The sequence below is a fragment of the Colletotrichum fioriniae genome (assembly GCF_027942845.1).
Source record: "Colletotrichum fioriniae strain IMI 355084 chromosome Unknown scaffold_14, whole genome shotgun sequence".
Classification (NCBI taxonomy): domain Eukaryota; kingdom Fungi; phylum Ascomycota; class Sordariomycetes; order Glomerellales; family Glomerellaceae; genus Colletotrichum; species Colletotrichum fioriniae.
This window is the reverse complement of record NW_027076850.1, coordinates 148,783-278,263: the sequence shown is the minus strand read 5'-3', so window position 1 is coordinate 278,263 and position 129,481 is coordinate 148,783. Positions and strand designations below refer to the sequence as shown.

Genomic DNA, 129,481 nt, shown 5'->3' with positions numbered 1-129,481 from the left:
TCCAGAGTCGGTACCTGGTTAGCGGGTAGGGCAAGTCGGGCTAGGGTGGCCCCCAGAGGCGAAGAAAGGCAGCTAAGAAAGATGAAGAGCGACCATCTGAGACGTTAGCCGATCAAATCGCATCTCGAGAGAAGCGGGTTGCGGCCTCAGCTGACGTAACTGCTGGCCCCGAAGCTGCGAGTAGCCGCTGGGGCTAGATGCGTCCGACAAGAGAGGAAGTGACCGTAGCACAGAGGGCAATTACCGACACGATGCTTCTTTGTTGAGGTTTTGCAAGCATGGCACGTTCGTACGGGCCACGAGAATGTCGTTCCAATACGGACTATGGTGGAATAGGGGTTTATCTGCAGGCTTGCGGGAGTGAGTGCGAGTTTTCTAGGGACCCGTAAGCCAGGGCACGAGAATTATTGTTGCTAGAGCGCGCGAAAGAGCAGATCTGCGGCCCACTTGGCAACTGGGGTGTAAATTGATGTGAAGGGTCTCGGCCTTGACCATGGGGTTTGCTCTTTGGGATAGGCACGGAGGCATGCGGAAGTAGGAGTACGGGACTGGTGGCAATAGCTTGCTTGCTGCGTCGGTGGCTGAACTCGGTCTGCAGAAAGATCAACCTTCAAATGGGCGCCAACGAGACGCAGCAACAAAGATTTGAGCGTCCAGACTTGAGGCAGTTGGCAGAGAACGGAGAAAGCTGGTAGAGGACGACAAGGGCCTGGGCTACAGTTCTTGGTCTTGTAGGCGTCTTTTCCTCTGGGAAGAGCTGGGAAGAGAACTGTATTAGATCATGGTGATGTTGAGCTTGGCTGATAGTAACCCGCCAGTGCCGAAGGTCTTGAGGTGTCTTGGCTGAGCATGAGGTGCGCGATGTGAGAGCATCGAGCTTTCTGGTGTGCTGCACTGCTAGATGGCGTTAATATATTTGTACGTACTTTCCTAAGGGACAATAACGGATTATATCTCTGTCAGGCTCTATTTCCCTCAAACGCACTGATGAAAAGTTCCAAAATAAAGTTGAAGTCGAAGAGAGACTAGAGACGGATGTACTGACGCAGTTGATGGGACAGGAGATAGAGGTTTGTGCATGCCCAGAATTCCGCTTGCGTCTGGTTCTTGCTTGCCCTGCAACATGGTCAACTTGTTTGGAACTTCACATGACTACCACAGTAGGAATAAGGTCCGCAACAACGGGCCGTAGAGGTGTTCACACAATATGAGCGCAGCAAGCAGGCAAGATGTAGGAGAGAGGGTTGGGCAGCAGATTTGTGTGCCATTGGTACGTTCCTGACGAAAAGTCCAGTAAGCCAAACGTTCTCTCCCTAGATCTTGGAGTGAGTATCACAAGGGCGTCTTCTCGGAACACATGTCCATCCAGTTCGCAGTACCATATCCGTACCTACCACAGACAGATAGATACCTGCCTTATTTTTTCAAACCTCCATTCGCACTCCCAGGTCTTTCCAGGTTTGAGTGAGGTGAGCTGCGGCGATACGGATGAGGCACGTCCCCGTACTGTTTGGTAATGGCAATCGCGGAAAGGGCAAGCAAGGTACATGGGTACTTTGTTGCTCGTTAGCGTGGGTGGATCAACCAGAGGTTTAAGTGGTTGGCAGGGGTGCTCCCCACGCATTGGTCTGTGTCTGGCCCAGTCGTTATTTCGGGTTCCTTGGAGATTGTCTGCTCGGTGCTTGCTCTGCTTCGATAGTGACGCTGACGAGTCTGTCCATGGACTCCTGGTGCGGTGCAAGATTCTGAGAGGCACAGCAATCATGTGTGATTTGTGACGCTCGCTCTCCGCGGTTCTCGTTTTGTATCAAGACTTCGTACACACCGGATTCACAGACACCTTTCCAGGCCTAGGTCTGGCGATAGTTTCTCTGGAATCCCAACATCGAGAATTCAAGGGGCGGGAGAAGGACGAGGGTGAGGAAAGACGCGACGTGGAATGAGAGACGGAACATGGAAATGCTCGGGAAGAAGAACGAACGGCGCGGGCGGGAACCCAAGACACAGACAAGTACTGATACCGTGCAGTCGAAACGGCGCTAACGCAACAATGGAGATTTCGACGGGGAACCACGTACCGGGCCACCTTCCTCTGTCTTTTTTGCCGTTCTCTTTCCTTTTTTCCCCTCTTACGGTTTACCTCATCACGAAGAACCGGAGACTGGCAATTTCACAACCAGCTGTCTCATCGTCCTTTCAGAGACCTACCTTAGAGACGGATCCAGCGGATCCAACGGCAAGAGAAGGATAGATAGGGCTGGCGAGATGGTACCTTACGCGGAAGGCTTGGATACAAAGAACTTAGAAGTATGCATGTTCCTCTTTTCATCTCGAAATGCCAATCTCCTTCTCGTGCTTCTCCAATATCGAGTGGGTCGCCTGCCGACCCCGGCTCGCCTGGCTTGGAAGCTTGCTGAAGCCTGATCATTGATGGGATGGGATGGAGCAGGAGTACTTGGAGCACTGGAGCAACTGAGCAAGATTGGCTTGACTAACTGGCAAGTAGGAGCCCCAGAGATTATGTTCAACTGATGGATGGCGTCTTGATGTGCTTACCCACGCGATTTCCCAAATGTTAATTATCCCCGAGACCGCATGCGACATCCTACAGGCGCTGCGGCGCAGGTGCAGGTGTAGGTGCAGGCGGGCGACCGCCGACGATGACATGGCCTTTCATCACATAAGCTATCCGTTCCAATTCCTACCTTAATGGGTTCCGGATGATGCTGAATGGTAGGGGGCAGCCTGGCAGGCCACTTTTCCAAAAGATACTGGACGGATTCCATCCACAAGCTCCCTCGGCTTGTTTCCATGTCGACACGCCCCCGTCTTCTGCCTCCCCTCCCACTCACTCAGGTCCACCGAGATGCATGTTCCGAGGAGGCCAATACCTCACCTTACTTGCATATCCTTACAGCCACGCAGCTTCCACGCAGTCGTGATGCATGGCCTGCAATTCGGAAATCTCATCGAGCATCGAGCATCGAAGCGTTGCGGCGGACCGGCTGCTTGCCAAAGGGAGAGCAGACCTGTGGGTATGAATGAAGCCCAGGCTGTTGGCTGTTGAGTAAGCGCTGCCAAATGCTTACATGGACAGTGAGACGGCAAGTATCAAGTGAAGATATTTGGAGACTGCCCAACGGAGGCGTTCCATCCAGCTTCAGTCTCTGATCACTGGTACGTCGCCTCTTTTGGTGTCTCGTCTCAAGTTGACGTCTCGCCTCGATGCCTCGACAGTGTCGCGGCAGGCTCCCTCGCTCAGTATTGGGGAATTCCAAGTTCAGGCACGGAGAGGAAGGGAGAAGCTTCGGAGGAATTCGAAGTAAGCGCGTAGACTTTACCCAGTACCTACGTGGAAGGGCGGTTGGCCGCCGACAGTTTTTTGTGCCTCGATGTGGTGCGCCGGACACCATACCTCAGACTCATGGAATTGAGGGAAAAAGAAGATCTGTCAGGGAAAAGTGACGATGGTGAGAAACCTATTGACTGCCGATTCCAGGTGAAGAAAGGTAAGAAGTGCTCGCGAAAGGTACGAAGTATTACCTACCTTACTTTACGTCTCCATGGAAAGTTGAAGGCAGGCACGTTCTTGAAGGCAGAGTGTACCGGTACCTTCCTGCGGTTCGGCCACCCCCACCCCGTCCTCCTCCTTCTCAGCGATGGAGTTCCCGTCAAGTTCTTGCGCTAGCGTCCCGTTGCTCCAAATCCAGTGTCCAATGTCGTTTCTCGTCCCTGGCCCCCCTTGGTCCCAGATTCCCAGTTGGTGTCCCAGTCGCCGTTGCAGTTTGCAGTTGCAGTTGCTCTTTCCCACCCAGCATTTTTCGATGTTGAGGAGGTGCACTTCACACCCTCCCCGGCCCTCCCCTTTGCTCCTTCTACCTGTTGCATATCCACAACAAGGTAAGGTACCCAAGGCAGGAACCTTCCACGACCTGAGGTGAAGCATGGAAGGCACCTCAAGTACCTTGACGTACCTACCTAGGTAAGACAGATAATGTCAGATAGGTAGGTAGATACCTAGGGTACGCATTTACCTGGGAGGACAGAGTGCCCGCCCATCACATAGGAATTTGAAGCTCCGACATGTAAAAGTGGTAGGTGGGCAAGGGCATGTGCGGGTTGTGCGTTGGGTGCCTCCCTCTTTGCGCAGTGCTATTGTACTCCGTACTACGTGCACAGTAATGAACTAAAGTACGGTATCCAGTTGGCACCTTCCTCGACTTCTACCTCCTTCGCCCCTCCACCCCCCATCGTCCACTCTCCACCCTCCATCCCTGCCTTGTCTCCTCGCAGTCGCTGCTGCCCCGGTGTGCCCCCCAAGGTACCTAAGACTGCCTTACCTCACATTGGTATTCTCCTTCCCCCTCCTCCACTTCTGGTGCTTGGCTGGAAACTTGTCGCTGCCGAACTCCCCCAAGTAGGCGCAAGTCGCAAGTCACAAGTCGCGGTACTTTGTACGGACACAGAGACAAGCCTGCCGCTCCCTCCTGTCTCCTCCTCCTCCTCCTCCACCAGACCACCACCCACTGCGTGACTGCCAACTGGAACTGGGCCTTCCTTCCGCATCGGCTTGGCTGCGCTGCCACCGTACGAAGTACCTCCCTACTGCTCCTGCTCCTTCTGCTCCCTCTCACATTCGTCTCTCCCACTCTTTTTTTTTTTTTGATGTATTTTGTATTTTTGATTTCATTTTCCACGCTCGCCTCTTTTAATCCTGCCACCCCGGGACTGGCTGCACTAGCAAACGCAAAAAGTCATCATCATCATTCTCTTTGTGACTTCCTCCCTGCCCTGCCCTGCTGGCTCTAACTGCTCAACTTCTTTTCACTGCTTCGAGTTCCACGTCGCCTTGCCACGGTCCGAAGTCAAGCTAAGGCACAAGCCTTGAGCACCAGAGAGAGGGGGAAAAAAAAAGATACCTAGCTACCGGCATCACTCTACCTTAGGTTGTCCGAACCGGACGCTACCTTCTAATACCCAGACCACCTCACACACACCCACCCACCTAATAACCCATACGTCCGATTCGACCCGCCAGTTCGCCGTCGTCTCGTTTCCCGCATATCTCTTTACTCTTCTCCATCTTGGAGCACTCGCCTGATTTCTCTCCATCACCTCAAACCGCACCAGCCGACGACCGCCACCTCGAAACGAGTGCCCTCGCACCAAAAGTCCGCTGCAAAGAAATTCTTCTTGCGCATCTCTAGCCAAAAAAGAGTTCTGCTCTACCTACCGCCTGCTTTCATACCAGTTGGTCGTTTGACTCGAGCCCGCGCAATAACTTCGAGGAACAAACCCCGTCCCTCTTTTCCCCTTTGGTGAGTGGTTTCCCTGTCAGTCCGCTACAACCCCTGCGCAAAAAAAGCCGCGAGACATTTAACCGCGCCGCCGCCCATACCCAAAAATTTATTTTCCCTGTCTTTCCCGTTGGCCTCTCCCCTGACACTGCGGCGCCGTCTTTCAACTCATCCCTTTGCGACACCGTTCCCCCTGAGGCTTCTCAACCGCGCCTCTGGTCTCGAACATCGCCGTGAGCAGACTTTAACTGATTTTCCCTTCTTCCAGAAAGGATCAGAAATAGATCGACCGGCCTTTTCGCGTGGAACTTTCGTCTCGACCTCTCAGACAACAACTGTGGCCAACCGGGTTTCATCTCCCTCGACCACAAGCATCACCATGTCCTACTACGAGAACAACCCGCAATGGTCCAATCCCGGCCAGAACAACTGGGAACACCAAGCGCCTCCTGCCCGTGCTGGTGAGTCGGCCCAGTTGTCGCAACAGCACCAAATCGCAAAACCAGACGCCGGAATTGACTCGAGGTTCTCGCCAACAGGTGCCAGCGGCCCAACGCCCCAGGACGACTTCGCATTCTTCTACCAATTTGAGGGTAGGTCATCTCGAAATCTTCGGCGCGCGGCAATCCAATACCATGGCGCGGGTGTCCCTATCCATCGTCTACCCGCCCCTACTGTATGTCGCGCGCAGGAAGAGCCAGGCTGACAAGATAATACTATAGATGTGGTGCGGACACTGACTGCTAGGCCTACAGAGGTTGATCGTGCGTACGAGAATCTCGCCAAGGGCGGGAAGTCATACGGCATGGGCGGTCGCGGACGTGAGTACCCAACCCCTGGTGGTCCCAAGATGGGTCCCGCCAGTCATGGTCCCGCCAGAAAATCCCTCGACTTCAGTAAGTCTGCCCGCAACTGGCGGGCATCACCGCGGCCTTCCCGATACTAACTTGTAACGCGCAGCCGGACGCATGGGAGCCGGAGCCGGTCCCGGACCCAGACCGCACTCGATGAACCAGTTCGATGATGCCCGAGGCCACCCCAACTCGAACCTCCAGAACTTTTACGCCTCCCAGCGCCACCAGCCCTCCCGAGGCTCCAACGACGCGGAACAGATGATGCAGGCCAAGAGAAGGATGGCCGCCCAACGGGAGCGGGAATTGCGAAACCTGCACACTGAGCAGCAATACCAACGAAGTAGGCCGCCCTCTTCTGTATAGCACACATACTCCATATGCCAGGGGGGAACCAGCAAAGCAGAAAAATAGATAATTCAGGCCGAGGGGTTTCACCATCATGCGCATCCTGCTGCCCCGTCATGTCACTGTCGAAAGATGCTATCCTGAGAGATCCTTCGTCCATCCCTTCCCCGTAATACCGAGAGATTTCGGAGGAAGCCATGCTAATCAACTGTGCGCGCAGCCGTCGTTTCTGACATTCCCTACGGTGCCAAGGCCATGTCCGAGGAGGAGACTCGCGACTTGATTGCTCGTCAGCGGAGCGCCTTGTACGGCGAGGGTCCGTTTGCTGAGAAGGCAGGCTATGTCGACGAGAACGGAGTCGTGCGCACTGGTGTCCCGACCCATAGCGGCCCCTCCAGCCTGCGTGGCCAATCTCCCTTGACCTACGACCCGGCTCGCGGCCCGCCTCCTCACGGCGATGCTCACACTCCCGTTTCGGCTACTGATGCCGGTCCTGGCCCCATTGCTGGACCCCCGGGCGAACAGGGCTCGCGCGGTGGCAGCATTGCTAGCCCCCAGCCTAACGCTCCGAGCAACAACAAGAGTGCGTTTGAGTCGGCGGTTAGTCAGGCTGCAGCCCGCACCAACAACTCTTCGCCCGGCGGCTCCCCGCCTTGTCAGGAGCTTCCGGCCGGTGCCAAATCGGGTCAGACCGTTGCTCCTATTGGCACCCGACCTTCAGGAAACCAGGCTGGAGCCTCGAACCCGTCCTCGAAGAGATCTACCACTCCGTTGGCATCCCCTGGCGGTTGGGGCCGTGGAAACGGTGTGTGGGGCCCCCAGTCTTCCAGCCTGAGCCAGCCTCCCGCGAGCGTCTGGGGCTAGAAGAACTCGACGCGTTGAACCGCATCACGTCTTTTGGAAACGTCGGCGCAATTATGGATTTGAACAGGAAGAGAACGATGGTTAGGAGGTTTGCGCGGGTGGGGGTTCAGCTTGATTTCAACATCGATTGATTTTCCACGGTCACGGAAAACTTGATATATACCTCGGGATCGACACGGTACTCGGAGTGAGGGTGTCCTTCGGCATCTTTTGAGGAGTTTTCTTTTTACACCATCAGCAGGGGCCGCATTCTGCAACCTTGGAGTCGAACAGTATTGCTACGGGGTAAAAGGAGATGCATGTCAAAGGAACACGGAAGAGGGGGTCAGCAGCTGTCTAGGGTGTTGGCAAGGAGATCACAGCGTCAAGGAACTGTTTCGGATGATCTGGGAAATTCAGGCGATTGTGAGCACGGAGCAGGGCGATTCATTTTTCTGTTCTTATGGGCAGTTGTCCGTTCGGGCTGGGCATGGAATGATTCGGGTGCCAAAAGCGTCGGAGGGCAACCTATGATTCGAATTGCAAGCATACAATACGGCGTGGGCGTGGATTCCGACATCTGGTTTGACTCGAATGGGTTGGGACTGGGAAACGCACATCCGGGGAGTTGGTACAAAGCACACAAGACGACTCTTCTTTTTCACACGGCGAAAAAAAATCACACAAAAAATCAGGGATTTCGAGATCGGGGTGTTTCTGGCTTCTTACTTTGGGGGGGGGGATCCGTTTTTCCTTGTCTTTCTGCTACGGGGGTTCTTACACCGGAAGGTTGCGCCGCAGGAGTTCTTCACTTGCCTTTCCAACCTTTGACCGCTTCTGGGACACCGGGACGGCCAAGGCTATAATGGCATGTCGTGATTCTTTTCCGACATGGAAAAGAAGAGGGAAACTTGACCGCATCAAGAGAGGGGTTTTTGTCGGGAAAGATGCGGATTAGATCATCAACATGGGTTTGCGTAGGAGACGGATCGGACGGGACTGTTTTTCTTCGTAGTTTTGTTTTGGCACGCACGCTTCGCTCAGGACAGAGCAGCAACCTAATGAAAAAATACATGGATTTTGGTCTCCCCCCAATTTGATCTCATGTCTGGTTATTCTACGCGTCTACATTGTGTAGGAAAGGGAGTGAGCAGTAGTAGCAGGAAAGCACGCCTTGCACCGCGGAAGGTCATATCGGAACCCCCCTTTTTTCTGGTTCGGAGAGGCCCGAACCTTGAGTCTGTTCACAATTTGGCCAGAGAGGCCACGCTAAAGGATGGGGGAAGGGTAGGCAGTAAGATCTACACCCGGTAGTTGATATTTCGCTTTCACTAAACTCCCCCGATGATGGGTGACAGGTGTGATGGACTGGGGGTGAATATTCTAGCGTGCCGAAGTAAGTAAGCACGTAAGGCAAGGGCAAGGGACGTAGTCAGTAAGTTCGTTCCCCAGAGATTTGCTGAGAAATGGGGGCATTCGTCCATCGCGATGAGTGCGCTCGGACTACTGAAGTGTGATGATGATGTGCTTCTGTTTTTTATTTGCTGGCGTGTGTGTACGAAGTATATGTGTGTGTATGTGATTGCCACGGGTACATGGTCCGTGGGAGGGGGGGATTGCCTTACTCATTGGGTGAAGGGGGGTAAAGGGTCCGGGCCGGTGGCTTGCGGGAGGTTCCGTTGCCGCTTCCGCCCGTTTGAACCGTTTTTGGGGGAAGGGGGATGACGCAGCGCTCGGTTCGGTCGGGGGGTTTTTCTTTATTTGGGGGGAAGACGAGAATTGGGGGGCGGGTTTCAATGGTTTCGTGGTGTGCGTGGTTTGGGATTGATTGTTCAAGGGGGTGGGATGCTTTACGTGCTGCTTGTTATTGATATTGGGAATTTTGATATTATGCGGAGTTTGAGGTATAATAGGGTACGGGTCGGAGGGATGTTAGCTGTCGGGGATGATTCTTGACTTGAGAGGCCCCCTTCAAATGATTTTTGTCTTGATCTATGCTTATGATTAAAGCGTTCTCCTTCTCCTTCCTCGTAACGATTGAACAAAGTTTCAATAGAACCAGGAGTTTTTGTACTTCAGTTTTGGGGGTCCAGAGTGATACCCGGACGCCCAGGTAAGTTCCGTCGAGACGCTTCGAGGTCTAATCCTGCCGCTGTAAATTCAATTGGATGCAGGCACCAAAGTTGTACCCGCCGAGCCGCTGGCCTATCCAACATCCAACGTCAAAAACCAAAGTTGAAAAAAAAACCAGACGTTGGGAATCCGGGTATGTGGGACTCCCGGGCCGCGCCGGAGGATGGCACGGTGGGGCGGGGAACGAACGGGGCGGGGAACGAACGGGGCGGGGGCGGGAGACGTGAAGACTACCTAAAAAGAGGTCGGGTCGGGGGCGGCCTTTGCCGACGACCAACGGGTCTTGGGTCTGGTTACATGCGGCCTATGCTACAACGGGTGACCGTTAAAATCGAATTCCTCTTTTCCCCAGATGCTAGAGTTTGATGCACTTCACAGTTTTTATTTGAGTCCTTGGAGGTAAGCCGCATGTCGTCGACTCGTCGTTGATTGTAAGTATTCTTTGGTTCCCGGAATTCCATTACTGGGAGAGATAACTTCACCCAATACCCAACCTCCTACCTACCGACTCAGCTTCGCGATATTGGGGCGGGGGGTTTATTTCGTTGATACTTAATCTATAGAGAAGTAGAAAAAGGGCGGTTTTCGAGTGACCAGGTACAGCTCTGCTGAACGTCAGATGCTAGATTGCGTGTTGGAAGCAAAAACACGAAAACCAAGGACAAAATGACCAACTCCGGAATTTGACCACGGCCACGGACTAGATGCCCCTTTTTACATTTCCGCGTATTACTATCTACGCAGGTTATAGTAAATATGCGCAAAAGAAAAAAGAAAAAAAAAAAGAGAAAAAAAGGCGAGATGCCTCAGCTCTTGGGTCACCACAACCTCCTCCATCAGGAAACACATTCTACGTCCTACAAGGAAACTCGACCCATTAACGGGCACTGATCTCCCATCTTGCCAGCAAAAATGGATCTCCATGGAACACTCGCTTCTGCTGTGATTCTTCTACTTCAACTTCCGTCAGCCCGCGTCTGATGCTGGAAGGAGGTCAACGTACTAAGAGTAGCAGTACATACGATTGGACCGGTTGGTTTCACCATCGATATCCTCCATGTAAGGACAAACAGGCGCAATGTCATTGGGAAAAGCACTCCGGAATCCAACACTCCTCTCAACGCCTCGTAGGAGTTCTCCTTCATGGATAGGAGAGTCCGCCACTACCTGATTTCCGGGCCTTTGACCTCATGATCTGTGAAGTTAGAAGCCATCACGTCACCAGGAAAAATTGTAATCTTGAATCACATCATTGTATATCCAAACCGCGCTATCAAGACCAACAAGTACGCCCAACCCTCCTTCAGTCCGAAACCCGTTATCAAAACGCCTTACCACCGTACTTACACGCCTCAGCCAGTCCCATCCGAAGGACACCCGTATCCCGATACCTCCTCCGTCTACACCCCCAAGACCTTAACCCCCATCTCCAAATCCATCGGATCATCAGCCCGCAAAGCCTTACCACCCCAAACAACAGTCCCCGCCCATCAACAGCAAACGCGCCCGCAGTCTGCCACTTATTCCCCATAACCGTACTCGCCCCTCCCTCCCCGTCCTCCCCACCGCCAACGCTCACAGCCGAAGCGCCGCTCATTCCCGTGCCCTCCTCTCCATCGGCGGAGGCTGCCTCTTCGAATTCGCAGCGGCGAAAGCAGCGTTCTCAGCAGAAGCTCCCGACGTCCGCTGAATCGCCCCGGCCACCTTCTCCCCTAGCCACCCTTTCTCCTTCCAGCCCTGGACCTGGCTCGTCGGGTTGAAGACGTACCACACGTTGCCCAAGCCCAGGCCCCAGGCGGCGTAGATGGCGCGGTCCTCGTCGATGACGATTTGTACGTTCCAGGCGCCGCCGAGCATGTCGATCCACTTGTTGGTCGCGGCCTGGGAAGAGTGGGAGACGGCTATGCAGGTTAGGGTGCGGGCGTGTTTGTTGGCCAGGTCCCGTAGGGCCAGGAAAGTCTTCTGGGCGACTGCATAGGAACAGGCAGATGTTAGTCACGATGAGGCTTGCTGAAGAGGAAATATCGGAATGGTATATCACGTAATGGCTGGAAATGGATGGGGGAAAAACAACGAGATAAAAAAAACGTACAAGCACAACCAACGCAGCGTAAAAAGACAACGAGAACGGGACGGCCACGGCCAAACTCGAGCTGCCTATCGCGGTCCAGCGGGGCGAGTTCACCAATCTTCGGGACCTCGCCGATGGGGACCGGCGGGGGCGGCGGGGAGAACCACGGCGCGACGGTGATGGGCAACGACTTCATCGACATCCATGCCGGCCAGCCCCCCGCGTTCCCGTCCGCCGCGTCGTCGTCGAGGCCAGCATTGGAGCCCTTCTTGCTGCTCTTCGAGTCTGTCGAACCGCCACCGACGCCGCTGAAGTCGAAGCTCTTGCTGTTCAGGCCCACCTTCCTCAGGGCGATCTTGGTTGTCAAGCTCGATAGCATAGTGATTGATCTTTTCTTTTGATATGTGTGTTTGTATGTGGGTGGGTGGGTGCGCGCGTTGAGTATGGGTAACAGCAATGCGATAGATGGTATGTATCTTGTTTCCAAGACCAGAGACGTCTCAGGCAAAGCAACGACTCTGCGGGATGCGGCTGGCAAGAACAGGCGGTGCGGGAAAAGAAGCAATAAACCGGCAAGGATCAACTGGGTTGAGACGGCGTGCAGATGTAATGCAAATGCAAGATTGACTTTACGTAGATGGCAGAGAGGCAGTGAGAAGAAGGAAAGGAAGAGAAGAGAAATATGACCGGCATGCGCAAGGTGGCGGGCGGCACCCCAAGAGACCACCTTTGAGAAACTGGTGGTAGGGGGAACGGCGAGAAGCTCTGAGGAGCTTTCCTGAAACCTTCGATACAGGGCGCGTCGCATGTTTGGTTAGCGAGCGCCCTGAGCTCCTGGCCGAACCACGGAGAGAACCACGTCGCGAGGCTGAAGCTGCCTGTCGGCTTGGCTTGACCTGACCTTTGTAGAACCCCTGATTGGGAGGAGAATCCTCTCGGATGGTATTCATCGCTGCATTAGAGACTTGGGCGGTTGATGTACAGCCTGGTGTTTTCCCAAGGTTGCAGAAGATCGGTCCCTCTGATTTTCCGCGCCCTGCGCCTCTCCCGAGGAAGGAAACAAGGGACTCGAAAAGAACAGACAATTGTTTCGCTCCTACTTAAAGATGCGGGAGCTTGTCTTGAAATGGATGAAGGAGACTTCAGACCGAGATACTGTTGGCTCTGGATCGCCGGATATCGGAGAGCTTTTTCAAGGAATCTTAGGGAACAGGTTTACTTGGCTTTGTTTTTTTCTTTCCATTCCTTGAGGCGGGCTGGATGCCCCGAATCGAGCCGGGCTTTCACAACTCAGAAGAGAGACCAAATATGACTGAGTCTTGTAGAGTCTGCGATCCGAAGTCCGAGGGGGTGCCGACCTTGCTGGGACGCGCCCGCATTCCTGGATGGCCAATCCCCGTCGAAACAAGTGTGTTTTCATCGAGGCACGACTCACTTCAACCGCTCGATACAGCTCACCGAACTCAAAATGGCGATAGCAACGTCCTGACTCCCCTAAAACTGCCCGTACTACGAGAGCCTAGCAACTTGCAAGTGAATTGATCGTATTCTAACGGCCATGGAGGAATTTGGGCGGAGTCTTGCGGAGACAGTGCAATTGACGCTACAGCCATCAAAGATGTCATAGAAGATTTTGGCCCCTGGCTTGCCGCAATTCGACTGAGCGGAGAGAGTCTCTGACAGAGACAGGAACCAACAGTTGAAACATGGAACTGTCCAGCCGTAGTGGTCCGCTTGGGAAGCAGGGAGGTTGCATGGAGTCCCAAAATGAATGTCATCGCTTTGCCTGGCCTGAGGTGGGCTCATCGCAACCACAACCGCAGCCTCTGTTCAACTTCGATATTATCATACGACTTGCCGGTGGTCGCGCTTCATTTGCAGCATCAAAATCATCGAAGGACCGCCGGCAAGCTGAGGCCGAAAGAAATGTGCCAAGTTCCGGAGAAGCCCAATATTTGGGTGAATCGGAGCTTTTGGAACTTGCCCCATTCGACAAGGAGAATTCGGTCCAAACAGCAGATTGGTGGAACTGACGTCGATCTGCGCACCCCTAGATTCAAGGAAAGCGGCGGGAGGAATGTGGGGAGCGGGAAGCGTTCACGGATCGTCTTCCGCCGTACGTTTTGATTGCGGACGTATCGTAAAGACAGTTGAGTTGGCGGGCAGTCTCAGTTGACAAACCTTGTAAAGAGCGGCATGGCGGTGCGGGTGGCTGAGAGTCTAGACTGTTGCAGGTTTCTTGCGAGTGCTAGGAAGATTCATCTCTGCCCGGTCTGGAAGCCGTCTGTCCCTCGTAGGAAATATTTTGGTTGACGCTATGTAAAACGTGGCCGTTCTCTGGTGTCTGTCTCTTTGCTCCGCGGGGTTTGTATGAACGTGGACAATTGCCTCTGGCTCGTGTTGCCGGGTAGGGAAAGGTGGGAAACCCCAACTCGGAGCTGGCAGTCCGAGCCGGACTGCCGATGCTATTCTCGAAAAGCGACCAAAGATGGCACTTGCGGTTACCAGGTCAGCTCCGCACAATACATACTGCGTAGAAGCTCACTGGCAGAATACGTATGTATCCTGCGCCCCGCGGTGGGAGCCATCCGACGGAGGGTTGCACCGCATCTGGGAATGAGTAGCCGCGAGTGCACCTCTGCTTCTCATCACACTGGTCCCGCTCGGTCGGGCGCCTGCAGAACACTCTCGTCACTCCAGCTCATGGAGACATCCGTATAGTATCCGTAGTTGTAAGGAGGTGGGCTTGAAGCGTAATGGCCGTTCCTAGGTCCCGACCAATGACGAGCGCACGTCTAGCTTATTCCGTCCCTCTCTGCGACTCAACTAAGGTGGTGGTTTGAGCAACCAGAAGCTGCATCAATGCGTGCATTGAATACCGTCCGAGTCGAAGCAATGACGTCGGAGATGGCGACCAGCCAGGTACGCTTGTGAGATGAACAGCAGCCACGTTGCGCAATTCAGCCGCAAAGTTTGGTCAAGAGTCCAGCTCAAGGACTTTTTGATTCTCTCGATACATATGTAATGTCCTGAGCCTTCTTCACCTTTCAATGTGGGGCATTAGAGCTGCCGGCAAGTGCCCAACTTTAAGTTCTGGTTGAAAACGGGAGAACTGTCAAGTAGCCTTAGCAGGTTAGTGGTGTAAGACATTAGCGCAAAGAAACAACGACGTGACAACAAGTAGAATGTTCCATCATAGCAACGTTCGACTCGTAGATGGAATTGTTGAACGGGAAGTCTCGACCAAGCGGTCTTGGTTACCTGTTTGCAGTTACAAGCCAGGTAAGACAGGGCCCCAATCTCGGGTCATTAGTAGCAGTGGCGGTGGTATACAATGTCCGATTGACACCTTAGTTGGCGATGCTCTGTGCTGGTTGGATCCCAAGTGAGCCGGCACAGCCTTTTGTACGTAAAAGTGTGTGTGACTTGGAAATCCGAACGATAGATCGGCTGGAAGTAGTTGCATTGCATTGAGAGAAGGTCATTGTCTTACTTGAGGCGGGAAGACTGGACGAGGTCAAGCAACCCAATCGCCAAGCATCGGCCCCTTCTCGATCTAGCATCTCTCAGAGACATTTCGCCCTGGTTGCTTGTCTGTTAACGGATTATGGCCGCTTCCCAGCCCTTCTCTAACCTGGAGCCACATGGCTGCGGAAGTGTATAAGTGGCTTGACAGCCAGCCGCAAAGCTAAAGGGCCGTCCCGACCAATCCACAACGGGGGAAGTAACATTGATGGGGGCCTGCTACTTCGAATAGAATGAGGTTAAGGACAGTTCGGGTCTATGAGTGTCGTGGGTTACTTCTGGTTGTGATCAATTCTGGTGATGCCAAGCGTTGTGATGAGCGGGCGCGGCGATACTATGGCTTGCTCTTTCGAAGCTGAATGAATGTCTCACTCAAATAGCCCATCACTGGAGAATTAGAGCATCTCGTTGAAGCGACGGAGTAGGTCAGTGCGTGCAAATTGCCACATCTCAAAGTTTTGATCCGTGGCCTCTGGATTGGACAATATACTCCAAAGGAGAGGGAGGTTTGCTAGGCGCCGTGACGCAGCAATGTGACGACCCTTTCAGAGCGCTTGAGTCGTTGTGCTAAATCACCGAGGAGGCGATGCAGACGGGCGAATAGCTGATGGACGGCTCGACAGTGAGGGGCACTTGACTGTTATTTCGAAGTCTAAATCACTGGGGAATTCGGTCGGAGGAGGGCCGAATCCTTCCTCCTCAGCTGAGGAAAGCCAAGTGTCAGCCCCAAAAGGTGCTGTTGCTCGTGCTCTCGTCCTGTGCCAACTCAGGTGTCGTCGCTGACGCAAATTCTGACATTCCTGGTGCGGTTTTGGTGTTCCAGGCGGCGGCGTCGGCATTGTAAGACCGCCTGAATTGACCGACTCGCTAGGAAGAAATACTGGAGGAGTCGTTTGGTGTTATGGCGTGGTCTGGCGGGGAAGCTTCGGCGTATGACTGGATCGGCGCACTGGTATTGGAAAGGGCGAGGCTCCCTCATGCCGGATCTTGGGGCTTAGAATAGCCATGGCAGGCCATGGAGGATGGGCGAGACGCACGGAGAAGGGGTCGACCGGGGAGAGGGAGGGTCCGAGACGAATTGGATCAGGAGTGAACAGAGAAAGACGAGAAAGCGGTCGAGGAAGTGGAAGACGGGGTGAGTTGCGGAGACCGGCAACGCGAAAACACGACCGGGCTTTGGGAAGCGCGTTGGTGATTCTGGTCCATTGTTGGCTCGGCTTTGGACGGTTTGGGGCCCATGGCATCGGGGGTCGTCGAAATGGGTTGCCGAACAGGCCTCTAGTAGGCTCCTCGAGTCTCGACAAGCCCTCGAGTTGTCTGCGGGCTGTGGCGGCAGATGCTGTCGTGTCTCTGGGAGCCAGGATGCGTACAGAGAGACCCCACTAGCTACTGGGTTCCTAGAAAGATATTCAGGTGGCCATAGTATCGGGACCCTGATAATTTTAAGGTGGTGGAAATAGATGATGCCGGCAGGGGAGGCGGGAGCAATGGGAAATGGAAATATCCGTTAGGAAATAAAATAAGAGGGAGCGAACAAGCGACAGGACGCGAGACAAGACAAGATGAACGACTTTACGAGGCGGGACGAAAAAAAAAAAAAGGGAGGTGCAGGCCGTTCAGGCCTGACGTTCGGAAATCAAGCGAGCGTCTAGAATGTGGGTTTGTTTCCTCCGTTGTTGATACGAAGTTCAAGTAGGTAATATCGAGTACCTCACGACTATGTAAAAATGTATGGTGTTCCCTCTGTTCGAGACATTGCCCTCATTCTTCACCATGTCTGGGCAAGCATGTCCAAGGTGGAAGGCGCGGTCGCGGTCGAAACGTGCATGGCAAGGCAAGGGGAGAGGAGGGGAGGTGCAGGCTTGCAGCGCAGGCGCAGGAGCAGATGCAGCCCAGGCAAGCAGGTACGGTACGGAGTAAGGTAGGTAGTAAGTACGGATACCTGAGCAAGCGGGCAAGCACATGCTCCGGTCCCAGAAAGTTCCTTCCCCCTTCCACGGGGAGGCAGGGGACATGAGGAAGGCAGGGCCCCATTCCACATCCACGTTCCCAAATGACCTTGCCAAATCCCTCACATTGGAATATTGGCTTGAGTGCTTCTAAGCGGGGCTTTGCTTGTCTGCACGCTTACTAAGATAAGATACATTGGGGCGCACTTGCCTTCGGACCGTCATGGAGGTAACTACTTACCTTAGTAAGGTGGTAATTAGGTGGGAGACAGACGGAAGGGAAATGTTCAAAGTATAGGCAAAGGAAGTACAACTACAGTATCTTATGTCATAGAGCAGGAATTAATCCAATGTGAGGGCGAATTCCCCCCACTACGGGAGACAGCTGCCGAGCCACAGAGAGCACACGCATAAATGCTACTTTCTTTCCAGGTTTCTCTCCAGCTTTCTTGCCTCGGTTTGCGGACCACAAATAATTACATAGTACTGGAAAGCAGGGAGGAGTGTCCAATCTAACACGGCACGACACGACACAACAGACAGACACACACACATATACACACGCATATCCAATATCCGCATACACACGTATACACATACTCACACACACTCACAAAAGTAATTAGTGCCGGCCAGAACGCCAAAATCCAAGACAAGCCACAGGTAGCCGGGTTTTGCGACGTCATATCCCAACAGAGGAAAGGCCCGTCAGGAGCCAAGCAGAAAGTGACAAGCGGTGGTCGGAGGGGTGTGTGGCGCCTGTCTAACCCTTAACCCCTGTCTGTAGCCCGTTTTACACCACGACGTTGGTACGGACTCGCGGAGCGGCAGCTGCAAGTACTTTGCCCATCTTGGGGGCTAGGTACCTAAGGTAATCTGGATTTGGAGTCTGGAGTCTGGCCGCCAACTACTCCGTACCTTACCATACATACGCATCCCACACGCCGAGTGAGCAAGCAATGGAAAGTAATTTCAAGGCGCCATATCCGTCCGTATCTTGGACAAGCACGCACGGCACGGTAGGGGATGGGCAGAAAGTCGTGGGCGGATAATGCAGGTGACAATGCGAGGGTGGGAATGGGGAGTTAAGCGGCCAGCCCTGACTCCCGCAAGGCCGCGAGGACCGCGAAATGACCCCTCCCCTATTGAATCCTCAGTTTCTCTCTCAGTCTCTCTATTCATGGGGTCTCTACTCCGTATCCCGCATGTGCATTCTCCTCCACCAAAAATGTACAGAGCGTGTGAAGCGTGTGTCGTCTTCCCCACTTGAGCTGGTGCTGTTGCGATTTGCCCGCGCGCTCCGTGCACGCACTGTGGGTCGAACATGGTACAACCCGTGGTCGTAGCTTTTCATCCTCCGCAGTAAAGGGATGCGACCAAAGTGACCCCCCTCGAGCACTCCTTACTCGGGTCGGTAATGTAATTCCCATGTTATCAAGATTGCCTACCTATCCGTACCAGACATCGCAAGGTACGGATAGAGAAAGGGGAAAGGGAAGGCGGCCTAACGACTAGTGAGTGAACCCCTCAAGGTGTCTACAGAGTAAGGTAAGGTAGCTGCTGCTGCAACTGACCTGGCCTTGAGAAGTACCTACCTAAGGTAGGTATCTCTTCCCTTGTCCCTGGCGTTGGCCAGTACCATGGCCATATCGACTGAATGAGGGAATGACAGACGGAAGAGAAGAATCCAGAGTCGGCAATTCGAAGCACAGGGGAAGGGGCAAACCCGTGAAGCAATCCAAGAACCAACTGTCTGGTTCTCATTGCCTCCAATAGCCGTTGCTGCGTCATGATATGGCTTTGGCGAGGAAGGAAGGTGCAAGATATGATGTGGTGCTTTCCCTCCCTTCCTGTCCTCAACTAAAGCAGTCCTCATGTCTGAGGTGACACGCTCTTCAAGGTACTGCGGTACCTTGGCGTACCTGAGGAGGTACCGAAGTATCCAACTTTCAATGTTTTTGATCTCTTGACATTAGGTATTTCAGCAGACAGGCAATTATATTCTGCCTCGCAGCAAGACGAATATCACCGGCTCGACTAAGCACTGCTCATTAGATATGCTACTGTATTCCAATCCAGAAAATATGGTTGGACCGGCAATCGTTGTTCGTCCAGTCACTCCGGCGAGTTGGCTATTGTTGCTGATGCTGATGTGATGGGATGTTCAACTTGTCAGTTGCTGCGGCCCTACCACGCTTTATTTCATGTTCCCCTCCTCTTAAAGTGCACCGGGGCCACACACCAGACGAGACCACTAAGCCAAACCAGCAATCAGATGGAACTGTCGCAGGAATTGTGCCGCCAAACCACCACAGACAGGCACAGTGACCATACACGCTGCACCAGAACTACCCGCAGCACACCACGCACCGTGCCTCGCCGAACCCCAGTCATGCCTGAACCTCAGCATCACTTCGCTTTGCATTGCCCAACTCTCCTCCTCGGTGAAGTCATTGAACGCTGAACTGGACCTTGCAGAGTCTGAGGTGAAGAACCGGGACTGCAACTGCAAACTGAACTGGAACCAGCAGGACCGGGACCGAGACTGACTCTGGCGCAGTCCTCAGTGAACTGCGGCCTCACTCCCTTGTACCTTACCTTAGGGTACTCTTACTCACTGCCCGCTCCCTGTCTCTTAGGAGGTACCTCTGCCTCTCTGGCCGGCTTATTTTATTTCCACAGACAGAAGCGCTCCTCTCATTGCACAGTGTGTGCGATTCTCAATTCGCTGCGGCACACATCTGTGGATACACGCGCACACACACACACACACACACTCTGTGACTTCCTCTCCCCTCGCTGTATTCGCAGACGAGTGAGTCCTCGGCACCACCACGCTCTCACTCGACTGGCTCTCGATTCATAAGGTACGGAAACCTGGACCTGCCCCTACCTTACCTTTACCTGACCTCGCCTTACCTTGCCTTGCCTTACCTTACTTTCCCGATATTGGCCTTGCCGCTTCAGGAACCTCATCTCACCCTGCTCTCCTCAATCATCGCCCCAGCCAGAGGCAAGGTACCTTCTGACTTACCTAAGAAAAGTACCCCCCAAACACACCCAGTGCCGCACTCTTATTTTCGCGTAAAGAGTACTTGCACCACTCGCTGCTGAGGTACCCTCTCCCCACCCCCGGTACCTTCCCTGGGTTGAGGTACCTTCCCTTCCTTGCACCCCCAAACGAAACGCTCCCCTTCACACTTTCCTTCGCTCTTGCTCTTCCGGGACATCATTCAATTCTCTCACTCCTCTGAGAATTGTCCTTCTTGTCTCTATCCTACTTTGCCTCACTGTACCCTGTCTGTTGCTGGTTATTTTGCTCCTTTGTCACTCACCAGATTCACAGACCTTAACATCACAATTTCTCGCAGAATCCCGTGGCGGCAACTACGCAGTGCGCATCACCCCCTTAGACCCTTCCTCCCCCAGCGTTATTTCGCGGTCCACCGCCCGAGGGCCCCCGAGTCCTGTCGCTTTTGGGCCAACGTCCCCGATCTAAACTCCACACCTCTTTCCTTTCGCCTCCTGCCGTCGACGACATTCTCTCTCTTCCTCCCCCCCCCAAGAGCACCACCTCCACGACACGACCACACACAGAGAGGAGTGTGCTCTCTACCTTAGCAATATCTCCTCGCACCGACTACACCAGACCGAGTCTGCGAAATTTCATGAATACTTTCGGCTCATTCGCGTTCCTCTAGCAGCCCTTTACTTGCCTTAGCAGCTGCTATCACAAAAACCCCGACCCTCTTTCCCTCCCAAATTCCCTCTCCGTCTATGCCAAAGACTCAATCTTGGAGGAAAAAGAAAGAGACTCGACCACTCTGAACAGCGCTCGCTTCCCACTCGACCGCACCCAATTCAGCCCTTCTACTGCCCTCTCGATACCCTCGATACCCTCTGCATACTCGACCCTGCTCTACCCGCGACGAATAGGCTCCTGCTGCCAGATCTTCAACGATCTCCCTCTCTCGTCGCCCTGCGCTCGCGCCCGACTCATTCCGCTCGCCCTCGTCACGGAAGCTGAGCCAGGACTCGCTCCATGGAAAGTCGAGCTGCCACAACTGAATCCAAGCATACATATCCAACGTCTCCTTGGATCCAAGCCCCCACGATATCATCGTCTACTTCGGGTTCCTACTTCGGCGACGCTACCTCTCGCGTTCCAGCCCAGCTAGACTTCTGGCCCTTGCTCTTTCCGCAGCAAGCCTCGGTCTACCAAGCGCAGTTGCTACACTACACTAATCTCGTCTCACCGGGACGAGGAGGCGGCTTGCATCAACCTCAAGCGCTTCCTCAGGCGACGGTGGCTACCCCTCAGATCCAGGCGGCCCCTCGGTCCAGATCATCCTCCAAAGTCTCAAACAAGGAAATTTCCTCAACCAAGGGTTCCCAAGGAGGCCATGGGAATAGAGCCGTGCAGACTAAAGACAAAGGCGATCGCGCTGTCATAACAGGCAAGGACGCTCCGCCCAAGATGCAGCAGTCATCGCAGCAACAACCGGAGCTTTCACATCCACTCCCTGCACGCCCTGCAGCCAGGACCGGCAATGGACAGTCTCACTCCAACTCCATGCCCTCGACTCCTCAACAGCATGCTAGAAACTTCTCTTTCGAGTCGCGGGAACCTTCGCCAACCGCCACAAACAACCACTCTCCTCGCTCGGCCTACTCAGAGACCAACAGCAACCTTCCCTCATTACGACCCCTCCCTCCCCGGCTTGGCGGCTGCAAATATGAGACTTCTCAGATCAACTCGAAGAGGCGTATGCCCTACAGCATAGGAAGCGACAAGCTGGATAAGACCAGCCTCGACAAGATCAAGAGCAAGTTGTCGGAAGATGTGGAGACGAAGCTGACTACAGACATGCGGGAATTGTACGACAGGTTACGACCGACCGACAAGGTTGAAGAAAACCGTCAAAAGCTTGTCGTCAAGCTGGAGAAGATGTTCAACGAGGAATGGCCTGGAAATGACATTCGCGTGCACCTCTTCGGCTCCTCGGGCAACTTGCTTTGCTCGGACGACGCGGATGGTTCGTCGGCTCTCATAATACCCGAACGGTGCTTGGGGATGCAGTGCTAATTGTCTCAATAGTTGATATCTGCATTACAACACCTTGGAAGGACTTGGAGTACGTCTGCATGATTGCAGCATTGCTTGCGAAGAGTACGTGAACCATTTCTCTGGACAGAAATCAACAGTAACACTGCTGACATAAACCACGACAGAGGGCATGGAAAAAGTGGTCTGCATCTCAGGCGCCAAAGTTCCCATCGTTAAGATGTGGGACCCCGAGCTCGGCCTCGCTTGCGACATGAATGTGAACAATACTTTGGCGTTGGAGAACACGAGAATGGTCCGAACATACGTAGAGATCGATCCTCGAGTGCGGCCCTTGGCCATGGTTATCAAGTACTGGACACGGCAGAGGATCGTCAACGATGCCGGTATGGGTTGCCGTACCTCATGACTCTTTGTACACTTTACTGATCGGAACAGCATTTGGTGGTACCCTCAGTTCTTACACGTGGATCTGCCTCATCATCGGATTTCTCCAACTTCGCGACCCGCCAGTGCTTCCCTCCCTTCACCAGCGACAGCATCAGCGGCTCCCTAAGAATGGCGGGCCCGAGAGCGCATTCGCTGATGACTTGGAAAAGCTGAGTGGATACGGCGCAAAGAACGAGGCGTCTTTGGGTGAGCTCTTGTTCCAGTTCTTCCGCTTCTACGCACACGAGTTCGATTACGACAAGTACGTTATATCGATTCGTCTTGGACGGAAGGCAACGCGACTGGAAAAGGGATGGCACATTGGCATAAATAACCATTTGTGCGTGGAGGAGCCATTCAACACCGCTCGCAACCTGGGTAACACTGCGGATGAGTACTCATTCCGTGGACTTCATCTGGAGTTGCGACGAGCATTTCACCTCATCTCAGAAGGAAAACTGGGCGAGTGCTGCGAACAATATGTCTACCCCAAGGAAGAGATCCCGGTGTTCCAGCGCCCTCCAAATACTTCGAGGCCTGTCATGATCCGTAGTTCTTCTCAGCAGCACTCCGGCAGAGGCCGTGGAAATTTCCGTGGAGGCCGACACTCGAACAACTTCCAGCGGAATGCGAACTCGAATAGGAGAGCTTCGTCAAGCGTCGCTTACGATACCAACACCATGTACATGCCACAAGTGGCTATGACTCCCCAGGATCTTGCGTGGTACGCGCAGCAGGCACAGTCCCACCAGCAATATCCCGCGCTTGTAGGTGCAGCCATGGCCGCCCAGGTTCAGCAAGAAAATAACATTCGGTTCCAGCTCTATACTCAATCCCAGGTTTATCAGCAAGTCCAGGCTCAGATGGCCGCCCAAATGCACGCTGCTCAAAGGATGCAGGGTTCCTCTTCAGCTACACAGCAGGGTCCAGAACGGTCCAGGACCAACTCCTTCGACAATCCGCCCCTGAGTGCTCCCATCGCTGGCCCTCAAGATTGGTACAGCATGTACGGAGTCCCCATGGCGGCGTATTACGGCCAGTCAAGCTTCGCCTATTCCTCTTCGCCGGCGACAGTGGCGACTAGTACGCCAGAATATCGAAGAGGCCTTCAGAGATCGTCAGCAACAACAGAGTCGGGCGCGTCAACTTCCGGAAGCTCACTCAGGTCGCAGTCACAGCCTGCCTCCCGCTCTGCTCCTACAGCACAGCACAACCAGGCTTATCCAGGAACCAGCACGCCAGTCAATACCAGTTCAAATCCCACTCGGCAAGTGAATGGAATCCCGGTCTTGAACGGCGTGCCAGGCGACGCTGAGTACGACGAAGCCTCCCAGGCCCCAGCGAGTAATTCGCCTGCCTCTGACGAAGGAGCTTATTTGGGTTACTACGTTTCAGATGCCTCCAGCCCGGCGCACTCCCAAGTAGCGCCCAACGCCATAGCCTTTGCGGACACGACTCAGCCAGCCCAGGGACGTCGCAGGTTGTCAACCGAGGTCCCGCAGACTATTCTGGACCGCAGAATGCGAAGAACATCTCGTTCACCGTCTCCCCTTGGCCATGCTCGGGCGTTCTCTAGCGGAGGTAGCTCGGTGGCATCCGCTCCGGTGGTTGCGTCTGGCAGTACAAACGGTCCTCGAGCAGCCTCGCGGCCTTTGATAGTCAACGGCACTGGATCATCTCTTCGCACGAGTTCGACGCCATCGCAACGTCATAACCCTGTCGTGGTTTCGACAGATTCAAACCCAGCTGACGACCAAGGCCGTTCGTCTCAGGAACACACGCTGCAAGTTCAAGGTCTCGGCATCAGCGGCTGCGGCTCAGATCAGTTGGATGGCCAAGCTCTTCCTAGGTCTGAACCAGTTCAGACTCCCGTGTCTGAGCGGACTCCGGTGATTGTTAACGGTACTACTACACCATCGTCGACCACCAATGCGACTGCCTCGGCCTCACCAGCTTCTGTTTCTGCACCTCAACAGTCTGCGTCCCAGGCGATCGACGACGCTTCATTCCGTGACAGGATTGCTCTTATGTCGATGAATCAGTATGCTTGGTCACCGCAAGCTCAAGTGCAAACGCAGCCACATGCAGATGTCGCAAATGGCACTCAGCCATCTCTTCGCCAGAGAGCGCTATCGAGACAGCAAAGTGGAGTAATAGCGCCACTCGATCTCGCAACTCGAGAAAATAGGATGAATGGTCACCAGCTGAGCATTGACGCACAGCACCTGTCGCCAATCAACGAGACCAGATCTCCTTCACCGACAGTTGTGAGAAAGAATGACTTTGCATCGAGAACTGACCAGCTTCCGTCAGCTTCCCAAAGCTCAGCACCCAAAGTTCACGCCGAGCCTTCTGGTTCAGGGCACAGACCGAACGACAGCAAGGGATCGGTCGGAAAGGAACCCAAGCAAGGGCATGCATCTACTCATTCGCCGAAGCGATCCTCGACGGCCAACCAGCGCTCATCCCAGGCGACAGCTCAGACTCAGTCACAGTCACACAGCTCCGGCCAGGCTCAGGCCCAATCTCCTAGGGTCAATGGCGTTCGAGAGAATGGCCACACCCGCAGTGCCAAAAGTGAAAGCCACGGCCCTGAGAGCTCATGGCAGAAGGCCACAAAGGGTCGCAAAAAGGGTGCCGACACGAAGAACTACGGCGGATTTGCTTCTAGCGAGCAGCCACCCAAGCACGATGCAGACCGAAAGGGCGGCTAAAGGTATTTGGAAACCGTCGCGATTACACACGACTGCGGTTATCACTGCACGACAGAAAGCTACCCGTGCTTTCTTGGATAGGGCGCAGTTGAGACGAGTGTCCTCTGCAGACGTGGATGGCTACCCTATTGCAAACTTTGGCAATATACAAGTATTGGACACTCTGCTTCTGGATTAGAGCAATGAGTTTGGGCATTGGTTGTAGCAAAAATGCTGCAATGCCCTCGCGGCCTTGAGGTGGTGAGCGGGAACTCGGGAATCGAGTTAGTACGGCGACGAACACTGTTCACCAGGTGGGCTTGTAGCGGTCAAGTGCCATTCGATGGTGGCCACAACTAGCAAATGCAAACAAACACCAGATCAGCGAATGAGCATGAGGATCTGCGGACAGCAATGCATGGATGAATTGCACAAGGAGGAATGCCAGTTCAGCGAGACGGTATTGGCTCAAGCATGGAAATTGGAGAGGTCATTGCTATGCCTCAATCGTCTTTTTTCTTATCGTCTCCCACCCTATCGAGGTATTTCAAAAGGGGGGAACACTGTTGCGTTATATCGGGCGGCAGGGTTTATTTTTTGTCTCATTGCATCTGCAGCAACGGTCTTCGAAATGGGTCACGGTTAGGCATGCGTCATCAAGTTTCCTTTTGTTAACAAAGTCATACCATGGGGGATAGGGCACATCGAGAGGAAGCAAGAACGGTGTGTGGATGATAACGGAACAAGGGCTGTATTTAGGACGGCTTCGATTGTCATGAAATACCCGGCGGGGAATGGTTGGACATCTGTCTCTGAAGAGAGATGACAGAGGAAGCCAGCATGACCGCATCAAAGGAATGGAAAAAAGACATCAATGATCAGTGTCAGTGTAAGCAGATAGACGGGAAGCGTTTAAAAAAAAAAAGGCCATTATTTTATAGCACTTTGCAAGAGTTCGTGCGAGTGAATACTCCTTGATGTGAGGATCAGGCCGTCAGTCAGTCTCAGGGATGATGCCAAGTGATGAACTTTGTCTGATTCTTCTCCTGAAACCCATGTCCAGATGCCACTTGCGAAGGCATCGCCATCTGAGGTGTTGTAACTTGTGCAACCCAGGATAAGGGTCTCGGAAGGGGACGCAAGATTACGTCATCGGGATGCAGTGGTTTGAACCCCGCAGTCAGCCTTATTTCAGGTGGCCGGTGCTCTCCAGAGAGTCCTGGTCCAGGGCAATGACAATGCCACCGCGGTCCCTGCTTGGCAAGCCGCAAAAGGCAAAATTCCCAACGTGGCCTGGCCGGCCGGCCGGCTGGCCCCCAAAACGTCCTCGTATTTTGCCCCCTCCTGAGGTCTCCCTTTCCCCCCAAAGGATGCAGCTGCTTATTCCTCCCCCAGGCAGAAGCCATTCACCTGTGGCCCCATGAAACGCAGTCTGAAGACCGTCCCGTTTCGCTGCCATTTCTTATTGTTTCTGAGAACCGGGAAGCAGTCCGTCCCGTGTCTGTCTCCCAAGTATACGGATACTATACTATGGTACACTGAGCGACAGTATATCACCGTTAGACTGCGAGTTTCTCTAATTCCATCATTCCCCTCAGATCGCTGGATGTTTGGGAAATGAGTGATCCCTGCGTTTTCGCGCATCCTGGGTTCGGACTGCCGGTCCCCTGCCGCTGCCGCTGCCGCTGCCGCATCGCATCACATCTGGGTCGCAGCAGCTTGGGGTTCAGTGATGGTTCGCCAACGCAGCCGGAGCGATGTTGCCTCGACCACGTCTCCCAAGATTAGGCGGTTGAGCAATGCGCTGCGCAAGATATCGAGCATCAGCTCGGCAAAGAACGATGGAAGTCGGTCTAGCACTACGGTGAGTTTTTGAAATTTCCACAAACCCCCGGAAATGTTCCCACACTACTCCGTACTGCACGTTTACTTTCTCCTCCTTCTCCTTCTTCCTCGACCACTGACCCACCGGCTCATTGCACTGCACTCCCCTCTGTGACGTTTTGCAATGGCGATGAGACGCTCGAGCTGCCGGACGCCGCTGACACCACAAGAACAGAGACTTGGCGATTTTGAGTTTGGCGGCGGGGACCCGATTGACGGGAGACCTATTTCGTCCCGTGGGTCCAGCTCCGCCAGCGGGGGCTACGGCAGCCGCAGCGGCAGCGGCGCCGTGAATGATTCGGACGTCCAACTTCGCCAGATTCAGCAGTTGACGCAACGCGTCGGCTTGACGCTCGGGAGCAAGGACGCTGATGCTGCCTATAAAGAATACGCCAAAGTCAAGGATCATGTAGCCCTGTGTCGGGCCCTGTTGCGCAACTCCACACCCTCGCCCGGGCCGCCCGGGCGGGCGACCGGGGCGGCGGCGGCGTGGGCGGATGGAGGCCGGGGACCGTCACGGGAGTCGTCGCTTGAGGTGCCGCAGAGCCCTGCGTCGATAGTGACTCGGTCTTCGTTTAGCGGGAGGAGTCTCTCGGAAGTGACGACCGGCCAGAGCGCAGGTCCACGCCCGATGCGTGAGATTTGCCTGTCTGCCGTCCGCGACTGGAAGGGCTGCGTCGAGTCGCTGGTGGAAGCGCTCGAGCTCTCGCTATCAGAGACGTATCGAAACTACGAGCCCGACGCCACGCCGAGCATGGCGAAGTCGCTCTTCCAGGATAAAGTCTTCCGCGCCGCCGCGATCCAGCAGATGAGGAGGGCGAGCATCGTCAAGACGTTCTCGCCCAGCCCGGACTTTTTCCCGCTCTACGACATACGCTTCAGGAACCACGACCGCGTGAAGCAGGATCTCATCGAGCTCACGCGGGTTCTGCAGCTGGGAGAATCGGGCGTCACGGACGAGAGGCCGGTGAAGGAGCTTAATGTCGCGCCGCGCGGGGACGCCGTTCTCGAGTTTGCGAATATCGGAGCCGATGACGAGGCGGAAGCACTGCCCGTGCTGCGGTATCGCGTCTCGTCGTTTTTGCTAGCCGAGACGTCGCCCATATTCGAGAGGATGTTCACCGAGCACGCGCACATTGAGGTCCACGACGACGAGGACCTGACGGACCAGCTCGCGCCGCCACCGACGGCGTATATATGCCCCGACGGCACCGAGGCGAAGCTCTACCGCATGCCGCAACGCGAAGGCGACCGCGAGCAGGCGCTGACGATCCTCCTGCACGCGGCGCACATGCACAATGACAAGGTGCCCCGCGAGGTGACTTTCGAACAGCTGGTCGCCATCGCCGAGGTGTGCCTGCGGTACCGGTGCACGTCGCCGCTGGAGCTGTTTGTCGAGCACCGGTGGCTGCCGCAGTGGATCCACCGGGGCAGCGAGGCGATGCCGCAGGGTTGGCTGCTGATTAGTTACGCATTTGGGTTCCGGCAGCTGTTTACGCGTATGTCCAAGACGGCGATCCTGAATCTTGTGGACGAGGACGAGTTGGAGGGGATGGAGGCGTGGCCGCAGAGGATTAAAGATAAGATTTGGGGGGGTGAGGGGGGCCAAGATGGCGCAGGTTGAGGAGTGTTGCATAAGTACGATTCGGGAGTATTTGAGGCCGCCTTGTCGTGCTGTTGAGGGGGCCGGTGGTGGTGGTGCGGCCCGGCCGCCGCCGGGCTCGACTTCGTCTTCCGCTGAAGTAGCGTCCACGTCCACGACGATTACAGCTGCCAACCCGGCTTTGATGTTCACCAGCACGCCCAGGTGTCCCAAGGGGAGCCACAGCTGCGACGCGACGAACCTGGGTTGGCTGATGCTCGTCTACGGCGAGCTCGAGCTTCTGCCCACCATCATGAATCAGTCGGTTCTCGGGCACCTGACAGGTGGCCCCCAGCAGCAGCAATACTCACCACCCATCGGAGTCTAGCGCAGCTCGTTGACTTGCTGCGGACCATTGCGAGTCCGCCGCTGGCGGTTCACAAGGGCGGGGTATGCGATCCCGCGCCGGCGTTCCGCGCGGCGATTAATGATATCTATAACAGCGTGTCTGGGTTGACGTTGCATGATGTCAGTGGACGGGCTCACGGGTGGGGGTTGTCCAGGCACCGGTCTACGCAGCCGCAGGCTGTTTTGCATAGGGGGTTGAGGAGTTTTTCTGATGGGAAGAAGGTTGATCTGCATCGTGAGCAACAGGAAATCCAGGAGCTGCTGGAACAGGAACGGGGACAGAAGCAGGACCAGGAACAGGGCAAGGTCCTCGAGCGATCTGACGCGGTACGGTTGTTGGTTTTGGAGAGGTGCGTGGATCGCGTGGAGGACCTGCGTGCGGCGGCGATGGTGAATCGGATGTTTTATGAGACGTTTCGGGAGAATGAGGGTGTCTTGATGGGGAGGTTCGTCGGGGACGCGAGGTTGAGGACGTTGATGAAGTTGACTTCGATGGATGTCGTCGCGGCGGGGGAGAATAAGGTGCCTAAGGGGGATGCGGATGCTATGAGGGCGGAGACCGAGGCCGTTCAAAATGTTGTCTCTGACGATGATGATTTAGAAGGTCGGCTGGTTCGGACGCGGAGCGCGGATAAGGCTGTTACGGATGTATTCCTGGCGGTTCCTTCGTCGCCTGGGCCCGGGCCGGGGGGAGGCGGCGGGGGCGATGTGTCTGCGTTTGATGAGAGCTCAGAGGATGAGCGCGAGGTGTTGAGCGAGGATGAGGCAAGGCGAATATTGTGGCCGCCCGAGGTGACGGTCTCGTCTGCCCGGGAGACGTCGTCTTCGCCACGGCGGCTGCCATCACAGCCTCTAGAGCCCGGGTCCGGATCCGGATCCGGGTCTGACATAATGACCGAGAAAGGGGTGATGAGAGAAAAGTTCCGGACTGGTGACGCCGCGTTTGTGGAGGAGAAGATGTTGTTGGAGGGAGAGGATAAGCATCTTCGGGATGAGCGGGATAGAAGAGTTGGGCTTTTGCCAGGGGATGGGTGAGTTGGCTTCCTATCGTGGGCACCCGGGTTAGAAGCAGGGATGGTGGTATGGGCATCAAGCGTGGAGTTCTCTTTATCTCATTGCGGTAATGACTGAGTAAAATTCTGGGGGAAATCATCTCAGGAAATTGCCACTGGATGAAGCTCTCAAGCGGATGAAGAACTAAAAAGGTGTAATGGAGGCTAGGACGCGGCGCCGAGAGCTGTGTATTCAGAGAAGCTTGTTATAGTTATATCAAATGCATTAAATAAGGTAGGTGTGGGTCAAAAGATGAAGTTTGTGCCTTTAGCATATCTCTAGCCATCTGCCACCATCATCAGATCAACTGGTATACCGTCCAGAATAAGGTTGACTGGGGAAATGGCCTATGGAAGCTTAGACGGCAAAGACGGGTGGTACCCCTCAATCTTGGGTGCCACTAACTGCCACTTTTCAAAGCTTTTGTGTTGAACCACCCCGGTAAAAGCATTCGTGACCATTTTTTGAGTTGGTTCCATAATCTCACGATACCTCAGGGGCCAGCGAATTCCACAATGATGCCTCTGAAGATGGAAATCTCGCAGACGATGAGCGTGCCCCGCCGCGCGAGCCAACCTAAGCTCTCAGCCGGCCCCACCCCTTCGAAGATCGTGGCGGACATAGCTCAGTTGGGAGAGCGTCAGACTGAAGTTAACTTCAATCACTTAATCTGAAGGTCGTGTGTTCAATCCACACTGGCCGCATCTTCTATCTTTTGTCTCTACGAATCGTGTTCTTTTTTACCTCTTTTCCATGATTGATCGCTTCCCAACTGACTTCTTCTGATCGTCACGTATGGCCACCAATGTGATTGAAGCCTGCCTGAGCGGGCAGCGCCATCAGCCTTTTTCAGCTCGATCAAATACTTGAGTCGAAGCCCTAACAGTCTCGGTGACATGCTAATTTGTCACCGGTACGGATGATGGTGTTTGGTAATCATAACTAGCATTCATAAGGTATCTTTCCTGTAACTAGGTTACTCCAAGTTGCTCTTGCATCTCATCAAGTCCAAGTTTTGAGCAATATTCGTTCGTGACTCTTTTCTATCCGCGATCCCCCTTCTTCCCAAACCTCGATGAAGAGAAGCCACACTCAGGCGTGCGGCCAGTTCCTGTTGAGAACAACACAGCTCCCGTTCGCCGACGACGCGATATCCTTATCCGTCAAGAAGACGCAGTACTTTGCCACAGCAGCCGGGTCCAGCCCCGTCTCGCCGCGCTTGTACTCGGGCATACCCGCTGTGACCTTGGCCATGCCGGCCTGGTTGACGCCCTCGGCGAAGGCGTCCATGATGTTGGTAGTGTCCATGCCGCCGAGCAGCAGAGCGACCGAGTAGATGCCCTTATCGCCATAGAAGCCAGCCGTGTTCTTGGTCACGGCCATGACGCCGTGCTTGGACGCCGTGTAAGCGACGCCCGACGCGAGGCCGCGGTAGCTGGCGTTGGAGCCGATATTGACAATCAGGCCCGCGGGCCCGCCGCTGCCGCTGGCGCCGCCCTGAGCGAGGAACTGGTTGACGGCGTATTTGGTCGTCAGGAAGGGTCCCGTGAGGTTGATGGCGAGGACGCGGTCCCACGTCTCTTTTGTGCAGTCGCCGGCGGGGTCGAACTTGTCCATGACGCCGGCGTTGTTGACGACGACGTCGAGGCGGCCGAAGCGTTCTACGGTGCCCTTAATGAGGGACTCAACGGAGGATTCCGAGGTGACGTCGACGACGATGCCGTGGAGCTTGCCGGCGTAGGTGTCGCGGTATTCCGAGGTGACGGCGGCGACGCGGTCCTCATTGATGTCGGAGATTACGACGTTGGCGCCGGCGACGAGGTAGGCTTCGGCGATGGCTTTGCCTAGGCCGCCGCCGGAGCCGGTGACGATTACGGTCGTGCCGGGGAGGCGGGTCGCCATTGTGGGTGTGAGTTGTGTGTGATTATGTGACAGGTGTCTGTGTTTGGTTGTGAGAGAGGGAGGGGCCTGGCCCGAGTGCGGATAGATTGCGGGATGAGACCTTGAAGGTTTGGTTATGCCGTTCAAACTTTTGGAAAAGTTTTAAGCTTAAGCGTAGATAAGATTGATAAAGTGGTGAGGCCGATTGCGTGATTGAGTCGTGAGTCGTGAGTGAGTCGTAAGTGAGAGTGAGAGTGAGAGTGAGTGAGGATGTCTAACAGGCTCTTGATTTCTAATGAGTGAGAGCTCCTCCACGTGCGTCATTGAAGGTCGCCGCCGTGGGCCATTTATGTAGAGCTCTGCATCGTCAGACGGAAGGAGGGGCTGTTGCGGGGCGATCTTAGGTGGGGGAAAGTAGAAAAGAGACGTCTCGATTGGGCGCTGACCTCGGCGCCGTTGACGTGCCCGTGGATCGCTCCAGGGCGCTTTCTCTTCTTACCCCCTGGAACTTTGTGGTGTGCCATCGTATTCGGTTTTGGGACAATGCAATGTTCGTAAGATTGCCTAGGACATGATTACTTGATTTTTGTCATGTCCTGTCGTTTACGGTTGGCCAACAGTATTTCAATAGAAGCTTCCCCGCGAAATCTTCATGGGAATCCCCCCCGCTTCCCGGCTCGCTTCCACCCCACTCCTTACGGTTCAGCCCGGGTATCTGGCCTGGATCATCCCGTGCGGCACGGTTCACTGGCCCTGACTTGCTGCATATGTCGCCGGGCTTACTATGAGAATGAATTCTTCATTGCCATGTGTGCTTCTGATGGGACTTTTCGGTAGAGTCGACGCTCAGCGCAAGGTGGGTCATAGTCACCAACGCCCGTCCTGAGCTGAGTATGCCTGAGGACTCTCATTGTCTTATCGTCTGCTCTAGACAGGCAGTTCCCTAAGCGATGCTCGATCCTGGTCATGGGTGACGGACGGACTTTGGCTGCAGACCACAGGTGCGATTGAGCCAAGTGGTGGCAGCGCTTTGGGACGACGAGTACACGATGGTTGCAAGTCGATACGAATACGGAGAATTGAACAACCCCCCCCCCCCCCACCTCTCTGTTCGCAACTCGCGTTCGGGTTTCCCATCCCAGATTCGCGGTGTGTCTGCGACTACCCGGGCCCGTCACTTGATTGATTTGTCCTCACTTCTTTATGGGATGAACGTACCCTTTGAGGGCCTTGGCAGTTGATGATTGGGTGTGTTGATCTCGTTGGTGCCGATGCGGGACTGATGCAGGTAGTCCTCTGGGTCACTGAACAGGTCTCCATCGTAGATGAACGGTGTGGATGAACGTCTGGACAGTCATATAGATAGATACCAGCTTGATGCCAGACATTAATTTCGCAGAGTCCCTGCAAAACCTTCTCAGGCAGAAGAAGAAAATCGCGCTGCATTCTATCTATAGAAGCTTTTGCCTGCGTATTATTTAGGCGGAAACGAGATAACTTTCTTCAGAGAGATCAGAGTCAGGTCGATTTTTTGACGGGGCTACCGCCAAATAAGCAACTGGAAAGCGTGGCCCATCGGTCAGCAATGTGAAGAGATATGCAAAATGAATTCTACCTTGTGTGCGAGAGAGATGCGGGACAGGAGGCAGCCCATCCCTCTCATTCATCTAAAGCACTTACACCCTCGTGACTGTCGGTATAGACGCAGCCATCTTCTTTTTCTTCTTCTTGTCCTTGGGTTCCTCATCACCACAAATATCCTCCCACTCGTCGAGAGCCGACCAAGACGAGGAGGACTTCGAGGACCTAGCGACCCCAGGAATAACCTTGGAAAGACACTTACCAAATAATCCCTTGACCGTACTAGCTATGCCTTTCGGTTTCTTCTCAGCAGGTAGATTGAGGACGCTCACATTTTGCCAGGGGCTCGTCGATCGGGTCTGGTCCAGACCGTGCGACAACGAGCGAGTCCCCAGACTGCTCTCCGATCGCGGGTGGCAGGGCATGTCCAGCCCCTTTGTGATATCCAATGACTCCCAGTAACATACCTGGCACTGGTTGATTCTTGGCTTCTTGTCGAGATATACCCTTCCTTGGTCTGGACAGTAGGCCTTTGCGTGTCCGAAGGTTTCGGGCAACATCCATATTCTCTTGTGGCATAGAGTGGGAATCTCTTCTTTGGAGATGATGCCGTAGCAGGTTCTGCACTGGTCGACAATTTGTTTGGTGCCACACATGGTTTTTTGGTTAGCTAGGTTTGTTTTAATACAAGGTCTGTACCTGTTCACGTTGCTGTGCTGCGGTTTGGTCGGTTTGGTTGGTTTTGATGGTTTGCGGGGCAGAGTGGTTTTCCAATGAGCAGGGAAAACGGCATTATATAGACTGATGGATGTGTATCTAAGACAATGTCATGGTTACTGAACCACTTCTATTCTTTAGTTACCAGAGGTAATGAATGTTTGACCAACCTACCCATATTCCTTTGATTGAAAGGCCTTTGATCATCACAGCCGCTCATAAGGACAATGCAGGCAAAGACAACTGAGTACAAGAATTCGACCCTGGATTCCGGCAAAGAAGTGATCCTTTCCAATAATTTAGGGCTACAGGCAGTCCAAGAGAGATCCTGTTCCCCCAATCGAAGCTATCGGCGAAGTTGATGAGCAGTCTGAGGTTAACCACATCCAATAACTTCGGCTTGCCAATTGCTGGTGGCTTATCCTCATTCACTAACAATTTAGTTCCCTCAGTCGCGAGCATTGCGGTGTCTGGGACGACATCATACTAAGTACTGTGCCGAATGAATGATACCGTCCTCGGTGAGTAGCGGGTAAAGGCATACGCGACTGGGGTAAACGGACCAGACGATGAGTTGTTTCCGCGGGCAGCGGATGTACAAAGAGTTATAATATTCCCAGTCCCGAGTGTCCTCTTTTTACTTATCCGTCTCGCCGATTATCAATGTCCTGAATCGATTCTGTCGCTGATTGTCTCAGGGCAGACCTTAAATCTAAGGCGAGTGGCGCGGAATCCTCGGGCACCGCTGCCTTGTAGATACTGAGGCACCAAAAAAAACCTCTCCTCCGGTTTTCGTCAAGGCGCGCTACTGGAACTCGGTGCCCAGGAACCACGAGCTCATCAGGGAGGGGGAGAAGAAAACCAAAATGCATCGAAATCAAAACTTCTTGTAAATCAAGAAGCCCTTCATTGCTCTCTAGCATTTGGCTGCCAGAATGTCGACTGCCATTGGGATGGAAGCGGTCGTCGCGGTAAATTCACCCCACTATCAGCCAATCTGAGAACCTTCAGAAGCCTTCCTTCGCAGAACTTAACTAACAAAGATTTGCAGGCCGCAGCGGGAGCAACGTTGAGTGTAGACTTCCTCATTCATCCCATGGACACGCTCATCACGCGGATGCAATCGCCAATGTACACAACGCAGTACAAATCCGTAAACGGCGCCGTCAGCCGGACGCTCTTCCTCGGGCTGTACCAGGGGTTCGGCCCCACCATCATCACCAGCATACCGTCGTCGGCGGCCTTCTTCACGATCTACGAGGGGCTCAAGGGCTACTCGCTGCGCGCCAAAGAGGAGGGCCGTTTGGCGGGCGTGCCGTTGCCTGTCTTGTACGGGGCGAGCGGCGCGGCGGCCAGTCTTGTTAGCTGTGCCATTACGAACCCTGCCGAGGTCTTGAAGCAGAATGCGCAGGTGTATAGGGGGGGTAGTGGTAGCGGCGGTGCTACGTCTCCGACGATGGACACGTTGAGGCGTTTCGCGAAGCAGCCAACCAAGTTGTGGGCTGGGTATACGGCGCTCGTGGCGAGTGATTTGCCCAATACCACGTTGACGTTTTGTCTCTACGAGACTCTCAAAGAACGGTTTCTCGGAGGGGAGGGCAAGAGTCAGGAGAGGAGTGCGTCGCAGCAGGTTCTCGCTAGCGGGCTGTGCGCTGCTGCTGCTGGGAGCGCGTCGTCGAGCTTGTTCGTGCCTATTGATGTTGTCAAGACGAGGATGAGACTTGCGGCTGGCGGGGAGGTGACCGGCGAGAACGGGTCGCCAAAGACGTCGAGTAGTTCTTCTCGCGCAAAGATTGGTCCGATTGCGGTGGCCAGGGGGATTATCCTGAAAGAAGGCGTTCGAGGGCTGTTCAGGGGTGCCACGGTGACGGTTTTGGCAGCGGGTTTTGGGGGTGGGTTGTATATTGGCTGCTACGAGGCCATCAAGATTTATCTGAGCTAGAAAGGCTTTCAGATTGTACATTATGTAAAACTAAAAACTCACTTAGACGGCAGGGACGCAAGTCTTGTAATATCGCTCTTCTCGATTCAGCAGTTTCAGAGGTATCCGGATTGCGTGCATTAAAGACACCCGTGACTACAGCGCAACGAGATTACCATGACAATACTGGCAGTGTCTAGTGAATGGTCGAAGAGAGGCACGGTGATGTCTGGATACCAACGGGTTTCATCACCTGAATATACACAGGAACTTCCATATAGATCCCCTCAATTCCATTCCTCTCACCAGCCAGAACGCGTCCGTCTAGGTCGACGGGTCAGGACAAACTGGCTGGATGGCGGAGTGGTTTATGGTCAACAATCAATCAATACGCCAATCAACCTACTCGACGACAGGCTCAGCGCATACGAGTATCCGAGTTCGAATCTCAGCACGAGCACTAGAAATGTCCCAGCATGAGCACCAAGAGATGTAGCCACACGGGTGGTGAACTCTTTTTTGTTTCTTTTTTCGAATCCACATCTATATTCAACACTATAAATGGACCTTTCAAAAATCACTAGGTGTGAGCCATGCATGATACGATATACAGAAACCTCCTCCATTAACTAACCATCTGGCTAAACACAACAATATCACCGCGATCTGCTTTTAGGCATCGGCAGCGGCCTGGCCACACTGGCCTGCGACAACCTTGACGTCGCCATTAACATCGCACTGGCCGTCTGCTTGGCAAGCGCCAGCACCAGTTCCATCGGTGCAAGCGAGGCCAACAAAGTCGGCCGCCGCGTCCGCGTCTGCTGCTTGATCGGCGTTGTCGTCGGCGTTCGCATTGTCATTTGCGTTGTCCTGGTTGTTATTGTTGTTGTTGTTGTTGCCATTGTTTTGGTTGTTCTGGTTGTTGTTGTTCGCGTTGCCATTGTTGGCATCAGCCGCGGCATCGTCTGCAGCAGCGTTGTCCTGGTTGTTGTTATCATTGTTCTGGCCGGCGTTCGCGTTGCCGGCATTGGCATTGTTGTTGCCGCCGTTGTTGCCGCCTCCGTTCTGGCCGGCATTCTGACCTCTGTTGCCGCCGCCGCCACCGCCTCCACGGCCAGCTCCACCGGCACCGGCACCAGCAGCACCAGCACCAGCACCAGCAGCGGCTCCGGCACCACCGCCGCCGAAGCCTCCTCGGCCACCACCGCCGCCGCCTGCACCACCTACGGCACCTCTACCACCACCACCACGGCCACCTCCGAAGCCGCCGCCGCCGAACTGAGGAGCAGGTGCTGTATGAAATTCATGTTAGTCTTGCAATCTCTTTCTTGAGAGGAAGATGTATAGAGAGAGGCTGAGCGAGTGACTTACCAGTCAAGGCATTGCCTGTGAGAAGACCAATAACAAGGAGAGTGATGGTTGTGTAACGCATTGTGAGGTATGTGTCGCTTCCCTGTAAATAACTAGGAAAGAATGAGGAGGATTACGGGTAGCTTGAATAAAGATGGGATTGACTGAATCGAAAAAAGTGCACAGCACTGAAATGAAGGTTACAAACAAGAAAGAGAGCACCGACTTGGATCACACAGTGACTGAAGAGGAAAAGGAAGTAGTCATGCTCAGCTCGAAGAACGGTCCCGATCCTTATACTTCCCACACATCTCGCCCACAAGAGCAGTCCCGTTAGATGGGCCACAAGAAGTTCACCAGCCCAAGCAAGAGCGCCAATTGCTCACGTCCAGCAGACCAGACGGCTGGGCGTCAGACATCCGATCTTGGCCAACACCAACGACAAGCATTCCGCTACATCGGAAGTTTAGATGGCATGCCCGTCGTCCGGAAAATCTCAAACACGGGCATGGGGGTCCTCTTCTTCTTCCGCCCCTTGTTGAATGGCACCTACCTCGTCACCCTGGTCGGGTGTGATGGAAAACCTTGAATACCTTAAAGATACTTCGTGACAAGGCAAACATTCGAACGAACCAATCCAGGGCCACCGCACCTCACTCGACCAGCCTTGTCAGACCCCCTTTTTGAGGCGTGTATAAGCTTCAATTCATGGCTATTTTTCTGGGGAGAAAGGAGGCGCAACGGGACCCATCCCCCGCCGGTCGGGTGTTGGACGTGCAGCGGGACTTGTTTGGGAAACCCATGTCTACCGAGCCGCCCAGGCTTCGAGATGCGGCGGGCGGGAACAAGGAGTCGAATCACGGATGCGCTGGCTCCTGAGAAGAGGCGGGAGATGGAGAAAGAGCTCTTCGGTTTCTTGGGGTCCTGACTTGAGAGAGAGAGCCTCACAGTTCTCTGACGTTACTTCGCTCCTTAGCCCCCCGCATTTTCCCCTGTTTCGACTGAGCTGTGACAGCTGAGCCAGAGGTGTTGCGTAGCCCGATCTACACGTAATGTGGGTGCTGCCCGGGGGCGCCTATTGTGGTTTGTCGCGAGTCCAGAAGATCTTGGACTTGGCTTGTATGAAGATGCGAAAGGAATATGTCGTGCAAGCCGGGGCTGGTTAGGAAATGGTCGTGGATGACGAGTTTGTGCTCACGAGCGCTCTCTCAGTGGCTTGGCGTACAACTTCACAAAAATGCCGCTGCTAGAAACAGAAGAATGACGGACGGCGTGTTATATCTGTACGTTAGCTTTCAGGGGTGGTAGTGATGCTATGCACAAGCTCTCTTCTTGCTCTGTTCCGTGTCGCCTTGAGGAAAGCCCGCGACGTCGCCGGCAAAGAGCACGGACCAAACGGGGACGAAGTCTAAAACGGTCAATTCATGATCAGAACAAACAAGAGAGACCAAGCTAAACAAAACGTATGCTGGACTTGACCACTAAAAACCTGCAAGTTGTCTGCCGGCCATCACAAATGCAGCGATCCGGATATCAAAAGCAAAAGAAATCAAAAGAACCATGCGGCCAGTGTGGATTGAACACACGACCTTCAGATTAAGTGATTGAAGTTAACTTCAGTCTGACGCTCTCCCAACTGAGCTATGTCCGCCGCGGTTAAAAATCTGGGCCCGCAGATTATACTTAGACCTTCATCACAAAATCCAGGTGGATTCCCAATGGCAAAGGCCCCACGGTAAGCAGCCCCTCAGTCAAGTCGGGAAAGAACAACGCCGAATGCTCGCGTCTCACAAGGCTCTTCCGATGTGTTCTGTTGAGCACACTAGCATGAGACAAATAAAGAGGTAGTATTCTTAGAATTACAAGCTTGCCGTTGTTCTGGTTTCAATTTTGACCCCGATGCTCCTTGTGAATCGTGGAGGTGGAGGACAGGAAGGAGCCACCGAGCCCCTTGCGCCGGGACGAGATGCCGTAAGGTAGGCCGTCGCCCGGCCGTTGCTTCCACTTTATGATCCGTTGAAGAACAATGAACTCAGGTACATCACTTCGGGTATTTAAATGTACCTCAGATGGCACTTCAAAATGGAAGCGACCACCGTCCCGGCCTGAATTGGAATGATTACATTATCATTTGATGACTACCTCAGGAACCAAACTCCAACGTCAAACCTCGCTCCGTTCGCCATTCTGTTTCCCCAACTAGCACCAAATGATCCAACAAAAGAAAGAATCCAAGCAATATCCCCGCCCTACGTCGTCAAACTCAAGATTCCCGAGATGTATCCTCTCTAGGTATGTGCTATGTACTACAGCGGCGTGATGAAATGCACAAGTTGCTGACACCCTCACAGACGTCTAGATGAATCCTACTCGGAATTCATCTGCAATACCAGTCGGGGCTCTCAAGCCAAAGTCTGGCCGTCTCGCGTCACCTCGCTCACGAGGCGGAGGAATCACTGGCGGTGGACTCATCTGTTGAGCCTCTGCCTTTTCTTTCGGCGTCTGCGGTCTCTGGCTTCCGAATGTTGGGCTTGCCAACGGGCTCGGCAACGGCCAGTTCGCGTCGTTCGAGGCCTCGGGAATCAAGCTGTTCGGCGTGGGCGGCTGTGGCGACTGCATGCGAGGTGACACCATTGCGAAGTTTCCGTGGTGGACGTCCCGATCATCCCAGCTGGGCGGCTGATATTGCTGCGGGTTTGACGCCTTGCGCTGAAGCTCGACGGGCGGCGGAGGCTGTCGACGGTTTGCAGGCGTGACTCCGTAGTTCCGCTCGCCCTCACCTGGCGCAACTCGTCTCGAGGTCGGTGGGGGTCCGAGGTATCCCTGTGGAGGGGAAGGAAGATCGTCGCGAGATCGACCACCAGAGTCTTTCCTCTCTCTGAGTTCTGGACCTTGTCGTTCACGGCTATCGTACTGGACGCGCTCCCCGTCCCTGGTCGGAGAGGTCATTTCACGAGCATCGGAATCCTGACGCTGTCTGGCAGGGGGCCAATCGTCCAGAGGCCGGGCAGGGCTCCGCAGCGGTCCTTCATATGGAACCTGCTGCGGTCTTGGGGGCGGCAAGCCTGCGCTCCTAGGAGGTTGAGGCAGGATTTTCATTTCTGGCGGACGCGGTCGCCTGGCGCTTCTTGGCGGCGGGCTAACTGGTATAACAGGACTTATGGGAATAATCGGGCTTTCCCGCTCTAGTGTCCGTCCTCGTTCCGCCATACCAAAGTCGAGTCCAGTAGGATCATGGTCGATATCCATGGAAAAGCTCTGCCTTCTTGGTGTGGTGATAGTGAGGGTGTCCCTCTTCGCGGCAACATTCTGGATGATTGGCCTGGGATAGAAATGGTCCTCGTCGCTGGAACGTCCTGTCGACGCGGTTGGGGACGGAAGGGCGGCCGGCCGCGGCCTGTGAGCTTCACGAACAGCAGTGACTGCTGTCTTCGGTCTGAGATCTGTCCTCAATGGCGGGAGCGAACCATTGATGGATTGAGGAGGCGAAGGTAAGGCCTTGTTGGGCGACAACGGAGCCGGAGTTAGCTTGTCATCTTTCGACGACTCTGACGGGTTCAGGTTGAATTCGAACTGCCCAAGTGGGCTTCGAGGTGCGTTGGCTGCAGTCGGTGTGGGAAGAGGCGATATATTGTTCGGGGAGTGGTACCCGCTTGGTGCAGCACTCGGTGCTGGGCTAAGAGCTCCGTCGCTCCGAGAGCCAGCACCATCACGAGCAAAGTGAACGTCGAGAGGGTTGACCCAAGCCTTGGCCCGGGCCGAGTTTGGTGTTCCTGGTCTGCTTCCTGATCCATTGCCACCGGTAATGATCGGTGGAGATGCGATATTATTCAAGCTGGTCACAGAAGTATTGTTCCAACGCATGTTCAAATTAGCCTCAGACCCAACAGGTCGAATACCCTTGACGCCAGGTGCACCCAGATCGACTAGGGAAGAGGAGCCGCCATTGAGGTACGGCGCATTCGGATGACGAAAGTTGGCGGCGAAGCTCTTGTTCGACATGGCTGTGCCGGGACGAGATCCGTTGATGAGAATAGGACGGTCCAGATCTTTTCCGAAGAATTGCCCTTGACCAAGAGTGTTTTGGTCAATCTTCTTCCATTGAGGCTTCATCTCAGCCTTCTCAGCAGGTTTCCTTCACAAAGTCAGTTCGCAGATCCACGACAGAGGGCTGGGAACGCACTTCTTCTTATCGGCCCCGAGTTTTAGCCCGAAAAAAGACACCATGGTTGCGTTATGAAGAGGGTATCAAGAAACTGCGTTGGTCAGTCGGATCGGCCCTCGAAGCGAGATGGAGGGGTTGGTGAGGGGCATACAGAACGAAAGAAGGGCATAAAACAGCTGTGAGCTATGCACAGAGTGAGAGAATGGGCCCGATCCCGGCAATGGACGTCCAGGTCAACAATCGGACGAGTTTGGCTATGCGAAATGAAGGAAGAACCAGTTCGAGGGAATTGAATAATTGGTGAAAAGTGCTTGCCACGGCTCCAATGTCGAGCACTCGGAGGCGTGGAAGGCGACCGAGCAGGAACAATGCTGTCGTGAAAAGAGAGGAAGAGCGGTGGTGGTTATTGCATACGGGCCATGTCGCGTCTTTTTCCAGATGAAAGTGCTCGAGTTGTGGAGGCAGCGTTGGGTGATGGACAAGGGCGACGATCCTTATTCGCGGCCCCAAGACAGTTGATCCGTCACAAGATCAGGGGCCCAGCAGTACTAACGTCCTGAAGAGGGAGGCCGGGATGGGCGAGCTGCCCAGATCAGTGAACAGGGCAGAGCTCCGGTGGAGTGGATTCTGGATCGAGACAAGGTTGAGTGAGGGCTTGAGTTTTCGAGCGGAAAAGCAACAAGTGTGGTGAGTTTGTTCTTGGCGGGATGTATGTGATAAAGAGCGATGAGACTGATAACCGATCCCTTGCAAAACAAGTCTATAGTAGCCACCAGCAAGGAGTCGAGAGAGAGCAAAGAGATGGTGGAAGATCGTGAAGGGCTGAGACGAGGAACGATGGGAAACAAAAGTGTAAGGAAACGAACTTGCAATGGGGACCTCAACCGGAGCAGACCGAGCTATTGCGACGTCGCCGCTGTCGCCAACGAGGGGTGGACCACGAGCGACTGCAGTGTGGAGATGAGAACAGGCCTTCTCCCAGGCACATTTTCCCTCTTCGGATTGGTGTTTAATGAAACAGCAACCCGGTGAGAGCGCGACACACAACGATGCTGCACACGTCCCTCCCGCTGGGGATGGGTGGCCGTATGGGCAATTGTGTGTGCAATTTCGCACCTTTCCCCCTTTGACGTAGCTTCATATTATCGGGGGCAGGGCCTCCACGCGCGCACGTCAACAACTCGAGTGGGGGAGGTCGTCTGAAGGAGGTTCAAGGGGGGGCAAAGAAGAAGGGGGGACAAAATGGAATCCTTTTCGCTGCAGCTGCAAGGAGGTCGTGGGCACTCCATCCAGATTCGCACCTACACTCGCACCAAGCCGGGCTCGAGTTGTGACGAAGTTCGGATGACCTGCAAAGGGAGAGACGACCAAGACCCTTGAAAAAAGGACATAACGACCCTTATGCGATCTCAATCCCGAAGACATTGGACAATAACGCGTGATGGGCCACTTTCGAGGTTCCACGATAAGCAACATACAGTTTGATAAGACGCAATCCCCCGGAAAATACCACCTCAATAGAGTCCAGGATCAAGGGTGTTGTGAGATTCAACACCCGCGGACTCATCTCTTTTTCGAAGTTTCCACGGCTTCTCTCATTCGAAAATCTTTCGTTAGCCCACCGCCGGCCGCAGATTTAATGCTTGCGGGTTCTGTATTCCTGCAGAGTTCGGCCAACTGAAAGGTACATTACTCGAGATACTCACCGTTCCTAAAATTCTTGGATTGCCCGAAGCTTATTATTCTTGGTGCTAATTCGGGGGTAGATACCTAGGCAAGGGGGTAGAGAGGGGAGGGCATTTTAGCCAGGGCCATGCAGAAGAAACGAGATGCGATGCCATACCAACGGTACGTACCTCGCAGAAAAAGGGGTTTCCCCTGTGTCCCTGGACTAAGAAGCTCTTTTTTAGCTTGCATGCTCTTTCTGGGCCGGCTTCTCCATCCGAGCAACGAAAGACCTTGAAACTTATTTGTTCCCCAGGCCAAGGTTGAACCATCACTGCCGTGTTGGTCCATTGACGAAACGAAACAAACATGGAGTCGATGGAGCCCGATGGCACCCTAGAAGCCCAAATACTGCGTAAATCCCCGACCAACGAGGAATCTTTCTCCGTACCGACGAACTCGATGCCGAGGTGGGAAAGCATATCCACGTTCTATCTAGGGAAGTGACATCAGAATCTCTCCGTCACAGGTGGATCGTCGACGTCAAAACGTGTCCAAACTTCAATGAAGATCTACGGGCGAGCACGACACCTTTTTCTCGTATTGCCTGCAGAAGTCTGTGAGCATATCCAAGGGAAAAGAAACCCTCTACCGGATCGACAATGCTCCTTACGCGGGCAGCCGCCCTGCTAAGGGCGGACTCGGGAGCCGATTCATTCGTCTTTCTTGAACAACACCCCCACATGCAGGTACCAGCACATGCGCGGATGCTCACCTTACGATACTAAGGTCACGCTAGATTCCAAGGTAGATTGTGCTTCTTCTTCATGCCGTCCCATATCTTGGATTCTTGGTACAGGCTATCCGTACCGCGAGACCAGAATCAGAAATAGGTCAGGGCCCAGATCTAGGGAGGAGATGCATAGCGCGTGAAAAGGACCACGGCGCCATATTCCACCCCCTTGGATCCCGACCACCCATATTACTGAAGGAGAACCCACCAGGCTGAAGTCGGACGACTTTGCATATGTTTTTTCGGTTCCAACTTTTGCGCAGCGCTTCAGCTGACAGTTCTGTCAATAGCGTCGCCGCCCGCGATGCCACCTGCCCCTAAAAAAGACAAGAGGTCGGCCCGCGCCAGCTAACCACAACTAATGCACTTCGCTCGGGCTCCGACCATCGTCGGTTGGAGAAAGGGCTTCGAAAAAGGGTAACCGAAAGAAAAACTCTTACACACGCTACTGAGGAGAGATCCAGACTCGCGATCAAGCTACGAGTCTGGATGCTATCTGGGTGCTTGCTCCTCACGACCATATTTCTGTCAATCTTGAAATCGCCTTTTGGCTTGCGTGGCTTGCCTCATCTCGCGGTCTCTGCCGTGCGCCACAGTAGTACACGACAAACAATGAAAGCATGCAAAGGGGTGACGGGGAAAAGGAGGTTTCTTGCCGCAGAGGGCTATCGTGGCCGCTCGCCCATATGCACCTTGGACTCCTCTTCTGGGGATGATGGACTCGGTGCCCGGACGATGGTCGCGTCTGCCGGTGAGTACCCGATACGAGGTTCGGGTTGCGTCCTTCAGGTGGGTGAGTGACACTGACAGGTCCGTCGACACACTCGACAGCAGCGAACTAAGCGTGTGTGGTACCCAGAAAACATGCGACCGAGCACAAAGTGTCCCAGCGCCAGGTGACTGACAACAGATTTCTGACTCGGTATTTGTTGAGACGCAACGTGGGAAGTGAGTATGTGTGTCTTATGCTTGTTAATTGCCAGTCTACCGTGTAAAAATTTCCTCTGTTGCCATTTCCATCCATGTGGCATACCTTATAATCGTGTCCGTAACCCCTCTTCTCTCTCTGTGCCGTTATTCACATCCTAGTATGAAGGTCTCGTCTAGTCTAGACAAGAGCCTATGTTGTTCGCAAACCCCCTCCATGAAAAGCAAAAATATCGGGAGGGGCTCAGATCCCTTTCAAAACAAAACTCCTACCTAGTGACCCCATTTACCTGAGGCTTCAAGATCAATCTCAATAAATAAACAATGTAGATGAACCCAAACAATCACTATTTCAAGGAGACGACCCGTCTATATTACGAAATAGTCATGTTCGTTCAGCAGTCTCCCTTCCAGTTCTCCTTGATCCACTCGCCCATCTTGTACGTCAGGGTCTCGTCGGACCAGCTCAGCACGTCGTTCTCGCTGTACTCGCCCCCGCTGAACTTGAGCGCGACAATGATCCACTGCAGGATGAAGTCGATGAAGACGAGGTCCACCTTCTCCGGCTCGCCCTCTTTGGGGAAGCCGATCTCCGTCTGGATGCAGTTGGGGACCTCGTAAAACGTGATGGGGGAGTGTTCCGTGTCGTCGCCGTCGGTGCCGATGTCGTCCTTTGTGGTGTAGCCGCCAATGAGGTCCGGCTTTTGGGACTTGTCGTCATCGTCACTGTCGGAAAGAGGTTGCTGGTTGTCCGCAGGCGTGTGACGGAGTTCCAGGCGGCGGGGTTCGCCGACCGTTTGTGCATCCTCCTGCTCCGTCTTGAGCATGACCATGTCGTCCTTGGGGTACATCATCTCGGGGATGTTCATGAACCGAACGTCGCTCGTAACGGCCGTCTCCTGGAAAATCTTGCCGGCCTTGTTGAGGAGGTCGATAACGCGCTTGGCGACGGGGTAGGGCACGTCGGGGATGTACTTGAAGGTGCTCGTGAAGGGGGAGACGATGTAGGTGCTGTCCTTTGTGAAGGCGCCCTTAAAGATGTCGAAGCGGAGGCCGCCCGTGTTGACAATGGCCAGGCGCGGCACGTCTTTCCTGTCGTCCTTGTGGATCACGTCCGGGAGGACCTGGGTCTCGAGCCAGGTGAAGATGCTGTCGTCGCCAGGGTAGGCGGCGCGGTTGACCCACAGGTCCTGGGGGGCGCAGCCGTACTTGTAGTCCAGGTCAAGGGCCTTGCGGGCTTTGGTAATGAGCTTGCTCACGTTCTTGCCGTGCTCTGTCGGGAAGGTCGTCTCGTTGAGACCGGTGTGGTGATAGAGGCCCAGCAGGTTGTTGTCGATGTACTTTCTCGTAAAGGAGACTGATGCCGCCGCCTCGTCCGAGACCTCGTCTGCTGACTTTGACTTCTTCTTGACGTTGTTGACGGACATCCACCCGATGGTCTCGCCGTACCGACCGCTGGCGATGGCGTACGCCTCCCTGTCAAAGGAGAGCGCGTCGCGGACGTGGGCATGGCCGCCGAAGAAAGCAATGGGCGCGAACCAGGCCTCCTTGCGCAGGGCGGTGAAGATGGCCTTAAACTCGGGCATGCGCAGACCAACGTGGCCGATGACGATAAAGAGGTCGGGCTTTTCCTCGCGGAGCATCGTCTTGAACCATTCCTCCTTGACCGTATCCTCGACCGGCTGGACGACCGTGTTGTTTGCGTTGCCCGTGAAGTCGAAGAGGAAGCCGAGAGCGACAACGTTGAGCCCTTGGTTCTTCGTCTTGAACTTGCGGTATCGCTTGGCCTGCGGGACTCGGTCGCCCGTTTTCGGGTCGATGTAGTCGAGGTTACTCGCAATGTAGTTTTCTCTGTAATTCGGCACCGTGATGTCGTGCTCGCGCTGGGCGGCGTCGGCCTGGTAGAGCTCGTGATTGCCCGTGCAGATGACGTCGACAGTCTGCTCCTTGAAGATGTCGTAGGTGAAGAGGCCTTTCGGGGAGGAGGCGTCGTAGAGGCCGTTGCCCTCTACGCGGTCGCCCGTGTCGATGACGAGAAGGTCGACACCTTGCTCGTCGGCCTTGCGGCGCATGTGCTCGGCAAAGGAGACATAGTCGCCCCAGTCGGCCGAGTATTGTGGCTCGAGGAGGTGGCCGCCGAGCCAGCCGTGGATGTCGGTGGTGTGGAGGAAGTTGATTTGGCCCCAGGTTAGGTCGCGCATCGGGGCGGGGACAGGGGAGGCGGCGCCAGGTTGGGCGGCTGAGGCGAGGGGGAGGTAGAGGGCTGCCGCTGCGGCCGCGGCCGTGAGGATTGAGGGTGGTGATGATCGGTGTTTCGCCATGGCTGTGGTGCTTGTATGTGGTTGCTGCGTTTGGTTGATGGGAGGAAGAATAAAAGAAGCTGAGGAGTTCGGGGAGATAGAAAACCACAACCCGTTCGCTTCGCCTTCTTGCGGGGGGAGGAGACTGGGAATGCTGAGAGGCCAGACCGGTTTGACGTGATGCGTTGGCGAGTCACGGTCACGGGTGCCTGAAGGTGCGGCTGCGGATAGATAGGTAGAGAGCTTCCTGAAGCTGTCTCCGATGGGTGCCCCGGACAACCTGACCCGCTACGTCAGCGACGATCCCTCAAGGTTCTTGTTAGGATACCACTCGCTTATCTGGACTGATAAACGCAAAATTGGGGGTAGAAGACTAACAGATACGAGCTGGGAGGTGTCTGAAACTGTCATGGTGCCAGAGAGGACAGCTGGGGGTGCGGGTCCACGTGCCCGGAACGATCCCCGGACCTGCATAGGTACGTTCCTTGTTCAATGCGAGTTGAGCTTGGGCCAGCAGGTACCCGTCGGCTAACGTTGGGTCCACCGGATGACATTCCCTCTTTCCATGCCCCTTTGTCCATCAAGCTCGGTCATTCATACGGGAAGATGGATGTAGATCCGGACCTTGATCCAATCTAAAATGGGTAAGGTACTCATAGATACTATGGCTCCAAGTTTGTACACTTGAAGAAACAGGCTTATAGTGAGTTCACGGGCTTGGGTTAACCACCTTCATTGTGTGCAGATCTCTCGAGTCTTGAACGTCAGGATTATGTGCTTGATTTCAGGTTATTACCTGATGAAGACTTTATGAAATATCTACAACTACTATCAAATGAGAATGACCGTTGTTTAATTGATACGACGACATACATACGGAGGAAGCGTCGGATCGTGTTCACATCAGACTATCTTGGTAACAATGTAGCCAGTCGCGTCGAAAGATGCCACCACCCCTATGATCTCACCATTGAGGATGCTTCGAAGCGCTCAGCTACATTCATAGCCATGTACCGGAACAGCGTCACGGCATCGGTACTTAGTAACGTCTGCCCCGGTTGTAGTGCTCTTCAAGTCGATGTCTTCAATAGTGGTGTCTTCACAACCGCCACAGCCTTGGCTGCAGTTCATATCCGCAACGTGAATGGATGCGTCATCGCCGACCCAATTGCGAACCGTCATATTCGAGATCTTAAACTTGCCGCTTTCGCAGTCTCCCTGTTGGCCACTGAAGCTGATGTATTGGCCGAGGAGGAAGGGTGCCTCTCGTGTCGCAGTGAGCTAGAAATTCCGTGAGTACCCCTCTACTACTGTTTTCGAAAGAATGACGAGGAGGATAAAATTTGACTTGCTCACATTCTTGAGGTCTTTATTCAGGTCCATTAGCAAGCTTGTTCAGGTTCAAGGGACAAGCTGGAAGCTCTCAATTTTTTACTCACATCCGATGCCGCCTCCACCTTCGTTCGGTGGGTAAGAAACCTGATCTCCAGTCCATATCTTCACATACGCGCCGTGCCGAGTCCCCAAGCCCTTGATACGCCCCATAGTGACGTTCTCAACGTGTTCAATCCCGTTCTTATACTGTCCAAGACTGCCAAAGGCTATACTGAGAGAGTGATCCATGGTGGAGTCTTCAATGAGGATGATGGTAGAGTTGCCCTTGATGGCAACCGCATCGTCGCCATTTCGGATGTACATATTGCGGAACGTGATGCGGTCCGAGTCGATGGTATCTGCGCCGTCCGTGTTCCTGGCAGGGTACCCGTTATTGCTAGTGCTGTTGATGTATACGCCGTCGAATAGCACGTTCTGCGAGTGCATGATTGCCATGGTTCACATTTGGCTCTGTACCATCCGTACGTTACTCCTTGTCATGCTTGACGCTTTCCAGATGGCTAGGCCATGAGGGCGGTCGGGGTAGTTGGACTGGCCTTGGATTTGGTTGTACCTGAACCGTGTGTGTCAGTACGAATTGGACGAATCTTATCGAGAACCGGGATACTGACCAGGTCTGTCCGTTGCCGCCCAAGGTTCTATATCCGACGCCGTCAACTGTGACGTTCTTCCCGCCCAGGAACCACGCCGCAGAGCCGTCTTGGCACCCGGTTGGCTGCGGGTTGCTGAGCCAGTAGTTGGTGTCTTTGCTCCACTGTGTGTCAAGCAAAAGTAATCAGCACCTATAGCTGGCTCATGACAGAAATAGCGAGGTTGTCCAATCTCACCACTAATGTCCCGTGGATCTCGATCTGGGTATTCTCCAAATCAGTCGTGGTCATCATTTTCTCAATATTGTACGTCGTGTTGGAGAAGACAATCCGGCGATTCGTACGGCATTCCTTAAAGGCTGCGAGAATTGCTGGTGAATCATCGGAACCGTCATTGTTGGCTTCAACGGTACAAGTGTAAACGGCGCTATCTTCAAGGATGCTGTTTGGAGAAACTAAGACTGAGGAGAAATGGTCATGTAGGGTGAACGGGACCACGGACCAGCTGAGACCCATATTGGGGAGCACTGCGACAACTGGACTTCGAAGATGAGTCGGTGAGAAATTGAAGACGACTCAAGCAGAAAGCAGAGCTATCTGGTCGGTGCAACTTATATAATAATCAACAGATAACAACATGGCGTTCATCGAGAAGCATATGCTGTTGTTTGGAATCTGTCCCGAAGGCTTTGGCATGGTGATCATCAATGAGGGTGTGACTCGCTAGCAATTACTACGACGTCTGCAAAGCTGGATCGAGGAATGTGACGATGACTTCCTCATGCAGAAGCTGTCAATTGTGATTAAGGGGAATGAAAGGAACTGATGTAACCATGAATATCGATCAATGTAAGAAGACATATCCTGCCACCGATATCGGCCTTGCTTTCAACTGGTAGACTTCGTCGCGGTCACCCGCCGTGTGACATCTTGGACCGATGGCCTTCCTTCCCTCCGCACTGCCATCATCCCGTCGGCCGACCCCGCAATATGCAACCCTTTCCCGATACAGATTGCCCCGATTCTGGACGATAAGCGGGCTACAAACTATGCTTGATGATAGGCAGGCTTTCACGGAAGATATAGCCAAGGCGAATCCCGCCAAGGCATCGGCTGGTCGCTTCAGCCCGCCGTCGATACCCCGGATTCCGTGGAATGCACACCTCGGGTTCCTGCAGGAACTACCACTGCGATAAATAGGTTGTCGAGAATGCTGCCATATGCACTATAACCACTTTCTCACGAACCTCTCAAGAGTCTCGCGATAGCTGTTGTCTCTTGGCGGCTCATTAAGCCAACTCTTCTTGGTCTGGTCACTAGTTACGTAGCGCGATCAGTCTGGTTTTCCTCGAACGACCTCATGAATTTTGTCACGCTCGTGGCTTGAGCACTTCCCGGCCATTCCAGCCCACCACAAACTAAATGCTTGGCAGCTGCTTATTCACAGCGTTACGGGAATTGGATTACTGAAACCGAACAATGTCCTGTTTGACGGATTGGCTATTGGCTACGTTGGCTATATCCCAAGATGAAGTAGATACACTTTTTATTGACTCTATGCACAGCTCTACAGGATATATAAAGGAAATGTTTTGTCCCATAACCACATCAACGTGATGCAACCATTATTACATATACACACGCACACAATCCTCAACTAAACAGCCAGCTTAAGAGCAGGTGCCGAAGATGGGCTGGCAACCGGTGCCGCAGTGAGCAGTGGTGGTTCCGCAGAAGCCGTACTCGGAGCAGCAGGTGCTGTCGGGGCAAGTGTAGCCGTTGGAGCCACCGCAGGAGCTGTCGGGGCTGACGCCGCCGGTAGCAGCGGTCTGGGTAGCAGCGGGAGCGCTGGAGGTGGCATCACCACCGGAGGCAACGGGGCCGGCGACACCGCAGACACCGAAGAGGGGCTGGCAGCCGGTGCCGCAGTAGGCCTGGGAGGTGCCGCAGAAGCCGTACTCGGAGCAGCAGGCGCCGGCCTCGCAGACGTAGTTGTTGGAGCCGCCGCAGGCACCGTCGGGGCCGATGACGCCGGTGGGGGTAGCGGTGCTGGTGATGGAGACGACGATCTTGGAGGCGGTGGCGGTGGGGGTGGAGGTGCGCTTGGTCTTGTACCAGTTGGCCTCGGCGTCGCCCAGGCACTCACCGACGGTGACGGCGTTCAGGCCCTTCTCCTTGATGATACGGAGGAACTCGGGAACAAGGTACTCGGCGGTGTTCTGGTGAACCTGTTGCGGGTGTTAGCTATCTGTGATGGAGGCCAAATCTGGTCTGGACTTGTAAGAAACTTACCTCGTGGGCCAGGGCAATGGAGCCACCAGCATCGACACCCTTCTCGAAGATGCCGACGCTAGTAAGGTTGCCGAGGGGAGCGTTGTTCGCGTAGTCGAGAGAGTCGATGTCGGCGTGGATAACGTGGTACTCAAGAGCCTTCAGGATGGAGAGGGTGTTGTCGTTCCAGCTGAAGTAGGGAGGGCGCATGTAAGTGGGGTACTTTCCAATAATGTTCAGGAGAGCATCCTCGAGCGTAGTCATCTCGGGGATGATGTCGGCATCGCCCAGGGTGGCAAGGTCGGGGTGGCTGTAGGTGTGCGAGCCAATCTGGTGGCCGTCGGCAACCATACGCTTGACGACATCCTGGAAGTTGTTGATGTTGCCAAAGTTCTCGCCGTTGACGAAGAAAGTGGCCTTGGCGCCAGCCTCAGCGAGGAGGTCGAGGACGTGCTCGGTGTAAGTGAACGGGCCGTCGTCGAAGGTGAGAGCAAAGTCACCCTCAACGGTGCACTTGGTGATGGCAACACCGTAGGGGATGTTGGTGGCCGGGGCGGTAGCGCTGGCGGAGGCGGATCCGGACGCCGTGCTGGAGGTGGAGGCCGGGATGGTGTCGTTGTTGCCAGCGGGGACGGTGGTGCTGGGAACGGCGATGGGCTCGGTGGGAAGAGCGACACCGGGCACGGTGGTGAAGGAGGGAGCAGCAGTGGGAACGCTGGTGTTCTGAGGGAACGGAATGTAAGAAGAGCCGGCGGGAGGCTTGCCCGGGTACGAGGGGACGTTGCCGGCGGGAGCAGAGGCGGCGGCAGAGGGAGCAGCGGAAGGCCACGAGCCGCCGGATCCAGGCTTGCCTCCTCCGGGGTAAGAGCCGCCGTTGGAGCCCTTGTCAGATCCCTTGTCGGATCCCTTGTCGGAGCCCTTGTCGGAGCCGGTGTCGGAACCCTTGTCTGAGCCGGTGTTGGATCCGGTGTTAGATCCAGTAGAGGAACCGGTGGAAGAACCGGTGGAAGAACCGGTGTTGGACCCAGTGTTGGACCCAGTGTTGGAGCCGGAGCTGGAGCCGGAACCAGAACCAGAAGAGCCGGAGCCAGATCCAGAGCCGGAGCCTGAGCCAGAACCAGTGTTGCCTCCGTTTCCAGGGTTTGACGGAGGAGGGTAAGAGCCGCCGGGAGTAGTGGGGACCCCGGGGATGGTGGTGTTCACGGGGTAAGGCGGGAAGTGAGCCTTGGTGCTGCTCGGCTGAGGGGCGGGGACGTCCTCATCGCAGAAGGTCTCGTTCGAGGTCTGGCGGCGGAAGGGGGAGGCGGCCGCTCCGGCCACGAGGAGCGAGGTAGCAACGGTCTTGAAATGCATGATGCGAAAGAATGACTAGTATTATATAAAGAATGACTTTGGTAGTTAGAAACGAGTGACGTTGTCTTACAAGAAGAAGACGGACAGTTGACTAGTAGTGAAGAAGAAGAGGAAAACGAGAAACTACCAAAAGGTCGACATGGCGAGCCGCCCATATATCCCATCCGACTCTGCCAAGTCTCCGTGGCCGCCCCCCTATGCGCCCATGCGGGTTGTCAGCTTCGCAGCACACTAACAACCCCATTCATGTTCATCCCGTTTTAATTGCCAAGATTCACGGCCAAGAACTCCAGTCCCAAGTTCCCAACTACCCAAACAAGGCCGAGTCATGGTTGGGGTTCCTCGCTTGGGCGTTGCACCGCCCTGCAGGAAAAGCAAAGCAACCTTGTTAGCTCGGCTTGGCGTCTGTAGAGTTGCCCAGCTGGCTGGGACATGGAAATGGGGAAAAAAGATCAAAAAGGTCGGTCGAAAAAGTCCCGTACATGAAGGGCCTGGTAAGTTGCGGGAGATAAGATGACGGGCCACCGAAATAGCTGGCCCATCATCCATGCAACGGTGTTGGGTATTCTGTGCTCCCCGTTAAGGTCCGTCTCACGAGTCACCGTTAGTCTCCTTCTCCGCGCTCCTCTCAAGGTGGCGGCCGCTGTTGGCGACACCTGATGACGACGAGCGGACGCTCAATATGGACGATATAACGAACGGAGGTGCCAAGATACTAAATCCCAAATCAGGGCGGGTCTGGCTTTTAAGAGAAACCAAGGTGATGGCAGGTTGTTGAGGTGTTGTCGCTTTGTCTCCACCGGTTTGACTTTTCGAATTGTTCTTGGTCAATCTCACGAGCCTCGATCCAACCAATGAGATCCCACATGACTCGGTACAAGCCCACTTCGATATCCTTATAAACTAGCTTAATGCTACTTGAACGCGCGCATGGCCCGACAGGTCCGGCACTTCGCCGCTCTTAGCCTTCTTTCAACTTTCAAGGTCACCCTTCAACTGTTCAACGGGCAGGTGGAAAAAACCCGAAGCTGAACGAAACGGAGAAGTCCATCCTGGTCGAAGCGCGCGCGGAGACGGTCTCCATGCGCCATCTATATAAGATGAAAGCTGTGGTCTCGTTCTACCTCTCCGAAGGTTTAAACACTGGGACTTGAATGGGCGAGCCCACTTTGGGGTTTGTGATTCAGCACAATATCGAATTGTGGCTACCATCACCAACACCACCCACATTGATATTTGATGAAGTGCGTACTCTGCATCTCTCATGATTTCACAACCGACATTGGGCGGCGCGGTAATTTGAGCAGCCCTGCGGCGTAGCATTTTCCTTTTTCGAACACAATTTTCCGCCGCAGGCATGTTGGATACTGCCTATTGCCTGATGTTGCTGCACGAACAACCAAAGATCTTTTCACGGGCAACGGGGGCCAAGTCCGTACCAACGTAGTGTAAGCCAACGCCGCCAGCCAACACCAGGCACAAAAGAGGGGCCGCCGGAGGCTCTCAGGGAATCAGAGTCCAGACATCGCCGATGGGTGGTGCACTTGCAAGGATGGCTGGGCTGGGCGTCGCTGCGAGCTGTCAGGGGCAGCACAGGGGTTGGCTGCTTGTTTGTTGGAGCAGACGAGTTGTTCATCACAGGGCAAGCCAGGGCTCTGGACAGCTCGCATTCGTAAGGACCAGAATGTTCCCGTTGGAGTCACTGCTCATTACCTCATCAGCCCTTTCCTTCTTCTGGATGGTGATACTTGGTGCGTTGGCGTGGCTGACAACTCCCCTAGCGCGGACTCTTGTCTCACAGTCTCAGACACTGAAAGGCTTACTTCAATTTCGCGTCTTCAATGCCGTTTAGTCATCGTCGTCTTGCGGCTGATAAGAGCTGAGATCTGTTTCTGTATCTAATTATTTGTACTTCACCGTGAAAAGAAACTTTCGCCCAGCCGTCACTGCCCATTCGCCCCTTTATGCTATTCTTGCCTCTCCTCTCGACTCTATTAGCGTCAACTCTTCCTACCTACCGTTGATCTTGGCACTCAGGATGCCACGCCATGAGACAGCGGGGCGCAAACGAGCTTGGCCAATGCATATGCTGAAAGACATGATCTGTGCGCGTTGCGAGCAACTCGCTTCTCCATGATGAAATTGAAGGGTTCCCCTCTCTAACAACTTGAAAGTGCATCGGCGATAGAATCAGTGCGTTTTTTAGAATCTTCAACGCGACAATCCGTTGATTGCTGCAGACATACTGCAGTGCAACAGGCACACAGAACACTCGCTCCCTCCGGTTTCGATGAATAGATCCACTGAAAGCGCAAACAAAGTGAGTACTAAGTTCGCATATAGAGGACGAATATAGGAAAACTGTTTCCACACACTATCGAAACCTAACGGAACTGCTCTATTTGAGTTCTTGTTGATTGATCATAAATGCTCCCGTGGGCCACCTGTCGCACGTCTGCCGTCCGCCAAAAGTATATTCTGAAGAACCCACCTTCTAGAACCACATCAGGAAAGTAGCAAGCAGGGTTATCGTTACTTATCGATCTCGCAGTTACTTTCGGCCACATGCCTTTGCTTTTCGCTGTTCCCAAGTTGAAAATAAGCTTGATATCCAAATTAGTGTAAACGCAAATCACTCTAACTTTTCCTAATGCCCATTACGACCGTCATAAACGGTACAGATAGATGCAGCCTCGCTTAAGACTAAATGGCCTCCTCTTCGGCTAGTTCGTTTTTAGAGTGAAATTTCAAAAGTCTAAAGACTTGTCCATGATGGTTGGGAGATAAGTAAGCGCTCCCGGCCCACTGGTTACTGTCAACACGTACGTAGCATAAAAGAGAAGAAAAACATGAAAGTATCAGCAACGCCAACATCATGGATGTCGCTTAAGGCAGAGAAGTATGGACTTCTCTAACCATTGTGCTCCAGCGCCGCGCCTCTGGTGACAGTCCGTGCCGGTAAGGTCCTCAGAGCTAAATTGCATTGAAGATCAGAGACTTCAAGAATTATCCTCATCTGGTACCACTGAACCAAGTAGAATCTTGCGCACATCTGCGTCAAAATTCCTTGTATCGACAATGTCTCTTGTTGGGAGTTAGTGATCAGTACCAACTCGAGAGAAAGCTGGGCGCCAACTTACATTCCGGTTTCCTGTTTCAAATCATCATCCAACGCTTTCAACCGAGTCTCTCCAAGTCTGTCAGCAGGCGTGGCCGGGTCGTGAAAGAACCGGATGAACTGAACACCAATCCAGTTTTGTTGTTCGTTAGTCCGTTGAACATGAGTCACCAGTCGCTTGATCGGACCATCGACACCGCAGAAACTCTCTTGATTCCTGAGATTCCAGTGGCCATTCGTCAGCACGTATATGCTAACCGGCTTCTTATTCTGGATAGCTTTGCTGACGACCCCGTCCAAACTCGGGCCCATGTTGCATTGTTCTTCATGAAACGCCATTCCCTCTATGCTTTGCTTGAGCTCCGAGGTTCTGGTCGACTGAAGAGGAGGTTTAGATGAGGTGAAATAAACCTCAAAGGTTGAATTTGGGTCAACTCCCCCCTTTTTGAGTAAGTAGGAAAGAACTTGGCAACTCGTGGCTACCTTCTTCTGATGAGGCTCCATGGACCTAGAGTCGTCCACGAGAAATATCTTACGAAATGAACACATTAGTTTGCGCCATAAACATCGGTTTTACCTTTACTTACCTGATCACGACCTGTCTCTCCTTTCAACTTTTGAAGGGATGGAGCAAGTTGTGGGTACGCCTCCAGAGGCTTGCCTTTAACGTTGGAGCTCGTGCTTCCTCTACTACTGCGAAAACTTCTGAATGGCGAACGTGAGCGTTTCTTCCCTTGTATGCATACGTTCCAAATGGTTTCCATAGTTATATCGTCGTTGAGATCCTTGGGAGAAATGGGTTCCGGACTCCATTGCGAATGACTCGGAGGAGAGAGATTGGGGTCAGGTCCCCTATAGGACGGCAACCTTTCTTGTCTATATGGCAAGTCTTCATCCTGAAACCCATGCGCCGTGAATTCAATGACGGTGTTCAGCCTTGTTGGCTGCTCTGGTGCCCCCATCAATTCAGCTCTGTCATCTGTCGGTGCATTTGCATGAGCTTCAATGTTTAGAGCGTTTGGGACGTCTTCAGCTGGAATGGATTCTAGTGATCTATCCCAAGGGGAAGACCTGCGGTCGGGTTCGGTTGCTGCATTAGCAGCAACTGGCACCGATAAATGCCTTTCGTGGTTCAGTAAACCTCCGGACACTTGCGTTGGCCGATTAGGCACCGAGTTAAATCTCTGGGGCATTCGGGACTCGTGCAAACTTCCTGGGCCTGCCTCTTCGTGTGTTGCTTCTGGCGAATGTAGAATGATGCCGGGAGGGTTGTCTGCCCTTGACCCGGTGGAGTGCGTTGCACCCATTCTCTCGTTAGAGTGTTCTTCAGTATATAGGCTAGATCGGCTCAGCGGGCTGGTTTCTCTCCTCCGAGATGTTGAATGGGGCCTCGAAGACCTGAGCGGAGCATACTCTGCCTTTCTGTGTGGTTCAACCAGGCGAGGGCCGTTAAGAATCCTGCTCTTCCATGCAGCATGAAGCTCCAAAGCTTTGAGTCTCTCTCTGGGGTCTGTCAAAAGCATGCCTGAAAGGAGGAATTCGCTGACATCTGAAAACCACTGAGAGTCTTCACCGGCGTAGCTGATTGCTTTCTGATGCCACTCGTCCACTGCATCCAAGAGACAAGCCCCGTCCGGAGCTCCGTCATGAAAGGCGCCCTCATGAAAGCCGCCATTCAGAGGAGTTGCGTGGGTTTCGCTCACTCGGTCTTCTTGATATTGGCTGCGTCCATACTCTCCCCATCTCGTCCACACTAGGGCTTCGCTGGCGACACCGCCGAGAGACCAAATGTCGCTCTCCCATCGAATTGAATTCGAGCCGCCTTGATCTCGATATGCTTCTGGAGCACCTATAGGAATCTAGGGTTAGGTGACTGAAGAAGTGACAAACCCAGGAAGTAAAGCTTACTGTACATCCCATTCCCCCAATTATCCTCAGCATTCAATCCCAGCCCTTGGTATCTTGCCCTGTGAATGTGGCCTGTTCCCATGTCTGCAAACTTGAATCTTACAGCATATATATTATCAGCTGGGCCAGGACAAATAAGAATGTTCTGCGGTCTGATATCCTGGTGAGTTCTTCGATTTTAGAACATTAGCCTGATTCAGATTTCAGATTTGGTGGCAAAGTAAGTTGAAACAGTCATACCCTTTGAGTTCCCAACTTCCCTTTACTCCACGGCTTTTTCTGAGAACGTGAATTGCATCTAGACCGCCCAAAAGGCCCATCAAGCTATCCCAGAAAAGGATGCGATCTGAGTGGGCCAGAGGAGGAGGATACGCTTTGAAGAAGGACTGCAAGTTTCCGCCTGGGGCGTATTCAAGTATGATAGTCCGTAAACCGGGAATTTCAAATGAGCCAAAATACTTGATGATGGAATCATACGATGTGGTCTGGTCGTCGAGCTGCGTGTACATATCAACTTCGTTCTCATAAAGTTGCTTAACCTCCTCATTTATGTCGCGATAAGTTTTAAAAACCACGAACTAGCAGAACATTGTTAGAGCTGAGTAATACTTTCGACCAGAACAGAAGCCTTTAATTACCTGCTGAGAAAAGCATTGCGAGTGTAGCTGTACTCGATACACGCAAATATTGTCCTCTTGGACGTTCCCTGAATGCTCGATGCGGTCTTTCGCCATGATGGGAATGATTTGCAGAGGTGGTAGATGTCTCTTTCGCGGCTTAGGCCCTCCATCAGTCTTGAACAAGAAGGGGTAGAATCTCCATTGCTCCTTCTGGAACTCCTCAAAGACCCTCTTCTCTTCCGAATCCTCCTTTTCAGAATACGCATGCGGGTTATCTGCCAGCGGCAGTGATGTATCTTTGATGAACTCTCCTGTGAATAGTGAGATGTGCTGTGGCTGGGACATGTAGACGAGGATGGAGAAAACAATGAGATATTGCGGCTGGATGGTGGAAATAGTGTCTTTGATCCAGTCTTCTCGACTATACAGAACGCGTCTCATGTTTTCCTTCGTCCAATAAGTCTCGATTGCGCACCGGGGAACAAATGCTACATGCTTGTCCTCGTATGCATCGTATCCCCTCATGCCGTAGCAATTATGCTGCTGGACGTATTCATCGACATATTGCTTGAATTCAGCAATCACGTTATCTTGCTTCATTTTCTCTGCCTTCTGTGCCTTGTGGAAAATGCCAACAGGCGTGGATATATCAGAAAGCTAAGTGTGTCGCTGAGCCTCGCAGGGAAGAAAGCAATTTGATTGTAAAATGTATTCGACAGTAATGATTGTGAGAGATTTTCAAGACGAAGGTGATTGCCGTTCAAGGCGAAGATAAGCACGGAGAGCTCTCGATGCAAAAACAGCGGACCGGAGTTCAGTTGGTGTATGGGAAAGGTCTGAAGTCGAGGCGACTGTTTTCAAACCACGCAAGCACATCCAAAGCGGCTTTTCCGTTTCGACGTGAGTGAAAGACCGCTCTGGCGAACTAACGAGGCAACGAGTGGCTGTTAGGCATCGACTCACAGTCAGCTTTTAAACAAATTTGGCGCACCTGCTCTCAGCTGCTTTTGGGCTACCGGTCCTTTCACCATTGGTCAGGTCTAGCTTGACAGGGTGTGAGTAGAGAGGCAGCCTGCAGAGAGGGGTTGGGTTATATTAGCTCTTCCCAGCACAGTGAGTCGGTCAATATTTGGCCTGGGCTATCATGTACGCCATAGGCTGAAGGTGTCACATCTAGTGTGCCTTGCTTATCGTTGAACGGAAGTATCGGCTTCCTGCATCGCTCGGCAATTTTGTGTGACGTGCAGCTTAGCCCGCTTCGGACGCTGGTGATCAGTCCTCGCCGGAGACTGTTATTCACAGCGAGGAGCCTGTTCAATTTCTTGGCCTCAGACTTTTCAGACAGATGTGGTATGATCTTTAACATATACTTGCTTAGGATATGGAAAAGGTTCAAAAGTCTGCACTGAGAGGCTAAAAAGATCATCTTGAATTTTTTCAAATACGTATGCAGTTGCTAAGTTTCCCACTCCCTTCCACCTCTGAGTCAAATCTGATCAATTAATCAGACTAGAACTACATGCCAGCCCAAGAACGGATTTCTTTATCATCGCCATGTATTCCAGCCTCTTCATTGTCAATCCTTAACGCCCACGCCTAGCGCTTCTCCTCAATCGTACACACATGAATAACCAGCCGCCAATGGTGGCCGCAGTCAAAGGACCGCAGAAGCTCAGAAATAGCATCAAGTTATCACGCTTCCAAATGAACGGTTGTTTCATGCTCTCTGCCCTGTCTTCGTTCCAAAGCAGTACTCCACTCTGAAAGAAAGTCTGCCATCGCGTCAGAGGCTCAAATTACGCTGGCAAGACTCGGGTAAGCAGTTCTTACTGCAACGAAGGTGGCCGGCAGGAAAATTAGTGTCGCAATCGTGATGACATGCATAGACGTTGTTTCCTTCAACGTCTTGTCCGTAATGACTTGCATCTGTTTGGTGTTCTCGTGCGCTATCTCGGCGAACCAATTGCCCACATGATTTGTGCGTTGCTGGATCAACCTCTCATACTTTGTATCTTCATGTCAGCTTGGAAGCGTCTTTTAACATGCTGCTCATAGGGGTATGCTTACTAGCTGTATACTTTGGTTGAGTGAGATGGCCAAGCAACGCATTTGCTGCAGTCGTGTTTCTAACCTCCTCACAATAGATCTGACCTCTTTGATAAAACTGCAGATTGATACTTCACATGCAGCTTTCCCACGAAACTCAGTGGCAGCGATCTGGCTGTAGAAGTCGCAGATGTCACCAAGGACAGCAATGTCAAGTTCCAGAGCTAGCGAAGCTCGATGAATAATGTCAGAGTGCTTGTGCAAGGTCTGTATGTCTTTGAACCGGAACTGGTTGAGAGTTTCCCACGTATCTGGCTGGGGAGGCTGTGAACTTGTATCTGTGGTATCACAAGTAGGGTATTGGCCACCAAGCTCCGGGTCCGCGTGTTTTGACTTCTCCTGCCTGAGCCAAGAGCTGAGAGTTGAAGATGTCCCGTTTGTCATACGGGATAACATCGACATCTTGTTTTTCTCGGAGTTAATAGTGGTGGCTAAATTGCCTGACATGGGTTGACTTTGCGAGTACATGGTCGGGTTGCGAGAGTCTCTCAAAGGCTTTGGGTACGCACTCAAGAAACTGGACTCTTTGTCAATGAGGTCATCGACAATCGCTTTTGTGGCCGGCGTTACGATCGTTCGAATCTCTGCCTCGGTCTCGTTGATAAACTGTCGCCAATTCTCATCGCACCAGGAGAGGTAAACCAAGTGAGTAGCCAATGACGCCTGAAGATAGAGAGAAACATCTCCATCTTTTGTTTCAGTTTTGGCTGGAATCCTGAGAAGAGGGCTGATTTTCTTTATCCGATCTTCAAAAGCATCGTCTGCCTTGATGGTAAACCAAAACGCCCGTCCGGTTTCCACGTCGAAGGAATGGTAGTTTGCAACTTGACGGATCTGCCAGTCCCAGACGCCATTCCCACTTTCGGAAGATTCGACAGAGCGGAGAAGATAAGACAGCTGAATTTCTCGACCAGAACGGCCGAGCTTGGGAAGCTCCGGGAGGCCTTCAGCCGGACAGCTGAGCGTGTCGCAGCCTTTAAACTGAGCCAAGCAGAGATCAAGAGGCTCTTTTTGTCGTCCAAAGGCATGTACTGGCTCCAGAAAAGCAGGGTTGACTTGGTGATAGGAGCAGACTAGTTTGAACATATCCATAGAGCAACTTAGCGGCGATCTCGAGTTATCTGCGCCAACAAAACTTATCGCTTGTCAGGAATTGTTCATTCAGGGTCGGAGGTTCGAAAATTTGCAGCTTACACATGGCGAACGTGCGGATCCTGGTCTCCGCGGTGCAGATGCAGCCAAAGAGTCTCCATATCCCAAATGGCTTCTTCCTCCTCAAGGAATTCTACTGACATCAGATAAACGCCCAAGACTAACGAAGGTATTTTTGTCCTTACGATTTCGTCTTCCAGTTTCCCAGAACGTTATTACAGATGCCGCACGGTCAAACAAGGAGCACTCCCTCTCCTGAAGGCTTTCATATTGCTTTTCACCATAGAAAGCCTCATGAGGTTGCTGGTTTCTGAGCTGTACTTGAGGGTATTTGTCGGAATGACGGCAAAGCTCCGTGAACCGATCATACGCGTCGTGTGTTTGCATGTTGAGAGGCTTTCACCTAGATACTCCAGGACCCTAGGCAGGATCTGGACGAAGCGCTCCAACGGATGTCGAGATAACGAGCTAGTACAACTAGGAGGGGCGTTTTTGACTATTCTGAGGACGCGCCGCCTGAGACTGATCCTCAGGAAAATAGACGACATTTAAGTTTGAAGAAAATTACATGAAATCATTCCATTCCGGGCCGGGTGGCGGGGTTGCTAAAGATCATCAGATTCTTACTGGCTAAGGTATGCGGTGTTTGCCTTGCACAGGGCCACACCTCGAACACCGCCCCTCCGTTGCATATTAGCAGCACCGGGCTTATGCAGAAGTCTGCCTTAGGTAACGTGGTAGATATCAACTACTGAAAGTCGCTCTGCTCATGTCCCCAACGACCCGAACTCACCCTCCCACTTCCTGGGGCTTAGAAACCCATGCCGTGAAGCCTGAGCGTGGTGCAAGAGACGGGTCCGATGCCCGATTGCTACCTCTAAAACCTAACCTGAATGACCTAACCTCGATGCCTCCTTCTTCTTGATATAACCAGATGCTGAACATCGCTCTTCATATCCCTATGATCAGTTTGAAGTACTTTCAAGGCTTGGTATGTGGGGTTACCTGAGTGATTGCTATCGTGGCCGTTATCACATAGTCGCCGTCCTTGGGCTGCCTACTGTTAGCTTTGTTTTCCTCTCAACCTCTAGCTAATTCTTCTCTACTTCTGTTTATGTCGGTATTGTCTTCTTATCTCTCCTTGTCTCCCCTATCTTGAACCCCGATATTCCTTGTGTCTATTGCCATGTCCCCCCGACCCTGCGCGCTGTTCTTGTAGGAATATCCGCAGATCACTCTTCTTGTTACATGAAGGAGCATGAAACAGACTTACTGTGAGCCGGAAGTTGCCCGCACCTAGAGTGTTCTGGAGCCAAGTCTCAAGAGCATCTCGTCGAATTCTATATCCATTGATGGTCAAGACTATCATTGCGCGACCGATTCAATGATTCCATGCGGGGTTCGATGCAAGAGAGGAACGATAATAGCAAGGCATATTTTGAGGAATGTCAAGAGCTGAGCCCCGGAATTAATGTGCTGGTTTGCCTCGAGGATCAGGCTCGGACGCTGCTCACATCGCCACCGGTCCGCAACGGGCAAGACCATCGGGCCCGAAATGCTACATGCCGCCTGTTTCTCACAGGGCATAGCTTAACTCATATTGTGGCTTCATTCGTCGCCTGATTTCACACCGACTGTGATCGGGCGCATTGCTTCGGTCGTCTTGGGGCTGGTTGGATGTTGGACAAAACCCCGCTCCAGCAGGCTGGCTCGGCTGGTCAGCGTTATCATGCACGGCACTTCTACCTGCATCACTTGTCTCACCGGCGGGTTACGCGATAACCATGGCACCTGTCTGTTGTCCAATCAAGCAGGTTGTTGCAGCACACCTCCACCATCGCCGACTTGGTGCGGACCGCTCCCATTATCTGTGTTAGATTCATGAAATGGATGCCTTACCGCAAGCGACAGGCTCTCTCACCCAAGTTGAGCCACTCACCAGAACAGCCTTCTCATGCAAAGCGGCTGAGCCTACCAGGTTCTCTTAAGGAAGAGAGAAACGAAACGACTCCAAAGAATCGGATGCTCCTACCTTAGACATGAGGGCAACATTGCTGGTAGATTATGAAACGCTTTGATATCTCATAGTACCTTGATCCTGACTTGTTGTGGGCAGTGAGAGGATTTACGATAATGATGTGCGATGGTTCAGGACTTGCCAGTACTTCTTACTTTCAAAACCCTTGGCAAGCAACCGTGAATTCTTAATTTCCTACTACTCAGCTAACTCACAAACAAGAACACGAACAAGGACACGAACAAGTCTGAACATATCGGCGAACTTCCTCCAGCTCGGTTGGAGCACAATTGAAGGATCGGTAATTCTTGGACCATTTCTGTCCAACAAATTTTGTGCCCAATCCTGAATCTCATCGAGGAAGTGCAGAGCCCCCAAAGGCCTACTTCTGTCCATATCAAAATCAGAGTAGTAGACTTCATTGAACCTGCGGTCGCCGCAGCTGTAAGATTTATGAATCTGAGCACCAGGCTTTTAGCAGATACCATAGTCTATGAGATAAGTTTGCGCCGGGCCGACATCATCCTCGTTTTCCACGGATCTCAAGGAGTAGCCTCTAATGTCTTTCTGGTCCATGAGAGACATTACCGATTCTCTACAAGAATTGAATATCCAGGAGTAATCATACTCAAAGACCATACCCCGGGTTCCCATCAACTCAGCCCGGAAGGTAGGACCGGTGAATTGGGAAAGGGAAGTGAAGAGGCTTTCGCATGGCCGCCTCCTTATCTTTCCAAAGCTGCTAGCGGAAGAGTCTACAGTTGAAGGCCACGGCAGATACCCATCCATCTGTCTTCTGTTGTCAAATTCGACCGATCGTTGATGAGTCTGTTTCGTCGGCAAAGTTGCTGTCCGCTTCTGGCGTCGCTCGTAATTTTTGACTATCAGAGGTCTTGAGCATCTTGTTCCCGGACCCTTTATGTACACAGTCTCTGATGGCCTTCTTCAACGCCGTCTGAGACTCCTTACACGCCAGCCAAATATCAGCATCAACGAAATGCATTGAAGGCGTGCCATACATGGAAGATCGCTTGCAATTGCTGGACGTATTCTTTGAGGATTCGTCAATTTGTGAAGGTTCCGTAGCTTTTTCGAATACATCTTGTATGGCAGCTTCTTTCTCCAAAATTTGCGGGAGCTTGCAAACAGTGGTTGCCCCCCCCCCCCCCCCCCCCCCAACGTCTAACTGGTACAGAGCGTGTTCCCAGATGAGGAAACGCAATTCCAGAGGTAGCTGTGGGAACTCGTGGAACATGCCAGCTAAGTTGAGTGTCTTTAGCGGCATTGCGGCACTACCTTGTGCCGATTTCGAATGGGATTCCATCTTCTGTAGTCGTCTGATTCATTTAGTGATGTTGACTTGGGGGAGTAGGCGGGGATTGCGTAATAAGTTTATGTTTTGTCGTCTCCTTTCCTTGAGGATGTACGAACAAGGAAAATAAGAGTTGTAGCGAAAAAAGCACGACGTAAACTTTTTTTCAGTTCTTTATAATACATGTACTCACCAAGTACCTTGATGATAGGTTTGGCACCGCGAGTGGCGGGAATGGGGATAATGTGGATATGGGCTGGTACCACGGAAGTCGCCAATCTTATTCTTGATTGACTCTCACAAAATCCAGACTTTGGGCAGCATTTGGCATGCAGTAGGAGTGTTCTGGGTTTTATCTGAATGATTAGTTTGTGGTAAGCTCATGTCACTATGGGTCTGAGAGGTAATCAAGGGTGACTGGAAAAGTTATTGCATAACTTTTCAAATGCTGAACCGATTCTTCACATCTGGGCCACTGAACACCGATCATATAAAGTGGGCATATCGTGATGAGGGCTACTAAGAAATGGTTGTTCGTAATAGATGCCACATAGGCCTCCTGGCTTCAAGAGCTTGGAAGTGGTGATTCAAAGCCCTGTTACAAGAAGGGAGACTTTGAAACGTTCCCTGGTTGGGCAGTGTCAGGTCTCACCAGGCGGACATTGCAAGACAGCACAGGTTTGGTCAAACATCTCTTCAAACATCGTTCGACATTCCTGTCAGCTTGCTCTCGGTATATCAATCCTTGACCAATGCCAGCTGTGCACAAAGCATTTTAATGATTATTGGGGGCGCAAAATTATGAGGCTTATCGATACTGCCGTTGAACGACATGTCATTGGATCATGATATGTGACAGTGAAATACTCGATTGTGTAAGGGGTCTGCTCCGCCACGTGGCATTACGGGCGTTCGATGGACATTGGACGGTGGGCAGATAATGCAGGTTCACATGTAAAGCAATTGACCGATAAGCCAGTCAGGCCGTAGGCATCTGCTGTAGCGAACCCGAGAAGCCATGAGAGCGGCTTTCCATAGCGTCAAATCAACTACCTGTCAATCTGACAGCAACTTCAGTCTGAAGTAGATTCAAAGTGTTTTTATGCCAGTTACGGCCTTCTCCGCGCTTACACGTGAGCCGAGATCGAAGATGTCATATCCAAAATCAGCATTTCTTGACTTGTTTTCAGTACGTGATCTCGCCCAGGTGGCAGAAGCCAGCTGATACGATCTTCTCAAAGACATGTCGGACTCGCAAAAAAGAAAAGCACCATCCGAAGTTCCCAATCGAGAGCGACAAAGGATCCATGATCTTGGACGGTCCGGGCTCAGTCTGGCCATGGCGTGATCGTCTCAACTCGTCCCGGCGGCAATCTCTGATCCTCCCCTCGAAAAGCAATAGCATTGACTGATAGCTGTTCGGGCCGTATGCGCAAATCTTCTGACAGCTGGATGTTCGAGAATCACGTGCAATGTTTGAGAGGAGTGCTGCATAGTTGTGCGTTGTTCATGGATCTGCCGCAGGTTCTGAAACAAACCCTTTTTATAGACCCACCTGTCATGGTTTGAACCTTTTTCTTTCCAACCATTTAATCAGACAAATTGAGATTTCCATGACACAGGATTGCTCCTCTGTGAACTTTCAACTTTGACTCGAGTTCTCTCAGAAAGTTTGCTTTCCGTCGGCAGAGGGGAGGTATTTACTGCCCACGCCATAGAGTTGGCTGGTGGATACGCCTAAGCCGAACTGTTGGGGCGGTGTTTCTGAGTTCAACTGAGCTGGTTTTGTTTGATGTAATGAGGTTTCGGGACACGGCACACCCCTGCCATGGTTACGGGTCCCTAGATTTGGAAATACGGGCATTGTGGCCTTGCAGCTCGCACACACGGACTCTGGTTTACCTTGCTAACGTTGCCTTATTGGGTCTGGGTCAAAGTTGATATGTCCAAGGTTCGAGCATCGGCTTTCCAAAGTTGTCGATGCCGCCCCCTCACGATATCAGCCCAGTCGTCCAGTGACATGAACACATTCAGTACGTTCAAGAGGTCATGGCCATTGCAGCGGCGCGTCAGTTTAGAGTTAGCGGGGTATTCTGACTCGACATTATCACGGCCGTGCAGTTGACTTGTCCAACGAGTAAGTACCGCGTCAAGGCCTCATGAGAGTCTTCGTGTTTGAACGTGTATCCTGTTTCCACATTTGGATTAAATGTTTTCCAACGATGGCAAAACGAGTAAATTGGTATGTCGTTATCTAACAGTTTGAATGAGAGGCTCATGTGTTGGAAGGCCTCAATCCATACTTGTGTCCCAAATGAAAGAACAATGCTTGGACCGTCTCGCATCGAGGGGTCCGTTTTAGTTTTTTAAACGCCTGTGTATCACACATCCGTTCCCGACCGATGGATATTCCTCCTCCTCCTGGACTGGGCTGATTGCTCGCTTCTCGCTGATTTCTTTCTAATCCCTCTCATCTTTGGTCGTTAAAATGTTATGCGTTAAATCATTCATGTAGTTGTCTCAATTCTTCACTCTTGAATCCCGGGCCGGCCGGCTGGCTCGCTCGACCCGGCGATCGCCGTGGGTGGGCCGGGGGGTGGATGAGCCCCATCGCTCGGCCTCGGAAAGTAGACCATCTTTAATTGAAGCGCCTCTTCTTGATGCCTGTGACAGTTAAGTGTGAGACCCTGGGAAGCTAATAGTGGTCGAGAGGCTTTCACATACTGCGCAGAGATGGCATCTATCGCCAAAGCGGGAAACTGTGTTGTGGCAGTGAATGGAGCCCTGTATAGTGTCACGTGAGCCAACTGTTCGCACTATCTCGCGACCTTTGAGAAGACATACGTAGTAGTTGGAGCAGTAGTAACCCATTGTGAAGGCTGTGTTGATGTGTGAAGTTTCGGAGAAGCGAAGATGTTCAGAAGACGTTGAATTGATGGATGTGAGCGAAGTAGGAGAGTGGATCTCGAAACGTTGAAGGGATGGACCAGCCTGGGTACGATGGGAGACTTGAGCAAATCTTCCTATGTTCGCGGGACGTCAAAGAATGCCAAGTCGATGGAGCACTTAGAACGAAATGGATGAGAAGGACTTGGAAGAAACTTATACATGCCCCAAACGCCACCACCGCCCAGACTCCGGCAATGGAGAAGGTCCATTAATACACACACGCTCTTGGATAGTCCGGCAAGTTTCTTTGCGGCAGCAGAGTAGCAGGCCACTGCCACTTGGCTTGCTTTGCGTCGTCCGCCTCAACGAAACGAAACAAGCCTCGGAGACCGTGACACCTGTCCAGGGCTGCCCCCTTCAGGAGCTCCCAGTCGGCTTGTGGCCCGACAGACAAGCAGAACTAAGCCTAAAAATCATCCGACGAAATAGCTTTCACTGTGTCATACAGGGGGGATGAAGGGGATGGCCGGACCAACTTTCGTGAAAGAGCTATAAGCACTGCCTTGGACACCATATGTAGCAAAAGGGCGAAAAGAGGGGACGGTCTTGAAGCCCTGCGGGCCAAGTGCTACGCTGTGTTGGGCATTGGGCCAAAGTTTCCGCTTGGTCAGTGCTCCTCCGGCACGGTTCCCAGCTTTCCGGGAACCCAGCGTGCCCCTTGGTTCCCCTTGGCCCCTTTGTCAGTTGTTGCTGCGTGTTCCTATCTTACTTCCTAGTCCTCAGCTGGTGTTGTTGCTCCATCCAGTTTGAGGGAGATAGCGCTTGTTTGTGTTTGCGGCAGACCGTGGGGCTTGTCTCTAGACGACGGGCAACGTCCCGACTCACGACGTCTAACATCGGCGGCTCAAAATGACGAGAAACAAGTAGGCAGGACAGTAGCAAGACACAAGATGTGCCACGGCTAGGGAGGGTTGCGGGGAACATCGCTGGGCGTGGCTGGTGGTAGTTGGGGGCGAAGGGCGTTTGCTAGGCGTGCTTGGTTTCAGATGAGACCGAAGTGCAGAGTATGGCACACAAAGTAGGGACGGAGTGGCTCGGAAGGGTACGTGTACGGTCTCTTAGAGAGCGGGTCCGCTCGCATGTGCAGCATGGTAATCAGTTCAAGCGTACGTACTGTACGGAGATGCTATTTGTGGTGATGACAGTTGGTGTTCCGGGGGAAACAACGGCAGGTTGAGCCTTGCTTGAGGTTGATGGAGAACGGGGGACCCTCTCCCCGGCGACGGGTTATGCGGATGAAGCTGGTCGAGACCGTTCGGAAGGGTTCCACGTCAGCAGTCCAATGATGTTGAGTCAAGATAGGGCTATGAACTTCAAAAAGGATTGGCAAATTTGTGGTTTGATGATCTCATCCATTATACGGGTCAGGTCTTGGAGGCATAGAACTCAAGAGACTTTGGGGGCCGGAGGAGACTAGATCAGGACAAGATACCATGCGGCGGGTACCCTACTTCACCCTTCCTAGCAAGCCGATAGACCGATGCGGGCCGCTACGTCGCCTCAAGGCGGCGGCTCATGTCTTGGAGGTCAGGTGAGGCAGGGCTTATGAATGGACGGTGAGTTCGGGCATCGTTTGGCGGCAACGAGGGTTTCTGGCTATGCTTATGAAAGTTGAGGAGAGATATGTGAAAGTGTATTGAATTCGATTGTTCAGTTCACGAGGGAGTGAGTGACTGAGACTTCCGTCTTCGTGAGTGAAGGAAAGATGAGTAAGCGAACCGACGAGCTGAGCTGCAAGTGGCTACGTAATAACTCCGGTCCGACTGGATGACATAACGCGGTGTGGCACGTGCTAGCAGGCCAGGGCAGGTGGGGCCTCTGTATCCAAGCTCAAACTCTCTTGGGAGCTCTGGGAAACTTTCAGCGCAAGGCTGTTCCGTCTCCTGGTGATTTTCGCATCATCTTAGTCCAATGTCAGACCACTCTGTGCTGCACATCCGCAACGAACAATTGAAGCCACTGTCGAGAGCCCACGATACTCCCATCGACCGAGTGAATACGTCCATCGAAAGTCAATCAGTCCGAGCCCCATAAACCAAAATACTCCAATTGGGCGTCTGATTACATCGCGTCATCATCTCTTCCTGATAGACGTCACTCAACATGGCCGTATTCGACAGCAAAAAGTTCCAGTCCTCGGCGGCTACTAACACCTTCGCCGCCAAGTACCGAGCGCAAATGGCCAAGAGGCCATTCCTCCTATTCGGTCTGCCTTTCGTGGCCGTTATGGTTGCCGGTTCCTTCGTCTTGACGCCAGCTACAGCGATCCGCTACGAAAAGTACGATAGAAGGGTGCGACAGGTCACCAGGGATGAGGAATTGAACATGCGTCGGTCAGCGCGCAAGGTTGACATGAAGGAGGAATACTACGTAAGTCTTGGTGTTGAAGCAGCTCAGCGAGGAGTTGCACATGTATGGAGTAGGACTAACGGAGGACAATAGCGACTTGCGGCCAAGGACATCGACAACTGGGAGCAGAAGCGTGTCAAGCGATTCGCCGGCGAACATGATGGCATCATTGGCGAATAGAGAAGATATTACGATACGTCTTGCATCTCGATCGAGTTGAAGGCTACGATGCATTGGTCCATCTTCGAAATAACAGGCTTGTCAACATGCGTGCATCGGGATGGGATGAAGAAACGCGTCCAAGGAGGAAGAATCCTTCAAGCAAGGAAGTTTGTTGTTCATCAATCGCCGTTACGTTCATGGCGGCCAACTCACTCGCTCAGAGTCTCAGCCCAAGCAAGAGCGCGACCGCGGCAAGGCGCTTGTTGTGGCAGAATTGTTGACAAAAGAATGTGCACATCTTCATCTCGGCAGCGTCTGACCTTGATCAATGCGCACAAAAACAGTCAGCCACTTCGTGCCCAATCCCCCAAGCCACCAAGGGTTCAAGACCAGCTAGGCGTCGCCTTCAACGTCACTTCCGAACCCCGTTGTCAATCGTTATCTGGCAGGTCTCATGCGGCCGCCATGGCTGCCGTGGAACGGGACGAGAGGTATGCACAAGAAGATCCCTATTAGGGGGAGGCGTCGGGCCGTCGTTATTGGGACGTCCAAGATGCACAACATCAGGGCGGCTCCCTTGGGCGCTTGCACGCGGGATGACGCACCCGCGGGTCGATCTGGGGTGGCCCCCCTCAGTGCGGCCACTCCCTGTCGAGTGTACGAACATGAAACAAATGTCTTGATCTATCAGAGACACGATTGAGAAACTGGGAACTTGGAAGAAGTTGATGTTGTTGTTGTTAAGCTTGGTGCTGGTGAAGCAAGCCCCTATGCACCGCGAAGAGTCTGACATAGCGCATGCTGTCTCCCTTGGCAGCCTCAAAACGCGCTACACGCGAAGGCACATTCCAGACGGAGGCTGACGCTCAAGTTCAACATCATGCATGTAAAGCAAGTCTCAATCGATATCAACTAGTAGCATGGGAATACCAACTTTTGGGTCATTAAACGTTCTTCGGCATATAAACTGACTGATGATATATTCAATGCGCAAGACACCGGTGCCAGCCCTGCATCCTCTGACCATCGGAAGCCACCGCTTGGATCTAACGACGACGATGGATGGATGAGGCCCCATCACGATCGAGGTGCTGTCGTTCTGAACGGACTACTGGTGAAATGCAACGGTTTCCTTGTCGCACGCATCAACATCAGCCTCTGCCGAGCGAAGCTGTCAAACAAGCCACTGCCCTAGTGCGGGATGGGGTGGCTGTTCCGTTTCAAAACGTCTTCGTGTTCTCATCGGTCGATCAGGTCGCACCATGAGAGAGATGAGAGAAAGAAAACAAAAATGCCCGGATAGAAACAGTTCGCACATGTTACTCAAGGGCCAGTGGCGAAGATGTCACAGCAAGATTCAGGAGGCCCAGCGTCTCAAGATGGGAGACAGTACCGCGGCTGAGGGAAACCAAAAGAAGAAGTCTTGTCGATCGGGATCGACGGGGCATTGCCATGCCGTCACTTCGTTCCCACCACACCCACATAGTATGAGCCCGGCAGGATGGTCCTGATGGGGGCCCGCGTGTCACTTTCTCGACTTTCTGAGGGGTACGAGAGCACGACATTTTGGGCTCGGTGAATTCCAAAGGGCAGACTGACTGCACGAGGTGTGCAAGGCACGGCGGGTGCGCGGAGAGCGTTTGTGGGAACGAGCTAGTTTTCGGTCTGGCAGCTTCTCGTACGGGCGCCCGCGGAACGAATATCCGTGTTCTTGGTAATAATAGTCATATAGTAGCCCTGAGTATCATCAAGTAGCTTCTGATACCTAGAGTCATCAGTTAGCCTGGTTGAGTCACCGAATAGCCTTACTGTATTCTTGGGATCGAAACACCCCTCGTTGATACGGGATCCCGTTGGCTGAAGCGACTGGCGAGTTCTTTGTGCCGCAAGAACGCCCTTCCAGTGAGACTAACACGCCGATAACGCTTACGCTTCGTTTGCGTGGGTTGCTGACGCAAGGCTATACCTTGGACCGTACCACGGTAGCCTGGTGTGTGCCGCGCAGCCTTGGGGAGAAAGCCGAACGATCTTCTATTTCCGGGCATCATCACGATACGATGCGTGTGGGTGAGTAAATCGCGAGCAGGTGAGTCGGTCTCCGCTGGAGAAGTCTCAACTCGAAACTACGGGTATAGCACGTCAAAGACTTCTTTGGTCCGGCGCTTGTCTAGAGATGATTTCGCGTCTCTTTTTTCTTCCCTTGCAACGCCCTTCTGATTCACCGGAAATATACACAATGCGAGTCTGAGCATCACCAAGTGCGACTTCTTGGCAAAGGCCATCAGAAGGTCTCCCACCAGCCGGAGCGGTGGGGGGAGGAAATTGCGAGATATGGAAAGGGAGTTTGAAAGATAATCTGATGATTGGGGGAGGAGGAATGCTGCTGAGCTGAAGAAAGAGGGTGTGCGCGATGAGACGGGCTGGTAGACTTGGCTCAGTCAGCAAACCTCCAATAGATGAATGCGAATGGCTTCTTGGGCTTTCTTGGAGACTTGGACACCACCACAATCACTACCACCATTAAACTGGTTCTTCCAAAGGACGGCAAAATTACGAGATCATGATGTGAATGAAGGGCGACCACTCCCTGGATGTCTTTAGGGGGAGCCTTTCCTCGCTCTCACCGACGCGACCGTGAGATCGAGATGGAAGTGGTGCTGTGACCTCCTCGGGATGCCTCCGGACCTAGTAGTCCCCCAACCTATCGAAATCTATTGAACAGGTTCTTGGGAGTTCATCACGATGGGAGGGTGAGGGGGGAAAGACATCAGCTGAGCAGCTGCGAACTGCTAGGATGATGGATCCCCGGTTGTGGGATGTGGACTCTGTGGTTCGAAGCTAAGCAAGATACTTGCCAGGGATGGTAATGAGGAAGTGCACCCTTTTCCTGGGGGAAGAAGCTGCTTGATCAGCTGGAAGTGAGGGGTCAAGACCGGATGGCGTCGGATGCTGTAGCCCGGTGGGCGTGGGGAAACCCTACCGAAGGCCGAACGGTGTTTGGAAACGAGAGATTCCCGACGGAACCGGATTGCCAACAATAGAAGGTCAGGATGAAGGAATAGGGCAGGTGAAACGGGTGAGCTGTCAGTATGTACGTGTATGAGATTCACTGCGGATGAAGAACATTGCATGCAGGATATGTGATGACAGTTGGCAGCGGCGGGTGCAAGAAATTCAAAAGAGAAAAGAGGGTTGTTTGATGAACTCATCCTGCTGCCATCTCAATTCACCCATACATGCGAACGGCGGCTGCTACCGACTCGCCGTTCTGGAAAAGACCGCATTTTGCATTTCTAATATCTGACCGCTTCTTTCATCACGCAAAAGCGAAAGAGGGGAAATCTTGTCTGTTCAATGCTAGTGTGACAAGTTTATCAACGGATCTCTGCACCGTTTGCCTTTAGCTGCAGGAACACGATGAAGATGCCGACCGTTCGCGGCTTAGTCTCTTAAGCTCCATCTCAGGCACCATTGAATCAGACCAGAAAACTTGTATTCGCTTCCGCAGTACAGCGGATGTACTACCAAGAGAATTGTGTGTGTCCATTTTGCCATCCGCCGCGCGCCAATCCTAAAGAGGCTGAGACAGATGCCCATCGCACTTAAGAAAACATCTTGAGATTCGTCAGCCACTCAGCAGCTGCGGCAGTGGCTTGTCCTTCTCCCCCCACCCTACCTTTTCCCACTTCCGTTCACGCTAGGCGGCAGCGTTTTGCAGCGTTTTGCACTCTTTGGGCATGGCTTAGGTGGGATCGTCGACGTTTGGGGGGAGGGAAGGGGGGTTTAGATCAGGATCAGATCAGGCGTGTCCTGCTGAACGGTCATGGTATCGGGTTCGTCAGCAGCGTCTATCTTTCCGAGGCAAGGGAGAGAGAGATGTGGAAGGTGAGTTAGTTGAATGGGTGTTGAAAGGACGGATGATGGTGGTGCCCCTGTCTCGGTCCGACATCGTGTTTCTCTGAAGCGTTTCTGAAGGGAGAAACTCACGGCCGGGGATGAGCACCCGTAACCGCATGGCATAGCATTGGCGATGGGGTAAAGATAGGCAAAAAAGGGTCCCCCGATGGCACGATGCGGGATGGAAGCGAGGGCATCACGCAGAAAGACTCCGCAGAACAACAAGTTGCAAAAAAACCATTCCAGGGTCAAGCAACTCAAGCACAAGTGCGTAACTGGGATTCAAAGCGGTGGGCAAAAAATCAAGGAGTGTTCCAAGGCGATCAGTGGTCATCGCAGGAGCGCCTGCGCTGCTGATCAGCCATACCAGCAACGACCGGGAACCACTTGATCGGTGATCTTCGCCGGCCGATTGGCTGTCAATTCGTCTTTTTTCGGAATCAGCTTCTTGTTGGCTGACAGGGCCCTCTTCAGGCTTCATCCCACTTCCTTGTCGTGCTTGTGTGACTGTTTGAGAATGGGTTATAGTTGCAGAGGAGCTGGAGAAGCAACGCCACACATGCACACACACCCCCATCTCCCCTCCCGTCGGTGTAGGTGTGCGTCCAGGACCGCCCTCCTAGATATGAATGTTGGATGGCGACGGGTCATTGGCTGCGTAGCTGCGTGCCTCTCCGGCAGGGACGGGATCAAAAATCAGGTGTTCACGACATTGCTGCCGTGGTCGTACGTGTAAAGCGCAAGACATCACGATCCGGGGGAACCGGCACCGCGAAGCAACAAGAAGAGAGTTGTTGTGCATCCATCCGGAGAATACACTTGCAAGTACGTACGCAAGCGGGATCACGAAAAAAAAAAGAGTGTGCTAAGGCGAGGTGAACTTTCGGGAGGTCTCTGTTGTCGTTGTCTTGGGTACCGTCAGACGGGTTCCCCTTGGCCCCCTTCAAAGTTTACAGGTTCACCGGGAGAGACATTATCGCGATCAGCATCGAAGATTGCAATTGCAAGAAATATGAAACACACGGCCTCGCGCCTGTGGAACGTATCTGAAGCCGTAGCGTATCCTTTTGGGATCTTTTTTTTGCCTCTCATCGATTAGAAAGCCCTGACAAGCCATAGCAGACACGTAGAAGTAGGCATATCAAGCGATAGAACGAGCGTGGAAAAAGATCAGACGGCGTTGATGAAATTCGTTAGCATGTACACAGTAATTAGTGCATGCTTGTTGTTCAGACGGAAGAGATGAACGGATGACGTATCTTAACGTCGCCGTCAGCGCCCGTTTGGGAGCGTGCCCTCCGCTGATCCGCCTGAGATCCACGGCCACCTGCTGTAAAAGGTACCATTTCGTTGAGTTAGTAATGTGCTCATAGGAAGGTTGTGGACGTGCCCGCCCTTCCGGATACTTTGGTACGTATCATCGATTAGGTATCATGGCCTTGAGACTGAACTTGGGGAACCAGAAAGAAGCGAACAGTTGCTACACACTTTCCAGGTTTACCTTCAGGCTTCCAGGTCAGGGCCGAGAGAAGACAAGAAGAGAGTTTTTTGACCAGGTGAACCTGGTAAAGCAGCTACCGAAAGGCTCATAGGACTCATAGGAGTCACAGGCTGACCCAACACCGCCTTGCCTCCCCCATGTCCCCTGTTCCTCTGCCTCAATCGGCTGTCAGCCCGGTCAATTCTTTTCTTCCTTCTCTTTCGTTTCCGTCCCCGTCTCCGGAACTCTCTTTTTGGCCGTGACCTAAATTTGGTGATTGCTCCATCGTGTGCTTCGTTTTTTTGAGGTGGACATTTTCGCAGTCTTCCAAATCCACGAAGAAACCACCAAACAACCACAAAAACATTCAACCCGTTTAGGAACGCTAGTCTCGCCTCGTCTCTCGCCCAGCACAATTCGGACCTAAGATACACACATTCGGCATTCTTCCCTTGGTTGCTGTTCCTCCCGGAGGAAGAAGGCCACGCACGACCATCCGCAGCATGACTTCAGACGGCACATCTGACCGCCGACAAGTTGGAATTGGAATGACGACTTCCTTTTTTGTTCTGTCCACTTTCGCTTTCTCTCAGGTGTAGCTAATGTATTCGTAATACCTTTGCGATACGACAATTCGGTAAGGTCTGAGCAACGAACTAGGGAAGGGAACAGGTAGCGCCGCGCAAGCGCAGCCTTGTCATTGGGATTCGACTCGCGTCCACGGCGGTGAGCAATAGACATTCACGCCGGCCGGGACGGGCGGCGTCCATTCTCGCGAGATCTCTCGATCTCCTTCTCCCTCTCTTTGGGTAACAAATCTCTCTGTCACTCACTCTCCGTTGTTTCCGTCTCTGCTGGAGTTACCGTGTGTCTGGTCTCTCTGGGCAGCATCTACAATCTTCACCCACGCACCTCGGATACGTATACCACCCTCCATTATCTATCGGCGTGGCATGCGCCTGATCCTCTTAGCCTCTTCCTCCCAAGTTGAACCCCTCCCACTCACTGAATGCTCCCGTCATCCATCCATCCCGAAATTCCTCTTCGACATGCGGGACCTGCAAGGCACCGTCTCTCTCATTCCTCAAGAACCCTTTCCTCCCCCCCACCACCCTAGCAAAAGCTAGTGGCTCAACTCACTAGCGTGTGAGTCCTACTTCCTCGTTCCTCGTTCCTCTCTTACCACCCCTGCTCCGTTCACGTCTGTGTAGGCTATCCTCTTTTCAGCCTCGATCGTCAGGGACCTTGGTCTCCTCGGCGTGCTGTGCCCAGTCCACTTGTGCGGTGTGCGGCGTGCGTGTACCTGTCTTGTCTCTCTCTGTAGCATAGCGTATCCATCCTCGCGTCCGCTCGCTTTTCCAGCTTGGGGAGGGGGTGTGGTGGTTTTGCTTGCCTGCCTGTCGTGCCTGCTTGCCGATTTGCTCATCCCCACGCTTGGCAGGCAGATGTGGTTCCCCATGAAAATCCTGGTTTCGGCCGTCATGGATGATGAAGTTTTATAATAAGACCCAATGCCCGCTTTCGTTTCCCAAGCTGCGAAGTGCCCTGTCCCGGATCTCCCATCAACCACTCGACATCCTTGTCACCAAATAAGAACCACACTCCTTGAAGACTATTCATTACATACCCGTGTGGTAAAATAAAGTTCTCTCGTGGTAACATATCATATCTACAACATCCTTCCCTCCAGCCTCACTCTCACCTTTCTTCTTTCTCTGGCGAGCTTCCTTCTCTCATCGTACTTCATCTCCCGGCATATCAAATACCGACAGCCCGGATACATAAGGGAGGAAACATAGGAACGACAGGATTGGGAAACAAAACCAACAACAACTATATATACCGATCACCACAAGAGGCCTACATCAACTTGCTGGTCACCATTTCGAAAAAGTTACACTCTGCTCTCTCACATTCGCATACATCTTCGTCACGATGCCTTCACCAATATTCAATAAGGGAGCCCGTCATCCAGAGGCTCTCCACACCCGCAAGCCTTCCCTCACCAACTCAGTCTCCAGCAGCGACTCCTCATCAACACAATCAACCCGCTCAACAGCAACTATGCGCCACACAAGAGTCCTCGACTTTGATCCTCTCTCACTACACCCGACCTTCCACGCACCACCAAGGCTCTACGAGAGACCCTTTATCCACAACTCCCAGTCCATCGAGGACGAGGTCATCAACTCGTACTTCTCCAGCCAGGAGGCAGCCGCAGCCGCCGAAAACAAGGCGAAGGCCTCCTTCGCCGCCGCCATCCCCGACATGCCCGTACCGCCCGTCGACTCACCGCGGACGCCGATCCAGCAGCAGGAGAGATCCCGAGAACACGCCGCCGAGGGTGACGACTACTTCCTCTTCAAGGTCCAGCAGCACATTGCCTCAACGAGACCGCAGCTGCCGCGCTCTCACTGGTCTGAGTCTACCATTAACACCTTGGCATCTCAGCATGACGACGATGACGAAGACGACCAGGACTCCTCCGAGGACGGCAGCTTTGTCGACGAGGAGAGGCCCGTGAGAGAATCCCAGTGGCGGAACTTCTCAATCAAGCGCAGCTCGCCTTCGACTGTGCGACGACCGGCAATGAAGTCTCTCGATAGCGTCGAGGACTTTATCAAGCGCGGCGGCTGGAAGAGGCGCGGCATTGTCTTTGGGCAAGAAAGTGCCCGAACTTCCAACACATTGTTTTAAGAAACATATCTACTCAACTCCTTCACTTTCTCTTACAACATCTCATCAAAACTCATCACCGACTACTTTATCGACATCATTCACTCTTCCAACATTTCCTATCACCAGTCTTGGGCAACAAAAACGGCGGGAGACACCTCTGAGGAGGTCGGTTTTAACGGCTTTCACGACAGCGGGCGCATCTTTTGATTGCTTTGTTTTCCTCTGTTATCTCTTTTGCTCTTTACCAGCGAGCCTCTTGATTTATGTCTCACTTCTTATCTGATATCCCCTTTTTTTTTTTTCCATACATTTTGGGCTATTCAGATTGAATCCCTCTCACCAATTTTCTTCTGTAAGACTACGGCACTTGGAGGTGCACGGAAGGGGGGGACATTCAGGTTGACGTCATTTTTCGGGACGCGGTTCAGCTTTTTGGGGTATACACAAAAAAAGGGGATCCTTTCTTCTACGCACGCGCACGCACAGGCGAACTGTCAACCCAGGCCAAGGGTGGGAAACCTGCCTACTACGGCAGGTCACCGAGCCTGAAGGGGGAACACGGGGGAAGGGGGTGTGAACTGGTTTAGGCGGGCTGGTCCAAAAAAACACGACACACGCCCCGATATAGCATCATCTTCATATTGTAATTTTATTCACGAAAGGAAAAAAACCTGGCAGGCATATCATTACATGCTTGTCAGGCTCTCTTCTTTTTGGGTTTACAACATCACACACAATTTCTCTGGTACCGATGATCGATAATGTGAAGCAGTGATGCCGTGATCGGGCAACTTTTGCCTTGGAAGTAAAGAAGGCCTTACGTGAGGCAGATGGATACCCGTTGGAAAATCTGATGCAATGCATTTCATGTCTCTGACTTCATCATCAAGGTCACGCTGCCCAATATTCCCAACTGCCATACCCTGTCCTGACGATCGTCTTGTCGTCTCATGCCGAGTGAATGCCAAGCACCATCCCCTGGTTGTCCGTAGGTAAGAACTACGAGAAAGAATGTTGGAAGAATGAGTTCGAACAATTGGGCACCTCTGACCTGGTTCCGCCGAGACGGGAAACTTAGTCAGTGAACCCTTTTTTCTCCATTCAACCCCTGGCTCAAGGTACGGGTAACCGGTTGGGCATCTCTAAATCGTCCCATCAACCCTTGCGACGACTCTATCCGCAAATGACAAAATAATGTTTCCGCGTTATTCCTTGCCGTGCCGCTCGCTGCAAGGTACCGAAACAACCATTTAGGCTTTTGTCTTGAAGCCCGTAAGGCCGCCCTTTGGAATTTGAGAAAGCCCCCCGGATCCGACCGAACTTTGACAGAAACACGGAGCCCGCGGCGGCTCGGGCGTGTAATTCGAGGATGTGACCTTACGGTATCCGTCAGGGTTTAGCCATCGTGGGCCTTCCCTCACCGACGGGACTTGCGAGTGAAACCCTTTTCAAAAGGTTCTCCTTTACGCACGGGAGACTCAGAGCTCTCTGCTGCTAGACTGTCCGCAAACAATGGAAAGGCAAAGAGAACGGACAACTAGCCTTGAAGGTTGTTTTTGGGCCCAGCAGCACTACCCCCCAGTAGGCCCGAAATCTCTTGGTCTCTCTGCGCGGCTCTCTCTCTCTCGAGTTCTCGAGTTTTTACCAATCAACGTGTCCCGTGAGCCTACCTACCCGCCCGGCGCCCGCTCTTGGTGGGAGAGAGAGACGGTCATGAGCCGAGCTTTCCCACCGACTGACCGAAGTCTCCCACCGGAGGGGAATTGGTGATCTTTTTTGCAAACAAAGAAAACATGGGCCGGCCAAGGCCGGAGCTTCTAGGGGATTCAGGACTTCTGGTCGCTGATTGGACAATTGCTCAACCCACCACGTACACCTTCAGCTTCGCAGGTTTCGCTCTCGCCGTGTGTGCGTGTGTTCAAACTTCACCGGGAGCAGGTGATGATTACGAATCTCCTTTCTTGCTAGTCTAGACTCTCTCCCCCCATAGTATCTTTGCGAGTGGGGTATTTTTCGTTTCCCGCAAAGGTTGGGGGCAGGATGCCATCGAATGTTTCCACGTGGACATCCAGAAGCTCGTGGCGCAGCAGTTTGTCTTCCTCTCTGCACCTCGTGCTCGCGTCTCGGTCTTCTAGGTTGACCTGTTTACCCGTCTTCTCTCTCTCACCACCCACATGGCTGTGGTTCTTGAATGCGACGCTGCGGAAGTGCTGGGATGGCTGTGCCTGACAGGCACAGAAGCTTAAACCACCCAGCCAGCCCCCGCTGCGCTGTCGACGGCGGCGGCGGCGCGGACAGATAGCTTCCAGCTCTACTCCGATAATATCACCTGATGCCGAAGCCTAATGGTGCTTAAATTTTTCGGATTCGACAGCTCACTGCTTGTGGGCACCAGAGGGGCTTGGCATGGTACGGTAGCACTAGAAACTGAAAGGGCGAGATTGGAGCTTCAGTCTTCCGAGCCTTTCGAGTTTCTTTGGGTAAACCCGGAAAACAATTTACGCCCCTGTCGCGCTGAACTCAAAAATTTGTTTCTTCAAAGGTCAAAGCTCCTGGGATTAAACTTCATCACGAGGGTGTCGGGATGCCAAATAAAGTAGGCTTACGAAAGGAAGCTACAAACGTTACGACCGTAAATCCCGGAAGACGGGCTTTTTCGGTCTTTGAAGTTTTGCACCTAACGGGCTTGACGGGATGTACTTGGAGATCTCGTCCGTGAGACGGTGAGACACCTTCACTCTCTCGTGATCGATAGTACAGTGATGTAGGCCGCGCTAGCCAAGGCACCCGCAATGCCGAGCACCGCCTACTCCGTATCCGTACAGAATATCTGTTCGGATCCGGAAGACCGTTTGCGCTTGTCAAAAGGTGCATTTGGTGTCGAGATCTCGTGGGAGGTAGCCAATCGATTTGGAAGGGTATGGGGGCACGGTCGTTTCCCGTGTTGTGGATTTCTCACGATTCTTCAGCTGGTGTGGTAGGAGTGGTTCACGCCTACCGGGGCTGGTTCCATCGACCATCGTGAGGATTCGTGACTTGAGAGGTACTTCCGATACTAGTTCTGCATAATGAGTCGTGCATGATTGGATTTCACTCTCATGGACCGTCTTTCATAGCGGTGTGTGTGATTGCGTGTGGGTGGTGATCTTCATCCTCTGGGCCCCAATGGATCATTAGACACGGATCGCTACCAGAGCATCGGAAACCAACATAGCTGACCGACAGCTCTCCAATGTGGATGACTGACTTCATTCCCCGCTCAGACTGCTGGGTACGGTCCACCACTTGCGTACGGAGTACAGATGCACACCGGACGATGGTAGTGTCAGTGTGATGGGTGAATGACATCGCGTGGAAACTTCAAGCGGGTGTGTTCATGAGTCGTGACAGCTTCTAGAGAACGAGGGAGGCCCGTGCCTGAGAACCGTTGCTGACGCTGCGACGCATCACATTTCCGTCGAACGCGGCACATAACTGCCGTGCCAACGTCAGGGTTTCTTAGGCTGCTGCTACACTACTGGGTGTGCGGGCATTGATGAGACGAACATCATCACTATTGCTATTGAGAAGGACGACGTGTCGAGGCCAAAAAAACCGGGAATCTATAGTGGCTGCCCGGTAGAGTATCGGTCATAATACTGCTCTAGAAATATAGACACCCGAAGAAAAAGGAGATGAGACAGATACCCTACGTAGACAGGCATGCATATGAGGCTGAGTTACCAGACATGCAGGTACCCGTTGCCCCGTGCTGTCTGATTTGCGCGCCCTTGCTTGAACTGTGGCAAATTAAAGAGTCTCGCGAATGCGACACGCAACGGAGCCTCAGAAGGAAACCACTAGCTTTTCTTGCCTTGTCTCTCTCGGACTCCCTCCTAGGGACAGGGAAGAAATGCTCCCGGAATACAGCAAGGGAGGCCTATAATAGCTTGTGGCCTTAATTGCAGAATGAGGCTTGTTGCCCCAGGAAGGACATTGACAGGGGATACGAATTGGGACAATGATGAGAGATTGGGCCCTGGGTGTGGCGGTTATTAACACAACCGAACTATCGGTTTTCACCGATGCAGTCAGCTTGCTTCGTCTGATGTGAATTCGTCACTCTACGGCACGTGTTACCTGACCTAGACCAGGGGGATGAACGGGTCATTGGGGTCCAGAATCCAGGAACAAGGGATGACACATCATGACAGCGACGGTGGGAAGATGATGGGAAATACGGAGTTATGATGGGAACTTTGAGGAGCCCCTAAATCCGCTCCACGGAGTAAGTATGTCAGCAGCTTGAGTTCCATTGACGGAACAATTGGCCCTTGGGAGGCACGGAGGATACAAGACGGAACTGCCGCGGAGAGCGGCGCAAATTCCACAAAAATGAGCTCCGTTGCCCAGGGATCGCAATGTCCGACCCAACCCAAGTTCTCCAGTAACTAAGCTACGTTCTTCCATTTGTGTGCCCATTCGATAAACTCCATCTTCGGTGAAGAGATTTCTTCTCCGGATCTGGTTGCCTGTGGCCTACGAATGCAGTTCACACTTGCACAGTCCACCTTCGTCAGCCCAGCCCTGGCGCGGGGTCCGTGATGGCCTCTTCTTTCACTGTTCATCTCATAACTTTTTGTTCACTAATCCCCACAACGACAACCTCGGGTGGGATCACGATCTGGTCAGTGAGCCATCATCTTTTCTTTTCCCGCCGCCTCACTAGTTCACGCAGTGGGTACTCTCGTCTTCTTAGTGTATTCGTACTGCGTACTCCATAGGACTTGGACCCAACCATGGGCGGCTATTTCTGGGCGAAATTTTGGCAGGGCAAAAAAGAGAGTTTTCTGCCGTGTTTTACGACAGGAAACGAAGGATACGATGGGCAGAAAAATTGGCATCTGTTCCCTTTGTGACTGCCGACGGGAGACAGATTCAACACATAATTACTGCCCCGCCGCGTCCGCCTCGTAAAGACGGAACTTGGCAAATTGTCATATTTTCCTTTCTGCCCAGCTCTTGACATACAGCAGAAGAGCCGACCTAGCCGCGTCAGCCTGGTCCTTACAAGTCGACACCCCCAGGCGTTTCGGCTTTCGAGGAGCAAGTGCTCTTCCACGATGGAGACTGGTCGATGCTTTGGCACACCTACACACCCTCACGACGCAAGCGCGACGGGCGGTTGCAATTAGGGCACTGTCATAGCACCCGCGCCGTTGTGAATGCCGCTACCGTGTGCGTGTGGGCTTTCCAACAGTCACGAGTGGCGATGTGGATGTAGGCGCTGATCGTGATGTCGGCGTCGCCTCATCGATCTGGGTTAGGACTTGGACTCTCGTTGCGCTCACAGGAGCTGAGGCGGGAAACATCTTCCAAAGAAATTTCTGGAGCTCCTTTCCCCTCTGAGAGCCTCGAGGAGGTAGCATTGGCGCGCGATTATCATCGTCGAATCTATGATAGGTTCTGCATGACCAGCTAAACCAAGCGGGCTAACTGAGCACATCGCTGGCTATTCTCACGTCAGGACAAGCCTTGATATATCAGCGCTCAGCTTTCGCCCTTGCATTAGCTCCGCCATCACCTTGCCCGTCCCGAGGCTCAGACTGATGCCCCAAGGCCCATGCCCCGCCGCGAGAAACACCCCGCCCTCAGCGCCGGTGCGCGTCGCAACGCCCCCGAGCCGGTCGTCCTGGATCCGGGTCAGGATGGGAGCGCCCGAGTCCGTCACCGGACGGAAACAGAGACCCTCCCGGACGACTTCTAGGTCCGATCCGCTGTCGCTGCTGTCCGTGATGATGCGCGCCGCCGTGCTCTTGAGTCTGGCTATGGCTTCGGCGGAGATGGGTGCTTGACCTGGGAGAGGCGGGAGAGGGGTGGATGGCGAGTTCAGGCCGGCAATGTAGATGTTGCCTCCGATCCGCGAGAATAGCTCCGGTGAGAAGCCGGCGCCGTCGGTGCTGAAGATGGCATGGCAAGTTGTCGTAGCCTTGTGGTTCTCATCACTCGATTCCGAGGGCGTGGGCCCTGGCTTCACAACGAGCGAGTGCCCTGCGAGGCTGGAGATGGGCACCTGTAGTGATGTGCCGGGAAATAGCTGGGAGAAGACGCGAGGTGACCAGGCGCCGGCTGCGATGACGAGGCGGGTGCAAGGGACGTCCGTCTCCGTGGAGGACGTCGTTTCTCCTATTCTAACCGATGAGAGCTCGTCGCGGAGGTCGGTGTGAATGGAGAGGACTGTGGCTGGGTGGTGGACGTGGACGCCAGCAGATTTGCACTCTTCGAGGAGGAAGTGGCATAGGCGAAGGGGATCCCTGGTGGTTGGAGTCAGATTCCATGCTCAGCCGGCATGTTCAAGGGGCTTGATAGGGATGTATGAGAGGGTGTGTACATCATATGTGTGCATGAGTGCATGAAGCTTGACTGGAGACGCACACTTGGCCCGTGGTTTTTGGATCCCCGATGATCTGGACGTCATCGCCATGCTCCCTTCTCAACCATGGCGGCCCATTACTTGGATTCTCGACGGCTTCGACAACTTCTGCTCTGCTCCCGCCGTCCCGCAACCAGCCGGCGTCTTTCTTGCCCTTCTTTACGGGTGCTGCTGCGTAACTGAATGTGGTGCTCGTGGACCAACCCCATTTCTCCCTGCCATCATGCTCTTCAGCGAGCTTCTTGTGCTCGTCAAAACTCAATGCTCCAAGGGAGGCTGAGTCAGGTGAAAACCAGTCTCTTGCGAGGAATCCGCCAGCATACCCTGAAGCTGAAGCGAAGAGCTCTGCTGAAGGGTCAACAAGGTGGATTGTCGAGCCTGGTTGATGATCTGCTAGGTAATGTGCGACGGATAGACCAATGATGCCAGAGCCAAGTATTACTGTTGAGCTCATTTCCACAGAATTATAAAGAGACAAGGCCCTGTGAACTGTTGAAAGGAAGGTTGAAGATCGAAGATCCAACGAATCTCGAGCAATGACGTTATGTCATAAGGTAGGTAGGAGCTCAAGCTCGAGCAGACCGGAGCTCTCGACCCCGCCAAACTGATAAGATAAGGACACTTAATGCTCCGGCCCCGTTCCACTGCATACCTAAGGGCAGAAACAGCAAGAGCGCTCCGCTGCATCGGAATGGCGCAAGACTCCAAGTCAATCTTCGCGTTGCAGAGTCTTTTGCTTCTTCTTGTCTCGCTTGTCGCACTCCTTTCACTGATGACAACCCGGGAATAAAATAGAGTACAGACACCAAGCTTTACTTCTCATTCCTCGCACAGCACTCCATAACCCACACAACATGGCTTCCAAGGTGATCATCGTGACCGGAGCCAGCCGAGGCATCGGTCTTGCCATTGCCCAGGACCTCATCAAGGAATCCCACAAGGTTGTCTTGGCGGCGAGATCCAAGGATCAGTTGGAGGCTTTGAAGGCCGCTCATCCCGGGCAAGTTGAGTATGTTGCTGGGGACTTGGGGGATCTCAAGGTAGGACTGAAAGATTGCTCCGATAAAGATTTCAGAACTGACAATAAATGCAGACAATCCCAAAGATCGCCGAGGCGGCAGTCAAGGCCTTCGGCAAGATTGATGGACTTGTCATCAACCATGGCGTACTGGAGCCCGTTACCCGCTTAGCAGATTCTTCAATCGAGGAATGGAAGAAGGCATACGACATCAACGTGTTTAGTGGGCTCGCATTGGTGAGTGAAAACTCTGTTTCTTTATTCTACTATTCTCTAACCTGACCCATCCAAAGGTCCAATCATCTCTGCCCGAGCTGCGCAAGTCCAAGGGCTGCGTCCTCTGGGTGTCTTCAGGCGCGGCCACTGGCGCTTACGCCGCATGGGGAGCGTACGGCACATCCAAGGCCGCTATGAACCACCTCTCTGCACACTTGGCAGTAGAGGAGCCTGACATCACCAGCATCGCCATGAGCCCAGGCCGCGTCGACACAGCTATGCAAAAGGTCATCCGCGACACGGGAGCCGGACACATGGCTGACAAGGACCACACCTCCTTCGTGTCTGCCTTCGACAAAGGAGAGCTCTTCAAACCTGAACAGCCCGGCAATGTCATGGCGCGATTCGTCATCAAGCCTCAGCACGACCTTTCGGGCAAGTACTTCAAGTGGCAAGCCGGAGAGCTTTCGGCGTATCATGATGCAGAGTAGAAATGTTCACTAGGGGTTCCTTGTTAGCAACTGTCATGCCATAGAAGTGTACATAGAAAAACATTGGTAACAAGATGCCTCAGATGAAAGATGAAAAGCTCATATGTTATTCCACATTGTTTATTCAGGATTAGCATGGAATATGTTTCATCATCACTGGCAAGCCTTTGCAGGCGAAATTGAAGAAAATAAGCGCTTTGGCGGCTTACCTTGAATTGGAGACCTTTGAACGTGGCGTGGTGAGCAAAGCCCGCGATCCAGGACAATACCAGACACCTGGCACCCAAGTTCTCAAGCCAAACAGTGTGAATCGGGTGCCCAGTATCGAGAGCTTTCCATCATTGCTGGAGCACTTCTGTGTATAGCAGTGAATCGATTGAATTGGCAGTAAGCGCTTGCCCTTCCTGAAATCATTGTTAGCATTGCGGTCTAATTGCTAGAACTGCAGAAAAAAAGAATGATTTATGGTGACAGATCAGGCATTTCCGTTTGGCAGGAAGGTCATTCACCACTATGAGGGGAGTTATTCCTCGTAAGTTTGGGGCGACAACAAGACTCATCATATCGAGGGGAGGGCGGGAAAGAAGGAAGAGGAGGAACCTACCAAGTTCAATGGAAGCAATCAGCAGAGCCACCGGCTGCTCTGGAATAAGAACGCATGGCCGTTTTCTGAGCTCTGCTGTTTGCTGATGCGAAAAAGAGGAAGAGGCTGAACCATCGTGGAATAATTCGTCTTTTAAGGCTAAGAAAAAATTTGGAGTGATTGGGGTCTCTTGGTCCGTGCATCGCGGAGCCACGGAGGTATCTTTCGCCGGCGCATCGCTGTCCTGTCCCCGAATGGAATTTGATCGAGGTGTGGAAAGTACGCCCCACCAAGGCGGGACCAGGCAGTGACTGAGCCTTCACTCTGTGGCTCAGTGGCCCCTGCTCCCTCAAGGTGAGCGGGGGGTTCAAATGCACTCGATGTCCCGCATCCCAAGGAGCATAAAAGACCCCACCAAACACACGGCCGGACACTGAGCGAGCCAGACCTACAAAGTCGGGGATTAGCCTAATCAATTTGCATGTCCACCCCGCCACCGCGTCTCCTTCACCACCAAATACCATTTTCCGTATAAGTCAACGGTCGACGCAATTATATCACGACTTCTCTCTGCATTTCTTCGTCACTGCCAAAACAACGAAATACAGTGCTCACCAAATATCAAACAAATAGACAAAATCCCCTGATCTCAGCAACATTTTCCAAAGTTTTGACGACACTCTCATCTCACATCACAACCATGTCTGATCATGATATTGCGGGTAAGTGAAGATCGATCTTTCCTTCCGCACTCAAGCGTTCTCCATGAGACTTTCCTTTTACTCCGGGTTTGTGCCTGCCTGGTGTTCACGGCCAGGCCTCAAAAACGACTTGCGCCTTCTCTGCAAGAGCACCCAAATCCTACCGATGGTCGACCATGTATAAGACGTTGCATGACGCAGCTTTGTCTGTATCATGCGACGGTCTTATTGCACCTCCTCGCAACCAGCATGTCGTTCAGTGTGAGGAACAGTTACAGGCGTGTTTATTGCCTGGGTATCTTTTGGTGTTCGCTCAGCCTGATTCTCGAACCTGAAATGCTGACATGACCTTACTAGGCAACGATGACTTGTCCTTGCCCAAGGGTACGTGACTTCAACCCCAAGAGATGCTCGCTCTCTTGGTGCATCTCTTGGACCCCCTCGTCCGAGAATCCTCAAGCTAATATGCCATACAGCCACCGTTCAGAAGATCGTTACCGAGATTCTGCCGCCCTCAGCCGGCGTCGCCTTTGCCAAAGAGGCTCGCGACCTTCTAATTGAGTGTTGCGTCGAGTTCATCACCCTCATCTCCTCGGAAGCCAACGAGATCTCAGAGAAGGAGGCAAAGAAGACCATCGCGTGCGACCACATCACTAAGGCACTCGAGCAATTGGGTTTCGCGGACTACGTCCCGGCCGTACTAGAGGCCGCCGCAGAGCACAAGGAAGTGCAAAAGGTATGTTCCACGTCCTGACCCGACACTGTTTGATGGGAAATATGATCACTGACAACCTGTACAGGGCCGTGAAAAGAAGGCAAACAAGTTCCAAAACAGCCAGATTCCCCTCGAGGAACTGGAGAGAATGCAGAGAGAGGCGTTTGAAGATGCCGCCAACCGCCACGCTTAGGCTATGTCGGTACGAGGAAAAGAATAGGCGTTGGCTGCGTTTGTTGCCGCATTATTATGGGGTTTGGCGTTCAGGATACATTGGGAGAGACATGATGATTCAAACAACGCTGACGAAGGCATGAATCCGGCTCGCGGGCCGTGGTGGGGTTAGCTTTGACGAAAACGACCGTTTGGCATATGGATTTCGAGTAGTCCCCTCGGCACATCAATATAAAAGCTCATGTTGATCGGGTCCAGCAACGCCTTTTAGTTTCGTTCGCTCCGTTACGACGTCTCCTATCTGCATGAATATACATGATCGACCTATATATCGAATTCGTTAACATCCCTCATGATCGACCCCCCAAGAAAATCAACAACGCCAGAGTTCCCACATGTATTCCCATGGAACCGCAATCCCTGACCCGCATATATCCCATCCCAACGTCATGTCTACCACAATCGTCGTTGGTAGTAAACCCTCTCTTCGCTCTCTGACAGCCGCCTCAGCTCTTCCTTGATCAAACGCCGTCTCTCGGCCCGGCTGATGGGCTTCTGGTTCGACGCTTCGGGGTCCGGGTTCGCCTGGTCCTTGACGTTCCACCCGTTGATGTTCCTCTCCCTCTCGTCCATCTTCTCCAAGTCTTCCCTGCTGACTCCGCCCTTTTCCTCCTTCTCCGACAGCCCCGTCATCTTTTGCCACATGTCGGATGTCCATCCCGCTGCTTTTTGTCCGGCCTTTTGTTTCTTTGGTTGCTGCTGCGGCTGCTTCTGCTCTTGCTTCTCGGGCATCGTGGGGTTCACCTCGATGATGATCTGCTCCTGCTTCCCGTTCGCGCCCCCATAGAGGGGCACATTCTGCCCGTTGCCTGCTGCATCCTTGAGGTGCTCGGGAACGTAGTACGACGCCTTTGGAGACGGTCGCGATTCGGGCTTGATGGCTTCACGCAGCTGGTTTAGCGTGCGCTGCTGGATCACGTAGCCACTAAGAAAGAGGGCCGCGGTACATGAGACGACTATTGGATTTACCAAGAAATGCGTTTGCACGCAGACGCGGCTCGCCGCCTCGCGCGCAGGAACGCATTTCGCTGAGGTTAGCCCGTTTGTTCTGTTTGGTTTGGCAGTGCGGGACTGGAATGCGGGAACGGGGGGGAAGGGCGGGTGTTACCGATAGCTGAGGAGATGAGGACGGAGACTTGGGAGGAGGTGAGGAGCACCATGGCAGCAAACTATGGGATTTTGTGATAGAAAAATGGTTGTTCTTGAATTTTTCAATACTTCAGGTAGATTTTTGTAAATGTCTCGAATGATTTGAGGATGATTTAGAGCTTCGATGATGGCGTCGGCTTTCACCCTTGGCTAGCGTCGCAGTCGTTAGACGTGCGCGGCGTGAGCGTGAACTTGGAAGTGGGCTGTTTACTTGGTTCGCACGGCAACAATCGATAAGCGCCTTTCAATTCGGCAACGACCTCCCAACTTTTCCAACCTGCGTCACTCGCGAACGCTCCCGCCACAACACTGCCCACCCCACTACCCGAAGAGCTACCCTCGACGAATCGCGACTTTTCAATTCCAGCTAAGCCTAGCTTCCATCGAAACTTACCGTATCGCGATCAATCCGCAGACCCATACCCCGAAAGCCAAACGACAACCCCCTAATTGCCCTCCCCTACCCGAAAAAAGAGACACAGATCGCAAAGATGAGCAAGCCCGACCTCGTCTACGCCGACGAGCGGCGCTTCCTCGACGAACGCGGCTCCTCGGCCTCCCTAGCCCCCAACGGCGAGAACCCAGCCACAATCATGGAAAAGGCCGTCCGCGAGCGCATCATCGACTCCTACTTTTACAAAGAGCAGTGCTTCGCCGTCAACGAGGCCGACATTGTCGACCGCGTCGTCGAGCACGTCACTTTTATAGGCGGCACCTCGGGCGTCACGCAGAAACCCACGCCGTTCCTGTGCCTCGCCTTCAAGCTGCTGCAGCTCGCGCCGTCGGACGAGGTGCTGGAGACGTATCTGGGGTTCGGCGGGGACAAGTTCAAGTACCTACGCGCGCTGGCGTGTTTCTACGTGCGCATGACGAGGAAGGCCAAGGATGTGTACCTGTTGCTGGAGCCGTTTTTGGAAGACCGGAGGAAGTTGAGGAGGAAGGGGAGGGCGGGGACGAGTTTGACATTTATGGATGATTTTGTGGATGATTTGTTGACCAAGACGAGGGTGTGCGCGACGAGTTTTAGGGAGTTGCCCAAGAGGGTTGACTTGGTTGATTTGGGCGAGCTCGAGGAGAGGATCAGTCCATTGGGTGATATTGACGAGCTCCTGGATGACGAGGAAGAGAACGAGGAGGAGAATGCGGGAGCGAATGGGGCGGACGAGTCGGAAGGGGAGGTGGCGGAGGATAGAAGCGGTGCTGGGGAGCCGATGGATGTGGAAAGATCGAGGTCAAGAACGAGGTCTAGAAGCAGAGATCGGTCTCCTTGAGTGTATAGCGATGGTGGAAAATGATACCCAATCTCTTGCTCCTACCGGGCAGAGTTCAAAATAGACAAAAGCATGGTTTGTATGCGTGAAGCGGGTAGACTTTGGTGCTTGAGGAATCTCTAATTCATCAAAATATCGTACAATAATGACGAAGCATTAAGAGATGCAAAAGACAAAAGAGTTCACCCCCCGGTGCTGAACTGGGGGCTACGTCTCTGGCGCTCATGCTGGGAAATTTCTGGTGCTCATGCTGGGATTCGAACTCGGGTATGCGCTGAGCCTGTCGTCGAGTAGGCTGGTTGGCGTGAATAATTAGTGACCATTAACCATTCCACCACCCACGCCACAGTTTGACCTGACCCTCGACCTAGAGGGCGCCTGCTGTGCTGGTGACGAGAGTTGAATTGAGTAGACCCATAGAGGCTTCTCTCGTGGCGTCGAGGTATCGGATGAAAGGGTGGGTGGGTTGATCCCCCAGGGTATATTCCATTGTATTCTACTGTACAGTACATTTTCCAGAACGCCGCCTCTCACACGGCGACGGGTATTCTTACACAGTGCTTGCCGTCCTTCTGGCGGATGACTTATGATCAGGCGGACAATTGACGCAGGAGATTCTTGGCCACGCTGAGCAACCGCTTGTCGTCCCAGTACTGACCGATCAGCTGGAGACCCGCCACATTTCGGCTACCGTCCACCTCTCCATCCTCGGCCTTGATCTTGGTAGGAATACTGATGGCTGGTAGTCCAGCTAGACTAGCCGGCACGGTAAAGACATCATTCATGTACACCTGGACCGGTGTCTGCCGCTTGATATCCTCGATACGCGGCGCAAATGTCGGCGCAGTGGGACACAGCAAGAAGTCCACCTGCGAAGGGCCAAGCTTATCCTGGAGCTCGACCTCGTCCTTCATGTCGCTCAAGTCGAACTGCTGTTCGTCGTAGAGAGGATTCTCCAGCCTAAAGACGCGGTCGAAATCTCGCTGGACGAGCTTGCGCACCCGCTGTGCCTGGATAAAGTAGTTGTCCATCGCCTCGGAGCTCAAGCTGTAGGCGCCGAGGACAATGCGGCGTCTGACTTCCTCGCCGAATCCAAGGCCGCGAGTCTTGGAGTAGAGGACCTCGCCAGCGCCATCGCTGTCGTCGCCACGGGTGCCGTAGCGGACGCCGTCGTATTTGGCGAGGTTGGAGGATGCTTCTGCCGGTGCGATGACGTAGTATGCTGATAGAGCGTGCTTTGTGGACGGCAATGACACTGGAACCACTTCTATGCCGGACTTCTGTAAGAGGTCTGATGCGTCAGACCAGGCTGCTTTGATCTCGGGGTCCAGCTCCTCGATATTGTATTCCAGGGGAATGCCGATTCGAAGCCGTGACCGACCAGTTGCAGCTTGGCTCTGCTGCTTCTTCCGGAAGCTCTCTGACAAGGATGTCGGGTCCTGGGAGTCGTGTTCCGCGTCCAGTCCCGTGCTGAACATCAGATTCTCGATAACGTCAACATCCCTAGCAAGCAGGCCAACGGTGTCCAATGAGTTTGCATACGGAACAACCCCGAACCTTGACAGCATGCCATAGGAAGGTTTGTATCCGACCACACCACAGTACGCCGCAGGAAGACGAATTGACCCGCCCGTATCCGTCCCCAGCGCGACGTCCGCTTCACCAGTCTGAACCGCAACCGCGCTGCCTCCTGAGCTCCCGCCAGCAGAGGTGGGCGTCGCAGACAGCGGGTTGAGCACAGGCCCGTGGACTGAGTTCAGCGAGTGGGATCCCATGCCAAATTCATCCATGTTTGTCTTCCCTACGACTTGAGCACCTCGTTCTCGGAGCTGGCGCACTATGGTGGCCTCGTAGGGGCTTTTGTGGGAGGAGAGGATGGCGGAGGAGCATGTTGTCGGCAGCCCTTGGGTCGCAATGTTGTCCTTCACCGCTAGCTTGAACTTAGTCGCCAATTCGAGGATTGCTTCGGGTGCAGCTGTAGTTGCTTCGGAGGCATCTGCGGCTTTCCTGTTAGCTGTGGCACAATCGAGGTGGAATGGGTGAGCTGCCTCGTACCTGGACGGTACACGAAGTGATTGAAGTCATGGTGTGAGCGTCTCTGCTGTCGTGTAGCTTGCGCACTGCATCTTGAGATCAATGGCCACAGATTTAGCCGCGAGAGCTTTACGTGAGAAGACATGTGGCTACAATGGCCAGCCGGTGACGTTGTTTCATGTAGCTCGTGGGCTTTTTGGAGAGCTTCTCGTCTCGGTGAACGTTGGGGTCAATTCACCGAGGGCCGGTGCATGACTAAGCTCTTTCGGGGTGGATTTCAAGGTCCGGACCCACGTCCGATAAACCAACCTCTCCGAGCCAGAGTCAACTTCATGCGACGTTTTGCTTGCTTGACCATGGCCATTTCCGATATGTCACATTCATCTCCTAGTTCCCAAGCTTATGTTTCAACCTAAATTAATTCAGAAGCTACGCGGTATACCGAGGACTATCACTCGGCAATCCTGCTCGTAACTCTTTTTGTTTTTGCTGCGCTGTGTAATTGGTAGACCATTAACTGTAACCTGCGACGTGCTAATCAGCAACCCGCTATTCGCCTGACTAATAATTGTGACCGGTGTATCCTTTGCTCCAATACGTCATGGTCGACGTCTGCCAGATCAAGGATCTCTGCTTGAAGGATTCTTCCATCTCCTCCAACGCCTCAGCGGAAGGCTCGTCGTATTCATCTCTGGCGGTGGTAAACAGCTTCAGAACGTCGGGCTCTCGTACGAAGATCCAATCTCAAAATACGTATGCACGTCTCCTCAGCCAATTGTTCTTGGGTCTGTAAACCCAGCAAAGCGGCGGCACAAAAGTGTTAGCCGCATACCAACCCGCGTAAGGCCCCTTGTCCGTGTTGCAAATAGTCTCGTAGGCGGGAATTATCGTCCCGAGCTCAGATGTGCTGGAGTCTTCCAAGTCGGTGTTGTTGTAAGCATGAGCATCCATGATGCACTCCAACGCATCGGAAAGACTAGTTCGGCCGGCATTGAATGCCGATTCAAGTAGCACTCGCTTAGACTCTCGAGATGTTGTCGAGATCAGGCGACGGAGGAAGTCGAGTCCGCGAGAGAGCTATATCACCTCCAGTCAATGATCCAGTCGCATACTAGAACACATTCCGTTCTATGATTGGTAGAGTGTACTACTAACCCATAACTGTATCATCATGTTATCTCCGCCGGTTGTCAAATAGTCGATCTGATATTCGCCAAAGGTGACATCGTGGGCAAGGACGTCGACGGACGCTAGTCAAATATGTATCAGTAAAGGAATCGGAATAGATCTTGGTACCCGAATAACTTACCTTCCAAAAACTTCGCCTCAACGAAGTCATGTACGCAGCCAAGTTGCTCATTCTCCCACGGCGGATGTCTGTGGAAGAGCAAGTTTCCCGTTCCGGACAATCCGTTGAAGTTTCCGACCGCCCCGAAGAGGACGTAGAATAAGTCGACGCGATAGAAGGCGCGGCAGAAGCGAGAGTACTCGGAAGGGGACAGATCAATGGTCTCTGGTGATGTTGTGATGTCAGAGGAGAGGTGAATCTTGGCTCCTGCCGCATAACTGAGTGCTAGGGTAGTCACCCAATCGTGCTTGCGCGACATGCTTCGCAAGAGTTCTAAATGCATTGAAGCGGTTGTAGCTACCAGCTGTGAAGGCTCATCGTAGAGTAAGTCGAGCAAGCTGCGGATGGAACTCTCATCACCTGGACTTGGCTCAAGTCTTGACGCTTCCAAAGACGCGACGGCATATGGAAGTAGTTCTGGCGCGATTAACCGACGAAGAATGGCTAATTCAGTGCCGGGAATCTGCATAAAGGAGGAATAGATATGGTGACATGTAAGCAAAGCTGAAGTGAGAGTCTCAAAATCGTCTAGTCTTCGTAGAATGGAAGACACTAGCTCGCAAGGAATGTTTGTCATCGAAGCCATTCTGATGTCGAACGGGATTCGCAACCGTGATTCTGCCTGGAAAGCGAAAACGGAAGAAAATAAAGCGGGAAAGATAAAGAAAAGCAGATGAAGTTTCAAGACTCAGTAATGTAAAAGGGAGTTCGGGTGGGCCGCAAGGGCGAATAAGTGACGGGAGGGAAGTTTGTCTTTGGACTCCTAATCCACACACTGTGGCCTACTGTGGGCGGGTGGTCACTTCTTTGACGGCATTCACTTCACCGACCACCAGACTGGCAACCAGACACTGAGACGCGAATAACGCCCTAGTTTCTGCTTAAGAGTCGCCACGTGTTTGATCATAACAAAATATACAGACCTGACTTCATCTGATGATAGCCTCAATTCTAGACTCTTCCACTTGCCGGTTGTCACGATAATGTTTGTAGTTGGCGCGTAACAAACCGTTCCTAACAGGCACATTGACTACAATGCTTTTACCTTCACTCTCATTATTAGCCTTGATATCTTATCGACGTTAAATTCATAGCTAAACAGTCTTCTTTAGCTCGGAAGGAAAAGACTTCCTTTCCACACCCATGTCGAGTCGCCACGTAAACTTGTCACCAGCCTTCGTATCCTCTCGCTTTCTTTTCAGATAACGCGCATTCGGATATTTAGTCTCACTGTTTTTCCTTCTTCTTTTTTTTGCCAGTCCACCGCAGACCGACCACTTCAAATCACTGTCCGCGGCTTGGTAGCAAGACTATAGACTACCGGAACGGTGAGCCTCAGCCACAGTATATTTTGTAATCGCCCAGACTGACTACGAACTTGACACCAGACCCCGAAGTCGTTATCAAACTTCGAAAGAAGTACTCCGGTCTTGGCGACAAACTTGAATACATACACACGATTCACACGAAGTATACCGCATACAAGCATGCGCATGCAGAAGGCAAGGCATCAAACAACACATACAAAAACACAGCTCACCCACTGGGGTTAAGAAGACCTTATCCTCCTGGACAGGTTACAAATGGCACTGCAATCAATGGATCCAAATACAGCGTCAAAAGCCATCAGATCCTAACACCACTGGTCGGCATGGCTAGCTCGAACGCGCAGACGTGAGTGATTTGGTAGTTGACATTGAGACATGATATCGCTAACACCTCTCACAAGTCATGCCGATCGCCGTGAATCTTTCAACGACAAGTACGAAGATGTACTAGTTGCTAAGAATCAATACAAAGGTCACATCGAGCAATATAATTTAGTAGCGGGAAGTGCAACAAGATTTGCAAAATTGCGAAATAAACATGAACCGTTTGATCCCTTGCGAAGCTCAAGACTTTGAGCTGGGCTCAATTCAGTTCTACTGTTCATAGTAATGATACATGGGAATGAGTTCCCCCAGAAATCAATCCGGCGAGATCGGAAGAGGCAGTGGTATATTCTTGATATACTAGAAGTATCACAATGTGAGTCCCCGTGTACCATGGTGAATAGAGGTGAATGAACTAAGAAAGCTTTGAGCGATGAATGCATTGCAATCAGTTACGACCTCTGAGGGATACAATGTCTTATTGATAGCAGACCTAATAGTTAATACGCAACCAGGATTGTGGCATGGAACTCAAATGCACCTACACTGTCTAAGATCCTGAAATTCCTAAACTTCTTTCTGCTGGATAGTATTACTGAAGCAAAAGGCTTTGTTGGATCGGCCGATTTAGATCAGTAGCTGATCCTACCTGGTTTTGGGCTAACAATGACCAATTTTAGGTATCAGACTCAGAGCCCGAGGAATCATCATCTTTGTCAAGACTTCACACGTAACCATGTTCGGATGATTGTCCCTCGCCCGTACATGCGTTGCAGGAAAATTGATACACTGACGTTGACATTTGGAGGTGAAAGCCGAAAAGTGGTGACTTGGCAGGCTTTTCAAGAACACGTCGTAGATGGTGCTATGTCTAGGCAGTATACTAAAGCAGATTTCATTAATGTATATAGTAGTCCCAAAACAATTACTTCTATCCTGTATGTCTCTTCTCTACCAAAGTGCTGGCCATCCCTATGTTTAATTTATAACTTCTACTCATAACCCATTGCCCTCTAAACCCTTGTGGACAAGGCTGACTTCTCTCTAGCTGCTGCTGGCGCCGGATCTTTGACTGATGTGTCACTCCCGTCTGTGGCCGCGTTATTCTCGGGTTTATCGTTGTTACCACCCCTCTCGCGCGACTCTGAATTGAGCGCATTGTTTGTGTCAAGTCTTTCTCTCTCTCTTTTGTTGAATACAAGTCCCGGGTGTCCGACCAACAGAGAAAACACGGCCAAAACCATAACACTCGGCAATGTCAATACACGCTCTCGTAAATCATACAAAGGGGGAACTTACGCTGACTCCAACGCGATAAACAACGTTTCGTCTCGGAACCAGTGACTGAAGTAGCCCTCATGCAGCTCCACAATTCGGTAGACGCAACGCAGCAGTACAAACATAGTACCAAGGCTCAGGAAAGCTAAGAAGACCACCAGCCTTCTGCTCATTGGGGGACGAGTCCTTGACCGAGTGTAAGCGATCATGTAATCTCCAAACAGTCCGCAGAACGCCGCAAGCGAGACAACTTGTAATACAAGTCCAGCGAGTGAAATCTTGACGCCTCGGTCTGCAGCCTCCTTAGTCGTGCTGACGGAGGACATCGCACCTCCTACAGCCTGAAGAATCAAGGAAACAATGTCAACCGGGATAAATGTCCAGTAGTAGAGGCGAGGCGGAAATCGGGAAATGGACCGATCGAGAAAGTTGATACTGAAAGAAGGCCTACTCAGTATCCAAAGCTTAGGCAACGAATATTCTGGAAGCTCTTACGTTTGGGAAAGTGTAACGTAAATGGCGGCAGAAAAAAAAGACCGGAGCTATTGTGATGCAGACTGAGAGAGAGTTTAGTTCTAATATCTTTCAAGTGAATCAGGCAACTCAAGGAGAACTCCCTAAAGGAGGGCAGAACACTGACTGATTTGCATGAGAAATCCATTAAAGTCAAATGGGTTGTCGTGGATGAAGAGTCTCCCTACGTAGCCAACGATTTCCAAAACACATCCACTGATCATGCTTGCTGTGAACCCCCAAGTCTTCCACTTAAACCCCAGAATGGCATGTAAAGCCAAGGCTAAAGAGAAAAACCCGATAAAGGTGCGGCTAGCGGGAAGAGAAGGCTGGTAACGAAGAATACTCCATTCTATCGGGCAAAGATCGAGTGTGCAGTTGGCTTCAGGTCCGAAAGCGATGAGGCCGTCGGGTAAGTCCGCCATTCTGAATAATGCACCGGCGAGGCGTGAGGTGAAGCTGATGACAAAATTACAAACGAGTCGGACACTGTGGGTGGTGATGGCAGCTCCGTACTCCGGGGCGAGTCGGCACGTAGAAAGGTTTATAAACCTCACCTCATGCCAAGGGACGGGATTTAGAAAAAATTGGCAGCTACTAGAGTTTACTCAGTCATCAATGACCCAGCTCCCCGGTGTTCCGCAGGAATCGGGCAGAAGGGTGTCCGACACACCAAGTCCGCCTCGCACAGGTGCAGTGAGTCCGCACATCGCGTCAGAACGTGGCTTAGACGCATTCCGCCGTGGCCCACTTCCTACATGTGCCTAGTCGCAACTTGCCATGGCCTGACAAGGCCTGAGCTATCTAATCTAGCCGCCAATCCGCTGGTTTTCATTGGGATCTCGCCAACGGCTATGCACACCTACTTTAGACATATTTCGTCACATTCAACTCTGCCGCAGAACGAAAGTACCGTTCGGCATACGACTGACGTGGGCACAGAAGCTTTGGATCTGGAGAGCTTGGCCAACATCTTCTCCGCCCAGTCAATGTGGTAGAGCACCTCAGTCAAATTCCACATAAGGACGGAGTCCTTCAGCTGTCTATGTACAAAGATACGAGTCACCTGAGCAACCAAAATCAAAGACTTCCTAGTGAATGATTACGATAGAAAAGCCAGAGTGAATTAGACTCACATCGAAATCCCCGAAACGCGTGGATACCCTGCGCTAAAGACCGGTGATGGGTTTAGTCTGACGTTTGACATCCTAGTCAATCTTGCCTTTTTGGGACAAAATCTCGCGGCGCTAGCTGACTGTGGGACTCTTTCCGGGTGAGCCCTACCTGTTGGTCCGCAGACCCATAAATTCGAGCTCCGTCGGCTGAAGGAGGAGAGAGAAAGCATGGCGAGTGTGATGAGAAGTAACATTCCACTCTGGCCTTCAATTAGAATGAGGGAGTCTCGTCTATGAATAACAAGTGAGGGCTGGCGAGAATAAGTAGCCATGTTTCCTTATTGCGAGACATCAAATTCCACATATTTCGTAGTCTGTCCAATGCTGATCCGGCTGCTTCGAGTCTTGTTTTAACTGCATGTTGACCCAATAGGGGCATATTTTGGGGAATTATAACGCCTGATTTTGTGATTGTTTCAAGTCTAGCAGTCCTGTTGCTTTCAGCCTCTGCCCAAAGTTACGGGGCCTCCACGGCTCACATCACATATCAACAACTTTTGAGACATTTCAGCTGGCGTGGCAGCTCCCCAGGTCTCTAGCAAGCCTTTCCTGTATTCGTTCGCCAGTCCAAAGCCACGAGATCTGACGATTTCGAGGAACGCAAGCACACGTGTTTGCTCCGTCGGCGTTTGCATCTCTCGTCCGATGAAATCGGCAAAAGGCAGATAGAGCGCGACATCAAAGCCTGATTGGCTGGCAAGCGTCTCAACGCAACTAAGCGTAACTAGTGCTTGCTGATGGAGTGATACGGCCGGCATCACCGGTAGCTCGCACATCAGTGTTTTCCAGGCTTTGTGGTACAGGCGGTGAGACAGGCCAGTGAGAGTCCAATGATAGTAAGGAGTAATGCAGACGGAGACTTGGCTATCGGGTTCTTCTGACAGTTGGAGCAGATCGTCGATGACTCGGGCCTGGAAAGCCGATGCCTCACATATGATATCAAGGCCTTGTACCCTGAGCTCTATCGCTTCCCTATAGTTATCGTCCTCAGATCGGAATGTCATGGTGCTGTTTTCCGACTTGAGGGCCCACTCGACCATCCTAAGGCTGTGAGTACCTCTGTGCTAAAACTGTTGCTCATCTTGTAACGATGACAATTTGAGAGGCTCACCTTGACTGCAATCTAGCCCACTGATCCAGGGAGGAGAGCATATCGTCTATTCTGTCTTCGTCTGAAATGGTTCCAGGTGCGATTGGACGTGACGATGAAAGCTCAAAATCCATCCGGCGCTCTGATGGTTCTTCGTTCAGGGCAATGGCGGAGAGTGTGTTGAGAAAATTGAAAAACCGGATCAAACTTCTCTCGAATGTAGTCAAGCCGGCATAGCTCTTTGCTCTCAAATGTTGTGCAATGTAGCTCGAGATTCTCTGCAGCCATTTCTGGAAGGCGCCATCTTCGGCACAAAGTACCAGCTTTGTACTGTTAGCCTATAATCGACACACGAAAGGGTACCTGGAGGCACACCTCGATCACTGCCAACAGGAGGGTACTGAGTAAAACCGAGCTGAAGGACGATGGGTCAGGCTTCTTCAACTCTGTCGCCATCAAGGCTTTTTGTTTCACCCATGTACCCAAGAGTGTCTTTCTTTCTTTGTGGCTTACGCGCAATACTTGGGTTTTGACAGGCGTAAAGACCACCCATGATTGACAGCATGCGACTGACGTTCTCATCTCTGTGAGAGAGTGCCGTCACATCGGCACTTCGCATTACGGACGCTTGGGTCAAGCATCCAACCGACTGGAAGTATGTGCTGATGTATTTCCAAGAGTCTTGTACCAACGCCCTAGGGACTGAAGAGGCTTGCTGCTGGACAAACTGAAAGCCCGCGGATGGTCCCGTTGAGGCGCACTTCAGGCCGCGAGCTACGCAATTTGAACACGGCCGGCCACCGTTACACTGATAAGGGTTAGTTTCGCTCTCTTGAATGATCATAGGAGGGACTCAAGCCTTTGCATGCAATCTCTTACAGGATGCGCAACGGTGCCCAGCACGGCGCTGGTCAAGTTGCCCGCATGGCATTGGTAGTATGAGTGGTACTGTGAGGGCTCTGCTACGACCTCGATTCGCCCTTCTTGGGTCTTCTTGCGGTCAAATACGTAGCTTAGATAAAAATCAGCGTCGGTTTGTGTCGGCGGGATTGAGTTGACTCGTGGAGGATGGGTAGAGAATGAGTGAGTTCGGTACGAGGTGTTGTTGACGAACGGCTAGCCCTTTCCGCGGAGACCGAAATGGAGCCCACCGCGTCAGCCCCTGTGGCGCCTAGCGGCACCCTTTTAGTGCCCTATCCCATGCCACTACCTTGTCTGTCACCATTCCATTTCCTATTGCTATGAGATTACTGACTGTCTCTTTCTTGAGCTTATCGAGGCATGTTTCAGACGAATGAACAAAAATTGAATCGAATCAGTGTCAATAGCGAGCGCGGACTGCAGTAGTGACAAAGATCTGGTAGATCATTCTGTGGCCCATTTCCCTTCATAGGATACCGAAGGCCCCACGATGTTCGATTTGATATGTCTGGCAAGAAGGTACCATGGTACCAATGAAGCTCAGAAACTCGTAAACCAACGCGAAGTGGTTCAACACTGTTGTGTTTCTATACATAATACACTCATTTCTATACTGTGATGGTATCAACAAAAGCAACCAAGAACATTGCCCTGTTAGGTACTGCGCATGCCCTACAGGGACCCCATGACAATGACTTCTCAACTCACCTATCGGTCAAAAATTGCTAATGGGTTAGACCTGGCGCATCTGCAATCGGTTTAAGACAGCACATCAGTCTCTCATCTGACGGCTTGATTTAACCTGCGACGACGAAAGTCGGGCCCCTGCCGATAGTCGCTGTTACCATTTCAACACCAAGACAGAAGACACTTATGACGCACATCTCAATCTTCAGTCTGCGGAGTATCACACAAAGGTTCAGTTTCTATCTCTCACCCTTTGTGTCTCTCGCAGCCCCTGCAATACTATGAAGATGACTTAAGGTTCCATATCCCTTATAGCAATCAACCCTATCTCTTTCTGATTGATTCGCAAAGCAGAGACCTTCATACAGTAAAGCTGGATGAGAGCACACCGTCTCTCCACACTGCCTTGATAGGAAGGCACCTCCCGTTGCTCCAAGATAACGCCTTAAGGATATCGCCCTCAACCAACACCAAATCTGCCTTTCTACCGCTCTCGATCCTTCCACGATCATGGAATTTGAACCGTTCTGCAGTTATCGATGTAGCGGACTTGAGTACATCCAATGGGGACATGCCCACCTCTTTGATGAGCACACGCATCTCCATGTGCATCCCAAGACCGTAAGGTAGACCGACACTTCCACCAGCGGCATCAGTTCCCAGTACGAGAGGAACCCCGGCTTCGTACAAAGCCTTGGTGTTTGCATATGCATTCAGCACAGAAGACGTGGGCTTCTGCTTCGCAGCCATCCCCATTGGCTCTCCGGCTGTCTTATGGATCAGCATCTTTTGGGCGAACGGGTCCTCGAAGAACGATTTCTGAAAGTCTTGACCTTCTGCTGTTTGTGAAGCACACTGCCAAAGGGTTGGATTGCAGTGCGCTTTGTTGTCCAACATGATCTGAACGTAGTCATCGCTGGGTGGCTTATCAAGAAACATGTGGCTCAACCCGTCGGCTCCAGCGCGGAGAAGGTCCATGGCACCAGCGTAGCTAAAGGCGTGGCCTGTGGTGGCCACACCATACTTTTGCGCGGCAGCGACGACGGCTTCCTGGATATCCATCGGAGGGCGTGGAAGATCCATGCCGAGAGTGTCACCAATCTCGTGGAACATCTTAATGTAAGATGCGCCGTTTTCTTCGACTTGCTGCTTGACAAATGGTTCTGCATCCTCCGGCTTACGCAAGATCGGCCAGGTCGAGATGATCTGATCAACGATGTGATCTCCGCACGGGTTGTCAGCGAAGACCCTTCTGATCACCGGGATAGGCCATCCGCCTTCGATGACGGCGCCCAGGCCAGCACATTTGAAGTCTGCGTAAATCGATTTATTCGCCGAGACGCTAGCCAGCTATTGTAAAAGTCAGATCATACTGATATTCCCTACTTCGAGGGAGTACGTCTCAAACTCACCTCCCTCAATTTGGCGTTATCACTTGGCTCATTGTGCATATCGCAAATCGTAGTGACACCAAAACGGAGGGACTGCTCGACACTGTTGATGTCTCCGCCGAGTGCATGAATATGAGCATCGATCAATCCAGGAATTACCGTATCACCAGGCCGCGAAATGATTGGCAACCCGTCCTGGGCATCTCCGGGAAAGCCACCAACACCAACTTGGGTGATAATGCCGTTCTTGACATGCACATAGCCCTTATTGATGATTTCGTGTCCAGTGAATATGCTGACATCTTTGAGAACGAATGAACTGTTGTATTCCATAATCGCGTCGGTGCTATTGGCGAATCAAAGGCTTGTATCGTTGTGGGAAACGCAAGCCCGAAAGGTCGAAAAGCTGATTAAGAGTACAAAACCTGCCTGGTGATGTCTATGAGTTTGAAATCAGCGAATACTGTGGATTTATAAGCTTTTTATAGTTACGGCGAAAGATACTTGGTGACGAAAACCAATAACGTTGAATTGTCTAGCGGCGATATCAAGGGCGAGATCGCGCTTATTCTCAAGGAGAATCAGGATTCGTTGACCCCACGTTGACACACCATCATATGGACCTTTGATTTTTTTGGGCCCGGTGCAGCGCGAAGCCATCGGCCGTCGCGGAGAGCGAACGGACGATTGGGCACTCATAATCCACTACAGCGAACACCGACGGCAGACACCGACTCAGACGCCGGAAAGTCCACTGTGGATGCCGGACATAGACACCGAGATCGACACAAAGCATTATTGAGACCTTCAAAGTGCGGCTTGAGATCCCGACAACATGACACAGTACCTTATCCTTTCGAGTCATGTGAAAGACGGGAGCAAAAACTGATTTCATGGCCTTGTGTCGACTGCTCACATTATACATGGGAAAGTTCACGGCCTCTGAGTATCTGTGAGGATTGAGAAGTTTCTGAAATAGAGGCTCAATTCTTGATGCCAAGACGAAGTTGACAATTGCTCTTACGTAGACTCAAAGAACAAGAATTGATGCGAGTTTTAACGAGCGCGGCCACTGCGCTACAGCCCAAAAATGAGAAAAAAAGGGATTAATGGCGGTAGCAGAAGTCAAGTTCATTTATCAAACTCTCCTCACCTTCATGGGGCATGTTATACAATACTCTTCAAGCCCTCAACAGTGGGGCTATAGTTGCTGAGAGGTGGGTCACAGAACATGACAAGATTCGTGGGAAATGGTATCATCGACTTATGCCCTTATCTTGTTACAACACATCCGCATTGCGGCAAATCCGAGTTGCTGCTTCGCACCCTTGAAGAAACTTTGACAGAGTTCTAGAACGGCGGAAACAATAGCCATGTCAAAGACTGTCAAACACCCGATCAGCTTTGTTGCTTTCCAACAGCAAGGTGTTAATTCCCCCCGAATTGGACACCTCGACACAGAATCGCAAAACATTCTGCCCCTCAGCTTCATCTCCGGGAAAGCTGTTGAGAACTTGTATCAGGTTATCATCGCGGGCAAACACACATACTTAGCTGCTGGTCCAGTCTTACGCGTTCAGGATGTGAAGCTACTGCCTCCTATCTCAGGGAGAGATGTCCTTGCAGTCGGCAAGAACTACATGGAGCACGCAAAGGAATTCAACAGCTCGGGCTACGATAGCTCTGATAAGGTGGATTTGCCAAGTCACCCTGTGATTTTTACAAAGCGTGCCACTTCAATCATAGCCCATGGAGAGGAACTACAAATCCACAAGGGATTCACCGAGAGCGCCGATTATGAAGGCGAAATTGGCGTAATCATCAGCAAACCAGGGTACAAAATCCAGGAAAACGAGGCTTGGAGTTACGTATGGGGGTATACCATCATCAACGACGTCACTGCCAGGGAACGGCAAAGAGACCACAAACAGTTCTACATCGGCAAATCCGCAGACACTTTCTGCCCAATGGTACGCATTCTGACCATATCTCAACTCTAAATGCAAGCTGATGCCCTTTGGTCAGGGCCCTATTGCTGTACGAAAGGAGGACCTGCCTGATTGGGGGCGGTCTTTGCGTTTGCAGACTCATGTCAATGGAGAACTTCGACAAGACGCCACGGCCAAAGATCTAATCTTTTCCATCCCTCATCTTCTCAGCACGCTGTCTGCGGGTCAGACCCTCCAGCCGGGTGATGTCATCGCTACGGGCACTGTAAGTCTCTTCTATCAAATTACCTGCGATGTATTGGTCAAATGATGCTAACGACATATAATTGAAGCCTGCCGGCGTTGGCATTGGTAAAGCACCTCCGGTCTTCTTGAAACCCGGTGATGAACTCGCCGTCACCATCGCCGGCCTTGGTACTTTAAGAAACAGAGTCGCCGACCACTCAAAGATGAATCCCACTGAACTGAAGATACAGGAGCAATCGAGGAATCTGTTTCGCCTCGACAACAGCGAGAAGTCAAAGCAAGCTCAATTCGGCCTTAACAGGAATATTGGTCGCTTCGGGGCAGGTTACCAGCGACTTGGTGTTGGAAAAGACACCATCATTCTCATCCATGGTCTTGGAGGTACCAAAGACTACTGGCTGCCATTGATAACTACTCTGGAACTTGGAAACTCCGCCTCCGTACATTTGTATGACTTTGCAGGGCATGGCCTTACACCAACACACCCTCTGGAGACCATCACCGTCGATTCCCTTACTCAAGACCTTTCGGGAGTCTTCAGTCTATCTGAGGCGGATTCAGGTAAATCCCCTGCGACTCTGATCGCCCACTCTTTCGGGTGCTTGATCGCCATCAATCACGCCCTCGCCTATCCTGGACATGTCAAAAAACTGATCTTGTTTGGGCCACCCCCCTTGCCTCTCCCTTCCTCGATCAAGGACGAGTTGATCAACTCTGCGGCTCTCGCAAGAACTCAGGGCTTGTCCGGGATCATCGAGGACGTTGTCGCGACCCAGGTATCAGGCCATACCAAGAAGACTAACCCTTTGGCGGTGGCTGCTGTGCGAGTCAGTCTCGCGGGTCAAGACCCAGAGGCCTACGCCAAGGCATGTTCGGCTTTTGCTTCGGTTGATGCAATTGACCTCAAATATCTCGATACGGAGACCCTGCTGATTACGGGACAAGACGATCCGGTGTCGTCCCCAGCGATAGTCGAAGATTACGTGCAGAAGATCAACGGTTCTCGAAAGGCTGTGCTACCGAACGTGGGCCACTGGCATGTTTTTGAAGATTTTGCCGGTGTAGGCCAGAGTCTGCGAGAATTTTTGTAAGGCCGAATAACTTCACTACATGGAATTGAGACTACAAGACGGAGAGTCGCGTTCGAATATGACTGGTAGCAAGCCAGTGGTAGCTCCATAATGTGAATACTTTATTAATGTCAGCAGTCAAAAGTCGGGCATAATGTCTCCAAATTCCAAGAGTATGCCTACCTCGTTACCTGCATCGCGAGACGGTTAGAATCTTCCCACATGGGATGTGGAGATGTTGCTTGCTAAACTTATGCTGTTAGCGAGGACGCTTTCCCCAAATGGGCGTTCTGCTGACATCAAAGTTCAACATCACCATGGTTTGTCTCAACTCGTGTTCCATGAAAATGAAAAGCCCAACCTCTTCCATTTTCAGCCTCACGTGGTAAGGCCTTGCAAACCATCGGCATGATTTCTCCCTATAGGGATGACCGACTGCTTCCCGCTTGAGCTCCGGCCTATGTAAGACGTATAGCTTTATCAGCTTCACTACCAACGTCTCAGCTAGCCTATCAGAATTTGATACAATGGTGTTGGCATTGGAAATGGTCGGGGGCCTTTGGTCCATGGCAATTACAACATGCATCGCGGCGCTCCTCTACTTCTGTGTGAAGTTTTATGCTGCACGCCAGACGATATGGCGAATGCAGGAAGTAGGATTGGTAGGAAGACCCAGCTTCGCCGAGATATCATTTGTGTTAACAATCGATGTAGCCAATGCCCGCTTACTCTTCCCTGGGCGGGCATTTTCCGCTCATAAAAAGGATCATGGGAACTTTACCTTCAGACAGTATCATCCACAACATCATGTGGAAGATATCAGAAGACTATTACAATGGCATCTTCTACCTGAGTCTTTGGCCTTTCAGTGGCACCATGATGGTTCTCGCAGACGCTGACGCGGCGTCGCAGCTTGATAGCCTGGCTCTCGGTAAAGGGCTCGACATAATCGACCCCATTGAGAAGGTCACTGGCGGAAAGAGCTTGTTGACCATGAAAGGAGATGAATGGAAGCACTGGCGACGCTTGTTCAACCCGGGGTTCAGTCCTGGGTACATGATGGGCTTGACGTCCGCCATCGCAGATGAAGTGGGTATTTTCCGGCAGAAACTTCTGGATAAATGCGCGACCGGCCAGAGCGAAGTGTTCTTACTTGAGGATCTGACCCTAAAGATGACGTTCGATATAATCGGGTCCGTTGTGCTGTAAGTATCGTGACCTCTCATCAGAGCAAAGGAAACTCCGTGCAGCGAGCTTACTTCTGCGGTGATAGAGAAACTCGACTTGGTCATCAGACGCATGATCACCCTTTAGCAGCAGCTCTGCGAAAGCAGATAGAATGGACTTCCTTCCGCGAGCCGCTGAACCCTTTAGAAAGATATCTCACCATCCGTCCGCTGGTTCTCTGGCTCAACGGGAAGAAGCTGGACCAGTACCTATCTGCAGAAATTGACAAGAGACTTACAGGGCGTTCTGAAAGTTTGTCCAACTCAAACGACACAACGCGCTCGAAGTCGATAGCTTCGCTTTTCATCGATGATTACCTTAAGGAGTCGGGCGAGGAAAACCTCGGCAAGAGAGAACACGCAAATACCACGCAGAAGATCAAACATATCATCACACCCCAGGTACGACTTTTCCTGTTTGCAGGTCATGATACGACCAGCAGCACCTTGTTGTACTGCTATTATCTCCTCTCCCAGAATCCGGAGATCGTATCTCGCATCATAGCAGAACATAACGAAGTCTTTGGAACCGACCCATCACAGGTTCATGACAAAATCCGCAAGGACCCTCAACTTCTTAACATGATACCCTACACCGTCGCATTCATCAAAGAGGTGCTGCGCATATTTGCCCCGGCCGGTGCTATGCGTCAAGGACGTTCCGACGTCCAGATTGTTGACGCGGACGGCCGCGTACTCCCCACAGAAGGTTGCAACGTCTGGACTCTTGTGCAGGCTATACATCACAATCCCAAGTACTGGAAAGATCCTGATGCCTGCATTCCTGAGCGTTGGCTCGTTGGCCCGGGAGACCCGTTGTATCCCCATAAGGGCGCCTGGCGGCCATTTGAGTGGGGTCCACGGAACTGCATCGGGCAGACGTTAGCGATGCTCGAGCTGAGGGTTGCTTTGGCCATGACTGTGAGAGAGTTTGTCATCAAGCCTGCGTATGAAGACTGGGATAAGCTTCACCCCAAATCCGGTATTCGCAGCTTCAAAGGCAATAGGGCGTATCAAGCAGTTAAGGGCGGGGGCGGAGCACATCCGGCAGATGGATTCCCTGTGAAGATTGGCCTACGGAGTTGTTGACTAATACGTAAAAGTATGAGAGTTTGAAGCCCACGCTGATAGATTCTCAAGACTTTGTCAAAGCTACACATGAGCATTGGCTCTAAGTTTCGTCAGTGTCATCTTATGATATACCGAGGCAGCTTTTCTCCTATTAGTCAAGTCAAAGTTATGGTTGTCTCAAGAACGAGGTGTGGTCTCTTGGGTCTCTGCCCGAAAGAGCACCTACATGAAGGGTCTATAATATTGGCCGGAGCATCGCTACATGACTCCTGAAATCGGCGTGAACTGTATTCATATAAGTGACAGAAGAATAACTGCCAGAAGATTGTTCGAAGTGGGAATGCGCTTGTCCTCGGAGACTTTTAACTGCTTTTCGGGTTCTTATCTAGGACGTTAAGTCCGAGGCAAAGCTGCGCGATTGAAGTCTCAAAGACCCGCATCTCAGGGGAAACGTCAACCCTGCCTCGATCGCGGATATATCCCGCCTCACACGGGCGAAACCCACATCACTCAGAGATGGAGGTTTCAAAGGATAGGTTGACAGCGGACCGCAGGCGGCCCTTGAACTGTAAAATATGGGGTGTCTCAGCGCCGACCGGCGACGAAAAGCTCGGCCTCCAGAGTTTAGGACCACGCATCCCACGGCGATATCGCCGGTATGCCGCGCTCGCATCCCGCAGTCCGCAGTCCTGCTTCTTTGAGGTGGGTTGTATCCGGATGCGACAAAACTGGAGGCTGGTTCTCGTCGAAACAAGTGGAACTGGTGATAAAACGACCCATGGTGTCCTGTGCTGCTATCCCCGCTACATGAATCAGATTGGATAACGTCGATGTCACGGATCAATCTGTGGCGAACCTGGTAGCTACTATGGAGTTCATTGTAAGCGCTTGGTGGGCCTGGCTGCGTGGCATCGCTCCCGCCGGCCTACAGGCCCAGGGAACATTCATCTCCGGGGCCCATGAGCTTCCCGCTTCAATGACACCCTTCTCAAATTCTTGCGGTAAAACGACGGACTGCACAACTCTAAAGTCCGGCTCACGATGATATCGCAGATCTCTGCTTGGCAGATGTTCTGAGATATAAGAGCTTCATTCTCCTCCACTCTTTCGGTATCGGAATCCTTTGATCTGATCATCAATATCGCCAGCATCAAACAACTAGATCTCCCAACACTAACAACAAAGTGTTAAGTTCCCTCCATATCAACACCATGGCGGTCCAAGACGAAAAGCGCCAGGTCATCATCGTCGGCGGTGGCATCACGGGCCTGACGTTGGCGTTGATGCTACAGAATCTCGGAGCCGACTATGTGCTTCTCGAGGCTTACGGAACGGTAACACCCAACGTAGGAGCTAGTATCGGCTTGTTCCCCAACGGTCTTCGAATACTCGATCAGCTCGGTTGCTACGATGATATTCTCGCCAGAGGTCAGCCTGTCGAGGAGCATATTGTAAGGAACAGCATCACTGGCAAGCGCATCATGACCCGCAAGTCGAGGAGCCTCATCACCAAACGACACGGCTACCCCAATATCTTCATGGAGCGTTTCGAGCTTTTGAACGTGTTGTACGAGCACTTGAAGGACAAGAGCAGAATCTTTGTCAACCAGAAAGTTAAGAGAGTAGAGAGTCTCAAGGACAGCGCCTTGGTCTACACCAAAGACGGCTCCGTCTTTGAGGGACAAATGGTGGTCGGCGCAGACGGCGTCCGCAGCACAATCAGACAGGAAATGTGGAGGAACGCCGATGACAACAACGACTCCAGCGCCATCCCGGCCCGCGACAGACAAAACATTCCCTGCGAGCACGCCTGCATCTTCGGCACCGCCAAGCCCATGGCCGGCGTGGCACCGGGCCAAGTCGTCGGCGCAAGCGGGCCGGGCACCGTGGCCGGCTGCATGGGCGGCCCCAGCGGCGAGGTCTTTGTCTTTTGGTTCTGGACGCTGCCTGAGGACCAGCGTTCGTACCCGATCGACGAAATCCCGCGGTTCACGGAAGAGGACAAGCAGCGCGAGTTCGGCCGCAGCGTTGACACCCTTGTTGCCGACAACGGCTTGCGGTTCCGTGAGGTTGTGAAGAACCTTGAGTACAGCGGCGTCACGGCCCTCCCGCACTTTGTCATGCGGCGGTGGCACTACGGACGTATCGTCATCCTCGGCGATGCGGCGCACAAGTTCAACCCGCTCGTGGGGCAGGGTGGCAACAGCTGTATCGAGTCCTGCGCCTCGCTGGTCAATGCCCTCCAGGAACAGAACATTATCGGCAAGGGTGTCTCTGCCGCGGCAACCTGGCAGTTGCCCAGCCTGAAAACTGCTCTCATGACTGTTGAAGAGCAGCGTGTGGAGAGGTTGGCACTCATGGTCGAGCAGTGCCAAGAAGCCATGCGCATGTCTGCTTGGGATACCTGGAAGGGCCGCTTGGTGCAACAATACATTGCGCCCCTCTTGCCGCTCGCCAAGTGGCTCAACTTCTACAGCGACCAGATTGCCGGTGGCCTGAGTTTGAAAGGTGTGAAGCCGCCTTCATCGGATCACGAGTGGCTCTACAGCGATGAGAAGACCGCGGAGGAGAAAGCTATGACTCTGAGCAGAGCGAGCGTCATCGCCACGATTCCCGTCGCTGTCTTGACTGCTTTCGTGGTAGCGCGAGTCCTTCGCCAGGAAAATGGTTCTGGCGGATCGATGCTGCTCTCGCGGGTGATGGAGAAGATTTCTAGCTTCCGATGATGGAGTCATGGGGGACGCAAGGACTGAGGTTAGGGCCGCTCCCCTGGTGATGGATCCTCAAAAACTAGATGATAGCCTGTTTTCTTCTTTCTTTTAATAACCGCATTGTCCATGTCTCATCCATCAATTTCTTCGGTCTTTTGTTCTAGAATTGGACAATCAGCAGCACATCAGCGTTGAATACCTAGTAAGATATTTACCCCAAGTGTGATCCCGGCCTAATTCATACACTGCAACACGAGACTTGCCGGTTGGCTTTGCCCGTTTTATAAAAGGTACATGATGCGAGAAACGTATTGGCGGCCCGAGTCCTCGCTGCCCGATTTGGCGCCATCATAACCTACTTACAGACCACAACGGTTCGAGGCGTTGATATCGTATGCCACACCGAACTTACACCTCTCGACATCAAGTGGAAGTATCTAATGGGTCAACAAGGTGAGCCAGTACATAACGGCTATCTAGTCACACGGAATATGCCATAAAGAACGTTAGAGACCCCACGGAAAAACACCGCGCCTCCCTCAGACGTTTCATCGTCCCTGAAATTGTACCGTCTATAAGACAACTCCATCTTCGGCATTCTTTGAAGTAAGGTAAGCATCCTGGTTCCCTGGAAGTTTCAAACGGGGAAGCCTAACAGACGGGTAAAAGCAGGATAGTGCCACTACCCTTCAACTTACCGAGCAGAGGAAAATTCGTGAACCACGGAAGATACGGACACCACCACAATGCGCCTCACCTTAGCCCTCCTCCTATTCCTCCTCCTCACAGCCTGCGCCGCCGACTACATTGTAGTCCAAACCCGCTGCCGCTCTTGGGATCCCGCCTCCTGCGAACGCCAAGACAGCTTCTTCCACTTCAACGGCGGCCGGCAATCCATCAATGCCAACCAAGGGTGCCGCAACGCACACTCCCGAACGCTCCTAATATCGATCTGTCTCGATTACGAGACAAAACGCGGGCACTTTCTCTTCTCGCACCAGGACATCCGGTGCCTACGGCTCCTGCCCAAGATTGTCCACCAGCGATGCGGGCACGGGTGGTTCCGGTGCTACAGCGGGATGTGGGACGAGACGCCGTGTTTGAAAGAGCCGGAGGAGGTGCCGATGGAGGATATTGAGACGTGATAGATTGGGGTTGTATTCGCTGGTTTTGGTGTTTGGGAGGTTCAAATATTTCTGGGTGAGGTACTGGTGTTGCGTCACGGGTGAGAATGCTTGGGCTAACCCTTTCGCGGTGGCAGATTGCGTCGAAACGAGTGGGATGAGATATCAGGTTGAAAGGGGTCTTGAACCAGGCGATGAGCAGATATTGCAGGAGCTTTGACGGGCCCGAGATATTCAATCAAACGTGATCAAGGCTCAGATATCATCTGTAGGTGACTAAATGTTGATTAGCGACTTGACTTGACCGCCCGTAGTGTACTCCTTGTTAGCTGGATGATGCCCCACTCTTTCATCTGAAGGTCTATTCAAGGTCAGAATTATTCCTCGAGACTGGGGCGAGAGGTACTTAGGCCTGAAGATCTCAAGTTCTTTCATAAAAGGTCGGGGGAAGGTGGCCGAGGGGCATGATGGGGGGGTCTTTGTATTAACCTGAAAGTCCTCGAGCCACTGTCAACCTGACCTTTTGTTTGATTCCCTATCGGTGACCTTTGTGTTTTTTCTTCTCTTCATCGTGAAGCAAAATATCTTCCTCGCACGTACAGGATTGATAAATAGTCAACAAGTAATCAACATACACACGTGGGCGAAGAGATCAAAATAGGGACGAGATATACACATTTTATGTACCACTTAAAAACAGAGGCATTGAGTGTAACCAACGCGAATCCGCGATGTGGGTATAAACGAGATACAGGAGACTTGACCGCTATCTAAGGTGCGGTTGTGACCGTGTGTCGTAACGTCCAGGGGAGACTAGGAGTAGGTATCGTTGGTGGAAGATCATAACTTTGAGTCACCCGATGACGGCTTCTCCTCTTTCTCTAAACTCCCGGGGGCTTCTTGTGCTGTCGTAGAAGCAAGAGCCGGCTCAGCCTTGGCACTCGTCGACTCCTTGTCCACACCAGCAGCAGGCGCGGACGTCTCCTCATACCGAGAAACTCCACTCAGCAACTCAGCGCTTTTCGGGTCCTCATGCTTCATCTCAGCCACAGGCGCAGAAGCGTCGAAGACGATGGCAACCTCGTCAAGAGGCGTGGCCGCGCCCTGTGCCGCAAGCTGAATCTTCTTCTTGGCCTCGATCCGGAAGTCCTTTGCGTCCTGCGGTGCGCCTTCAGATCCATTAACGGTTCTCCCCTCGCGGCCGCGATCATCCTTGATATCCGTGCCAATCTCGCCCCCCTGGCCCTGGATCGCCTTTGACATTCTCTGCACGACGCCCGCGGGAATACTCTTCTGCGCGTCCTCGGTGTCGCTTCCGCCGTCTTGCCGTAGAGGGAAGCCGACTTCTTCCGTTTCCTTGGTGGCTTCCGCAGCATGCTCCTCCTTTTCGTCGTCCTTGTCGTCGTCGAGCTTGAGCGCCGTGTCGACGCCCTCGGTAACTCTCCGAATCTCCTCCTCCAAATCATCCTCGCCTTCGCCAGCGGCCGACGCAAGCTGTCTCTTGGCCTCCTTTTCGCCCACAATACCGCGCCAGAGCGCCTCTAGCTCATCGCCCCAGCCAAGCAGGGCAGCAACCTTACGAACTCCAGCATCACACGTCCCCAACTCGACAACGTCATCCGCCCTGCGACCCATTTGTCCCACCCGTTCCCTGTTGAGCAGCAACCGCGGCACGCCAGACTTCGAAGCCTCGGCTAGGCCGGCAAAGGGGTAGACTGAGAGGCTCGTACCCATGACAACTATCAAATCAGCCATGGCGGGCAGGTGTGTATTATCGCGGAACGCCTCCGGCAGCGCCTCCCCGAAAAAGACAATGTCCGGCTTCACAAGCCCACCGCAGGAATCGCACTTGGGCACGTTTTCGTCCTGGACGTGCTTTTCCATTCGGTCGGCGGGGAACGTGTCCTTGCACTCGATACAGCGCTGGGTGGCGAAGCTGCCGTGCGCCTCGATGATCTTGTCGTCCGGCACGCCGGCGCGCCTCTCGAGGCAGTCAATGTTTTGTGTAAAGTTCATCTGCAGGAGACCCTTTTTCGCGAGTAGGGCGATGAAGGCGTGGGAGACGGTGGGGTGGAACTTTCCCGGGTAGAGCTCCTTGGCGAGGTAGTAGAAGGGCTCGGGGTGCTTGCGGAAGTAGGAGATGTCGAAGACGGCTTCGGCGTAGGGGAGGTTGAGGCGGGCTAGGTTGGCGTAGAGGCCGGTGCCGGGTGATCTGAAGTCGGGGACTGGGAGCGGTTGTGTTAGAAACTTGCAGAAACTTGGTCTCAACGTCAAGGGAGGGCGCATACTGCCAGCGGCTGTTGAGATGCCGGCGCCGGTCAGGACGGCAATCTTTTTCACATCGCCGGACTTGATGTAATCAGCAATGGCCTCCAGCGAGCGCGACTCGAGCGTCTTGGGCTGGACGCTGTCGTCCAGCATCGTCGACTCCTCGTTACCCATCTTCTTGCGCGGCCGGTTGGAGTTGGGCCGGCCCTTGGGGTGTTTCTCGCGGCGTCGGCGGCCTATGATGGGCAGGTTGGCGGGGTTGGTGAGCGGGGATGGCGGGGAGAAAAAAGCTGGTTGTGCGGTGAGAGTTGCCGTCTGTCTTACTGTCAAGAGAGAGGAGTATACGACAAGCGTGTGAGGTATGTATCGCTTATTATCAGAGTAGCTCTAGGGTGTTGTCTCGGTCTAAATGCGAGTGTAGCCTAGAAAGTGACGCAAAGCAGGGGATATGTGTGGATGGATGGTTAAAGGCAGCTGTTTGCCTCGCTGGCGACTCACAAAAAAGTCGTTGGTTCGCTTCGCCGTTACATCATGCGGCGACCCCACCCCCGCCATCCCTCAGCGTCGTGCTCAGGCGTTTGGAGCTCTTATCGCTATCGGATGAGCCCTACGGCGGTGGCGGACGGCGCGGCCAAAACCGGGAATACGGGCAGGCAACTTGGAATGGTCAGCAAATGCTCATTGGGTGTACATTTCCATCTATCAATGACTTCGAACCTTGCCATCTTCGGGATGATAATGACAATGAAATGGGTATGATTGGAAGTGAAGGTAGTAAAGAAATATCATGGTTTTGGCATAGTCCACCTTGGGTGCAATCTCGGGGAGAATGAACATATCAGCTTGGATTTCGCCCCTCGTCAGGGACAAATTTCAATGAGACCGGAGCTTCTGGCCCTTGCTTACTCGCAGTAACCTGTCTCATCCGTGTAACTTTCCCTTATGGGCTTTTGATTATTGTAAAATTGAGAGGACTGTATGTAATATGTATATCTCTCTATATCCTGATGACTATGTTTTTATTCCGTAAATCGACGTCTATCCCTCGACAACAATAGGGTCCATGTCTAGCGAATCTTGTCTCTAGGCAAACGATAGGCAAACGCAATCGCAGTACCACCAATAGCCATGACAGTCGCAGCCATGTACGGCAGACCGAGCCATATGCCTCCTGCTGAGTTGCCAGCTTTCAGCAAGCCCGATATTACCGGGGCCGAAACGAGCAAGCTCACTTGTTCCACCCAGGTGATGGCCGTGTTCAGGGTACCGATCGTGTGCGGCTCGACTACGGCGTTGAGGATGGCTCGACAGATATTTGTGTAAACGGTTCCCATGGAGAAGATGATGAGGGCTATGTGAAAGTCAGCATATCCGGGTGTTTGAGGACCGTAACCAGCCAGATACAGATGGTAAGGTAACGAAGGCAAACATACCAGTAATTAGAAACCAGGGTGCGAATGCAATGGCGACCATGAAGCACCCGATAGCCAGGAGGATGCCGCTCATTCGGGTGAGCCAAAGGTCCCGAACAAGAGGATGCACTCCCGTGCGCTTGGTGATCAGCCAGCTCAGCGCGGGGAGAATGGCGAGCAGCATGACCATGTTTGTGACCGTTGAGACGGTTCCTAAGAGCGTTGCCTGCGTGTCGCAAGGATTGGTCAGATAACGAACCACGTGGCATTTGACCGAGACGGCGCGACATCGAATTACCTTTGCCCAAGACCAGCCCAACAAGTTGTGCACGTATTGCGACATGATGTCTATCTTGACATACTTGACTATAACTGTGAGGTTGAAGCCGAGGACGAGGGAAATCACGCTCTTGGACTTGATCAAAAAGGCGTAGACATGGCCCATGTCATTCTTCACGGCGAAGATGATCTGCTGCTTGAGTGTGCGCTTGTCCCTCGCGTCTTCTTCGGACCGCGAGAGTGTCTGCTCGACCTCTTGATCGGCGGCGCGACGGAGATCCAGGGTCTCTGGAATGAAAGGCGGCAGGCATGTGCCGATAATTAAGAGGACCATGCCGACGCTGAGAGGCAGCCATGGGTTCTTGCTCAAGAGGTAAGCGCTGAGAGGCGCAACTACAAGCTCTCCTGCAAGCGCGATTGCGCCAATCTTGTAGTAAACCGCGGTCCTGATACACGTGAGCTTATGAATGGCTGATCTCGGCAATGGACGAATCTTACAGGCTGGAAATGGGGACGACGTCAGAGATCATGGTCCAGGTCATGGCTTGAATCATGCCTGCGCCTCCACCAATGAATTGGAAAGCTGCTCCGAACCACATGGTCCAGAGAGGGAGAACGTTGGGCCACAAAACTGTCGTCAATGAGCAAAGTTCACTGGTAGCAGAGATATGTATGTGACCTACGGGGTAACAACATCCAGGCGAGCTCCAACGTAATGCCGAGCATGGCCAAGGACAGGACTGGTCGGCGGCCATACTTGTCTGCAATGACTCCGTAGGGAATCGCAGTGAGCAATGCTGCAAATGCCAAAATTAGCCGGTTCCGATAGTTGAGGCTAGATAGTGAGACATACACGGGACGCAGTCGAATGAGTTTTGCCAGCCTTTAATCATGGCTAGCTGACCCTGTACATCCGGGCCCTTGCAAACATCGTCGTCCTCCGCCGAAATGATGTGATCGGGATGGCGTTGGCGACAGATGATTTCTTCCATGAGCTGATATGAAGGCGGGATCTGAAGATAGGCGCCAACTTCAACGATAAGAATAAACGTCATTGCCAGACCAATGACCTTTAGCTGGTATCTCCGGCTCGGAGCGACTCTGGGTGGCAAGTCGTGTGACAACAACGGTGTCTCTTCTTCAGGCCTGCTTTCGATGTCGCCATTGCGGTCGTCAATCGCTTTCGTGGGTGCCATCTTGGAGCAAATGCCGTCCCAGACGACTAAAAGAGTGTTTAGAAAAAGACAAAGAAGCCGACAAAAGAAAGAAAATTGGATATCTCAAGGGAGCTTGAACAAGTATAAGTCTGCGTTGAAGCCAGAGTCTCGAAGATCACCAGGTGCGGTGCCGAGGGTGGTGTATTGGTGTCAATCCTTCCAGGAGAGGAAGGTCGATGAAGGGTATGCGAGCGTCGCGTCGCTAGCCAGTCGGCGGCCCTCAACTGTAATACGGAGGAATTGGACCCTGGTCGCGGACCGCCCAAGTTGGCCAGTCCCTATGGCCACGCTGAACCAACGACAAATGCGAGTCAGACTGCCTGTTGAACGTCACAGAGATTCCCCTACAATTTGATAGACATGACAAGGAGAGGTTCTGTGATAGCACGTTATCGTGTCCCGACCCAAACTTGCAGTAATGTTCCTCGCTGGCCTGTTATGTCTGGCGCAAGTACGTATCTGTACGGCGTTGACACTAGTGGTCGTTTGGGCTGAATCCGACCGGTTGGTAATCTAGGCGGCGCGTCCTTGCCTGCGTACGGAGTACCGTAGCGCATGCAGTTAGTCGCGGTGGGAACGCAACGTCAAGGGCCTCGTGCGTCTTACATTCATCGGCGCAATAGCAGCCCGAAGACGCAAGTTTGCTCGTTGATTGACCTTGACGCCGTGCGTGCTTTTCGGAAGCGATAACGATTTCGATTTTTTCCCGTTCTCTCCCTCTCGGATGAGTCCTTCGGAAAGCTTTCTCCGAGGACTCTCCGACGATCTGTGGATGGGAGGTTCGTCCAAACGTCCATGACCGTAAATCTCCCACTTCGACCCGGCGAGTACTTTTCGGGCAGGGGTCCCTTGGACATTTCCCGACTTGGGACGGTGGCCAAAAGCTTATTAGCGACTGACGTGGTGACGCGTCCAGGAACATTGAATTAGAATACTGCACTACGAGGGCTAAGATAGAGTTCTCGGACCGAGGTCGCTGTCGTGCGATTCGTATCGCAAGACATAACGTCTAAGAGGGTGGAAGAGACCTCGCTGCTGTCGCTATTGTACGACGCAGTATCCTTGCGAGACTGAATGTGTGGCCGACATTCTGACTGCATACCTTGTCTGCAAAAGTCTCGAAGCGAGTATGCATCGCCAATGGTCGTACTCAAGCGATGACTGAACATGATGTCTGACAACACTTGTCGTTGGAAATTGATACTGGTCTTGCCTCCCAGTATTCAGGCGGAAGCAGGAGGAAGTGGTGTGATGACTAAGGGAGGCTACCCCCGCGGGGTCGCAAGCACCATCCAGCCCAGAGCAGTGACAGGAGCTACCCCGCCATCCCGCCGAAGCTCCGACGCTTTCTCCTCCAACTCCCAGCCCAGCCCAAGGTACCTTACGTTAGCATCAACACGTCCACAATGTCTGCCAAAGTGACCGCCACCGGCCCTCTGGTAAGCCAACATAACTGACTCCAAGCAATCTACTACATCGTACCCTATCTGACCCATAGAACCGCAGGGCGAGGGCGAGGCTCGCTGGATCAAGCTCATCAAGATCAACTACGACGACCAGAACGGTAACGCTCGCACCTGGGAATCCGCCGAGCGCCGCACCCGCCCCAAGAACGGCGAGATTGACGGCGTCGGCATTGTCGCCATCCTCGAGAAGCCCACCGGCCCCGAAATCATCCTCCAGAAACAGTACCGTCCGCCCATTGACAAGATCTGCATCGAAGTCCCTGCGGGACTCGTCGACGAGGGTGAGACGGCCGAGCAGGCTGCCGTCCGCGAGCTCAAGGAAGAGACTGGATACGTTGGCAAGGTGTCTGAGACCACGCCGATCATGTTTAATGGTATGTAGCATCTCAATCAGGTCATTTCATCCTATGGCTGAGGCGCAGCTGATGTCGATTTGCTTTCAAGACCCCGGCTTCTGCAACACCAATCTCCGCATGATCCATGTCACCATCAACACCTCCCTCCCCGAGAACCAAAACCCGAAGGCTGAGCTGGAAGAAGGAGAATTCATCGAGGTCTTCACCGTGCCGTTGTCGAACTTCTGGGCAGAGTGTGTTCGTCTGGAGAAGGAAGGCTACGCCATCGACGCTCGCGTGGGGACCATTGCCGAAGGCATCGAATTAGCAAAGAAATTCAAGCTATGATGATGCTGCATGCTTGAGACTTGTTACACCTTTCATCGTGCTGTCACAACTCATAACTTGCCCTCGCGCCGGAGTCCATCCCAAAGAGCCAGCGCCGCGAGACACTTTGCATCCCGCGCGCCCTCCCGCCACAGATCCTTCATCGGCACAAGCTTCAACGTAATCTTCTCCCCGTGATCCCGTAGCCCAGTCAGCTTGCCGCTCCATTCCTTTAATTGCTCGCGAGGGATCTTCTTCTCGTGGCTATACAGCGTCACAAACTCATCGCACCCGCCGGCAGAGGGGTACATTGCCTCGGCCAAGCCCTCCTCGGCTTCATTTCCATCTGATCTGCCCGCGCCCGCCAGCTCGCTCAAGCACGTCAGCTTCGATTCATGAATCTCCAGGCCGAGCTCCTCTTTAATCTCCTTCGCCGCCGCACCTGCGAAGCTGCCGCTGTCGTCGACCATGCCGGCGGGTAACTCCACGAACGAAAGGCTGCCGACAGGCACACGGGGCTGCACCGTCAAGACGACGTAGCGCTCGTCGCTATCAGGCGGCGCGTCGTCAGGGATGAGTATCACCAGCATGCCGACACTAGGTCCGCGAAGGAATACGCTGGCAGGAAGTCCCTCTCCCGCCTCATTCTTGACATCGGCCTTAACCTTGAGGAAACCGACGCGGCCGGAGCCAAAGATGTCGAAGGTCTGAACTGAGATGCCGCGTAGGCGGTAGGGGTCTTGGTGGAATGGGTGGTCCTTGCTTTTGGCTTGCAAGCTTAGGGAGTTGTTGAGGCCCTTGACCCAATCCTATCTTGGCGGTCAGCGCTGTTCTTGACCTCTAAGGGGAGAATGCTGGGATCAGCTTCCCACGTTGAAAGGTCGGAAACCTAAGAGTTGGTCTTCTGATAGGCCATCGGGAAGCTTGACTTGGATCCCGCTCTCTTTTAATGTGATTGACGACATGGTTCGGGCGATGAGACTTGAATGCGCCTTCGGAATGCTTGGTCGTATCAAAATTGATCGGAAATGCTTCACTCTTGGTCTCGCGTTGAGCCGGGTTGGTCGAAAATGAAGCGCGGCTACACTCATTTCTTTGAGATGGCCATGAAAGATGCAATTCTACAACCTTTTGAGTGCTGATGTATATGAATTGATTGACGTCAGGCCAATGAAGGTGATTGGCGGGGCTTCCTCCGACTTACTTTAGTGCCTGCCGGAAGAGCTTTGACCGGGGTTGCGGACAGCTTACCCCTGCTAAACCCAGAGGCTAGCATACCTAGTAATTGAACTTTCCTACCTTTGCTCCATCCGCCATTTTTTTAATATTCATATTGTTGTTCGTTTGCACGTTGTTGGGATTGCTTATCCAATTCGTTAGTCACCTTGGACGAAAGTTCTGACAACGGAATGAGTAATGTATTTCTTAGGAGACTTCCACGAGGTAGACAGCCATTCCAGGTCTAGCATCAGCCCACGCTAGGTCTCTAAACCACAGGGCAACTTTTCAAGAGCTACATAACTATTGGAATGCATGGTGTTGAACGATGATGCCACAGTTCGATTCATGCCCCGGCGTAGCCACATGATCTAAGTTGCTGGTGCTGGTCGGGAATTGACCGATCGTGGCCTGCACACAACTGATTATACACATGAAGCCCGAAGGAAGGTGTATACACGACTCAATCTATTTCTGCTAACAGCAACAGCAGGCGCTTTTCCAGGTCGGTAGGGCCGATGGAACTAGCTGGGTGATGGAATGGTTAAATGTTCGACAATCCGCCTTCATACATCGACTGCACGACAAGCTCCAAAATGGAGGAACTCTGATCAAAAATCCACAAATGTCAATGCTTTTCATGCCTGGATGCTGTACATGGCTACCTATGCAAGTGGAATATTTCCTCAAGACTTATTTCATGCAGTAATCATTCCCTGACTCCAACAACTTTATATACATTCCCGGCCGCTGGATTGCCAACTCCTTTCCTGGCTGATTCATCCCAAGAAGTTCTTCAGGTTTCCACCAATGTTCTTAAGATCCAACAAGAATGTGTCGTGTCCAAAGAAACTCATCTCCTCACTCAGCTCGTAGTGCGCAACGTTTCTGTTGCCTGCAAGCTTCAATGCCTCGGCCACTTCCCTCTGCTGCCACGCGGGGAAGAGGATGTCACTCGCCACACCGATCACAAGAGCAGGGGTATCTCTGAGAGGCGCGAGGCCTGCGATCAGGTCTTCCGGGGGCCTGGACGAGACTTCGACGGGCTGATCGGCCGCGCCGGCGTTGGACTCTGGCTGCTCCACGTAGGGCTTCTCGGGCAGCGTGAGACTGCAAGCCGCGTCGTTGCGCGCGGGCGACTCTCCGGACTGCAGAAGCTTCTCGCGCTCTGCCCTCCTCGCGTTGGCAGCAACCTGGTTCTCCCTCCCCAAGTCGAAAAGATCCATCGCCTTGCTGACATAAAGCAGACTGTTGGGGTCGTACGTCAAGCAGAACTTCTCGCCGGCGTGGTCCAGATACGTCTCAATCAAGAAATCAGGGCACAGCGCGGGCGGCTTGCTCGGGTCCGCCCTCCGCCTGCCGAACCTCTGCTCCCACTCCGGTCCCGATCGATACGTGACGGTCGCGATCTCGCGCGCGAGCTTCATCCCCGCGTGCGGCGGCACCCTGCCGTAGTAGAACCCTCTGTTCCAGTTCGGGTCCATCATCAGCACCTGCCGCTGCGTGTGGCGCATCGCGATGCTGTAAGGGTGTGACCGGGCGCAGCCGCTGATAGAGACTATCCGGCCGACGCGGTCCGGGAAGAGGACGCCTGCGCCGAGCGATTGCATGCCGCCCATGCTCGAGCCGACGCTGGCGTAGAGCTTGTCCACGCCGAGGCCGTCCAGGAGGCGGAACTGCGCGCGCACCATGTCCTCCATGGTCAAGATGGGAAATCGTGTCGCGTACCGCTGTCCGTCTGCTGGGTCGATACTACTCGGTCCTGTCGAGCCGTAGCAGCCTCCTATTACGTTTGTGCAGATGATGTGGTATTTGTCGGTGTCCAGAGCCAACCCCGGTCCGATGAACTTCTCCCACCAACCGGGCTTGGGGTTGCTTTCGGTCGAATGGGCATGAGACGACGCCGAGAGGCCAGTGTGCAAAAGAATGACATTGGACTTGTCGGCGTTCATCTTGCCCCACGATTCATATGCGATGTCGAATTCAGGAAGGACACCGCCCCAGTCGAGCAGGAGAGGGTCCTTGCAGTGGTATATCTCTGTTGCGCCAGCGGTATAAGACGGCTCGGGGCCGCTCGACTCGTACCGTGCCTCGAGGCTCGCAGATCGGTTCTCGAGGGCGTCGAGGCATGGAAATGCCATTGCCGGGTTTGACGCATCGCCGGGGCTGTTCGAAGCCTTCCGCGCTGGCTTGGAGTGGAATTGGTGGGCGCATTGTCGGTTGCCAAGAGGAGCTGCCGCGGTGACTTTTGAGCTCCGGAAAACGGAGGGAGCTTGGACGCGCGACGCTGGTGCGCGGGCCTGGCGAAGGGTCTGCGAGGCGATTCTTTGGCACTTCATCACGACAAATACGGACAAAAATTGGCAATTGGGAATTATGAAAAGTCTAAGACCATCTTTCAGGTCACTTGTGACAGAAATATCGACGCCATCGGCTCTCGGTTTGTAAGCGGGAGCTCCTCCGGTGACGACCCATTGTCTTCAGTCAGTGGCTAACGATGGTGTAATTTCACGTGATGATAGTCGATAAGAGTTTCTTATCGCATCGAGCAGGGGTCCTGTCAGTGACATTTCTTAACCCCACCATCAGATCCACCTCCCCACTGACGTCAATTTAAGCTGCAGGCCTCCGTGCACCGACCCCGAAATGAACCTTTGAAGTTGCCATGAGCTGACGTCGCCTCCACACGTACTTGGGTACCACAACCACGAGATCCCTACGAAACCGGCGCCTACACATCTTCTTACCCCTCTTCCCACCATTCCTCTTTCTACATTCCCCAGAGTATTCCTCCCGCGAATCCGTACATGTCTTTCTTCTCCCAATTCCAACAATACGCCGGAACCTTTGTAACAGTAGCAGCCGGTGCCATCATCGCTAGAGCCGTCGGCATCATGCAATCAGACACACAAGACGACCACTCCGGGCCGTCCCCGCAGGAGCCCGGAAACTACAAGCCCTCGCACGTCGATGTCATCGTCGTTCGCGTCATGCTTGAAAAGGCCTTCAACTTCCCGCCTGAGATCCTAGATCTCATCATCGACCAGGCCGAATACTGGCCGCATTCCGAAGCCAGCATCTACCACGCAGTCACACCTCTCCGCGATGCCCTCCGCGTCGTCGGCACCACCAGAGACGAGAACAAGTTCATCCTGCGGTGTCCACCCATCGGATTCCTCGACTTCAAAAAAGTCGGCCAGGCATTCAAGACCGCGCCGCTCCCGCCAAAATCGGGCGATGGGTCCCCCGTTACGGAGCCGCTCCGCAACCTTACACTCCTCGAACCCACGTCGAGCCCCACCGAGATGGTCACCGAGGCCCCAAGAGAATACTTCACGGGGTCCATGAAGGCGCCGCCTACTTTGACCCACCCGGTGCGGAAGATAGTCTTCAAGTTGCGGAGTAAAGATCAGGGCTGGGGTGGTGGACACGGTGATCGTGGGTCCTACCGAGGATCTTGGTCCTGGTTCGAGGCTGGTCTGGAGAAATTTGACAAGGAGCGTACTTGTAAGCTATCCTTCTGCTCATGGAATGAAATCCTGTCAAATACTAATGAAACAGGTGATGGATCCTGTCAGACAGCAGCGGAAAGCTCGGATAGCGAGTCCGAAGAGGCACCTTTCACCAACGAAACGAACCTTTGCACCTGCGGCCTTCAGTCGATATATCCTCCAGTCCTATCGACCGCTGACGGGAAGCTCGCCTACTCCCATGGCATGCACCCGCTCGAAAACCTCAAGATACAAACCAACAAGACTGCTAACAGGGACTTTATGGACCATGAGGTGGTATGGTTTTGGACCGACGACATCCACCCCGAGTCGCCCGAAGCCGACCGGCTAGCTGAGATAGGCCGGGGCAAGGGCACCGGGACTGGAAAGTTTGTGCGCAATTTGAAGCTGGGAGATGTGGTCACGGTATGGGGCAAGGCGAGATTTGGTGGCTGGGCCAACTACGTGGAGAGCGTCAAGGTTGAGATTTACTGGGCTGTTTGAGAGACAGTTATGGTAGCGTTTACGATCCGCATTAGTCTGTACACTATTCCTCCTAACACTTACGATTCATGACTACCGTAATGTAACTATCGCCGAGCACAGCGATCCTTATCAGAATGTCTGCCTTGGAGTAAAATCCGACTCATAGCTTGTTCACGCCACTCATGCCTTGGCAGACCATCATTTAGTACCCCTCATCCAACACAGTAAGCCCATCGTAACCCAACTTCAGAACCCCGGTATCCACGATAAAGACGGCAACAAGTACCGTACGACTTTCGCTCCTGGGGTTTTCTCCCACCGTGCGATGGCAGCCGGGCAGCTCCATGAAGCTATCCCCCACCTCGTACACCTTGGGCGCGTTCCCGTTCATGCCGTTCAGAAGTTTGCCCTCAACGACATTCACCACGACAGTAGCGCCTGCGTGTCGATGGGGAGGGGTGGCACCGTTGGGTGGGTAGATTACTTCGAGGCCGACTATCGATTTTCCTGCGGCGTTGGGGAATTTGTAGTGGTATAGGACTTTCACTGTTCCGCGGGGTCGAGTTATACTCGACGTAAGTCAGTACGTAATCTAAAGGGTGTTGAACTGTTTGACTAACTTAGCTGTCTGACTCTTGTATTCGATTTGTGGGATGACTTGTTTCCGGTGTTTAATATTCCTTCTCCTGATGGTCCAAACCAGACGAAAGAAACTATAACAGCTAGAAGACACTCTGGATAAATAAATTGAGCACCAGCGTCGGACATAATGAGTAAGGTTGCCGCTAGCTCACCCCCGTCTCCATTCTGCAGAAGCCCGACCCGGGTCGCCGCCATCGGGGAAGTGGATACCTGAGTTGACGGATATCCAGGCGGGCGATACGTACTTGCGGGTACCCGCAAGGGCCGTCAATGAATTCCCGCCCGAATGGGTTCCCGGGAGGAGCATCAGCCACTACCGGAGGGATAAAGCCAGCAAAATAGTCCCCAAATTCGCAGGGGAAAACAATCGCATAAGCTACCTTACGCCATACAACAAGTGCTTTTCTGTAGCACGGCAAAGCAATTCACACTCAAAGTACCTGCCTCTCGTTACTTCGTTTAAGGACCTTGGACCCAAGCAACAACCGCAGCTCTGGAAGCGCCCTGACGAAGAACATGAAAGCGTTCCAGATCATGGGCGAAAACCAGTCTCCCAGGATTACTCTCAATATAAACATGCCAAAGCCCACACTTACTGGGGCAGAAATCCTTGTCCAGGTCAACGCTGCCAGAGTTACTGGCGATGAACTCAGCTGGCCCGAACTTTACGAAACCACATCCCGGATCCCTGGCCACGAGCTGTCAGGAAATATCGCGGAACTCGGCCCAGAATACACTGGGAACCTTTCCATCGGCCAAGATGTCTATGCATTCACATCGGCAGACCGTGGACAATGTTAAGCTGAGTACGTCGCTTGCTTGCCAGACGAGATTGCTCCGAAACCGACTTGCATCTCTCATTTTGAGGCTGCAGCACTCCGATACCATTGCTAACGGCACGGGAGGCTTTGATCGATCATGTGAAGATTACTGCAGATATGAAAGTTCTAGTCACCGGGGCCTCTAGTGCAGTTGGCGCCCTTGCGGTTCAGTTGGCTGCCTAGCTTAGCGGCGCTCGTATCATTGCACTAGCTTCATAGCGAAGTCACGAGAACTTGAAGCAGCTAGGAACTGAAGTCTTGGATTACAACGATTCAGGCTGGATTTCTTCTATCGGTGGTGCGAATGTTGTCATCGACACAGTTGGCGGGAGTATCCTCAGCGATGCCTGGAAGGTCGTAGCTGAGGACGGGATGATTGTTACTGTTGCAGATCCACCACCTCCTTGGGCTTTCGGAGATGTTATACCGGAAGAGTCACTGGAGCGGCCTGAAGTTCGGTGCAAAAACTTCATTGTATCTCCCAATGCTGAGAAGCTGTATAGGACATCTGAGATGGTTGAAGCTGGCGCCTTGAAAGCCTTGGCGGTAAAGTCGTTTCTTTGACGGAGGCGATGCAAGCTTGGGAGTGTGACAGACAGAGAGAGAGGGGCCATAAAGTTGTCACTGAGTTTTAATAAATGTAAGTATCTATACAGTAGTCTTGCCATTTGGCAGCATGATTGAAGATCCAACTGCAAGAGTGCGAGCCTCTCTGCGGCCAGGTAGTTGCGCGACGTGGACATCCAATGCCCGGCTTTCCAAACGTGACTAAATGTCATTTTGCACCCATTGTGAAAGCTGCGGACCAACATCCTCAATATTATACCAACGACAAACATCATCTATGGAGCCCAGTGAGGCGAATACTTCACTCTCGCTGCTTGTCACATTGGTCTGGGACCTCACATTCCTCGCATCACCATTTTCAGACACGGCAAGACCTCCTGTAGTATTTGTGGCATCCTTCTCTCCATTCGCCCTGGACTTGAGACCAAGTACATGCTGAGCAATCGTCTGGATCTCCTGTACGTTCTTGGCTGTTCTGGGCCACACTTGCCCCAAAGTCTTTAGGCAACCGATCGTCATCCGAATCTGATCTCGCGCGACAGCGAGCTCTTTTCCCTTGAGTAGAAACCGTAGGCCGATAGCAGCGCTAATGTCCCTTCACTTACCATACGGGTGGCGGACGGAGTGTGATGGAATCGTTCGGTTGGTAATGCCAAGAGCCTCTCCTGTGCTTGCACCGCCCGAAGAACTCTGGCATTGACAAGCTCCGTCTCGGGATTTTCTTGAGGAGGCTCTCTGGCACAGCTTGAGATGTCCTCTACAGGGTTGAATCTCAGGTCTGATAGCGGTCGATGTAGACCGATGGTTGCCCTGATGAATCGGATGAATGTTAGCTTATACGGGCCTTGCAAAAGATTAAAGATTTCTTTTTACACGTTGACCAAAAGATGAGCCTGGAACATCAACTCATCAATCTCTCCGGTTTTTGGCATGACATAGGCGACGATCTTCCGGCAGCAGTAATGACCAGCCGTCGACGATCGAGTCTGCTTCTTCAATCCTACGCGTAGAGTTCTCTCTGGCAAAAAATTTCGGTGTCGTAGATATTGCCAGGGCAGCGCATCTTACCGCGCCGATGAGGTGCGCAAAAGATGAGTAAGAGGTATGCTCCGAAGCGAACTCGTGGCAGTCGAAGTCTTAAGAGTTTGTGGTGCCGGGATTTCCTGTGAAGTGTGAGCCCAGTGACGTTATTTGCTGAGATTCTTTGGCCAGTAGTGCTAATTACTCCAGACTCGTACTATGAATCTGTGCAGGGTAGCTCTACGCTTAACTCTACGTTCACGACTGCGAAGTTCATTGTCCCGAGGGTTCCAGCGTAGTATGCATCGATGATGGTACAGCATCCACCATGTCCGCCTCCAGCATTCTATCAGCACAGGAGACTCGGCTCCATGAGTTGCTGCGAAATCCTTTTGGAACATTTGCAGGGCGAGTGCCAAGCGGACTGCGTGTTCCATCTGATGCTTAGCCTCGGTCTTGTGGCTGTACCAGAACAGGGCTATGGAGTAGAGTAGCCGGCATTGCAAAATGATCGGGTCGTTTGGCCGTGCCTCCATGTCAGAAAGTCGGCTTTCAACGTCATCTTAGAGCTATGAAGACCATTTCCTGGCTGTGTAAATGTGTCCTACAAGACGCAAGGTGCTTATCAGTGGTTTGAGGCGTCCTATCTAGTTAGGATCTTGACGAAATCTTGTAAACTGGTCCTGCGGTAAGAGAAACGGGTGGGATTTGTGGAAGTTAGCGTAATATGCGTTTTGCATCGTGCGCGAGATCATCTGACCATATAGTCGAGGTTGCAGGCGGAACCGATGCAGGAAAATGATTTTCGAGACTAACATCATGAATACTCTGTTCAAGGTTTAACTCAGCAAGAAAGTATTGACCGAA

The 129,481-nt window shown here is 52.8% G+C and overlaps 29 protein-coding genes and 2 non-coding genes across 31 annotated transcripts; 15 read left to right on the top strand and 16 right to left on the bottom strand.

The window, feature by feature from the left end:
• Positions 1 to 5,676: 5,676 nt before the first annotated feature.
• Positions 5,677 to 7,360, top strand: N0V96_010264 (uncharacterized protein; the record flags this gene model as incomplete). Its single annotated transcript, XM_065758891.1, has 4 exons — positions 5,677 to 5,890; positions 6,020 to 6,193; positions 6,258 to 6,491; positions 6,717 to 7,360. The coding sequence occupies 4 exons, from the start codon at positions 5,677 to 5,679 to the stop codon at positions 7,358 to 7,360; spliced, it is 1,266 nt and encodes a 421-aa protein (XP_065612414.1).
• Positions 7,361 to 11,065: 3,705 nt separating this feature from the next.
• Positions 11,066 to 11,922, bottom strand: N0V96_010263 (uncharacterized protein; the record flags this gene model as incomplete). Its single annotated transcript, XM_053198883.2, has 2 exons — positions 11,066 to 11,442; positions 11,565 to 11,922. 2 exons carry the CDS (start codon positions 11,920 to 11,922, stop codon positions 11,066 to 11,068), a joined length of 735 nt encoding a protein of 244 aa, XP_053043628.2.
• A 9,572-nt stretch (positions 11,923 to 21,494) lies between these two features.
• Positions 21,495 to 25,225, top strand: N0V96_010262 (uncharacterized protein; the record flags this gene model as incomplete). The annotated part of the gene is made up of 4 exons (XM_053198884.2): positions 21,495 to 22,053; positions 22,116 to 22,187; positions 22,250 to 22,468; positions 22,521 to 25,225. 4 exons carry the CDS (start codon positions 21,495 to 21,497, stop codon positions 25,223 to 25,225), a joined length of 3,555 nt encoding a protein of 1,184 aa, XP_053043629.2.
• Positions 25,226 to 26,936: 1,711 nt separating this feature from the next.
• On the top strand, positions 26,937 to 28,712 carry N0V96_010261 (uncharacterized protein; the record flags this gene model as incomplete). Its single annotated transcript, XM_053198885.2, has 2 exons — positions 26,937 to 27,068; positions 27,264 to 28,712. 2 exons carry the CDS (start codon positions 26,937 to 26,939, stop codon positions 28,710 to 28,712), a joined length of 1,581 nt encoding a protein of 526 aa, XP_053043630.2.
• A 2,033-nt stretch (positions 28,713 to 30,745) lies between these two features.
• N0V96_010260 lies at positions 30,746 to 30,835 on the top strand. Its single transcript has one exon. It is a non-coding gene; the product is annotated as a tRNA-Phe (tRNA).
• A 388-nt stretch (positions 30,836 to 31,223) lies between these two features.
• On the bottom strand, positions 31,224 to 32,033 carry N0V96_010259 (uncharacterized protein; the record flags this gene model as incomplete). Its single annotated transcript, XM_053198886.2, has 1 exon — positions 31,224 to 32,033. One exon carries the CDS (start codon positions 32,031 to 32,033, stop codon positions 31,224 to 31,226), a length of 810 nt encoding a protein of 269 aa, XP_053043631.2.
• A 3,373-nt stretch (positions 32,034 to 35,406) lies between these two features.
• On the top strand, positions 35,407 to 36,252 carry N0V96_010258 (uncharacterized protein; the record flags this gene model as incomplete). The annotated part of the gene is made up of 1 exon (XM_053198888.2): positions 35,407 to 36,252. One exon carries the CDS (start codon positions 35,407 to 35,409, stop codon positions 36,250 to 36,252), a length of 846 nt encoding a protein of 281 aa, XP_053043633.2.
• A 651-nt stretch (positions 36,253 to 36,903) lies between these two features.
• On the bottom strand, positions 36,904 to 37,663 carry N0V96_010257 (uncharacterized protein; the record flags this gene model as incomplete). The annotated part of the gene is made up of 2 exons (XM_053198889.2): positions 36,904 to 37,523; positions 37,603 to 37,663. The coding sequence occupies 2 exons, from the start codon at positions 37,661 to 37,663 to the stop codon at positions 36,904 to 36,906; spliced, it is 681 nt and encodes a 226-aa protein (XP_053043634.2).
• Positions 37,664 to 39,142: 1,479 nt separating this feature from the next.
• Positions 39,143 to 39,232, bottom strand: N0V96_010256. Its single transcript has one exon. It is a non-coding gene; the product is annotated as a tRNA-Phe (tRNA).
• A 704-nt stretch (positions 39,233 to 39,936) lies between these two features.
• N0V96_010255 (uncharacterized protein) lies at positions 39,937 to 41,808 on the bottom strand (the record flags this gene model as incomplete). Its single annotated transcript, XM_053198890.2, has 2 exons — positions 39,937 to 41,716; positions 41,765 to 41,808. 2 exons carry the CDS (start codon positions 41,806 to 41,808, stop codon positions 39,937 to 39,939), a joined length of 1,824 nt encoding a protein of 607 aa, XP_053043635.1.
• A 3,718-nt stretch (positions 41,809 to 45,526) lies between these two features.
• On the bottom strand, positions 45,527 to 47,452 carry N0V96_010254 (uncharacterized protein; the record flags this gene model as incomplete). The annotated part of the gene is made up of 1 exon (XM_053198891.1): positions 45,527 to 47,452. One exon carries the CDS (start codon positions 47,450 to 47,452, stop codon positions 45,527 to 45,529), a length of 1,926 nt encoding a protein of 641 aa, XP_053043636.1.
• A 1,410-nt stretch (positions 47,453 to 48,862) lies between these two features.
• N0V96_010253 (uncharacterized protein) lies at positions 48,863 to 49,710 on the bottom strand (the record flags this gene model as incomplete). Its single annotated transcript, XM_053198892.2, has 3 exons — positions 48,863 to 49,202; positions 49,438 to 49,580; positions 49,654 to 49,710. 3 exons carry the CDS (start codon positions 49,708 to 49,710, stop codon positions 48,863 to 48,865), a joined length of 540 nt encoding a protein of 179 aa, XP_053043637.2.
• Positions 49,711 to 51,086: 1,376 nt separating this feature from the next.
• On the bottom strand, positions 51,087 to 53,040 carry N0V96_010252 (uncharacterized protein; the record flags this gene model as incomplete). Its single annotated transcript, XM_053198893.2, has 2 exons — positions 51,087 to 51,644; positions 51,709 to 53,040. 2 exons carry the CDS (start codon positions 53,038 to 53,040, stop codon positions 51,087 to 51,089), a joined length of 1,890 nt encoding a protein of 629 aa, XP_053043638.2.
• A 5,059-nt stretch (positions 53,041 to 58,099) lies between these two features.
• N0V96_010251 (uncharacterized protein) lies at positions 58,100 to 59,127 on the bottom strand (the record flags this gene model as incomplete). The annotated part of the gene is made up of 3 exons (XM_053198894.2): positions 58,100 to 58,125; positions 58,371 to 58,644; positions 58,705 to 59,127. 3 exons carry the CDS (start codon positions 59,125 to 59,127, stop codon positions 58,100 to 58,102), a joined length of 723 nt encoding a protein of 240 aa, XP_053043639.2.
• Positions 59,128 to 70,325: 11,198 nt separating this feature from the next.
• Positions 70,326 to 70,751, top strand: COX16 (Cytochrome oxidase assembly; the record flags this gene model as incomplete). Its single annotated transcript, XM_053198895.1, has 2 exons — positions 70,326 to 70,592; positions 70,665 to 70,751. The coding sequence occupies 2 exons, from the start codon at positions 70,326 to 70,328 to the stop codon at positions 70,749 to 70,751; spliced, it is 354 nt and encodes a 117-aa protein (XP_053043640.1).
• A 7,294-nt stretch (positions 70,752 to 78,045) lies between these two features.
• Positions 78,046 to 78,807, top strand: N0V96_010249 (uncharacterized protein; the record flags this gene model as incomplete). Its single annotated transcript, XM_053198896.2, has 1 exon — positions 78,046 to 78,807. One exon carries the CDS (start codon positions 78,046 to 78,048, stop codon positions 78,805 to 78,807), a length of 762 nt encoding a protein of 253 aa, XP_053043641.1.
• A 5,479-nt stretch (positions 78,808 to 84,286) lies between these two features.
• On the bottom strand, positions 84,287 to 85,655 carry N0V96_010248 (uncharacterized protein; the record flags this gene model as incomplete). The annotated part of the gene is made up of 2 exons (XM_053198897.2): positions 84,287 to 85,082; positions 85,204 to 85,655. 2 exons carry the CDS (start codon positions 85,653 to 85,655, stop codon positions 84,287 to 84,289), a joined length of 1,248 nt encoding a protein of 415 aa, XP_053043642.2.
• Positions 85,656 to 86,055: 400 nt separating this feature from the next.
• Positions 86,056 to 86,926, top strand: N0V96_010247 (uncharacterized protein; the record flags this gene model as incomplete). The annotated part of the gene is made up of 3 exons (XM_053198898.1): positions 86,056 to 86,241; positions 86,295 to 86,456; positions 86,513 to 86,926. The coding sequence occupies 3 exons, from the start codon at positions 86,056 to 86,058 to the stop codon at positions 86,924 to 86,926; spliced, it is 762 nt and encodes a 253-aa protein (XP_053043643.1).
• A 1,283-nt stretch (positions 86,927 to 88,209) lies between these two features.
• NCB2 (negative cofactor 2 transcription regulator complex subunit ncb2) lies at positions 88,210 to 89,118 on the top strand (the record flags this gene model as incomplete). Its single annotated transcript, XM_053198899.2, has 4 exons — positions 88,210 to 88,231; positions 88,568 to 88,594; positions 88,687 to 88,946; positions 89,011 to 89,118. The coding sequence occupies 4 exons, from the start codon at positions 88,210 to 88,212 to the stop codon at positions 89,116 to 89,118; spliced, it is 417 nt and encodes a 138-aa protein (XP_053043644.1).
• Positions 89,119 to 89,552: 434 nt separating this feature from the next.
• N0V96_010245 (uncharacterized protein) lies at positions 89,553 to 90,183 on the bottom strand (the record flags this gene model as incomplete). The annotated part of the gene is made up of 2 exons (XM_065758890.1): positions 89,553 to 90,115; positions 90,180 to 90,183. 2 exons carry the CDS (start codon positions 90,181 to 90,183, stop codon positions 89,553 to 89,555), a joined length of 567 nt encoding a protein of 188 aa, XP_065612413.1.
• Positions 90,184 to 90,799: 616 nt separating this feature from the next.
• N0V96_010244 (uncharacterized protein) lies at positions 90,800 to 91,579 on the top strand (the record flags this gene model as incomplete). The annotated part of the gene is made up of 1 exon (XM_053198901.1): positions 90,800 to 91,579. The coding sequence occupies one exon, from the start codon at positions 90,800 to 90,802 to the stop codon at positions 91,577 to 91,579; it is 780 nt and encodes a 259-aa protein (XP_053043646.1).
• Positions 91,580 to 92,169: 590 nt separating this feature from the next.
• On the bottom strand, positions 92,170 to 95,220 carry HER2 (Trimeric GatFAB AmidoTransferase(AdT) complex subunit; the record flags this gene model as incomplete). The annotated part of the gene is made up of 5 exons (XM_065758889.1): positions 92,170 to 93,575; positions 93,635 to 93,699; positions 94,446 to 94,690; positions 94,769 to 94,863; positions 94,923 to 95,220. The coding sequence occupies 5 exons, from the start codon at positions 95,218 to 95,220 to the stop codon at positions 92,170 to 92,172; spliced, it is 2,109 nt and encodes a 702-aa protein (XP_065612412.1).
• Positions 95,221 to 102,637: 7,417 nt separating this feature from the next.
• Positions 102,638 to 104,001, bottom strand: N0V96_010242 (uncharacterized protein; the record flags this gene model as incomplete). The annotated part of the gene is made up of 2 exons (XM_053198904.1): positions 102,638 to 103,627; positions 103,690 to 104,001. The coding sequence occupies 2 exons, from the start codon at positions 103,999 to 104,001 to the stop codon at positions 102,638 to 102,640; spliced, it is 1,302 nt and encodes a 433-aa protein (XP_053043649.1).
• A 1,307-nt stretch (positions 104,002 to 105,308) lies between these two features.
• On the top strand, positions 105,309 to 106,954 carry N0V96_010241 (uncharacterized protein; the record flags this gene model as incomplete). The annotated part of the gene is made up of 3 exons (XM_065758888.1): positions 105,309 to 105,638; positions 105,676 to 105,882; positions 105,950 to 106,954. The coding sequence occupies 3 exons, from the start codon at positions 105,309 to 105,311 to the stop codon at positions 106,952 to 106,954; spliced, it is 1,542 nt and encodes a 513-aa protein (XP_065612411.1).
• A 786-nt stretch (positions 106,955 to 107,740) lies between these two features.
• N0V96_010240 (uncharacterized protein) lies at positions 107,741 to 109,248 on the top strand (the record flags this gene model as incomplete). The annotated part of the gene is made up of 2 exons (XM_065758887.1): positions 107,741 to 108,138; positions 108,312 to 109,248. 2 exons carry the CDS (start codon positions 107,741 to 107,743, stop codon positions 109,246 to 109,248), a joined length of 1,335 nt encoding a protein of 444 aa, XP_065612410.1.
• A 1,193-nt stretch (positions 109,249 to 110,441) lies between these two features.
• Positions 110,442 to 111,956, top strand: N0V96_010239 (uncharacterized protein; the record flags this gene model as incomplete). The annotated part of the gene is made up of 1 exon (XM_053198907.2): positions 110,442 to 111,956. One exon carries the CDS (start codon positions 110,442 to 110,444, stop codon positions 111,954 to 111,956), a length of 1,515 nt encoding a protein of 504 aa, XP_053043652.2.
• Positions 111,957 to 113,905: 1,949 nt separating this feature from the next.
• On the bottom strand, positions 113,906 to 118,220 carry HST2 (Sir2 histone deacetylase Hst2; the record flags this gene model as incomplete). Its single annotated transcript, XM_065758886.1, has 6 exons — positions 113,906 to 115,648; positions 116,566 to 116,684; positions 116,767 to 117,470; positions 117,523 to 117,655; positions 117,708 to 117,821; positions 117,878 to 118,220. The coding sequence occupies 6 exons, from the start codon at positions 118,218 to 118,220 to the stop codon at positions 113,906 to 113,908; spliced, it is 3,156 nt and encodes a 1,051-aa protein (XP_065612409.1).
• A 1,427-nt stretch (positions 118,221 to 119,647) lies between these two features.
• Positions 119,648 to 120,390, top strand: YSA1 (ADP-ribose diphosphatase; the record flags this gene model as incomplete). Its single annotated transcript, XM_053198910.1, has 3 exons — positions 119,648 to 119,680; positions 119,748 to 120,081; positions 120,152 to 120,390. The coding sequence occupies 3 exons, from the start codon at positions 119,648 to 119,650 to the stop codon at positions 120,388 to 120,390; spliced, it is 606 nt and encodes a 201-aa protein (XP_053043655.1).
• Positions 120,391 to 120,440: 50 nt separating this feature from the next.
• N0V96_010236 (uncharacterized protein) lies at positions 120,441 to 121,334 on the bottom strand (the record flags this gene model as incomplete). Its single annotated transcript, XM_053198911.1, has 2 exons — positions 120,441 to 121,178; positions 121,242 to 121,334. The coding sequence occupies 2 exons, from the start codon at positions 121,332 to 121,334 to the stop codon at positions 120,441 to 120,443; spliced, it is 831 nt and encodes a 276-aa protein (XP_053043656.1).
• Positions 121,335 to 122,366: 1,032 nt separating this feature from the next.
• cys2 (Serine O-succinyltransferase) lies at positions 122,367 to 123,926 on the bottom strand (the record flags this gene model as incomplete). The annotated part of the gene is made up of 1 exon (XM_053198912.1): positions 122,367 to 123,926. The coding sequence occupies one exon, from the start codon at positions 123,924 to 123,926 to the stop codon at positions 122,367 to 122,369; it is 1,560 nt and encodes a 519-aa protein (XP_053043657.1).
• A 468-nt stretch (positions 123,927 to 124,394) lies between these two features.
• N0V96_010234 (uncharacterized protein) lies at positions 124,395 to 125,582 on the top strand (the record flags this gene model as incomplete). Its single annotated transcript, XM_053198913.2, has 2 exons — positions 124,395 to 125,094; positions 125,149 to 125,582. 2 exons carry the CDS (start codon positions 124,395 to 124,397, stop codon positions 125,580 to 125,582), a joined length of 1,134 nt encoding a protein of 377 aa, XP_053043658.2.
• Positions 125,583 to 129,481: the final 3,899 nt, after the last annotated feature.